The sequence below is a fragment of the Papilio machaon genome, chromosome Z (genome assembly GCF_912999745.1).
Source record: "Papilio machaon chromosome Z, ilPapMach1.1, whole genome shotgun sequence".
NCBI classification, from domain to species: Eukaryota; Metazoa; Arthropoda; class Insecta; order Lepidoptera; family Papilionidae; genus Papilio; species Papilio machaon.
In genome coordinates this window covers 1,323,649-1,438,816 of record NC_060016.1, presented here as the reverse complement: position 1 = coordinate 1,438,816, position 115,168 = coordinate 1,323,649, and the positions used below count along the sequence as shown (strand labels likewise).

The window sequence follows — 115,168 nt, the reverse complement described above, 5'->3', positions numbered from 1 at the left end:
TCAGTTTGAAAAAAAAAAGACCTTTCAACTGTATGAAAATATTTTAAATGTGTACAATTGAAACAAAGAAAAAATTGTTATATGAAATTTGAATTAAGTTTCAGTTTTCAAACTTTTTTACTGGAATATTCGTCTAAAAGATTTTTTAAAAGAAACCCTTTTATTTAATTTAGTAAGTATATATTTCAAAATAGTTACTTTAATACAGAGTTTACAGATGAAATAGACACGACATTAATCAATAACCATATTTGATTAGTGAATCCGAGATTCGTATTTCCAGTTCTAAATAACTACAATTTGTGATAATAATTGACAGGAACAATGCCGTATTGCCGGCGTTCTAGTGATAGATGCGTTTGCAAAACATTTTCTCATACAAAAATACCAGTTAATATATGTAAAGGATATTTCACCATGTCTTACAATACTGTTAAAGATAATTATTTTGATTCTTACACTGGGTATTATAGGATAAAAGTCAGAATTCCTAGATTTTTAAATAAGTATCATAATATTTAATTTTGTTTAGAACATAGCCAGTCATGTTACTACTAAATGAGAACTACAAATAATGAAATTAGTTTAACGATAGATTGATTAAAATTTCGCTGATCTAATTTGTTATTATTTGAAAGTCAGACCAAGACCCAGACAATATTTAAGTTACTCTTAGTATTTACGTTTGGTGTATGTTAAGATATGTACTGTATTTCACGCATTTCCCTTGTCTCCGGCGAAAGTACGCGATGTTGCGATAACGATAAGGTCTGGCCCATATCCAGTTATCAGTGTTACCTAATCTGCACGATGTTAAGGCAATTAAACGCCTGTTGACTAGCACAGAACACTTGTTGGCGCTAAGAACGAACGAGCTAGCATCATCTACATGCCAAACCTGTAGGGCTGCGATGACATTTTCTTTAAATGTATACGTAAAAATTATAGACGCAACCATATTTAAAAAAAAAAAAACTTTCGTTTAAAAGAGAATAGATGTAATGGAAAACATAAAGACTTAATACAGAGAAGACACAGCTAACACATGTTAATATTCTTAAGATCGTGTAAGTCCTTTTTATAAACATAAAACAAAATCTTATTTCTTACTAATTTAATTTATTAAAGCGAATGTTTGTATGGGTGGGTGTTTGTTATAAAGTATCTCCAGAGCACAATCTGGAAGAACATATAGGCTACTAATTAAGTTTTTTTTTATTTCGCGCGGACGGACTCGCGGACGACAGCTAGTATGACATAAAGGTGAATTTTACTAAATAATTTAATGTAATATTTTGCTGGAATAAAGTGATATTATAATATTATATTTCTTAGTAATATTAATTATGATATGATTAATTAAAAGAATTGTTTCAGACAAACAGATAGTTATTTCGCTTCGACGCTTTCAGATTCCTTGGAATCTTGAAGCTCTAATTTGTCGCGCAAGTTATATTTTTCGGTCATATATTTAATTAATATTATACATGAAACAATTTACGAAGAAATAGAAATGTACGTTTCTTTTTAAATAAAATATAAAAGTTTAGATACTCGAGTAACGAAATATAAAGCATAATTCTACACTCATAAAAAGGATAGCATTGCAAAATTGGTCACATTTTTAAACACGTTCGTTATCATTTCTTATGCAAATATGGTCATCGTAAGCTATGATTCGACTTACTTATGTACATTATGTATACATGAGATTAGTTCACATATGTCATTGTTATCTAGATGAATGTACATATATGATTCAGATTTATCGCACACTAGTTGTCGCACGCAACTTCGTCTGCACGGAATTAAAAAAATCTATATTTGTGGCCTACGTATTCTTCCAGGCTATGTTCTATGTCCATACCAAATTTCATCAAGATGTGTTGAGCTGTTCTGGAGATACCTTCTAACAATCCATCCATCCATCAACTAAACTTTGTCATTTATAATTAGGAAGATTAAATATAAGTATTTTTCAAGTCAAGTTTCTTGTAAATTATTACAATTTCGTACAAAACACTCACGCCTGAAACCTAGAGGGGAAACCAGAGACATAACCTCTACATAAACCTTTCACTTCTTCAAGTTTAATGGTATTTATATTCAATCATTTTTAGTATTACATCATACATTATGCATTTCAAATAGGAATTTGCGCGTCAAAACTGCGAAAAGTACAATTTTCAACAAAAAAAAATTGACGTTAACATTGGGTTTTGAACTCTGATATTCAGAATTAATAAACATAAATATTATTAATAAAAAAAAAACTTCAAAATTTGGATCAGGTTCATGCGTATTATTGTTTTAAACGTACTGTACATGTGCAAGAACTCCACTCTATGTTCGTCGAAGAAGTTTTGCTTATTTAATAAACCTATTTATGAATATGCTGACGATCAATAAAGACCGGTTGCCGGTGTAACACGTTTCCACTTTTTTTTTAACTTGCATCATTTTAATTTTTCTTCGTTTTTGTCACTTACGTAATTCGTTTTACCTACAATTCGTAGAAGACCTTGGTTCTAGTGTAAACAACACCTAATACAAGCGTAAATATCGCTAAAGATGACCGCAAATAGTAGGTATGAGTTAGTTGTATCGAATTAGATAATATAAGTTCAACGGACCATTTGCCATATACTAAATAGAAGGCAGTCTTATCAATAAACATAAGATGCTTTTTATGAGGTCAAAACCCTCTATTATTTGCTTTTTTAGTACATTTCAAATTTGTCTTCGAATCGAGTCAAGAAATACGTATTTAATCAAGATTTTTTTTAAACTTTGGAAACTATCACTTTTTTATATCTAGTGCACGTATTTTACATTATTAGCACGTCCAAAAGGTCTTTACCCCGTATTTCGCTTATCTCTTATTGTTTACTTTTCCTTTACTGATTAGATAACTTCAAATTACGTCTATCATCTTCTCTAAACCGCTTATAATGTCATCTTTAATAATATCACATCAAGTCTTAAGCTTATGTGTAAAAAACATAAGAATGTGTGATTGTTAAATTTGCATTTTGAATAACGTGTGCTAAATCAAAATACCAAATTTTCCTGTAATTTTAACAGTTATTTTAACAGTTCGGTCAGGTCCTATTTGAAAGCTTTTTAAGGTACATGAATCTGCTATGTCAATAAATTTATTTAAATTAAAAATTTACATTATTCTAATACTAATATTATAAATACGAATGTTTAGATGGATAAATGTTTGTTTGTATGTATCTCCGGAACGGCTGAACAAATATTGATGAAATTTGGCACAAATATAGAACATAGTCTGGAAGGACACATAGGCTACTTATTAGGTTTTTTAAAACCACGCGGACAAGGTCGTGGGTGACAGCTAGTCAATAATATATCAAGTAGGTTAATAAGTTTATAAAAATGTACCGACAAAGTCGCGGGCAACTGCTTGTAAATAGTATTTTTCTAACCGATAACATTTTATTGAAAGTCCACAAGCAGAATCTTGATAATGCGGTATTGTATTCTTACACTATGATTAATATTTCAGATGTGTTATATGCAATTTATTGGCGAAGAGATTTAACAGCCAGTTCGAAGCGTATGCGTCGAAACGAATGGTTCATTGCAAATAGAATCTTAAGTTTAAGGTAGTTAAGTTGAAGTTGTATAATGTTGAATTTATTAAGCGGGTTATCTTGTATGTGTTACCCCAACACCTTCTCAGAATCGTCGTATATTGTCAACTTGAATTATAAACATCGAGGTCATTCTGCCAGACGACTTACATCGATCCTTTATTTCTTCTTAAGGTTTCGAGATACATTAAATTCAATATGAGTTTTTTTTAATGTTTATTAGTATTATTTAATGTCTTGAAGTTTATAAAAGTAGAGGTATTATTGTATGAAAGAGGATGTTTAACAAGGCAGTGAAATCAGATATGACGGCTGTTAGAGATGGTAGAGTAGTGTATACTGTGCGATCCTCCGTAGTATAAGAAGTATGCCTGAAATATGAATGTAATAAAGTTTATCTGTCCATGTGATGGTGATAAGCTCTTATTTGTAACAGTGAAAAAATGAACAAAACAAAATCGAATTAAATTCGAGGGAAGAAAAGATTTTTTTTGATGATGGGATTAAGGATACCTTGTAAGGCATTGTACTGAGAAGCTGTGACTCACAGTTACAATGCCCGACAAACCATTCTGTTTATACATATATATAATGCAGCTGCACACGAACCTGTTTTTTGATACTTTAACTGTTGCTACGATTGAATTTAGCTTAATTGAAACATTTAATTAGTAACTTGGACCTTTACATATGTCACCGGCAAAACATGTGCGCCGCCCGTTTGTTATTTGCCTACGATAATGTTTAAGACTAGGCAAATTACATATTGAAAGAATTCATACAGAGGCGTGCTATATTTCGGCAATTTGAAAAATTGACATTCGTAGTAAATACTTTAATCAGTACCCGCCAGTCTGCGATTAAAACAACATTAAAAACTTTTAAAAATGTCTAAACTTAATGATATTTGGATTATGTTTACGTTGATTTATGAATGAATTTGTTCGATATGCTATTTGTCTAGGAAAATTAAAAACAGGCGGAATACACGATTTGCTTTTGTTATTCGTAAAGTATCATAAAATGGGAGGCGGTGTATGATCACGGCTACCAGCATCATAAAACTGATGTATGCAGTGACGCACACCACGAAAACTCTATGGAGAGATTATACCTGATTTAATTATTGCAAACATGCTCTGTGTTGATTTTAATTCTTTTCTATCGTGCCGCGTCCTGTTGCTCCATTAAATCCTTTACTGCGGCTTTGTTTCGCGTTCAAAAGAAATCGGTCAGTTATTAAATTAATATTACGTTGTATTTTTACAATAAAATATATGTTCCTATATATTTTTTTGTATATTATTATTTTATTTAATCTACATATATTAATAAAATGGAAGTGTCTGTGTAATATATAGAAAAAAAATCATATTTCATACACATGATGTATTTGCGTTGCTGGTAAAGGAGTTTTAAAATATTTGTCTGTTTGTCGTTCTGTCAGCAAAGTCGCGTTTGTTCCGAGTAATCTCCGGATCGGCTGGACCGATTTTGGCGAGACTTGGACGGGAAGATAGCTGATGCACGCGAGCATATTATAGGCTACTGTTTCAAAATTCTGCGCTGATGAAGTCGAGCGACCGCTAGTACGTCATATCCTTGTAGTGGATGACAGAGTTTATGAAGTTATTTCGTAAAAAATGAATTTATTCGAAAAACTATTTTTTTCTTATCCATCTAAATAGGTATTGACGTTATTTTTATATTTATTATTTTTAACATATTAAAACATTATTAGATACATTTAAATATGCTCATACCATGAGTGAAGGATAGTGGAGACGACTTAGAAAGACAAAATCTTTTGCAAACTAAACCTTTGTAACTACCTCGTTCATCAACAAAAACCGGTTTAGGAAGTTAACTGAGCGTTTCTTAAACATTCGCCTTCTCAAGTTAATAATACTGAACATTATTTCTTCTATTATATTTTTACATGATGTAACAATGTCATTTTGGTGCATACATTATTGTATATACTATTTTTTTTTGTTTTCAAATGAATACATTTGTGATGTTAATTTATAATGAAATTATGAATACAATAATGTACTAGTTATTTTATCATTATAGGCTTACAAAAAGATTAAATTTTCAGAACTCGATACTTATAATTTTCGTCACAAATACACGTAGATTTTATGTCTTTGCCAAAAAATGGCCAGCGTTCTTAAAAAAAAATATGGCATGTCAAATGCAATAAGAATCAAATCAGACTGATGTTAAGATTAGCGCGTTAATTAACTCAATAGTTTATGAAGTATATTCAGATCAATATAAAAAAATTGTAACGCATTTGTTTTTAAACATCCAGTGAAAACGCGTGCAGCGCGACTATGGACATTGCTTCGTTCGATAAATGATATCATCGTTCGCTATGGCGCCAGCTCCAGGCTATTCTTGTTATATCTGCTACAGTACTTAATGAAAACAACGGAGTCTTGTGTGAAATCCTTTTAACTACGTAGTAAATGTCACCAGTGATAAATAACGTATTTGGCATTGATTGGTAATAAAACTAGCTGTAGCTCACGACTCCGTCCGTGCGGAATTATAAAAAAAACTTAAGCCTATTTGTTCTTTTAGAGTATGTCGTACATGATCCGTAGAGCCGTTCCGGAGATACCTTCAAACACATATTCATCCATCTAAATATTCGTATTTATAATATAAGTAACAAGTAACATGTAGGTATGCAAAATTATTAACAGTTTGGATTATTAAGTAATATTAAGAACAGTTGTTGGCTGTTCGTATTGAATGACTTATTTTTTTTGTTGCAATAATAACTCGTTCTTTAAATACAAGTGTATATTTTACTGGAACAATATGATGTTCAGAGAATATTAGTCTTGACAAAAAATATACCAATTTCACTTATAAATCCTAGCGATTATTTCATTAATACTCGTATCATAAATGCGAATGTTTGGATTGATGGATGGATGGATCTTTGTTTGAAGGCATCTCCAGAACGGCTCAACGGATCTCGATGAAATTTGGCATTGATGTAAATGATAATCTGGAAGAACATATGACTTCATTACGTTTTTTTTTTAATTCCGCGCGGACGGTGTCGCTGGCGGCAGCTAGTATATTCATAATTCCAACAATAAAAATATAAAATAATAAAACACATTGGACGAATCAAAAGAGGAATAAAACCCTATCGATTACTAACTTAATTAATTGAGCTATTCAATTTTATTATTAAATGGGTTTTTAGCTTCATTTAAGATACATCTTACGTCCTATGTATAATTATGTTATATATAACATATTTTGTTGGCGATAAATAAAAAAAATCGAAGCAAGAACCACTGATGTTGTAGCAAATATCATTCATTGCAAATATCGAAGCTGGAAAGCGTAAACGCTGTAACCCCGAAAGTATGAACTTTACAGGAGAGCCAAAAAATGATAACTCGTGAGCTGATACGCCTACAAGCATGCGGTATTTAGCAATGTTGTGTAGTTTGTGCTAACCTATAATAAAATCATTATCGTTTGATAATGGTTGAAATTATTACCGTGCGAAAAACATATTCGCGGTTTCAAGGGTTACAGCGTTTATGCTTTCCAGCGTCGATATCATCATTAACCACTAGGCTAATGGATCCTTTTTCCATTAAAAATATTTTGAAACAGCATAATGTATATTGAGATATAGACTTTAAACACGTCCTAAAATTAGATATAACGCAATGTCTTTGTTTTAAATAATCTCATATTTAATTCTCAGTGACACATGTCCTATTTTAATTTGTCCCGTTGGATAACATTTGGATTTGACCGATGTCTTAATGAGTCCAATATAGTCAAATGAAGTCATCAACAGAAAATAAATATTTTTCTTAAGTAATAGCAGCAGTTATAAACTTTAACTACCTATTATTTTTATTAAATACATTTAACTTAATGATGATTATTTATTGAAATTGTTATTTAATTTAAGTATTACCATGAAGATATATAAATTATATTTATTCTTTTGTTATTGTTCCGAATTTAAATTTAAATCAATTTAAATGAGACAGAATTTTAGAGTTTGAAACCTTGACCGTTTCATAACTGTATAAAATTTACGATCGTATTTATATGAAGAGTTCATTGTCTATTGTTTATGGTCCGAGACGTTTCAGTGTTACCAACTGCCTAAATTTTACTAAGATAATCTTGTCATACAGTCTATCAACAAACAGTTTTTAGTTAGAGTTTTATTTTCAAGGGTAAGTAGGGTACAAATGGTCTACAACCTAATAAAATTGTGAGATATCTTTGAATTTTTCCATTAACTGTTATAGGAGTAAAGTTACTAATTATTAATCAATGAACTAATTAGATGTTAGAAATTGTCGTATTTGAAATAAAATTCCTTTTTTGGATTCTACATAAAATGAAAATCTTGTGTTCTTACATCGTACGATACAAATACATATGTTACCTTGTTGACGAAGCTGTCTACGTCTCCTTATTCTTAATACGTATCGAGGACAGAGAACGTGACAAAAGCGATGATATACCAGAACTATACATCACAGATTAATCTAGATCTTTTCCTAGCGTTCTCTATCAGACATGCATTCTATGAAGAGCTAATCACGATTTAGTTTTTATTTATCTTAGGACCAAATTACATAGATTTCTAAGAAAAGCTACAGGTAACACGCCGACTCTTTAAAGTCCCTTATACTATTTTAATAATTTTCATTTTGTGGAGTATTACACGACAGTGGAAATGTGCTTTAACTAATAGATGCTAATTTTAAAGTATCACGTCATACATACTGAACGTAAACAGACCTTGAATAGCGCGAAGAGTATTTAAATTGTTTAAAAATTTTCACAAATAAACAATTTTTCTAACACACGACGTGTAAATGTAATCATAATTAAAATTCTTGCAACGCAACATCCGATTTTATGTTTACGACTAGTATTGATTCCATTTTTGATACTAAGATTACTTGCGACGCCAATTTTCCAAAAAATTCCAATTAAAAAAAACGTAGAGACTACATACATAAAAACATTTTTATTATATAGATAAGACAATGAGTATTAAAATAAAAAATCAATAAAACTTAAGCTATTCAACGAGTTTTTAAGCATTGATATTGTAGCAAAATCTTGTTTTTTTTTCGAAAAAAATATAAGTGTAAAGGTATACTCGTCCACTTTACTGTTACCGTGCACTCTGACACAGAGAGCAATAAATATGCAACTGAAAACACAACCTCCAGATTCACTAACTACCGTTTCATGACTGACCTTGTGACAATTCTCCGTTCAACTCTTCTTTTCATAAGTAACTAAATTACTAACATTAATTTTTAACATTTCACATCTTTATCTTGTAAAATGTACAAGTTATTCTGACAGATTAAGTAACAATTAAATGACTAGGCGTGGCAGTTAATGTTTAACAAAGAAACATAGTCGTATTAAACTCGTTCACGTTGTTATAATGGTCGTCAATCTACGATAGGAAATGACATCCGAAGAAGAACGATGTAACGATATTAAGTGCGACATATTTTCACGCGATATTAGTTTATTACTAATTAACGGAAGCGTATTTTTATTGTTCGCTACACACGCGTCCCCTCTACGCCCTTAAAAGCTAGGCTAATTAGCAGATTTAACGAAACGGCGCAGCTCAGAAACGACGCCCACGGACCGAATTATATTGCTTGTTTTTAAACTTTATTCCACTTGTGCCAGCCCGGTTGTAACAATACCTCGTTACTTATCGTTTTTTTTATGAAACGTATTTTTAATTTAAACTACGAAGTTTAATTCCATCGCAAATCACGATGTTCATGAAAAAACTTTCACGTAATTCAAAAAGTCACAACGCAATTATTTATTTGCCACATTATCAAACGAGGCCAAATATATTTGAAAAGATTCAATAAAATACACGTATATACATACGTTTTGCCCAAATATTTCAGTTGAAAAATAAAACCACTTCAAACAATAACAAAAGAGCAAATTGAAAGACGTATAAATATTAATGAGCATAACATTTCTAGTTTTAAAATGTTCCAATGTATTTATACTCCGACGTAATATAATATAGTAACTTAACTTAGAAAAGCGAACGGAACAAAATACAAAATCCACTTAGGACATATAATAGCGTTGAAAGATCGCGGACGGTCCAAGTTGGCCTTTCGACGATACTTTGATCGCAGGGCTTACATGAAAAATATAGCGGTAATTTTGTATGCAGCGTAGTGTCGGATGGCATGATCGAAGCGGGACAAAACGCGGCGAAATGTCGCGGGGGGAGGGAGGGGTCAGTCTAATTGGGCAAGGGAGGCACCCCTCTTAGTATTCCGCGGGAGGCTGACTCCTCGGTTCGTTTCTAACATCAATCTCAATGCGGGCTGGATGACGTCGGAACGGAAAGCGTTGCCGTGGACAAGGAACCCCTCTTAGCGTGTCGCGGCCGCCACTTGTACGATAGCACATTGATTGATCCCTGCATGTCCCTTGAGACTACTGACCGATGTTTTGATAGTTTTATTGACTGCCTTCTAATTTCATTTTTAAACTGCACTACAGGCATTTAGAAAGCTTGTCTCGAGTTGTTTTGTTTACAAGCGTCTCTTTTATTTATACATATTAATAAGGTTGGAGTTTCTGTGGTTAATATTGGATAAAAAATAATATCTAAATATACACATGTATTTACGAGGCTGATAACGAAAATCAATTTTTATAATTTTTATCTGTTTGTCCGCATGTCTGTCTGTAAGGCCGCGTTTGTTCCGGGTAATCTCCGGAACGGCTGTACCGATTTTGTTGGGGTTTTGACGGGAAGGTAGCTGATGCACGCGGGCATATGTGTAAGACAACCTTTCTATTTATTTCAAAGTATATTCAATTCAGCCAATCTAAATCGTTATCTAATTCTGACAAAGTTAGTTAAAATGTTTATATTTAGAATGGTTAGAATATTTCATCTGAAACTGGAAGGATTGCAATCTAACTTACAAAAGCGGGGTCGCTGCAAAAATTTGTAGAGCTTGATATCCCAGTCGAATAACAATGCTCCTAATCCCCAGGCCGTCGCATGACACGAACATGCCATTACGTTATGAATATATGTATTTTAAATCAAATATCTATTTCAAGATACTGAAAAAATAATATAGTATTTATTTTATAATTTCTGTTGCATTTTTTTTGTTTGGAATCTCAAGTTGGGTCATTCTGTTTTCCTATTGCATATATTTGGTATTAGTTTGTTATTCAGTTTGGTCTTAATGTGTAGTATGTATTCATTTATTAGTGAAGTTTTGAATAACAATAAATTATCCAAATCGATATCGACTACTTAGAGGCGAATTTAAAAGTAGCTGTATTCTGAAAATTTTTAATTGCAATGTTAAGTGTCCCGATTTAAAAGAATCAAACTTGTTTTACCATGCAAAAATAAACCTTTAATTGACGTCGGCCAATGTTGTTGTTTTTAACAGTTCTTATTTCTTTTTTAGTAAGTGATACTTATTCGTGATACATGAAATAAATTTACAGTTAATACTCACAAAGATATTTGATGTAATAAAAAAATATATGTTTCATAAAATTACCATTTTTAGAGCTATTTTTATTATTTATATTATTAATAAAGTTTCAATAAATAATTCATTAGTTGTTGATATGTGGTATACATAATTCTTACTTAGGTATTTATATTTTATTACAATTATAAATTAAGCCTTGTTTTAATTAGATATTACATTAAAATACATAAATTAAAAAAAATAAGTATTACATGTTATCAAATTTACTTCAACATAACGTTGGACAATGTTTACTTTTTTGATGTTTATTTTTTTAATAATTAAAATAATTCAATACTACATCCAGTAATATTAGACATCGTAATATCTGTATTGTTAAATAGGGGTCTTCATTTTGTTAGCCTCTTAATTCATTTAATACTGTAGTTAAATTTTCCCTACCCGCAAACATATTTGTGTGATACAACCAAAATAATGTGCTTCTGAATTTTCTTAATTTGTATATTAAATCTAATATTTATATATAAGTAGAATAATTTGATTGTAGTCATTGTGGGGAGCATTTATGGGTTTTACCATGAACATTTTTCCAGGAGTAAATTCATGTCATCAAGTTGTTAGATTATTCGTCATCGTCTAATCCAGGGATTCCCAAAGTGGTCAATATCGACCCCAAGGGGTCGATATCGGTTTCCTAGGGGTAGACATAAACGAAAACTGATTTCGGGAGTCGACGAGGTCTAAAAATTGACCCCTATTAATAATAGTCTGCTAACTTAAAGCATTGCTAATTCTTACTCTGTCTTCTTCTATTCACCTAAGTCAGAATGAAAAATAACACCCTGTAGCAGCTGTTTTAAGGTAGGGGACCATTATGAATAAGGGGGTTGATCTTAAAAGTAGGTAATTTGGCCATGGGGGTTTGAGGTAACAGTTCATTTTAGAAAAGGGGTCCTTGTCCAAAATAGTTTGGGGATCCCTAGTCTAAACAATAAAGTGATCTCATTTCTAAAATTACGGTTTCTTAACGTGCATTTCTGAGACCGAAATCTCCGTGTAAAACACATTTTTTCTCTGTTTTGTCAGAGATGATAGGGATGACGATATGTTTTATACAAAAATTTTGGTCTCAGAAACCAACGGGGTTTTTGCAAACTCTTAAATTGTTATACAGTCATATTTAGAATTTATTACATTCAAATAAAGAGTATATATAAGGTCATAGTCTCATAGTATTTTCTTGTCTTATATCTTTCATATGTTAAAGCTGACTTTATCAATTTTTTGTTCTTTTTATTATTACACGTTCAACAAAGTGGTGTCATTGTGGAGGTTGGATATTGTTTTTAATTCAAATACCATTATTTAAATTATGTAGATAAAAGGGTAGGTACACAAATTGGGTTATTTATATACGCGAGAATTTGGTAAACTTTAGACTGGATGAATAGTTTTTTTTTAATTTGATAGTGTTTATTTTGATGTTTAACCACATTAAATAAATAACAACAGTCATGTTAATAGTCGTTTTAAGTATTATTCGCATTTGAAGTTTAGGATTATTACTTGACGACTAATTCTAGTCCCTTTCGCTCCTGAAAGATGAATGCCGCCGCCATTATCTAGCTCTATAAAGGTCTGAACGTTCACTCAGCGAATTACACGTTCTTTCACGTGAACACCAGATTTTTCATAATAACTCAATTGTTTAAACTATGTACATACAACTAGTTAAAAGTTGACTATATTGACTGATTTGAAGTTTTGAAACAAGAACTTAAATTTTTGTTATTTTAAAACAATGTAAGTAGATGAAATTAAAAATGTTAAGAAGTAGTTAGTCAAGTGGGAAATTAGAAGTTCTCAAAGTTTACACATGACAAGTTAAAGTTATACTCGTGGTATTATCTGGAAATCACAAATATAAACTACTTTAGAACCTAAAACTAAAAACCTTAAAAATATAATATATAAACCAAAATATATCATTAAAAGGAGTCAAGTTAAAGTGTATATATATATATATATATTACCTATAATAAATATGGTAGGGATAGAAGAGTTTAGATGTTCAAAAATGTCCATGGAAAAATATAACAATGATCTCAAACGATGCAATTTAAAACAATCCATAAGCGTGTATAAATAGCTTGAAGAGCCCTACCCTTTGATAAAAAAGTTCTTTTTTACGAAAAGGAATTACGAGTGCCGTTAACAAAGAAACCGTGGCCTGTCGGTAGCGTATTTACTTGTCGCCGGTCGCGCCGGCACAGCCTCCGCTTGATTCCATACATTTCATGAGCTATTACACACAACCCCTCTGTACAGATTTATACGGATTTACATAGAGCTGGATTGACACTTATTTTGTTTAGTTATTTTATTTAGCAGACAAATATATTTATTGTTGAGATAGATCAAATTTAGAATATAATATTGTGTATTATGTCTAAAGGACTTCAGTTGTACAAAATGTTTCAACGGCGTACTTCTTCCTTAAAGACCGGCAACGCATCTGCAATTCATCAAGTGTTGGGCTGTCCATGGTTGTCGCACTACTGTATATCTGGCGACCACCTGCTCGTTTGTCTCCTTCTCCTATATAAAAATGGCATATTTGATATCCATTTTTAATGTTCTTTATATTTATAGAGCAGCTGCAATCGAGTATGTATATCATTAACAAATCCATCACATGATATAAGCTCTAGTGATGTCCTCAGAATTTGCCAGAAATTTAGCTGTGAGGTTGTCAAATTAGGCAACAGAGTCTTAATGGCAATTGTAATTTATAGTACTACTAGCTGTCGCACGCGACTCCGTCCAAGCGGAATTAAAAAAAGGAACCTAAAAACTACCCAACTTTATTCATTGACATGTTTACTGATGAAGAAATGTTTTAAATCAGTTCGAGTTTATCAGAGACAAATAAAATAAAATCTTTCCACCAAAATATTAGTATGAATTAAACTGCTTTTGTTATATTTACATACATTTAATATGAAACTTTCTTTCGTTAAAACTTTTCGAAATAAACCCTCTTAGACGGTGATTCAATCATAATTGTATCAAAATTATGAGTTTTTTAAGGGAAAACAGATCGATTCAACTGTCGTAATACAGTAAAGAAAAACATAATAATTCCGTTTTATAATATAAAATACAAATTAAAATCACAAATAATTATTGAAAACAAAGTCATTAAGTGGTGTCCGGCAGTTACGCAGGTAATTATATATTTCAGAGTTGTTACCAACTAGTTCTTAGTATAGGTAACGAGGAGGTGACGCACTTGCGTTCTCTAACGGACAATAATCTGTAATCTGTGTGTGCATTTTATTCTGTGCCGTGGCAAATGATAAGCCGCTGTAGCACCGAAAGGGGACATTAAGAGCTCACTCACACAAGATTTGTCGCCATTCAAGACGGCTTACGTCTCCTGATCGAAGCAATTATATTGTTCGTTATATCGCCTTGTATTCAGTAACTACTCAGTCATAAAAAAGACTTTTTAGAAATATCATTAAACTGAATTTTTATTTTAAATTAAAATTTCCACTGTTTAAGCCAATAACAAAAAAAAACACTGTGATCTTATTTAGTTATTTTTTATGAAAAATTGTTTCCTTCAAAAATAACGGTTTTGTTTATCAATAAAATCAATCTGTAGTTATTCAAAAACATTCTCATTACATTACTCTATGTCTGTCTTCTAATGCATTCATCTAATATTGATAAATCCATTTATTTATGTGATAAATTAGATTGAATCCAATCCAGTGATCCATTTTTTGATTAGAAAAAAAAACCTGTAACAAATTTCTTATCATTAATCATTATCTATACGTACCTATATAATTCTTGTATTAAGTTTTGAGTGGATTTATTGAAATTTGATTCGTCATCTGCGGGTTTCGATTGTCGAAGGATTTGTATAATTCATATCGTCAACCTTTTCATTAGCTACGAAAAAATAGATACGTGTGTTTTTTCGTAGTACAAGTACCTAAAGATGGCAGTGTCAGTCATGCGCACAGAGTAGATGTTTAATAGAGCGTTACCGCGACGTGTTCCACAGCCCTAACATTATCTACTAGTACAGTTTTTGCTTATCGCTAAAATGTCACATGTTGCAACATCACACAACTACTGTGTATACCAAGAAATGAACTCTTTTTGAACTGGGGGCCTAGCACAAAAATTTGCGTGAATTTTTTGCGTCAATTTTGTTTTATTAGATCTGTACACCGCCTTGTATTGGCTGTAAAGTACAACGATAAATCTTATAAAATTTTAACAAATTTTGTGGATGACGTAACGAATATATTCTTGCAAATATATTTTCATGCTAGACCCTCTGAATCCTAAAATAATACCACATTTGAAATTCAGCAATTAAGTGCACTTGCGCAAAGTTAATGTATTTTAAAATAACAACTAACGTATCAAATGTCGAGCAAATATGTCAACTGTAAAATCAAAAACTTTGTCTTTTAGATTCCCTATGAATTAATACGGTTATATTATGATGACCTCAGTGTATATTTGTAATAAGACTCTGTACACGTGTCAATATCACGTGTAGAATGTCATGATTCAGAGTCAATAGTGAACAGTCTTCAGTTTCTGAATGGCAGACGGAGTTTAATGTGCCATTAACGCATAGGTTTGATGTGCTATTTAGTATGTTTTATAATAGCACTAACGATACTATACTTAGAAAACTATGAACAATGTTAATCTGCAATAAGTAATATTAAGTGGAGATTATGTTTGTATTCTTACGAAGTACATGAATCAAAGAACTTGCGCTGTGAGGAGCATTTGCAAACCGCAGTATAAAGACAATTCATTAGAGTCGTGCGAGCTATGTGAAGGTAGACGGTGGAAATCTTTAACAATTGTTTGGTTGGTGAGAGCTAGCGCAGTGACAAAGGACACTCGGCCGACGACTCTGTCTGACTTCTACCACGATACCTGTTTAAAAAATTCAGTCTCCCAGTTTATTTTGATGCTCAAACATAAATAAACTTATGTATTAATATTTTAATTTTTGTTTATATTAATCTAATATTATTAAACGAAAGATTTGTATTTTTGTATGTATCGAATAAACTCAAAAATTACTATAGCGATGTCGCGAGAAAAACTAGTAGTTGATCTTACTAATATTATAAACTAGCTTTTACCCGCGACTCCGTCCGCGCGGAATAAAAAAATGCACACAAGATAAAAAAGTTCCTATGTTCGTCTCCTAGTTCTAAGCTACCTCCCCATCAATTTTCAGCTAAATCAGTTCGACCGATCTTGAGTTATAAATAGTGTAACTAACACGACTTTCTTTTATATATATAGATGCATAAGTTGGAAATTGAAGATGTTTGTTAGAAGGTATCACCAGAACGGTTTAACGGATCTCGATGAAATTTGACATGGGTGTAAAACATAGTCGGAGTGAACACAGCCTACAATTTACATTACTTAATGCCGCGAGGTCGGAGTCTGGCAACAGATAATCTTATAAAAATTATCCTAATTAAAAAAAAAATATTTTATAAGGATCACAAAATTTGACACATAGGTATTATACATACCACCACCACTTGGCGTACAGAAAATTAAAAGATAAATATAGTCTTAACCGAAAAAAAAACTGTTTTAACGTACATATTAAGAGAGTATATATATACAGTGTGTGTGTGAGTGTATATATTGACATGATGACAGATCGTATGTTTCAGTAGACAATGAAAATTAAATACAAACGAATTAGTATGTTGGCACTTCAATTCATTTAAAATTTATATGCGTCGACAGCAATTGATTGATTCTCCCTTGACTCATGCCTTTTCTGCTTCAATTGATCTCGGAGACGAAATTTAAATGATAAGTAATGGAACCAATGATCGTAAATATAAAGTTCTCACTTCAACTTCACACCGTGCGTTTACACACGACGATATACTTGTATAGAAACATATTGCTGTCTAGATATTTTCAAAGGACAATAGAAGGATGACAATATGCATTTGCATGATTGTTTATACAGTGGCAACTTAAGGAATACGTTATGTTTTGCAATATTCTATAAGTTTCAATAATGCTTTTGGTATTGCTGCTGTGTAGACTTCTGGTAATAAATATCCTTTATGGTTATACTTTTTCTTACAAAAACTTAATCTTGTTTATAACTAGTTTTAAATCACGAAGACATAAAGAATGTTTGTTAAAAAACTTTTCATTTTGCCTAAAACTAATATATTTTTTGACTATGATATTTAGCTTAACTCACTCTGTCTTCTCCTATTGACCTAAGTCAGAATGAAAAATAATAATAATAACAATAATTGATCTTAAAAGTAGATAATTTGGCCATTGGGGGAGGGGTCTGTGGAAACGGTTCATTTTGGAAAAGTGGATCACTTGTCCAAAATCGTTTGGGGATCCCTGGTTTAGAAGAATGGATGGATGGAGGGATGGACATTTGTTAATGCGTATCTCCAGAACGGATCTCATTGAAATTTGGCATAGATATAGAACATAGTCTGAAAGAACACATATGTTATTTATTAAGTTTACTTTAATTCCGTGCGAACGGAGTAGTGGGTAATTACGTTTAAAGTTAAAAATAAAGGTTCGATTTGCATTTTTATTTCCCAACATTTATATCGTAAATAATTGATGTCTTCAAAAAAGCAGAGTGAACCAAATATATAGATTATTGCAAATAAAAATAAATGGGAAAACCGAATTGGTATTAAAAATATTTTATTTCACGATGAACTCAATGATTTCCAAAATATATATACGGTGAATCTGTGTGGTACATTATAAATGAATACACGGATTTATTAATAACAGCGATGAGTTTTTATTTTTAATTGGAAAAAATTGTATCTTGATTAAATTACATAAACGAAAATCACAACAGACGAAATGCTTGAAAATCACACTGACGTTTATCTATGTATGTATACATATATTAATGTATATTTATTACATGTTTATACTTCCCCGGAGCGTGATTTGATTCATTTAGTCAGGATTATTGATTTCTTCTAAATTATTAACTAGATTTAAAAAATAGTAACGTACCGACAAGGTGTCGGTACGTTTCTTTGATCTAAAAAATAAGGAAGTAGAAATTTACTGTGGTGGATCCCGTAATAACAATATTTGTTGGGTGCACGAGTAGGTCGGGTCGACCGGTGCAATACCACGACACAGAAGACAGGCGTTTCGTCTGATGGGTGTGGTGCCGGAGGCCTAATTTTAGTCCACGTTCCGTTCCCACCCTTTTCTTAAAAGGAAAGGATAAGAAGTGGAAGTGGATTTGATGGAGGAGGGGACGTATAGTAAGAGGATATATCTTCTTTCTGTGTGTCCCCTCCTCTGTCGATTTAATGTTAGCAACACATTTGTACTCGTAATTGTGGATGTCTATGGGCAGCGGTCGCTTCGCTATTTAGGCGGAATTAGTATACATTGTAAACTATGTTTTAATATAACATAGAATATTATTAAATTCTGAGTTGTAATGTATGAATTAAGTCTGATAATACTATTTATTTTACTAAATTATTCCCCATTAGGCAACGATATGAAAAACGCAGTCTGTTTAGGCGAGCAATATGCTAAGTGCTTGGTCAGAAACATTCGGAGCGGTGTGGCTTGTTCGTGCTGATTATACTGCGTTCATCGCGCCAACGTGTTTTGAGATTGTATTTAATATGTAAATTATTGTAATGGTGGATATCCACGGTGTACTGTGAACGGAAGCGTTAGTAACTACGAACCGTCGATGTGAGTTTACACTGTGGAAACGACCTTTAAAGAATTGTTACAAAATTAAATTTCATAAGAGATTATAGGGGAGTAAATAAGATTTTGAATATGTAAATATTAAACCCATTAATTTGATAATTTTTTAATAATTCGATTGGTCAATTTCATATCATATCATATTTTAATTTTAACTATTAAGGTACTTCATATGAAGTGTAAACTTTGCAGCGACGATTCACTTTTAGATTCAATGTCGTGTCTACGCATTTAAATCTTTGCCTAAATTATTATAAAACCATTAGAAGCGCTTGGAAAGTTTCTATGCAGCGGGCCGCGAAGTGGGCTGTTTGCGGCCGAGCCGAAATTAATGGGAACCATATCAAGTTGCGATTTAATTATGCCCGTTTAAGTGGATATATTCAGGGCCGTCGACGTTTTTAACTATTCCATTACGTTAGAACTTATGATTTAATTGTTTTTTAATGTTATATGAATAGATTTCATAAGACATGTTTAACAAACATTTATAATATTACACTTATGGTATTAATTAGGATAAGTCAGTGCCCGAGATAAACATGCCATGTTTAATGGCGTTACTTGTACAATTAAGCATAAAAATTAGTTCCGATCTTTGCACACTTATCTTGCTATTAAGTACTATCTAATATATAAAATTCTCGTGTCACAGTTTTCGTTCCCGTACTCCTCCGAAACGGCTTGACCGATTCTCATGAAATTTTGTGAGCATATTCAGTAGGTCTGAGAATCGGCCAACATCTATTTTTCATTTTTTTTTTTTTAACTGCGCGCGGACGTAGTCGCCGGCGACAGCTAGTATAATATAATAAATACATATAAAGTAATCGTATCTAAGAAGGTATATTTTAATCAAATATTTTTATTTATTTATTTATTTATTTTAAGTAGTTTTTACGAATTATTATAGTTATTATTTTATTGTGATACTATAAAAATATCAGATTTACTTTTACTTGTCTGGTGAAAAAGTTTCTTTTAACAAATGTTGTGTGGTTATCGTGGTCAATATTATTTATAAAACGAATTCCTCTTACTCAACAGCCCGCCGAAGTTCGATCTCTGATTTCTAGGAAACGTACATCACTGGTGAGGTCAATACGGTTTCGTTTCCCCTTTACCTGCGAAACACAGACACAAATTAAATTTAGTTTTAATGAAAAGAGGACTTAAGAAACTAAAAGTTTTAATACAAAGTTTACATAAGATGTGAGGTAATTAGTGGCTAATTATTAATTATTTATTAACCTGGGCGATAATAAATATATAAAAATTATATATGGATTTTTAAGTCTAATTGATTAATTAACTGCTTGATTAAGCAGTTTCATTAATTTTAATTTTTAAATTGATTTTATGACAAAAATTATTTTAAAAACTTTACCATAATACAATTTCGTGTCATTGTTTCTTCAATTAACACAATTCGATTAAGATTATGTCGTACTGTGCGGCTTCAATTTATTTCTCTGAAATTAATATTATTTTAAATCAATTTAATTTTAATCCTCAATTCACATAAAATAATAAAGATATAGAAATGTAGGTAAAGTACTAAAATCGTATATATCATGAAAACCTTAATACTTAACTAATTCAACTGCTATTTAAAAATTAAACAACCACGTTTACATCAAACAGGGACTCGTCAGGAGTTTAACAATTTTATTGTCAAAAAAACTTTTATCGCTGTTAGGGAGTTTACAATACGCCTTGTACATCTGAGTTAACTGGTAAAGCGATACGAATGCCTGTAACGAACTGTTGAAAACAACGAGCTTTTAAAATAGAGAATTCCGTTATAACTTTTTAAACGCATTGAGTTCCCATTTGATCTGTCTGTTGTTTTCAGTTTGCAACTGTAATTTAGATGCGACGTTGAATGTATTGTTGCGACTCTAACAATTTCAACGTTAAATATTAAATTAAATCATTTTTAGTTTGGATTTTCAATGATGTAAATTGTTGCTGATATTGTTAGTGTATTGTTCGTAATATTTTGTAGTTTTACCAACCGTTATTTATAAATCCAACATAAGTTACAGTAAATACTAAGGTAAATTAGTTAATATCGGCTTCATCACGTTACTATATACAATGCATTATCATCAGCTCACTATACATCCCCACTGAGGGGCTCGGAGCCTACCCTAAGTTAGGGGTGACTAGGTCATAGTCAACCACGCTGACCCAGTGCGGGTTGACTTCACACATATCATTGAATTTCTTCAGATATGTACATATGTAAATCGAAACATAAATTGGTACATGGCGGGATTCGAACCCAGGACCTGCAGATTGCAAGTCAAGTGCTTAACCTCTGAGCCACAGACGCATATATAATTAGAAATTCCAAAAAAAGCACGGACGGACTGTAGCATAACTGAAATAACCATATATTTTGTCTAGATCTTCATGCAATGGAAACTCGCTGATAGCATAACATGTTTCGGAACTAAATTACAAAAACAGATAAGATGTTCGTAGAAAGAAATATTCTTAGAAAGTGATGTATATATTTAAGGACTGCTTACTAAGCTTGTCCATCTCTGACACGATAAATCTATAAGACTGTATGCAAAAGATTGCGCTTAGAATTTTAATCAGCCCATTTTTCCTTTGTCTATAGAGGGCGCTGTCTCTTGCAGTGTCATGTTTTAACTAGACGCATTGACAATGACATGACGTTCTCACGTTATCTATAAGTCTAGGATGCTTTTGCGAAAGACTTCTTCGCGTAATAAATCGAATATATGTACATATTTTTTTGTACAAAAATTTTATGTAAACATATTTGCTCGTTTTTTTTTTTTTTGTAAAATGTCGTGACATTGACAGTTATGATGGTACCTTGTTCAATTTATCAACGGTATCAGTATATCGTATGGATACAATATAAATATTGTTAATAGATTTTGGGCATCATATCTTCAAGGTCTGGGATACGGCAGGAAACATCTGGTTTTATTTGATTTACTTATTTACATGTATAGATAATAATTTCCTGTCGAACAACTTATCTTAGTATTTTACAAGTATACACGGTCTTAATCTGATTTTTTTAAACGCAGCGTCAACGGGTTACAATTCGTTGGACAAAAAAAATCCTAACAATTTATGTCTTCAAATTGGGTAGGGTTTAAGAGAATAAAAATAACAATCAGTCTGTTTAATACCACTATTCGAGTAATTTTTCATATATTTCATAATACTTAATTATTCTAAAATGCCCAAAAGAAGTCCTTCACAGACGCTTATTACAATAAAGTAGGAATGCTGGCCAGTTTTGTTTCGGACAGTACCAGTCAGATTTTTTTTAAGTTATGCGAAAATGAATTAAGTCCTTTTAAATTTTTCAAATTTTTATTTTAGTTAATGAATTAAGTCCATTTAAGGTAAAATGTAGCAAAGCTAACTTTAGGTAAAAATAAGCTAAGGCAAAATAATCAAAATATCATGTTAAAGTACACAAAAAGTGTTGATTATGTATGGTATTTATTATCTCATTTTTACAAAAAAAAATTGAGGCCGATAACCTTCGTTAATATTGGAATAAAAAATTACACTGTAATAAAATGTTTAATTAAAAATAGACACGTGATATTTTTAAAAGGCTTTAATAGGCTATGTGAAGCAAGTAAATAATCTAATTGGGATCCCTTAAGTTTGCGAGCAGAGGCTGGATGTGTAGACAGGGTGTAGGGCGCTCGAGCATGACATCTGAACAAGTCGCCCTTCGCCCTACTACCCCATTTGTGGGTGGCTGCGTTCTTCTTGCAAATTTTAACTAGCTAAACCAAGTATGCGTTGTTACGACAAATATTACTAATATTATAAATGCAAATGCTTAGATGGATGAATGGATGAATGTTTGTTATCTCCGGAACGGCTCAACGGATTTTGATGAAATTTGGCACAGATGTAGAACATAGTCTTAAAGAACACATAGGCTACTTATTAAGTTTTTTTTTAATTCCGCGCAGATGGAGTTGTGGGCGACAGCTAGTTTAAAATAATGTCAAATCAATATACAATCTTGGATAATTTTTGCTCATCCGCGGTATTTTTAATAAATAATATCAGTCAATTTATATTTCCAATTTAATATATTGTGAAATCACTTCACCTCTGCTTAACCATTTTACTTATAAAGTTCATTTCCCCTTTCTAATTTTCAACATAATAACAAACATTATGTTAGTAATTGAGACGACAATTAGAAAGTTGGAGCATCAATTACAATAGACAATAATGATGTAAAACCATCCTAAGAGGTGGCGCGGGTTATTTCAACCGCGGGGTCGCGGTTAAACCTTTTACAGTAACTTTAAAACGTTACCGTAAATACATTAAAAAAAACTCAAATTGTCAGATAAAATGTGTCATTGGAATCTTTGAGAACTGACAAAGCCTGAGATCTGGCAAAATTGATAATTTTTTGTTTAACAATTATATAGTTTGAAACGAAACGATTTGCAAAGAAAGTTATCCGCATGTCTAAAATCAGATTTGTATTTCTTAATTGATTCTTAAAATGTTTTGTAGCGAAGTTTTATCTTCTCTAATCAGAAAACACTTTATTCAATTATTTAATGTAACTAAATAAATTTTGGAATAATAATTGAGAAATCCAAAATTCTATCTGAGATTTCTAGTCTAGTCCTAGTATCTTGGATTTTTCTTTGAGCACCTCTTTTATACAACTCACGAGGATTTGCAGTATTATGTCCGATCTGTGCTCTTAAGTGAAAATGTTTTTTGTCGTCGTCAGCTCATTATACGCCCCCAACGAAGGCTTCAAAGCCTACCCAATTTAGGTTACTAAACTATAGTCAACCATGCCCAGTGCTGGTTGGTTGACTTCACATACATATGTGTGAATTTCTTTGCCAATATGTGCAGATTGCATTGCAATTTTTTCTTTCGAATATGTAGGTAAGCACCTACATATGAAATTCAAAAGTCGAAAAACACATTGGTAGATGTCGGGGATCGAACTTAGTCGTTTTAGATTACGGTCCGACCAACTGTGCCACCGATATTCACTTAAACACTTTATTTAGTATTACGTAATATAAGCGGCTTTAATCAAGTAAAGCAATCAAGGTTGTATTTAATGGTTTTGTTTTGAACTTAGAACTAAATTTGTGCTAACAAAGGAAACGTAGTGTCCCATACACTAGATCCAAGATTACATCAGGTATAATAGATTGAAATGTAGCCGCTACTGAGATGTAGGTTGTAGATGTACTATCCGTATTAATACAACGTTGGCATTTCATCCGGCCATGTTCTCTACTTAGGATAGTCATAGTATATATACAGTAGTTTTATGTCATTTATAGGTTCTTAAATCAATAGCTTTGTGATGAAACTTAATTATTTTCTTCAGATGCCTTTAAATATTTGAAATGTAAATATTTTTCCTTTTTCAAAATTTAGTTACTTTCCGTGTAATGGGTACAGTTGCTAATTTATATGTTTATTATTTTTTGTACATTTTATTTATAAATGTAATTGTTGTGGTTATAACGGTTATTTGTTATTTAGGGAGCGGATGTATTTTAAATTCTCATTACATTTGAGATTTCGACATTGAGCAAACATCACGCGTCTCGCATGGTTATGGCACAAGTAACTTGCAACACTGTTTTCTTAGCCTAAATGTTTCCGACAAGTATAATTATTATAAATATAAACATTTTCGTATACTTATGCATTATTTGTAGATGTTTTAATACTATTTTGATATTGATATCAGTTGTATTTTGTATACCATATTGGAAAATTTACACTTAGTGTAAATCAAGATCCCGTGCCCTCCAGACTTACGTCATTTAATTAAAGCAAAGTTGAGTTCACTGTGTTCGCTTTGTAATAACATTACAAAGTCATATCAAATATTAAATGCTACTTAGTACGAAGGAATCTGAACTCGGGTTTCGTCAAATTAGAATAAAATGGAAGTGTACTTAACTAATCGTCACTTTCTCTCCATTTATTCAGTTATTTCGTATTGTTGCCCTAAACTTACTGTATTTATTTCTTCAAAAATATAATTTAAAGTCTTTCCTTATAAACCAGCCTAACTATTCCAATGAATATCGCTCTCAGATGCAACGCACGAGTGTTCCAAATTATTACTAGGTTTACGATTATTGTTAACAAGAAATTTGTTTGAAATAGGCCAACACTGCACTGAGTGGGTTAAACGTTTGTTTAGAGTAACTCAATATACTTTAAATTAAATCATTTAAGATCCGACACTTTGTGAATAACAATAAATATCCGTTTAGGACAGTTATTCACTGATGTCGTAAATGTATAAGTCGTTGCTTATCAATTTATTTAACAATTGGAGACGTATGTGAGGACGATCATTAACCTAAATCAACTGAATACTATAAGCATTTATATTTACAAACTGTCAAATGTTGAATTAATTATATGTTGGTAGGTTTTTCGATACTTAGTTGTCTGTTATAGAGCCTTGTTTTTCAATAGTAAAAACTTAAAGCAGGTGACTTACGAAAATATTAAGTAGTTGTAAGTTTCAAATAAATTCTTTTTTCTTGTAAATTTGAAATTAACGCTCGCCAACCCTTGGCGTAGTTAACTTGCGCGGCGCGTTGTTCCCACCCGAGCGAGGATCATGTTGGACTATACGAAATTGCCGGGAAATCCTCCAAGCACTCTTCTCCCCACACTCTAATTGCCTCGTTGTCCAACGATTTATTTATGAATCGTGATCTGTTAGCCGTCGATGGACTTTATGTTCTATCTACTTAAATTATATTCGTATTTCATCCAGATCGTTTGAGACGTTTGAGGTACCTAAAAACAAACATTCACCCATCCATCCATCCGTATTTCTAATATTAATAATATAAGATGTATCATTTTTTTAAATAATAGATTGTTACCAACATTAATTAACGTATTTTATTTATATATCAAGTAAATAATATTTTCTGCTATGTTTCTAATTATCCAGTGTTAATATAAGTACTATAAGAAACGATATTTTAGATTTGTCTATGTAGTCAAAGAATTAGAGTAGTCAAGATCTGATCCAAAAATACAAAGTATTCAGAAGTAAGTAGAAATAAACATGAAAAAATCAAGTTCATTCAAAAAATGAACATTTTGTGCTGTAGATGTAACTCTGTACTAAAACCCAGATTAAAAGTTATTATATAAAATGTGTTTCAAAGGTTTCTGTATACTATCAAATGAAATAAAAGCTGAAAATTTGGAATAAGAAGGCAAAGGGGCCGGCAAATCGGGATCGTTATTAAGGCGGGGCGGAACCTTAGCCGACCAATCCACAAACATTGATAAGTACCTATTCCTGAAGTCAGCGGAGCCAAATTTGCCGTTGACCTTTATATTACATAATAATATAATAATACAATGTGCAAATACACTACCATCTACACACGATCGAAAAATTATGGCATAAATGTTGAAATACTAAGCTGTCGCCCGTGACTCCGTCCACACAGAATTAAAAAAAAACATAATAAGTAACCTGTGTTCTTTCAGACTATGATCTATATTTAAGCCAAATTTCATCGAGATCCGTTGAGCCGTTCAGGAGATACCTTCAAACATTCATCAATCCATACATTCAAATACTCGCATTTATAATATTTAGCATGATAACTTATACTTAGAGTTTTTAAGTGGATTGAATTTTAAAAAGAGTAGTATTTAAATTAAAATTTATAGAATATACTTAGTTATTTTATAGTAACTATTCGTTTTAATGATTAATATGCCGTTTAAATTCTGACCCAAAAATCTCGATAGGTTTGTTTCAATCTTAGCCACTGAGTTGTAAATATTAATTTTCTATAAATTTTCTTTTCAGAGTGCAATAGCAGAAGACATTTATTGGGAAGATGCAGATGATTCCTTAAATGAGTTCCTGGAAGTTAAGGAACCAGAATCTGGACTCATCAGTCATTTGCGTCGGTTAAAGAGACAGCTGTTTTGTAAGTAATCTTACTTCTTACTTAACTTTATAACTGAGACTTACCAATGCCATAAGTGATGGATGGATATATTTTATGAGATACCTCTGAAAAAGCAGAACGATTTTGAAATAAAATGTAATTCTAAAATTAAAACATAAAAAGATTGTCATTTTATGTTATACGGATATATTTTGCAGCCTTTTTCTATAACCTGTTATAATATTAAATGTTGAATATGCTCACAATCTCTCCACGCCATCCATTATTTTTTATACGCGATATGTAAAAATGACATGAACTGATAAGAAACTGTTAAAATTTCCAGCTTCATTCGCCGATACAACTGAAGATCCGGCAGAATATGAATCAGCAACGTCCGATCAGTTCGATGAAAACGGGTATGTGGTCTATATTCTAATTTAGTTAGTTTACAAAGTAACCTGACTGACAGGAGGGTAATTTTTTACGAGAATATGGTTAATATGTAACTGTTACATGTTCCATTATCCTGAGATCAACATCAAGTTATTAAGATCCACTTTTTTTGAAAAATCCTACTTCTTAAAAATCGAAGACAAAAATCAAAATTAGTATTAAACAATATGAGGCTATTTGTTGATATACAAATTACTTTTTTATAGAAATGATGTTGACGACGACGAAACTCCAATCGAAGGTTCGGGAACATTCAGGAGAGATCCAGATAATAGGGAAAGTAAGTAATTTCAACTTTTATAACATGTTGGTGCTTAGCAAAAAAAGGAGGAAAGAGTTCGAAAACACTTCCCGTTACCTTAAACTGTAAATATAATATTTTCAATATTATTAATTCACAGAAACACTCCGCGTTACTTTCGTGGTGATGGAGCCCTTCCAGATCGAATACTCCGACAGAGACTCTGAACAGTTCCAGAATATCTCAATAGGATTAGCAGACGCAGTCAACAGCCTGTTTGATTCAGTTTCCGGGACTCAAAGAGCCAGTCTTGTCAGGATACAGTAAGTATTTTCCTTCTACAATAGATAGTCTGTAATATACTGTAAATAGCAATGAAAAAGTAGTCACAAGTCGAAAAAGTGTTTCTAAATGCTGTGAGTCTCTCTCTCTCTCTCTCTCTCTCTCTGTGTATGTACACACATATATATAGGGTTTAAAATATTCTTTGATTGCTTGACCACAAAAATTTTAAGATTTCTAATTGTTATCAATTGGAAATTTTCTGAAACACTAAATATATTACCGTGTTGTATTTTATTGTCATTAATCTGGTTTACTACAATCTTGTACTATGACATTCCAGGTCGAGGTTATCGGACGAGTTTTCGTGCAAAGTGACTATGGATATCACAACATCTGGGTTCGATGACACTAAGGAATTGGCGAGGATCCTTCAAGATCACATCAGGCAAAGAAGACAACTCGGAATCTTTACAGTAGACGAAAACGAATTTTTATCCACCGATATAATTGACCCAGGTTTGTGTGATATGTTTATTTATTTATTTATTTTAGGAAGCCAACATATTACATGAAAGATACATCATTAGTTGCAATTGGCCTTCGGATTTTAATAGGACAATTATATCTTTATTATTTGCAATCGTTGTTATGAGGAATCATAAATAACTTAATGTTGAAGAAAATAACTAATGAGAGTTTATCGTTAACGACATTGTTTGTTAACGATAAACTGAAAATAACACGTAAAAGACACTCACTTAAAGGCAAGGCTCATAAACGATATTGTGAAACTACACGATTAAGCTACAAAAATTTAATCTTATGTTTTTTATTTTATTTTATTTTATTTTATATCGATTTTTTCTTATTTGTTTATCAATAAAAAGAACATAGACATTTTTCTCTAGTTGTATTAGGCATTTCTTAGTGCCATGACCACCTCCACCTATGACATGCTTTTTAACGGTGATACACTGTTTATTCTGTCTGTCTGTGTCTCTGTCACATTACTTGAACAGCATCATTAGTTTATCTGAAACAAATTTCTGCACCGTGATATACCTAATTCTCAGAAATTATCTGAATTTTTCCTAAGAATGTGTCCCAAGTGTCGAATTCTTGAGATAGATGGTATGAAAAGTTGTTTTATTTGTAAGCATACTTATAAATAGTGGTCTAAAATTCAATATATACGTTATATTATTTAGGTACTACTAATCTGGAGTGTGCTGCTGATGAGATAAAGTGTGACGATAATCATTGTATTGCTAACTGGGCTTGGTGTAACGGTTCTCCGGACTGTCCCGACGGCAGTGACGAAGCGTCGTGTCAAGATCAAGGTTTTTTTTTTATTTATTTCTTTTTTTAATACTTTTTTAACATTTGAATCATAAAGCACATTGACACAAAAACTGCAAATAACTGGCAAATTGATGATCATAGAGTATTTTTTTAATTTTTATATAAATTTACTTATTAGTAAGATTTAAATCTTACTTCTTACGCTAGTATTTAGTGATTTTTTTTTATTTATTTTACGTTTACTAGAATCCGAAGGCGAAGACCAGACCAATGAAGTCGATCAACAGACTTCGACGCCGACATCAAATAGCCAAAGGAAACCAGATAATGGTGATTAATTCAACATTTATTTCCTTTAACATAACTGTCTTTGTTAAATGATTTTTTAAATTGGTTTTCACATTTTTTTGTTTTTTGATTTTTTTTTGTTTGTTTAGATGGCCTTGATACGTTTAGCGTAGCACCGAATGGAGAAAACGAATTAATTCCTGAGACGACTACACCTCGCTCAGAACGTAAATATATTTTGTTCTATATATTTACTTTTTTATTTACTAAACAATATATCGAAATTATTTAAAATAGGAATCGGTATTACAAGGAATAAAGATGATAAATTCATTAGGTTACCAAGTGTCTGTAGGTTTTTTTTTGTTTACCTTATTTTTTTATCATAATTTAGGCGGGGATGGTGATGAGGGTGACGATACCACCTCAACTGACACAGAAAATGAAGTTATACCAGAAACAACTACAGCCCAAATTGATTGTAAATATTTTTTTTATTTTTTTTTCTGTATCGTGCTTCATGTGTCATAACTTCATAGTTTTTATTCATTCATTCTTCTTCTATTGTATTTCTAGTTCTATTTTCATCTTTATTCTATTCTTCTTGGAAAATCGAAACTCATTTGATCAAAATTTGGGATCTAGCAAATAATTGTTATTAGCAGTTTATCTTATCGCTTTTCGGGATTTCTGGCACTGATTTTTTATTTATATTATATATAAAATATGGGATTTTACATTTTAATTGCAGCGAGTTTACGTGTCAGGAATATTAGTAGGTTTTTTGGAATACACAGTCACACTAAGGTTTTTTAACTATAACTAATGGAATATCTAAGTGTACATTTGTCATACTAAGTCTATACTAAGGAAGACCTTTAGCCACTCTGAGTGCTGCATTGAAACTGTTAAACTAATCTGTATGTAAATAGGTATATGTAAAGATTGTTAATTGTATATTAGGTATATGATGGTGGTTTGTTAATCCATCACTCAGGGTACTTCCCTAGTTTGGATACCTTGATACGTTAATCGTCTCGCTTGCTCATCACATTTCAATTTTTTTATTTTCAATATTGTTAGTGATTGTTCATTATAAGATAATTAATAATAATTAAATCCAAAATAACAATTTAAATTAAATTAAAACTTTGTAATGAGATATTTAAATAGTTTTATTAAGCATTTTTTTAATTGAAATAACAAAAATTACTGTGTATTTCAATTGTTTAGTAATCACGGTTATTTTTTAATTACCAGAAAAAAACCAGGTAACGTAGAATACATATAAGAATTTAAATATGTAGTCATTATACGACCAAAAATTGGATTTTATGAAGGATAATTTTTCGATTTTAATTTTTATATATTTATTTTCAAAATATGATCAGTATCGGCAACAGAATATGCTATAGTTTTCTGGTAATTACAAAACAACACTGAATTATAAAATATATTTTGCATAAATTATAAAAATATGTTAACAATCATATTATTATTAAACGAGCATGGGTGGCTCAGTGGTTAAGCACTTGACTTGTAATCTGCAGATCTTAGGTTCGAGTCCCGCCATGTACCAAGGTGTTTTTCGATTTACATATGTGTATTTATCCGACGTTCGTACGGTGAAGGAAAATATCGTGATGCAACCTGCACATATGTGTGCATTCTCCGGAGAAAAAGTCGCCACGTTCCGTCTCCCGAAATGGTGAAAATTAGATTGCGGAGGTTCATTTGACCACGCCAAATGGAGGTCCGTGATCTCTGCCTACCCCTCTGGGTTACCAGGCGTGAGATGTGTCGTATTATTATTGACTCTGTGCAAAGATTTCACATATATATATATATGGATGCATAGCGTATACTCATTCTATTTCTAATTATAAAATCATATTGCTGTTGTTATGATTTCTTACAATAACCTAACCAAACTGCTAAATCATTCACTAGAACAAACCAAATTCTTGGTAAAAGGTTCATATAAATGGGGGGGGGGGGTTTGGTTCATTTTCACGTTGGTGTGCTTTGATCAATCGTCTATTTCTCTGTTATCCTAGCTTTGTAATTCATTAGGTGGTGGGATCACTTTTCATTGTTAATTCCTTCCATTTCTCTATGTCCTCGGAACATATGAAACAATCGTTGACATTATATTTTTTATTTGGTTCCATACTAAAGCATGCGGACTATAGAGGACGATAAAACTTTATGCAGAACAAGTTTACTACCAACAAGCATAACAACTTAAGTAGGTACTAGGTAACAAAGTATATATTAAAAACTTGTGTTTGTGGTACAGCGTGCGCGGCGTACGAGTTCAGATGTGACAGCACGCGGTGCATCCACCTGACACAGCGCTGCGATCGCCGACAGGATTGCGATGACGGCACAGATGAAGCCGGCTGCCCACCGGGTAAGTCAAACTATTATTAATTCAACTAAGTTGTTACCTATTACAAGAAGGCACGGGAAAGTGCGATTTCTCGTTTTAACACAAGACGCGAAACTTGAAAGACGACGACTTGACTGATCGATGGCAGTTTGATTAGTATAATATGACGAAAACATTACTCGTGACCGTTTGGATTCCACTCTTCATTATCAGGAGGAACTCTAGTTATATTCGCGGCGGAGCTGATTGGTTGTTATGGACAAAAATCATAATCTACATTTTTTTGTTGTTTAAACCAGACACGCAGAACATAATTAAGTATTTTATTTATTTTCCTTAAGTTTTCTGTAAAAGGAAAATTTTCTTATGTTCAGTTCTAAATTTAAAGGAACCATTAGCATGTTTACTCTAAAGGGATCTCGATAAGACATTGAGTGACGTATTTAACACGACATTTCCTTCTATTGTAACTAGACGATTGTTCTCCAGGTTATTTAATAGCATTAAATCACTTGCAATTAATACAATTTCAAATGTCGATTCAGTTGAAGCAGATAAATTGTTAATGATTACATGAAGAAACTTATTTATGAACATTGAACATCGAAAAAGTTCGAATTGCACATTTAAAAAGAGTTGTACGTTTTTGTTATATTTATTATATAGTTATATAGTTATAGTTATTATAGTTATTTGTTAAATGCTCGAATACATTTTAGGATCGTATATTGCATCTAATTTGTTTTTAAGTGAAGTAACCGTTGCGTACAAAGTGAGCAATCAAAAGGTACGTCCATTGCGAGCTCTCTAAGGACCAGTAGAGCCATTAATTTTAGCGTTGAGTGGACACTGATAGGGTTTGGCTCCAAGAACTGGGAAGTTAAACGACAATCATAGCCGTACTACGGTAGCCATATTGATTATTTTATTATTATTTAAATTAGAAATATTTATACGTATTTCGTTCATTTAAAAATGTATAGAGCAGCAACTAACTTTTTGTATTTCTTCTGACCTTATTAGAGTTGAAATAGGAAAGTTTACCTAAGGTTTAATAATAATAATAAGTTTTACTCTATTAATGAGTATTTATTTTTAATATAAATCCATAATACTTAGAAGAATATGGCCTATTATATGGCGTTGATAAACCATTCCACTTCTACATGAATTTAAATTTTAAAATTTTAATAATACAGTTTTAATTAATATTCAAGATTATGTCGGTTCACTTCACAATTCACTTTAGATAGTAATAACATAAGCTGTAACATATGCTTGTATTCCATTTACTGTCTGGAATGTCGAGTAGATCTGTAGCAATCCTAAATTCAAGTACCTGTTACGCCAATTACAAACTTAAACCAATCAATTAATTCAAACTGCTCGCCCACGTAAGAACATCCTTGTTACTAAGCAAATTTCTGCCCGTCTCCGATGAGCATTCCGTATTCCGTCAACCTTCTCTAATGTGCCTCGGTGTGATGATAACTGCTTCAACCTTCCATATTAATTGAAATATAAAAACATAAAGAATTCAACAAATATTATCCACATATTGGAAGATAAGCGTGCGTTAGATTAATATACTAAATTACTTACATAAACAATCTTCATAATATAAACGTTTTTGTAGAAATCAGCAGATTATTTATTAAACTTACTAAAATAGGCTCAGACAACTACTGTGGTTATAAATGTAGCGTTATCTCAACGGAGCCCGTTTCAATTTGAAGATCATTCGTTAAAGCCATTAAAGCCGTAATGGTTTTCGCAGTAACTGCTTTATTATGATGACTTTTGCCAGTTTCAATTAGTTCATCGCTTACATAGTTCATTTGTTGCCTGCCATATCAAAATAAAGATTTATTGCGATGTCGAGGCCTCACATTACTTCAAATAAGAATTCATTTGATGATCAAATTTAATAGAAGTCTTATTAATTTACGATTATTTTTATAACCACATCATTGTTGTGAGAATAAATTTATAAATAAGATACAAAATAATAGACGTTAAATAGAACTTCCATATTTCATGTAAACTTCGTTAAATTGAGCAAGCGTAATGTTAAAGGATATTTGATTTGAGAACAATATACAAATTGGCGCGCATCGGCGCCGCGTTTAAAAATTGGCGGGCGCAGCTCCTAGTAAAATATCAGCGCGCGCACATCGCTCTGCCAATCAGAGGACGCGATACAACATGACGCTATGTCCTCTTCCCAATCAGAAGCTGTAACGTCACATGCAGTATCCTCATTTTGTACATTTTCATTTAGATGGCACTGCTTGTATGTATTTTAAATCACAATGTAATATTAAGTACTATTAACTGATTTATTTATGGTTGGATCTTAAGTTCATTTATTTACTTGTATCAAACTCATATAAAATATTTAATTTTATTTTTGGTTTTCTGTTTTCATTCAAAGGTAAGGCGTAGATTAGTCATAACGTTCTTCGAATCCTTACACTAAAGCGATGCGAGTAATGATTATCTCGAAAGACCTTGTAGTACTTAGTTTGAGTGGACAAACAATTCCAAGGCTTGCTGTTGAAAATATTTAGTCGATCAGAGTTGCTCGTTATTGTTATGAAGAGGTCTCTTTAAAATTTTATTGAAAAGATCGACGCGACTAAAGTAACGAATTGGCTCCGAAAATAAATATTAATAAAACTAATAAATGTTTTTAATAAGGATATAAATCAATAAAGATACTAAATATTTATAGTAATCGAAAATTCATTTTTAAATTTCATACTGCAAATCAAAAATATATGTCCAGAAACAAACAGTTTTATCCTAGATACTACAATAGATAAAAAATACTGCTATAGCGGAACGGTAATAAAGCTGAGCTTTTTTGCAGTGAAAAATAAATTTCCTTATTCTTTATTTCGTAAAAGAGACAGTTCGAATTACTCCTATACCTAGCGTATTTGGCACCGGGGGCGAATTTCTATAAATGCGATAAATATATAAACGATATCTGTTTGCTGCATATTTGAAATAGCAATGAAAAAGATTGTTAAAGCGAACTAGCTTAAAATTGTACTTGAATCTTTGATAGAATAGCTATCGCTCGCGGCTCCGTCTGCGCCTACTTAAAAAAAAACTTTATTAGTAGTCTATGTTTACTTCCAGGCTATGTTCTACATAAAGATCTGTTGAGCCGTTTCGGAGATACCTTCAAATAAACTTCCATTCAGCCATCCATATATCCATCCATCCATCCAAAAATTCGCATTTATAGTAATAGTCAGATAATGTTAGTACCGTAGACATAATTATTGTGGTATTTTTCAAGGTGTAAAATAACGTATGAGAAATAGAAATTAATTAAAAAAAAAAAATCAACTTTGATAACGCTTATGTTGAGATTTTCGAAATTAACTTCACAATATTTATTGTATAAAATTTACTAGTCTTCCAGTTATTAAAAAAAAATGGGACCCATCTGCAAGCACTTCCTTTCGATTAAAATAATTTTCATCAAAATAGGACCACCAGGGGCGGTGTTTCGCAGTAACACACATAAAAGAAAAATACAGTCGAATTGATAACCTCCTTCTTTTTGAAGTCGACTAAAAAATTGAACTAAGATATTTTGATGATATTAGGTCCTTACATATGAAATTGGCGTTTTGTATGGGAGGAACAAAAAGTCGAATATTTTTTAATATAATATATTTAATTAATCAAAGTATGCACCATTATTTTCTATGCACTTTTGCCATCTCATAGGTAGTTCATTGATCCCTTTACTAAAAAAACCAGTCGGACGGGAATCAATAAAATCTTTGAAGGCGATTTGGACTGCCCCATCGGAGTTGAATTTTTTCCCTTGCAAGAAGTTATCCAAATTTCGAAAAAAATGGTAATCTGTTGGAGCAAGGTCCGGGGAGTACGGAGGATGTCTTAGACTTTCCAATTGAAGCTCTTCTAATTTAGTAGCCGTCTGTTGCGCAGTGTGTGGTCTAGCGTTGTCGTGAAGTAGCAGTGGCGTGGAGCGATTGACCAGCCTAGGTTGTTTAGCCGCTAGCTTTTCCAACATGGTTTGCAATTGCTGACAATAGACATCAGCCGTAATAGTCTGGCCAGATTTGAGAAAACTGTAATGAACAATACCGGCACTAGTCCACCAAACGCTTACAAGTAACTTTTTTGGGGTTAATTTTCGCTTGGGGCAGGATTTGGCTGGCTGGCCAGGATCCAACCATTGCGCTGAGCGCTTCCGATTATCGTAAAGAACCCATTTTTCATCACAGGTAATGATTCGGTTTAAAATACCTTCATTATTGTGCCGGTTTAGTAATGTAACGCAACAGTCGACGCGCGTTTGCCGGTTTGCTTCAGTCAATTCGTGAGGTACCCACCTTTCAAGCTTTTTAATCTTCCCAATTTGCTTCAAGTGAATTAAAACAGTTTTATCACTAACATCGCAGCCTGCAGCTAACTCGGACGTGGTTTGCGATGGATCCGCTTCCACAATAGCCTTCAACTCTTCATTATCAACTTGAGTCTCAGGCCGTCCACGGGGCTTGTTCTGCAGATCGAAATTTCCAGAACGAAAACGTTGGAATCAAAAACGAACTGTGTTTTCTTTTGCAACACGACCGCCATACACATCATTCACCCTTCGAGTCGTTTCCGCAGCACTAGTGCCACGGCGGAACTCGTACTCGTAAATAATGCGATATTTTAAGTTTTCCATTTTGTAAAATGAGTGTCGCAAACAGAAAAAAACAGAAGAAAAAAAACAAATGAATGACGGTCATCGAACCACAAATACATGAGTCTATAGCTGTACAAATTTGCATTTGGAATTCCTTACCAAAGAGGAGAAATTCGTGATTAAAGTGGCCAGTACGAAAAACGCCAATTTCATATGTAAGGACCTAATATTTGACTTTTTAAAATTGACACGACACACGTTCGACACACGTCCGATACGTACAATAAACTCTTAGGTGTCTATTTCATCAAGTGTTTCCTATTGTGATGGAATCTAACGCCTATTTTCAATAAATATAGATACCTATATTAATGTGACACTAGCAAGGCTTGAACTCCATTCGATATGCACAATTCTCTGAATGCTATTCTGTTATATGTCTGTTATGTTTTCCGCAACACGTACGAGATGTTTCATATTAACTTATGCTAGTTTCACACGAGGGTAGAATGACAACTGCAATGCAGTACTGCTATTGTTTTAAAGCACACGCAGATACAGAAGAGTACTGTTTTGATAAGTTCAAAATTAACGGCAGTGACGCTCTAAGAGTAGCCAAGATTGATGCATATTTTTCACTCAGCTCATCTAGTCTATTTCTGGAACAAAATAACGAAAATAAAATGTTATGTGTGTGTTAATAATTTAGTTGAACTTCGTATTTTATACGATAAAAACATTACTTTTATCCCCGACAACAATATCATATTGAATTTCGACATGACTTTACTTGATTGAGAGAAAACAATCAGTAAATTTATTATATTCGTCAGTACATCAAACATTGGAATATCGTTCCAATATAAATATTTTTCGTCCACACACGACGTATAAGGTAAAAAATGTACATATTATCTCTTTCAATTAATGCAATTTAGCCCATCAGTCATACGCGTTTAAATTCCCTTCCGTGTAATAATTAGTCATATAAAATTATGATACATTAAATAAACTGATCACGTTTTATTCAGTTTACCTTATAAGTAGATATTGATATGAATCGACGATGTACGTCGCCAATGTCTAGTCTTATTTTGCTACATAAGACAGAAGAAGTAAACTATCTTATTTTAAATTCAGTTATTTATAAACCAGCAATTTTTTTATATTATTCGGTTTTTGTATTATTTTGTGACTACTTCGCTTCAACTTTAACCCAATTATTTGATAAATGTACGTAATTTACTCGAAACTTGGAAACTTTTCATAACAAATTAGATTACTTTTGAACTCAAATAGTTCCTGGCATTCCATGAAGCGGTCCCCATCGACTTACAAAGACATTTTTTATGTTTCCTTTTTGTAAATTATAAACGTTCACGCAAATCAGAACTCTAGGCTCTGTCTACTCACGATAAAATACATGTAGATTGTCGTCGTTGCGGCTATTTCAAAGAGTAAGGAGCAGAGCTGGGCATTAACTCGTTAATCCGTTAATCGTTAATTAACGAAGTTAACATTTTGCTTAACGGATTAACTTTTAAGTTAACTTCAAAAAGTGTTAACGCTTTTGTTAACTTCCGTTAAACTCAACTTCCGTTAATAAAAGTCCGTTAATCGTTAAATTAGAAACTTGGAGACGTGCTGTCATTTTGTTAAAATTACGCGCCACGGCACGCTCGTAAGTTTAACTATGTTGGGCAACTGTCGGCGACTCGAATGGTGAACGAGCGAGTTGATAATTGATATATGTGAAGTTCGCGTGCAAGTGTGATGCATCAGAGCGTCCGGGAAAGACATGACCAACAGGACAAAATCAAAAGAAGGTTCGAAATAGTATATTTCATAACGAGTATATAAAAAAGCACGAGTATGTAATAGCCCACATTCCGAACGCTCTTCGCCCCTGCAATACGCCACTTTTTGAGCTACTGTATTAAAAACACTTTTTTATTCGTGCTTTTTCTTTACTTTTCCAAACTCGTGCGTTCTCTTTCCCAACTGTCAAAATAATATCTATTAAAAAGAAAAAACTAACCACGAAGTTTTTAGAAAAAAAAATCATTGAAGTTTTTATGATTCATACAAATATTTCTAAAAAGAAGCTCCTAATTTGTTACAATATCAGATTTAATGATTAGATTCAATGAATTAGGTTGGATTCATTTTATTTCATCTCATTAAATTTCATTTTCATGTCATTGTGCCGTACACGACGGGTTCGGGTCCCGCGGCACAACCTGCCTTAAACTACGTATCACAAGGCCTGGCGTAAATAATGGTAAATATATGAAATGGCACTCACCTATTCGATGCCCCGTTCACCGCCTGCAGTTGCCTGGTCACTCTGTCGGTGTCAGTCGAGTCGAATAAGTCACAGTCATACAGTCTAAAGGCGCCAGCAATGCTGCACTCCTGATGCACCCGATGCACCGCTTCCCGTATGCGCCCTATAGACGCGTCCTTTACCGAACCGAACGCGGAACCGTCAACTTAGCGACCCTGTACGCTAAATAATAGACACGTCCGATGTGCTATCCAACTGCCGACCACTCTTTATGCTGACTCGATGCGTTCTGTCGACTCACTCCTTCCCCGCACAAGCCCCCCGCAGGCCCCGCGCCCGTCCTTAGCGGAGAGGGATTTCCAACTACCCGCTTGTGCGGGAGAATAAAAATGAGTCGACCTACCTTCTCTAACAATTAAAACCGCCAAATTCAAAAGTAGCGAACTACAGTGCAACTGTACCGAACAGTCATATCAATAAAAATAATCTCCTGAAGAGTTGGACGTTTGGGCATAGTTCCCTTTGCCTACCCAGAATGGGTGAAGAAAACAAAAAAAATCTCTGTTTGTATTCTTTCACGGTTGGCGCAATTTTTCAAACTTTTTAGTTAGTTGAGTTTATTGTGTTTTTATTATTATTTTAATTTCTTAATTTTTTCGCAACTGTATTAAAAAAACTTGTGCCAACTGTCAACCCTCACCTTCGGCTGCGCCTCAGGTCGGGTAGACATTTGTCGGAACACTTTGCAATGACAGGCTTTCCGCACTCGTAATGAAATATACTATAATGCATTCATACTTGTCTCTTATACTCATGTTTTATAGAATTAAGATTAATTTTTATATTAATAAAATTCATTTTTATAATTAAAATAATCAAATGAACATTTTAAACAAGTGTCGGCACAATAAGTGTGAAATTAGTATGTATAATTTTGGTATGGTTAACTGTTAACGATTAACTTTAACTTGCGTTAAATTTTCGAGAATTTAACGCTTTAACGATTAACGAAGTTAATTTTTTAATTAACGAATTAACGATTAACGAAGTTAACTTTTCGATTAACTGTGCCCACCTGTGGTAAGGAGTTTTGGTTAGACAAAACAAAAGTGAGAGAATTTTCTTTGCCATCTCATATTCATACTTTCTTAGTATCATCACTAAAACCCAATTTTACTTCGCAGGATCTTTACTTAGACTCGTTAAGCAGTCCTTTCGGTGTATATTTAGTATGAGAAAATCGACACTTAGTGAGAAATTATCAACAACTTCAACTTTAGTAAGTGCGTTAGTAAGTTTTGTTTATTGATTAAAGGTTGGTTCATTGGTTGAATAGTAAATTGTAACTACATGTGGATAACAATGTATAATTACTTAGAGTTGTAAGTTTTTATTTCGACTAACTGGGCAGGTATTAAAACACCGCGTGCGCACTGCGTTTTAATCTTTGACAGTACTGATCAATTCGATGCTTTCGTGCAGGGTAACCCCGACGGCATAAAATAAGTTTCTCTATGAAATTGAATACTGGTCGGATCGCGTGCTCGCCTTCATTTTACGATTTACCCGCAACCGATGTCTCTCTCAAACCCTAATGGGTTATGAATTAAATTGGCAGACTCGTCCCGGTTAGGGCCGATAACTTTGGTCAATGTTTGGCCAAACGATAACCTTTATTTAGGGGTTATTGTAGTTAAATTACGATACAGAGCATGTGTTTACAGCGTGCTTCTTTTGTTTGTCATTCGGGTACGAATTTCATATCTAATATTTATAGAATAGTTATCAAGCAGAGTATAGTGGCTCGATGTTACATTGATAGTTTAAAGATTCGCTAAAATAATTTGTTAATATTATAATTATATTACGATAATATCTGGTTACAACAAATGTGTACAAGTGTTGTAATGTTAGTTTAACTCGTGAGACCTTTAGGACTCGAATAAACAAAACCGTGTCCGTATTTCCGCGGTAGGGCGCGAGATAAGCGTGATGTATGCTTCAATCCTTATCTATGTTGTTAGTGAGCTATTACACGAAGAAAGCCTTGAACTTTTCTCATTATTTTAATATTCACGGATGTAGTAGATTTTATCAATTCGCTAATTAATAACATATGTTTGTCTCTCGTATTTATGTAGAGGTTAAACCTAAATGTTTGCATCGAAGTGAAAATACAAAATAACAAAAACAAACAAAACAGGGACAAAATACATGTCAATATATGAATAAAGCATTACACTTAATATATGAATGAGGCAGGAATAGGCAGCAGTAGAGAGCTGTAGGCAGGAGTGGGCATGAGTACGTGGGCAGGAGTCGGCAGAAGTCGGACGCACTCGACGTGGCTTCCGTCGCACGCCGAAACCCCGCGACATTCCGATCGCGACACTATCACCCGCGTGTCGCTCGCACCAGATTTATGTGTCCGACTCTACCGACTAACTTACGACTTGCCAACAAGCTTACGTATTTACATAATGAACGCTTACTTACACATTTACATACATACATATTAGCAAATCGAACTTAGATATTAAAATATAATTGACAATTATTAATGAAATCGTATAATTCTGTTTTTTTGTTTTATCAGAGGAGTCGTCGTTGTTGTAACTCTAACATTAGAATTGTTTTTCTCACTGGCCGGTGTAATTAATATTAGCATATTATACAAGTAGTAATTAAAAATAAGATTGATTCATTCGTCTCATTTAACTCTGCTATCTCTTGTTGAGTCTGATTACTATACAAATATAGATCTTAACACGTACAATTCTAACTGGCAGCGACTTTATTCTATGGTAGCTGATGTCAGAACGCTGACGCAAGACGTATATCACTCGCCATTATCATTATAAAGGTGCGTACACAACTTCACCGAATATATATCTGTTACTTGTGCAAGCGACAGAAATCTATTTTTTTTTTCAAGAGTGACCTATTTTTTTGGAATTGTGCCTCAGAACTGCAGTTAACATTTCTTTTGAAATAACGTAAGGTGAAAAGGCAAACACATATGGCATTTTTATGCTGTATTTCGAGGTACATTTTATGTGTACGGATCTTAACGTTGAGCAGCATTAGTTATAAATCAGTCTCAATAAGAGCACTGACTCTTCTCTTATCGCGTCAATGAGAGGCAATTGTAACGCATTTTAATTTCGTCCCGACACTTTATAAGGGCGTCGATGATTGTTGATCATAGTTTCAATTGATTTATGTGTTTAGTAATACACCTATAGTATATTTGAACATTCATCTGTAGTGTTTTCGGACTCGGTTTTACAACTCACTGAAGCCCGTGACGTAGAAGATTACGCAAAGATCTCGAATTTATATTTGGTTCTGTCTTGGCATACGTCTGTCATTTCCACATTCGCATGCTAGAATCATTATTCGACGATTTTATAAGCTCGAAAACTATACCAAATAGATTTTAAAAATAATTGTTAAGAATATACGAGTACTATATGGATGTAACTGGTTCGAAATAAAAGTTATTTAATTTAATTTTTTATTTTTATATGTTGCGTTAGTTTTCTATACATATTAATAAAGTTGTATTGTCTGTATGTAATATAAAAAAAAAGTATTTCGTACACATGTTGTATGTGAGTTGCTGATAGCGAAAAACATTTTTTTTTAAATTTTTGTCCGTCTGTCCACAAGGCAGCGTTTGTTGCGGGTAATCTCCGGAACGGCTGAACCGATTTTGACCGGACTTTGATGGGAAGGTAGCTGATGCACGCGGGTATATTATAGGCTACTTTCTCAATTTTGCGCTGACGAAGTCGCGGGCGACCGCTAGTTAGGTACTAAAACTAGTGTTGGTTATAATAACAGTTCATAACATAAACAGTTGCTTGTTTTATCACCTGACAGTACAAACTGAACCATTGACTCATCTGGCTTCGACCAACTGACCTGAATTACAATAAGTCATAAAAATCTCTGATATACATAGTCTTAATAATTTTAGAAGTCGGTGACTTCATTCCAGCTCCGGTCGACGGGTCCTTGCGTGTGGTGCCACCGTTCAGCGAATTTTATGATATAGTTCCGCGGCACTATATCACTTTTTGTTTAAACCGTGTCTGTCAGGGCACGTTGTGATCACGTCCCCTATCGGCGGACAAAAACATAAGAATACATACGCTTCATATACACTCCTAACTTAATTGATTCATACACATGTGTATATCAAATAATATATTACAAATATTGTATACTCCTTATATGAGTATATGTACCTACGACCACACCTTAAGTACACATTTAATAATTCTTATTGCTACATATTTATTATAATAAAACATTTCTAACACATTTAAATGATTTGTCTAAATGAAAATTAAATATAAAAATGAAACACTTTCATCATTTTACCACAATTCTTACGCAAATAAAGTAGGTATGTCATACATTTGACTTTAAAGATTCATCAAAGAGACACCGTTAATATGCGTATTCAAAACTACCTATAGAGTTATCGCTAAGAGAGTAAACATCCTAAATAACATGTTACGATATGAAATATATATCTAGAAACCTTGAATGCATTACCAGTTACCATCTGACTGGGGTGTAATGAACGATAAAATATTATCGTATTAGTATAATAAAAGACTAGACTAATGTTTGTTAGAAGGTATCTCTAAAATGGCTTACATTGACGAAATTTGGAATAGATGTAGAACATAGCCTAGAACATGTTACTAATTACGTTCTTTTTTAATCCCTCACAAACGGAGTCGCGTACAACAGCTAGCTCATATAATACCTACTTATATTACTTTGTTATGACAAGGCGCAGTTTGTTTAGCCGAGAATTTAGGAATGTGCAATATGTGCTGATAATCAGAGTGAAGTCATTTGAGACGACTGATGACTAACAAAATGAATGGCAACTAATAATTAATCTATGTTTTATTCAATAATATAAGTACACATTTATCGAATATAAGTTGAATCAATTGAAAAAAAACTTTGTGTTGCAAAGCCATTTAAAGTAAAAGAAATCTAAAATGTCTCAGCAATCAATTTTTATTAATATTTTTAAGTTTTTTTTACGACACTAATCTTTTCAGGCGTCCTTAGACCAAATCTATCAAAGACCCACTACAATCTTATATATCTAATTTAGGTACGCTTTGAGAACAAAATCTGGCCTGGTGAAAAGTGTACCTAAAGACATTTTGTCCCGTCTTGTTGTGTGTGTCATCGTCTAAAGCCTAATTATGTTTACTGGGAGAACTAATTGCGATAACAACGCTAACGTCACAAGCCTGATAAGGTTCTGGGATTATACGTTAGCAATAATATAACTATATGTAACAGCGCCATCTATCGATTCCGAGGATACTGAGCTTATGTAATTTTGGTAATAAGGAAGACCTGTTGTATGTCGACTGGGCGACCGATATAGTTTAAAATAGTTGCCAAGTTATTATTGTTTCTTGTCGTTTGAACGCGACCGAGACTAAAGGCTCGTAAAGATAGGCTTTGATCTACATCCCGGCGACACGTCTAGCTCTGACATCATGTCGAGAATTATTGAGTAAGTTCTATGGAACTGTTGTTTATAACACGCACTAAAATAAAACAAGAGTCAGTAAAGTTAAACAAACATGTTCACGCCCACATGACTATAGGGTATAAAAAATAAATGAAAGAACGATATTGCAAAATTGCTATTTAATTAGCAATGAAGGCAACATCCTGCTATATTTTAGTTTATAACAATAAATAAAATTAATACATATATTATAAGACATCATTAAAAAATTGTGACAATTTTTTTCTATTAATTTCGCAAAAATATGAATATTTTACCGTTGTGAATGTATACCTACGGTCTTGTTTTATATATTCTATTTTTTATCATTTTCGTAAAAAAACAACACAGTATCATTTACTAAAATAGCATACGTAATAAATTATATAATTCCATCTGTTAAATGATCTAATGAAAAGAACATTTTCAACGAACCGCACTTCGCCCACCCAATATATAAGTACATAGTATGTTAAACGATCTTGACATATAATGCTTATTGTTATGACTAGCGGATTAATTCAAACTAACTCAGCGGTGTAACACAATCGTTTTTATTGTTTAACATCGACTTCACATATCGCAGAGCTTAGATCTCAATGCAAGACAATGGTATCAATTCCTGGAAAAAATTAAGTAACTAATTCGTTAACATTTTTACTGTTACCTTTTATTATTTTAGGAATATTTTAGATTGTTTTGTAGATATGTATTTATGTAGATTGTTGTGATTGTTTATTATTTAAAAAAAAAACTATTATTTTAATATATGAGCATACAGCCTATTTGTTAGACAACATAATTAGGACGTTTAAATTTTTATTTTGTGTACTTTAATTTATCAAAAAAAAAACTAATGCAGGAAACTGTTAGCAAAAAGCTTTTAAATGAAGAGTTAATATTAAAAGCGATAGCATATTCGCTATCTAGATTGCCGCTTAATTTTACACGGCAACTCCTTTGGCGAGGTGATTGCGTCCTGTCCCCACGTGACACTCACTACGGACTACAACTTTAATTGCACCTTTTAACATAGGATGCTTGTTGAGATAACAATTTTTGATGTTTTCACTTAATTCTCAACTGATAGAAGGGTAATTAAATTGATCGATTTAAAGTGCTAGATGTCATTCTGTTGGTATCCTTCTCTGGAATTTTTAAATTCTGCAATCGATAACCAGACAAAACGAACATGTTTTAAATCATCGATGTTCATTATTCCATGTTAAGGAGTTTGTTAAAGTTTCCACTGTTGCAGCACTTGTATAAAAACATCTCGTCATCCCTCTATTTTTCTTAAAAAAAAAACAGTACTAGTTTTTCGGCAGAGGAATTTAACGGTAAGTCCTTTTTTGGTTTTTTTTTGTTATAGTAGAAAAGTGGAACTAACAATGAAACCTAAGCAATGAATTTACTTGCAAATTAAACAGTCAGAGGGTACGCGTGGACTGAATTGTTATTCAAAAATAGCGGACAAGCGGACAAACGAGCTATCGCAATCCAATAACGAGACAAACAAGCGATGTAACAATATGCCCAAAATCACTAACTATCCAACTGTCCATTAATTAATCGAGTTATTCAAAAACACACATGAAATGATTTATCTATCGCTAAATCGAATAATAATTGATTATTATTTATGAAAGACGTGACTTTTAAGCCCTTCTTAATATTCTTGATAGTATCTTTTTGCACTGATTAGTTTTTTTTTTATTAAACAAAGTATTATTGCCCGTGGGTAAAAAAATTCTTCCAATGTTTAAGCAAATGCACGTTTCCCTACGTCCGTCAAAACTGTCAACTATTGAAAGTCTTTTATTTGATCTTGAAATATTTCTTTCCTTTTTATATTTAGTCATGTCACTCACATGTCAATGAAAACTAACGTTAATATAAAACATCATTCGGCAATATGAAATCATTTATTATTGACTAGCAGTTGACCGCGACTTTGTACGCGTGGAATTAAAAATCTGATAACAAGTAGTATGCGGTGGTGGGATCGGCTTTCCCAATCAAATTCCTCCACCTCGCCCTGTCCTCGACATGTTCATCTGAGACTTGGCACTGACTCATGTCGTTTAACACTACATCTTTTCATCTAGTTTTGGGTCTACCTCTGGGTCTGGGGCCGGGAAGGGAAAGATGTTGTGGTAAATTACCGATGTAGTCCGGCGGACTCCTGAATGAGTAACTTACGTCATAAGAGTAGTATGGGCAATAGCCCTGTAATAACAGACTCTTATCAATAGATTTATTCCAGTTCTAGAGATAGGAGTTAACAAACGTCCATACATCCAAATTTTGGTATTCATGATATTCATGATGATTATTAAAAAATATTGTAAGATTCTCACCAAGAATTTTTTTTTTTAATAATTATAAATTAACTATCTTTTGTCCGCTACTCCGTCCACGCGTAATTAAAAAAATAACTTTATAACCTATCTGTTCTTCCAGATTATGTTCTACCTTCCTCGAGGTAACAAACAGCCATCTAAATATCCATACTTTCGCATTTATAATATTAGCAAGAATTAAACATAGTCTCACATGCTCCATATTTGCGGATTCATTACGTTTAATGAGACTTAAAAGCCAATTAGCGGATAATTATTAGAATTCAAACACTCGCTTAGTCAATTCGACTACCGTATGCAACGCGAATTTAGCGCACAGAACTGCAAACTCATGTTGATTCACGCGTATGTTTATGCTAGTGCAGTCTTTTATACATATTTGTTGTGAATATATTTTTCTCTAATAACTAACGTTAAATTTTACCAATCTTACTCTTATTATAAATACTAATGTGTAGATGGATGGATAGATGTTTGTTTGAAGTTATCTCCAGAACAACTAAAATTTGACATAGAGGCTGAACATAGCCTGGAAGAACACATAGGCTATTAGTTAAGTTTTATTTTTAATTTCTCGCGGACGGGGTCACGGGCGACGGCTAGTACTTTATACTCCAACTTTCCAACTTTCCAAATGTCGAAATCTTTTACCGATGTCATCTCAGCTGTATTAGAAACAAATTAATCTTCCCGTAATACTATCATTCAAATGCAAAGGGATTAACAGCATGTATGGATGTACATGGATAGCAGTTTTGTATTTAGAATTTGGAAATCCGGATTTGAAACATAAAATCCGTACTATGGAATATATCTGGTTTAGATATTGTGAAGTACATTTCACGGAGAACTAGATTTCAACGTAAAATCATAGACAGGATAAGGGTTAGCCTCTGTACTGTAAGATAATATGAAATGTAGGAATAAAATACGAAAAATCAAGCATTTTAGACTAATATTCCTTTTTAATACGCAATTTGTAAATAAAACTGATTGAATCCAAAATACATAGTTCACTTTGAGCTTTTCATAGTTTATATTTGAATTGTACGACTGCAAACATGGTAAATGTTAAATCCGAACTACCTTTTATATTGATACATGAAACAAACAATGTTTACTATGGAATCATCAGACCACACACGATATGAAATGAAATGCCTTTTTGAAAATAAATAGTAACAAGCAACCACGTATTAATAAGTGTTAAAACACATTAAAATTATTTAAACTTCTTCTTCTTCTTCCAGTGCCTCTTCAGTCTTGAAGGTTAGCCGCTAACTTGGAACATTTATTTAAACTAATTACATGAAATATTTTGATAATATTACAATAGCAAATAAATCAGAGTTTTCATAAACTTGTTACGCTTTTTTATCTTTTTCAACAATTATAACAAATTCTAATTTCTGTTCGAGTAAAGATTTGACATAAATTGTCTTGAATTAGAAAAGTAAAAGTACTTAATATGTTAATGTGTCTTCAATAAAGAAACAATTTAGTTTAACGTTAAAAGGCTTCGTAATTTTACACAGTCTATGATTTTATTATAACTAAAACGTTTTTCATCACTTTCTTACAAAGAACCTTTTATCTAAGTCACATTTATAACGAATTATTTCTCTACAACTTTATATAATGAAGTACTTTAAATGAATGAAGTATTTTATTAAATACTAGCTTTTACCCGCGACTCCGTCCGCGCGGAATAAAAACTATCCTATGTCCTTTTCCTGGTTCTAAGCTACCTGCCCACCAATTTTCAGTCAAATCAATTTAGCCGTTCTTGAGTTATAAATGGTGTAACTAACACGACTTTCTTTTATATATATAGACTAGCTTTTACCCGCGACTCCGTCCGCGCGGAATAAAAAATAGAAAACGGGGTAAAAATTATCCTATGTCCGTTTCCTGGTTCTAAGCTACCTGCTCACCAATTTTCAGTCAAATCGATTCAGCCGTTCTTGAGTTATAAATGGTGTAACTAACACGACTTTCTTTTATATATATAGATATATAGATAGATATATATAGATTTATAAAATATACATTAATTGCATTGTTTTTATTTCCTTTAAGTGTCTTAATAAAGAATGAAAATATTACGATTTTATTTTCACCTATTTTAATTTAAATTTCTTTAACACTTTAATGTAAATAAATAATCGAAAAGTCACCTTAATTCTTTGGTACATTTTTTTATTGTCAATCTCAAATTAATCTCAAACCTGTGATACTCCACTAAGATACATCGTACGCTTCAAGTTCATGAAGGCTTAATTCTTTTGATGCAACATGTTAATACGTCATTTTAATTTATACTTAATTCGTATGTAGATAAGGTTTATTTTTAAACAGAAATATTTCATCACTGACACTAGAAAATAAAATAGTAAACGCACGAACGCGACGAAACCCGATTAATGTTACTTAAAGAGCGATCCTCGAGGTTGCTTTGCTCAAATAGGTTACACTTTTTGTTACTTAGGCTCTGATATGTCAAGTGTAGTTGCGGTGACGGAATTTACTTTCAAGCTACGCACCATGTTATTTATCACTTAACATTTCCCATACCACTACAATTTTTTTTCGTACGGTGGCACTGAACGTGTTAACTTTTCAAGATTGTTACATAATGGTTAATATCAAATACATTGAATTTAATTATAAGTCACTCAATAAAATATTGCATTTACATGCGTAAAGTTTATCAACTGAAATTTTTGTGTTAAGACAAACATCTGTGTGAAGAAAGTGAATGTTTCGTATACATCAAACTTTTTTACTAGGAACTGTATTTTTTTTATTATAAACTAGCTTTTTCCCGCGACACCGTCCGCGCGGAATAAAAAAAAAATAGAAAACGGGGTAAAAATTATCCTTCGTCCTTTTCCTGGTTCTAAGCTACCTGCCCACCAATTTTCAGTCAAATCGATTCAGCCGTTCTTGAGTTATAAATGGTGTAACTAACACGACTTTCTTTTATATATATAGATTTTACCTTAATTTTTAAGTAACACCGCTATGCACTTTTACATTTTACGATGATATACATACTAATAAAAAAATGATATTACGTTAAAATCTGTTCGTTATTTATCAATATCAATGTTCAGTCAAACGAAGCCGTAGAAAGGTTCAGAGTACTGTTGCGTCTCGATTGACTGACAGTTTCTTCTAGCACTTGAGTTCACAACTAATCCTTTTACAGAGAAATGTGCTAAGCGGTTAATATATCGATGTACCGGTTAGATAAATTTTCATGGTTGAAGGACATCGTTCAAAAAAATCGTGAAATAAAAATCAGAATTATTAATAATTAACAAACTTTAAGAGGAAATGTAACAATGTAACGAAACATGCTATTTTAGTAAAACTTATAAAATCTTTAGCTCACACGTAAGCTGAGCATCATCTTTTAAATATGGCGACAAAGTGAGAGAGCTTTAGGAGTTTTAAAATCTTGTCTTCGCACGTACTTTGCAAGTTTTCAGTCAGCTGATGGGAACGGGCGGTCGGCAACTTTTCAACTACACTTGGTCACTTGGACAACTTCTATAGAACTGCCACCTTCTTACTGAGACAGTAATGAAATCTGAATACGATTGCCTCTTCATTAATGCGTCGAGAAGTTTGAAACTCTACGGATTTAACAGTTATTTCCTAACCCGTATTAACATCTTATCGAGGATTCAACATTTAGAAGTATACATTTTAACGTCGTTGGTTTATAATAGTTATTATTTGATTAGGGACTATCTGTGAACCATAATTATGCGTTAAAAGTATATAACAAAATGCATCAATCAGAATAAATAAAAAAATAACGTAGAGATAGCTAAATAGATATTAATTTAATAAATTTCATCTAGAGCTTGGAATAAAAAATCATTTAAAATTATCGACATCAAACTCAGTTTAGACTAATTCTTGGCCTTTACTGTCAAGATTAAAATGTGCAAGAGCTTAAAAAGAAAACATAAGTTTGTTCAGAATTTGTGATTTGAAATCCTCTGTTGTAGGATTAGAGAAGTGTGTCGTCTTACCAAGGCGTCCTTTGATAAATCTTGGAATGTCTTTCGTATAAAGTCTATGGTTCTCATAGTTCAAAGACTTTTCATTAGGACTTCCGTCAATTTGTTGGCTTTTGAACTCAAACGAATATTTATAAAAAGTGAAAAACATTTTCAAAAAAAAAAAAATATTCCTTTAAAAATATTTAGCCTCAATTAATTACAATGATACGAGTAGTTAATTTGAACTTTTCTATTTAAATTCAAGAAAAAACGTTGCTATCACTATTTTTGTTAGCGTTCAGTTTTCAAATTGGACGTTTTCAATTCTAACAGCGCGGTGTGCATTCACGCGTGCGACGACTATTTAAATGCAAAGTGTCACCATTTTATTCAGCTATGTAACCTATTTTGTATATTATTAACATACTATGCTTTTTATTTTTTTTTATACATACATTTACGATACTTTTTTTAATAGAACAAGATTTTTTATTGGGATTTATATTAATAAATATAACATTTAGGGAAGGAACTGTGAGAGACGAGATTCCGGGATCGAATCCATCTTTCGAAAAACGTAAAAGAAGCGACACATCTAAATTGAACTTGGTACGGCTAAGACGATATAAGTAATTTATAAACACAATTTACTAAAATGTTATTAACAATGTTATTAATTAACAATGAATGGTGTTTAATTCAAGATTAGATCGAATCAAGATTAGTTAATCTCTATTTCGGGAGCGCGCTAAGGCTCCGTTTGGCGGAGAGGCCATAGAGTGAGGCACAGGGCAGATGCATCGCGTCACTTTGTGCCTCAGGAACAACCATCCGCCCATCCGTCCCAACCGCGTCAGTCGTCGCTTAACCGTGTGTATGAACGCACGCCTTCGACCAGTTGCGCGTAACCAACCCGTAAGTTTTGTGCAAGCCGCGATCTCCACACAGCAATTGGCCGGTTCAAATGCCCAACAGTACGGTAAACTGACAAACCTAAAAACTTTTTAATTTTGAAAAAGTGTTGACTATTTTGTTGATGCTGTGCTGTAATAAGAAACAAGTTTGAATGTTTTAATTTGTCTGTTGGTTGAAAAAATATTTTTTTCTTAAACTTTAAAATAATTTAATGCTGTTATCAGTGCAAACAAAAGTTAAATCAAATTGATAGCGACGTCACGCGGCAAATATTTCTTGACGCTCAACCTAGATTATCTGTTGCCGTAAAATTTGACGATGACTTCATATTTTAGTTTCAGGATTTAATTACCTTGAAAACTGTGTTCATAGAGTTTGTTATTTCTATACCCATTCTATTTATTTTAGAGATTTAATTTGGTATTTTATTGAAACCATCATAGGATAACTTATTTTAAATTCAGATTTTATAAATGCAGCATTTTATACATCTTAAAATTGTGTCCCATTTTCTCTGATTATTTTAAGCTTGAATTCGAAGTAAAATAAAACTTATATATTATACATAATAAAATTAATTACATACTTACTTTAAAAATTAAACCACTAAATACATAGTTATAATGAATACTAGCCATATTATTATTATATTAGGTTCGGTTTTGACAGTTTTCGAATAGCGGTTTCGAACCCACGGACAAATCTTTCACATATCGTATCCGATTTAAACGCTATGCGGAAAAGAACTTAATTTATTTATTGTTATAAAAACATAATTCGGAATTCTTATAAAAACTATATTAGAATGCCAAATATGCGAATTCCTACTATTACTTGTAAGATTATTAACTACAGGATGTTATAAAATCTATTTTCTTGTGTATTCCTGTGAAATCGTTTATTGATACTATCTCGGAGTTTCATAGAGCTCCGTTATATTGAGTTTAACTTTGTAAACCTGTTGATACAATAAAGACATTTGCACGAATCTAGCCAGTGCACTTTGGTGCCCGGCCAAAACTCTGACGCTACTACTACTCTACGTGTCACCAGCAAATCGTGAATCGCCCGATATTAATTCGCCTAGGGAAATTGTAAAGAATCTCAAAATTGGATATAGGACGAATTCATTGATAATATGACGTGTTATATTTCGGCAATTTGTAAAGATAGCTTCATTGAGTGTTACACATTAACAATGGTCATCAGCCTGGGAATCTTTATTGGCTGCAGAAATTACAGATAAACAAATGTCACCTTTACAATACTTTATAATTACAAAATGTAATAGTTTGTGAAAGAATTGGTTCAATCTTCCGAGTCTTTACAATTAGTCAAAGCAACTTAAAAACGGGCGGAGTTCACGATTGGCCGATGACATTTGCACTCCAGCATATAATCATATTCTCATTCATGGATAGTGCTTTCCAAGTTTTCAACACAAGCGATTTTCATTCGATTTGCAATCGCTTTAAGGACTAAATTTGAATGGTATCTTAATGTGATAAAATGCATACCTTTTTAAGCAAACTGCCTACATGTTAGATACGTCGGAAACTAAGATTCCCATAAGTCAAATAAAAGATAGTGCGTCTCGAGGTTTTATTAGCCTAACTTATAGTGTCGTTCAGGAATTCAGACAGATGGCGGTCTAGGAAACCTAGTTACTAGCCACATATCAAAACGTTCGTTACTTAAAAGAACAAGGAAAGTAAAACCCAACGGATATTTAACGGAGTCTAAACATTTTTATTTCAATAATTTTTACCATAAGAAGATAAAATATACAAACTTCATTAAAATGCATGAAGTATAAAGTAATAAATGTTCTTGTTAAATGCATTAATATTTGATAATTGGATATTATCATGGCATTCTGTTAGTTCTATTAAATAATGCTACTTAGACGACGACGTCGCATTGCCTTGTAGCCTCCACAAATTCTTACGAACGATTACATCGCTTTTAATATTCCATGCGACTGCAAGTAGCCATTTGATAATGAACAATGATTTTCATTTCTAACACAAATTTTAAAGAAAATATTCAAACTTATTTAAAAAAAAGAGTTTTTTTTATTGCAAACAGCGATTAACTAAAAAGAAACTCGACGAATAGAAATTTGCACACATATATAATGTTATTAATATACCGTCAGGGCCGGAGATCGAACTGAAATCACCTTTATAGTATTAAATTTAGAACTTGAGTCAATCGGAACGTTACGTGCATCGGATGTATGAAAAAAGGTAAAGAATCACTTGCATATAAACTATTTCGAGCGATTCAATATTAATCCATTAAAATAGTTGTATAAATTAAATATTATCTTGAATATTTGTTAAATTGGTTCAAGGGTTAACATATTGTAGAATGTTCTTTAACTATCAGTAGATAAAGTGACCGGTGTTAGTTTCGGGTGGAGTTAGTTGATACAAACATTCCGGCACGATGTTACTGGACGCGGTGCGTAGGAGAGCGTATTCAGAGGCATTTGAGGAGGTCTATTACAAGTGGTGCACTTCATTTATTTAATGCACTGCACATTCATTTATAATCTCAATAGACAAGTATACCCAAAATGTAATAGCTATTTATTGACTCTTTAAGGCAATAAACCTACTTCGTATATTCATTTATTTGATTAGATTAATTAGTCGTGTCATAATACATATTTAATCGAATAAAAGGCATTTTGGTAACAGCATCGGAAACGCTCGCATATTTTGTTCCAATGTAATTTTATTTTGTGATTTAGTATATTTTTTTCATTTGTATTATTATTATTATAACTTTTAAATTGTTAATGTGTTCATCTATCTATATATATAAAATAAAGTCGTGTTAGTTACACTATTTATAACTTAAGATCGGTCGAACTAATTTAGCTGAAAATTGATGGGGAGGTAGCTTAGAACTAGGAGACGGACATAGGATAATTTTTACCCCGTTTTCTATTTTTTGTTACGCGCGGACGGAGTCGCGGGTAAAAGCTAGTTTTTATAAATTTTAAAAGTGTCACTAGTCACATAATTTGTGTTTGTAGGCTTCAAATAACACTTGTATCGACAATTTACAATCATAATGACTGACATTTCAATTAATGTTCCAATATCGGCATTTTATATCGGACTAGATACAATGCCTAGCTGTTAAATAACTAGTTGTCGCCCGCGACTCCTGCCGCGCGAAATTAAACAAAAAAATAAATAAATAAATTAGTAGATTATGTATTCCAAATGCCAAATATCATTCAGATTCGTTGAGCCGTTCTGGATATACCTTCTAACAAACATCCATTCTTCCAAACATTCACATTTTTAATATTAGAAAGATTAGTGTAATTTTTTCTGATGCTGACTAAACAAGAACGCACTAACAAATTTTGATTTTGAAACCATTGCTTGTTTCCTTTTTTACCAATTTATTTAAAAAAAAAAAAAAGTAAAAAGATCAAATTGTGTCTGCTCCAAATAAGCTCCAAAATATTGAATTGACTTAAAATATTTCACTCACATTTATTTATTTTCTATTGCAAGCAACCTAGATTCATATTTCGCCCTCTATCGGTAGAAGTATAAATTATAATAACAAAGGCGTATGCGAATCGATCTTAGAAATACTTAAGTACGTATTCATTCGTATTCTGAAGTCTAGATGCGCAAGAGCACAGGCCTCGCCCGATTCTAACGGTAACCGATTGTACGAAAGTAACAGTTCGGGTTATCAACCCTGTTCGTACCGTGCAGTTAAAGGCTCCCTTTTGTATTTGTTAGAGTTGTTATGTTTGAGTTGTTTTTTTTTTGTAATTCTGTCCACTATCTATTCTTATTTTACAGTTGTTTTTTTTATAAATGGCGTTTTTTATTATCTGATACCAGTTATTATGGTTTGCTGTGCATAAAAGTTCTAGTAGTAGACAACATTTGAACAAAAATTGTAATCTTACTTCTTACTAATATTATAAATGCGAATGTTTAGTTGGATGGATGGATGGGATGGATGGATGGAATGGACAGATGGATGTTTGAAGGTATCTTCGGAACGGCTCAATGGATCTTGATGAAATTTGACGCAGATGTAGAATATAGTCTGGAAGAACACATAGGCTACTAATAAGGTTTTTTTTAACTACGCGCGGACGGAGTCGCGGGCGACAGCTAGTGTAAATGTAATTTATAGACCGGACAGTTGGTTTTGTAATGTTTAGTAAACGTTAATCATTAGACGATGTAGGCGTAACAAAGTGATCCTAACTTATATTGACTTACTCCTTTGATATTTGTTTATATTTAACATCACTTATGTTGAGGTGTTAGATTTCTTACGCTCATTTTCACTAGAATTACGTTTCGGTCTCATGATTTCTTGTTATTCTAACATTGCGATGGCCTCATAAGTATTATGGTCATATAACAGATATTATCAATTGTCACAATTTTTTTAGACATGAGGCACTTGAATTTATTTTTAGTCGATAGCCAACAGACGACAGACAATTTTAGGGCCGCTAAACTGATATTGGCACTTGAGCGCACAATTCGATTAAGACGCCCTTGGCTCTAGGACTATGTCGGAGAATAAAGCAAGGGGGATTGGGGTAAATTTGGTCATCTCTTAAAGTATTTGGTTTATAAATTTTGGTAAGATTATAAGAAAATAAAAATACTTTGTATTATTCTTCTGAGTATTTGTTTAAGATCAAGCATGTTCTACTTTGATGTGACCAAATATTGGTATGTGACAAAGTCTTACCATCAAAGGGAATACGTCTCTCGGAGTTTTTTTTTATCGAAACAAAACAGAGGCGGGCCAACATAAAAATTACAAAAATGTTTATTTTGTTTCCACGATCACTGTCGTATTTCTTTTTAATAACAAATAGTACTAGAAACGATTGTGCGATGTGATGAACAATAACTTTATAATTCCCGATTTGTATTTTCCTACTAGTTTGATTCAACTGAAATTTATTAACAAATACATAAAATAACATTGTTACTTGGAGGTCAATTTACAAATTTTTTAAGTGAATTTCAAATAATGTTTGAAAACAGATATAGTATTTTTTATTATTGAAATGTGATTGACATTTTTATTTATATGTTTTTGTAACATCGTCTGTACGAAAGTTAATACAGCCTCCACAAGGGAATTAAGGGTTTATTTTGTGTAAAACAATTTGTATGGAGCGCGAGCGCCGCAAACTGTTATTTTTTCATTGTCAACATTTAAATAATACACTCTTTGATGTGAGATCGCGGCGGGGACGGAGCTATGTGACACTGATGTTTGTAATTTGCTGAACCAAACAAATAAGTTCATTTGAGAGCTTTTAATACAGCAGCTTTTATTGACATTCAACTGTTGATTTTGATACGGTCTCTTCCATTAGGGGGGCGAAAGGGGGATTTTTGGAATGATGCACCCAATCAAGTACTCCTACTTCACATAGAACTCTATACAGAGCAGAGCTTTTAAAAGTTTAGAATACTAAGTAGTGAAATAGATTGTTAAAAATGCTCTAGGGCGTCTGTTTGAAACAGTCAGGTGAGTTAAATGCATGTCGAAAAAATACAAGTCAATTATCTGAGAATTTGAACGCTATAAAAGGAAATAGGAGAGTCGTAAAGTTGTGGTGTGGTCGTGCGCTGTAAAAATTTTAAATGTAGACTTTTCTTATTGTAATTAACACAATCTGACGCTCTTGAGTAAGTAGTATATAAATACCGGTTTTTTACTTAGTTTTGTCACAATCAGTTAATAGCAACCGATCAAGCTGAGGTTCGGTCCTTTCGGGCACCCTTGAATCGGAATGCTAAACGTGTAATGAGTGACAGCCGAAGCCGAGGTCCCATCTCGTGGACCCTTGAGCCCAGTCACTCCATGGAGCGTCCACCGAAGCGATCTAAGAGCTCGGTGACCTCCCGATCCGGTAATAATAAAGAAGTAATAGCCTGAGCCGAGGCTTTTGAGGGAGCCTTCGAGCCCAGTTACTCTTAAACGAGGTTTAGGCTAAGCACCATCTGCGCCCTGCCACCTTAAGCCCGGTGAAGCTGTAAATGCCTCTTCAAGGCAAACAGAGTCACTGTTTGCCTTGAAGAGGCACAAAAAAAATAGTCTTGTGACCAACTGTCCTTAAAGAGTGGACCTATAAAGCGAGGTCTAGGTGTGGTGGAAGTTCTTGATTAGGTGCAATATTCCCCTTCTTATGTTTAACTGTCACGCTCGAGTAAATCCCAAAATACCCCCTTCGCCTCCCCTACTACTGTTATATATTTTAATATCAATTATAACGATAACGCTATTCATAAACTAGAAACGATAAAAATTATTAAATTTTACTATAAGTTAATATGTATATGTATATATGTTTGCTTAACAACAACAAATCGTCGTAGACTTCGTTCAAGATCACAAGCCCTTTGACACATAAGTTATCATCGCATACGTGGCCCTAAGTAGCCTCAATGAAGATAAACTCCAAGTCGCGTTGTGTAAACAATCTTATCGATTCATTGACACCGTAAACTATGCCTCTAAGAATTGATCCACCTAGTTATACTAGGAAAATACATTTAATCAAAGGTTCCTACGAACAATGTCGCAACCGTTTTTCGAGCAAAATAACTTTGCATGCTTTTCCAACTCTAAAAAATAAGATCTTTATATTTCTGAAATCAATTTTTTTGTAACTTGTTTAAATATTGAGATTTTGAATAGAATATAGTATTGACTTATAAATAGTTTTATATATCCTTAGCGTATATAAAAAATGCTTTATCATAATAATCGTAGAAGCCATCGAAAGTACGAATTTTACATAAATAAGCGGTTGCCAAAATGACCTTTTCAAAAACACTTTCAATGGCCGCTGCGTATTAATTTGTGTGGTCTATTCTATTCTTAGCAACAATAAATCAGCACTATAAAGCTGCTAACCGTTTCCGATCGTGCGTGTTGTGGGTGAGATGACAAACTGTACGACAAATAATTGACATGTATAGACAAGCGTGGGTTCAATTCTCAGAACACGATAAGATACAGCTTATAGGTCCAGCTTAGATTCACAGAAATTGAATAGCTAGATATCACTTTGTTATAAGCAGTAGTTGGTACTCTTAACTTTGTCCCGTGTGTAAGATGAATTTAAAAAATATCCGCAATACGTATTTATGTTGGAAATTGTCAAGTAATTCTTTGAAGAGAAAATATTACTTACACACTTGCATCAGCTATTTACACGTGCGGATGTGACCCTAAAAACAGATATCACCATACATTTTTTTTAATTCTTAGGCTTTGCAGTTTGATATACGACTCAGTAAGCAGCTACTTTTATATCATAAACTAGCGGTCGCCCGCAACTTCCTCTGCGTTTTAAAGAGGAACTTATATTATTCCCGCGTGCTTAAGCTTTGACGGGAAGGTCAAAGTACCGTCAGAATCAGTCCTGTCGTTCCGGAGATTACCCGGAGATTGTGGACAGACGTACGGACGGACAGACAAAAATGTTAAAAATTGTTTTTTCTTAATCAGCTACCTGAATACATGATGTAAATATATATTTTTTTTCGATATTACATACAGACACTCCAATTTTATTAATATATGTAGATAGATAACAAACATAAAAGTAGGCAGTTGAAAATGTTTAGATAACCAAATTTATATGTATTATTTATACATCGTGCCAAGGTTAAGATTGTATTTTTTGTTTCAATTTGTACTTATAGATACGCCTTTTTAAGTCTCTGTTAAGTTTACGACCTTAGTGAATTATGAGGCAGTGACGTGATGTGAATGTTGATCGATTTTTTACTGAATCAAATATATCATCTTGACGTGGTCATTTCTTGGATAATGGTACAGTCAGCTTCATAAATATAGTGGCAGTCAAGATATCCAAATATATAGGAACACCTAAAGTGATCAATTATATAAGTACAACCAAAGTCATCAAATTAATTGAAGCATCCACTCTGCTCAAAAAGATCGAAGCGTTCACATCGTCATATATATGAGTACATTCAAAGTGCCCATAATTATAGTAACAGACAGAGCGTCAATAGTAACGAAGCATCGAAAGTATGCAAATATATCGGAACATTTGACAAAATTGAACTCTATCTCTATTTACTTAAGATACACTTTGAAATATACTACATCTGTTAAATTTATTTGACGCTTTGTATTAACATAATAGGTTGTCCAGTAAGTTCGTTCCGATTTTCAATAGGTATTTTAGAATAGACTGGAATATATTACAATTATTGAAAACATATGACATGTTTACATAACACATACATAATAAAAGAGGATAACTTCAGCTATATTTGGACAAATGGTAGGACACGATTCGTATTTTCTATTAGTTTTATAAAAACTGATTGACTTAATTTTTGTCGAAATAAATAAGACATTTTGCTATAAAATCGAACAAATATAATTTAAAAGACGTATGCCAAAACTTAAGGTTCTTTAAAATTTCCCTTAAAAATGGGCACGAACTTATCGGACAACCCAACATTTTTCTTCTTATTATTATAATAACGTAACGCTTAAAATTTATAAATTTACGATACATGACAGATACATAATCTATATATATATATATATAAAAGAAAGTCGTGTTAGTTACACTGTTTATAACTCAAGTTCGGTCAAACTGATTTAGCTGAAAATTGATGGGGGGAGTGGTAGCTTAGAACTAGGAGACGGACATAGGAACTTTTTATCTTGTGAGCATTTTTTTTATTCCGCGCGGACGAAGTCGCGGGTAAAAGCTAGTAAGTAATATCAAATTTTACTCTGTCACAGTATGTGCTAGTTTCAGTGTTTTACTATTTTCGCCGCAGTACGTAAGTTTAATGGTTCGAATCCCAGGCTTACAAGGTTTTTATTTTTCAATATTATCGATCACATATAGAGCTTGATTTTTTTTAATGAAAAGGAAAAATCTGGTAATGTACTTAGAATATGTTTTTTTCTTAACAAAAACAATTTTAAATTTTTATTATTGGGGTATTAAATATTTAAATAAAATTAATAACGGTTAGGTTCGGCCATCTCGGGATAAAGCGAGTAGGCGTAGTGTTTTCACTTGTCATTGCGGTCATTGAAATTGAATTCTACTCGTATATCCATATCCTTGAAATACACTTTGAAAGTATACAACTTCTGTTAAATTAATTGATAATTTGTATCAAAATATTTTTCTCTTACTGTTAGGTATCTTCAGTCCGGTTGCAGTAGAATTTTCCAAGCATAGATTTATTACACGTATTAGATGTCGCCTGTGACTTAGTCCGCACGGAATTTAATGACGAAACTTACAATAACAAACGTGAACAATAAAAAAAACATGCTAATGACGTCTCGGTTAAAAAAATGGACAAGGAATATTGTGGTTCCTTAATTTTTAAAGATATCGAATAGTAATCAATAATTGTTGCGATAAAGTTCAATTTAATATAACGCTTTGATAATAAAATTAAAAACCTTAAAAAAAGGAAAAAATTAACAAAGTTTGGGATTCGAATCGCCATAACTGCGTATTACAGCGAACAGTTAAGCCGTAAGGCCAAACTGACATATATGGTGACAAATTAAAATTTGATATTGCTTATCTATTTAGTATCTGTCATGCGGGACGTAAACTTGTAGTAAATAGCAAAAAAATGTTTTGATATAAAATGTCAAATTAATTTAACAGATGTATTATATTTCAAAGTGTATCTTAAGTAAATAGAGATAGAGTTCAATTTTGTCAAATGTTCCGATATATTTGCATACTTTCGATGCTTCGTTACTATTGACGCTATGTCTGTTACTATAATTATGGGCACTTTGAATGTACTCATATATATGACGATGTGAACGCTCCGGTGTTTTTGAGCAGAGTGGATGCTTCAATTAATTTGATGACTTTGGTTGTACTTATATAATTGATCACTTTAGGTGTTCCTATATATTTGGATATCTTGACTGCCACTATATTTATGAAGCTGACTGTACATGCTGTATGTTATACGCATTTTAAATATATACGCAGCTTAAATATTGAAATCTATTGGTGAAAGAACACTAGGGGAAACCGCTAACCGTGGGTTTCCGAGGCCAAAATATTTGTATAAAATTTATCTTCATCCTCATCATTATCATTGACAAATGTCAAAGATGGTCTCCGAAACCCACAGTAAGTCATTGAAAATTTTTGTTTTATGTCTCTATCGTCGGTCATTTGATAGGAGGTGCCATCAATCTTCATACAAATTGAACAAAAACGATGAGAGCACTCGTTGAGTGTGATTGACGCTTGTGCTTTATAATTACACTTTATTTATTGCTAGAGTCGATAACCTACCAACTGCTACATACTAACGAATGCTCTTAATACCAACTATGATTTATACTTGCTGTTCAAACTATTTCAGTTGTTAAGTCTTTTATATGAAAGCAAATATGTGACTTCATTTCAATAACTAATGTACATAATATTGTTTTAATATAAACTTTGCGAGCGGTTGCATTTACTACGAACAATCGAGCTTCTTCGACTTACAACTAAGCACTTGTTTCACAGAATTACAACATACAAGGCAAGGCAACTTATACATTCGCTCTTTATCCGATTTTCATATTGTACAAGGAACTTTAATTCCTCTTAGAAATATATGTTTACATTTCTGTTCCTTAGGAATTACATTGTTACATGTTATTACATTATGTATTTTACATAATTTACATTGTACATCAAACATTACAAGAAAATATGATACACTATTCGGACAAAACGTAACTTTAAGAATTTTAGTTAAACTTTAATGGATGTTATATAAAAAAAACGGAAAATTTTGATGAAAATTTATAGAAAGTGCTATCTGATATTATTAATTTAATAATGTGTTATACATAAGCTTTATTTTACTTTATCTGGTAAACTCCTTTTTTTACAAGCTTCATCTCTTTTGCTTCTACTGTCTTTGTTCATAATAAACCTATGCCTTGAGACATTATAGACTTCGCATATTCTGAATCTATCGATGGAATGCACCTAATTCGGATCGCTTCGATGGAATCTAGCTGCCATTGTGGACAAGTCTCTTAATTAATTGATACGATGTGAGTGGCCGATCAACTTGAATTACGGCCCTCGCTCCTCGGCACAAGGAGTTCACATTAATACAATAATCAACGGTCGTTCAATCTATTTGGTATATTGTTCATGCAAAACAGTATTTGGGAAATTTTGAGGCGAAATATTATGTTATTAGCTGATTCGGCAACATGTAGTCTTATTTGTGAAGTACTTTTAATATTCTTAAATCACACTAGATAAGCATCATTTTATCAAAGTAGAAAGCAAATAGAATTACTACACTTACATTACAATGCTAAAAAAGTGTTCTTTCAGATGTATGACGTTCGTTCAGAATCTGTGCCAAATTACATCAAGAGCGACCTTAAATCAAACATTAATCCATCCATATAAAAACTCGCATTAATAATATTAGTAAGATAATTTTACAAAACAAAAACATATAATCTTTTTACTTCTTGGATTAAAAATGTAAGACAAAAATGCGAGAAATTTACGATTTTTACAATGCAAATATTATTGTTCAGAAAAATGATACGACACGCTAAATGATAAAACAAGGGAGATGTCGTGACGTTAACAATATTGCATAAAGAGTAACTATTTACGATCATTTAGCGTGGTGCAAGCGAGAAACGCAAGCGGAAATGACAAAAAAAAAGTTAAAATATGCACCTCAAATTTAATTAAAAACGACTAAATCCTGAGTCGAAACCGACTAGTTCTTATTTAAGTAATTTTCGGGAAAACAAATTTACCTTTTTCCATCTCTAATTATGTATTAAAGCACTTCTGTTTCTCTTCGCAACATAGTTATGTCCTTATTGTGTATTGTCGTTTTAAAAATAGACCATACTAAAAATTACATGTAGAGTTGTTTCTATTCTTTATAATTAAATTTCTAAGTCTAAATGGTAAAACAAACTCTTCTATGAAATGAAAGTACGTTGAAAAGCAATCTTATATTTCTTTTATAACTTAAGCCGAGTCAAAAAAGTGAGGACCGTGCACGCGAAACCAGCCCATCGCAGAATTAATATTAGCTTTCAAATAAGTTAATACTATTAGTATTATAGGAAACTCTATCATGGATAAATTATATATTTTTGCTTCTTGTTATAAAATGTTTAGCAAATTCTTTTTTTTTTCATAAAAGTACAATTAATACTAATAAACAACATTTTCGATAACTTACTGTATATTCAAACAAAACACACAAACATATGATGGAAGTTTCAAACGTATTCTTTAATGAGCGAAATTTTCGAAGAGTAAAAGTTACTCCAAAGAATACTTCTCAACTTTGTTGATGTTACCCTGACGTGTGCGATGCAACTAGTGCATACAAGCTATTTTCCGTGTACTTCTTCAAAGAAAATTACAGTTGGTCCTTAATGTTTATTTTCTTAATGTTCTCGTACCTAACTTTAACTTTCAAGTTGACATACCTTTGTGTTTTCGCTCAAACCTATCATTCGTCGTTTCAATTGTCACTTCCTTCTTCTTGTTTGTAGGCTCATAAAAACACACAAATTGGTGTGAATCTAAAAAGAGTTTGTATTATGAACTCTTCTTATACCAACCCATTTCTCTTTTTTCTCTACTTAATTTCTCTATCACAGATGTTATTTTAAGCAGCTTAAACTTTTTTATTAAAATTGAATATGATTCTTTGTAACAAAACATTTTAAAAAAGAATGTGAATTTTTAAAAATAAATTGTAAGGTAAATTATAAAAAATGAAATTTATTCAAAATATGTTTATATGTTTACTTGAAAGATATTGATTATTCCATGTAGAATCAAAGGTAAAAGTATTCAAAGACCGTCGCAATGACTCGAATTTTTACCACGTACAAAGGTTTGTCGATACATTGGCTAAATCTAAAAACTTCAATGTGGACGAAGATAGCTTAAAGCAATCTATTTGATTATATTTTACGTTGGAATTCCGTTGCGATCAATTTATGTTACGTTAGCTGCGTAACTTAGGTTTTTCTGAATATACATAAATCAATGTTTGTATGTTTGTCCTCTTTGCGTTCTTAAACCATTGGATGACAAACTAGTAATTTGGAAAGACAACTTATTTAAAAAATTGAATTACTGAATGACTAAAAGCCCATCAAGTGAGAATCGAACTGATCTATTTCTTGAGGGCAGGCTAAATACAATATTATGGTGGAAATAATTAATTTATAGGTATTTTTGAAAAATTATAAATTACGATAACAGAAGATTTTACATCTTCATTGTATCATCATTTGTAGTTTTTAGTAATCGCATTAAGTTGTATTTTAAAATTTAACCTTTGAAATGATATAAACAAAAAGCTTACAAACCTACAACACCGGCACGACAAAGAAAGGTTAAGTAAGCGAGACAGTGGTGCTGATTATGCCAAGCTTTTTTGTCGTCTAAAGACTGTGAAAAGAACTGACACACTTCCATTCTCACCGCACTCCTATTTCTTAGTCGTTAAGATAAAAGGTGAGCGTCAAGACTTTAGTCCTTGTCTAATTTTAATTGAATGTTGAAGAAAAAAAAACCATTTCTGCTTGTTCTGGATAAATTTAAAAACTAATCAATTTATATATAACTTCTTTCGGTAATAGAAAGTTCTGTACATGAACACCCTAGGTTATAATCAATGCCAAGTCGGGACTAATATTATAAATTTTCGTAGTCTTACTAATATTATAAATGCGAATGGTTGGATGGTTGGATGTTTGTTTGTTTGAAGGTATCTACGGAACGACTCAACGGATCTTGATAAAATTTCGTACAGATGTAGAAAATAGTCTAGAAGAATACATAGGCTAATCATTCTGTTCTTTTTTAATCCCGCACAGACGGAATCACAGGCGACAGCTAGTATTATAATATTTAAATGTACATTTGATAGACAGGCAATTAAAATGTAAAGTCTGAAACGAGGTGAAATTCATGCTAGACTAGAAATATAGCTGTGTTCGTAGATAATGATCAATATATCATTACTGTACATTGGTCATGCCACTGCTGTTTTTTTCTACGTGATTTATACTTTATAGACAGCTAGCTGTCGCCCGCGGTTTCGTCCGCACGGGTTTTAAAAAAAAACCTAATTAGTAGCCTATGTGTCCTTCCAGATTATTATCTACATTTCATCAAGATCCGTTGAGCCGTTCCGGAGATACCTTCTAACAAACATCTATTCCATCCAAGAATTCGCATTAATAATCGGGATAAATTTGAAAAATATGTCTGAGAAAGTTTGCTAATTATTTTGTAAAGTTTAATGTCAGTTTCTAAGTAATTCCGCTGAATGAAATAAATTTTTTTCAATTCAAACTTTAACTATTATTTTTATTTTATATGTGGAATTGTAATACAATGTCGAATTACTAGTAGCCGTGATATACCACTGCTGTAACACTTGCATAAAACATATTATTGTTTCTATATTTTCAAAAACAATAGAAGTTTGACAATAAGTATTAAACAGTGAAAACCCACACTTATTACATGTGTTATTTTTTAATTTAAACATGCATTTATGCGTAAACATAGTATGTTGAGTTATATCCAGGCGGTCTCAATAAAAACCAGATGTTGTCGATTTCAAGGGCTCCCGATCAAAAATAAAATACTTTTAGTACAGCCGTATGTTCCAATTATCTCATATCTTTATTTAAAACAGTCTTGCTTCATATTTAAAAAAGTAACACGAGCAGATTTATTATATATTTATACATGAGTATCAAGGTGTCTAAAATTGAATCCTAGTACATGCGCTTAGATAAAACGGGTATATAAAAGGGTAATATCGAATTATACAGCTATTTCGTTTATTAATGACACTATAATTTAGTAAGTATTTTATTTAGATATATTAAATTAATTAAATTTTTACGGTGAAAAAAAAATCTTGATGCAACCTGTACATATCTGAGAAGAAATTCAAAGAGATATGTGTGAAGTCAACCAAACCACACTTGGCCAGCGTGGTTGACTATGACCTAGTCACTCCTAACTTAGGGAAGGCTCCGAACCCCTCCGTGGGGACGCATAGTGAGCTGATGATGATGACTAAGTAAATGTATTTGTCTGTAAGGTTACACGCATTAACAAATAAACTTGATAAGTGCCGCGTAAAACAATATCTTCAGGCATTATTCAGTAAGCATTTAAGTGTACTTATTTAATTGCAGAATACTCATTTATAAACAAACAAAGACATATAGAGTTAACAAAAGATGTATTCAAGCTAAACGATGATGAGGTAAAAGAAAGCTTCAAGAAACACTTTGTAATTTATAAAGTCTTATCTCACAAATTTATATCTATTTAAAATTAAATTAAGATTTTTAAGAATAGTTATTACATGAATACATTAACAAGAATATCTTTTCTACATTTTTATAGCTTTTATATTGTAAATATTAGTTAAAACGGTTCATTTATAAAATGGCTGTCGTGTTATAATTTTAGTTACAATGGTGAAAGATAGAAATAATATTTAATTGCTTTACGTGTTAAACATCAAACTATAATTGTTAAAAAAAGCGCAAAAATTAAACTGTTTATACACATCATTACATAAAAAGTTGAATACGAAAAAGGTTTTCACTTTTCATAGAAAAACAAAGCAGGACTTTCTGACAAAGGAATAATTTTATATACTGTCCTTGTACTGTGAGTTACCAATGTCCATAACCGTATGAAACATATTGTCATATCTCTAATTCTTTTAGTATGTTTCAATACAAGGATGTAGAAAATCGTGGTCAAAAGATTTCAAACATTCAAACTTGTTTCGTAGGCAATTTGTTTTGAAAAACAGCTGTGTGGAGAACGTAAAAAGGCTGACACTCTAGAATTGAGTATTAACTTGGTATCCTAAAACAGCTGTCGACAAATAGCCGGTAGTTCGAACGACATAGATGCGAGTGTTTAGTGAGGGCAAGTGATCGTTACCATGGGGACGAGGACGGTCCTGTGTCTCCTCATCGCCATACAATTAGCAGGAAGTATTCAAGCGCAGTTTCGACGTAAGTATCATTTGGAACTATTTTAAACTATATTTTTGTTATTCTTAGATCTATCTTAGGCTATCTTACTTTTTTTTAATTGCCAAGGAGGTTATCATCATCTTTAATATGTAAATTACTTCACTGTCCCTTTTTTAAGCCAATTTAACTAATATATTGACAATGTCGGCTCCCTCGTCAGTTACCAAATGCTAATAAAGATTCTTTTTTTAAAGTACTTATGTTGATACAGTCAATTACGTGAAACGCCCGAACATTAATTTCTTGAATTTTGAAATCCGGTCGAGCACCCACACGTTTGCCTTTCGAACGAACTTGTTGACATGAAACTCAAAATATACTGTACAAGAGAAATTTGTATTCGCCCACGTCGTCTATAGTTTTAGAGCTTGCTTTGGTAAACTTTGAATTGGTTATAAGTGCCTTAAATGCATATCCAGTTAACTAACTGGATATGCAGCTCAACTGAGCGCAACTGTTATCAATTTTACTCAGGTAACTCGTAAGCCGTATTAAAAGTACTTTCTTTTTAGTAAAGTTAGAGAAACAAAAGGTGGAGGCGAAAGCTGCAGAATTCAATCCTAAACATCGAGAACTTATGGTCATTAAATTCGTCACGCATACAATGTCTTACCACTATAAGGAACCTAATAACTACCTTACAATTGTTTGCCCTGAAGAGATAAATTCTCATGATTTTATTTACTAAATATTAGAGTAAAGCCTTACCGTACTTTATCTCATAAAATTTCGGAAGATGCATTGATTAGTGAAGCCACGACGTGAATTAATGTACTATTGTCTTATTAAATTATTGAATGACGATCATCCTTTGCAACACGTTGTCTTGATTATTCTTCATTCGTCTTTCTGTCACTAACCTTTAAGTTACTATTAGTAAAGCGTGAAAGATTTAATTGAAAAAATTCTTTCATTAATCTTCTGACCGTACATAGAAGCGCACATTTGTTAAACCGTTTCCATCATTCGCGCGATGATTTTTTGTTCTCGTGTTTTTTGCTCAAGCCATTCGCACGGTGGCATTATGTTCGTCGTGGGAACTTAAATCAACTGTTTCCGTCGCCTGTGCATCAAAACTTTTATTTCATCGAAGCTGTGGCGCAGTTAACTTTTGTATTGTTCTATTAAATATTATTAATTTTAAATGTAAGTCACATATTATCATTACCTACATTTAATTGCACTATTATGCGATTGTTAAGCATTTTTAATTATTTATGATGGTAGATACTTTTGTCCTAAAGGGATAGGCAAATTAAGCGAGCTCTCATGTTTTCATGTTTTTAACTAATAGAATCACAAACCAACTGAACGTTGTTTAAACTAATTTAATGAAATATCAAAATATAGAGACATAAATATCTTATCTCTCTAAATTCGAAAACATTGTTATGTCACAGTTATATTAATTTTCCGAACTAGTAATGGAATTGCTTAAAATAAATTTTTGACACTATCCAAAATCGTCCCGCAGCGGCGTTCTCAATCATATTAGTCCTGTCAATTTATCCAAACTTGCATACCTTAAGTAATTTTAGACATGGCAAATATTTTAAAATAACTGAATAGACTGAAGAAATAAATCTATTATTTAAAACTGATTCATAATAATGAAATCTGTTTATTAACAGAAAAAAATCTCTATCCCTTACTCTTTCTTCATTATTGTCTTACTGTGGTTAGTTAAAATACTGTTACAATATGATGAAAATATTAGTACATAAAGCGTGTTCTTACAGACTGCTCTATTCATTTGTAACTCTATGGCCCTTAGAGGCGGAGCATAATCAACCCGAGTCGGACCAATCTGGCCACAAAACATTGTAATTGCAGAACTCGCCCCGACCCAGCTCACTGACGACCGACACTCGTAAATTTATCTAAAACAGCGCTATTGTTTTTTTTTTATTATTTCGTACAATCACGTTTTAGCACGTTTTATCGTCTTAGTCTCGAGCAATGTTAAAGATAATATGAGTTTATGATTATGAATTATTAACGATCGAGGCATAAATTAAGTATGTCTAGGAATCTTTTCACTTGAATTAACATTTTACCTTTCTTGATATAAACGTAAATGAACAAGTAAACAAGGTTAATAGAAAATCTAGTCAACAAAAACAAATCTATCTATGTTTACCTACACTCAAGTGTATTTTCTCTTATACAGCTGGATAATTCGACAGTGTCATGTTAAAAAACGAACTGTTTCATTCCTGCTAATCGGTTTTCTGGATTTATAATTTGAAATCAAATTTAAGATTATACTAGCTTTTGCCCGCGACTCTGTCCACGCGGAATAAAGGAAAACTTAATAAGTAGCCTATTTGTTCAGCCGTTCCGGAGATGCCATCAAACAAACATACTTCCATCCATCTAAACTATAGAATTTATAATATTAAATAAGATTCATTACTACGCAAACATGATGACAGCTCAAGCAGCAAAAGCAGTCTGCAACAGTTCAAGCAGCAAGCAGATTCTGTGAACATGCTATCGCTGCTGAGTGCTTAAAACAGTCTGTGAAAATTGGCCTTTAAAATTCGTTCGGGCTTCTTGTTTTTAATATCTAGTTTTATTTTTATATTAAAGATATGAGCTTCGTTAATTTATGACAATCTCTAAAGTTCTTATATGAAGGCGGTACAGTGAACATCATAAGTGTTTCTTGTTTAGCAGCGTGTCGCTACTCGGTCACGAGGTATTTGATCTGATAAGACGAGGCTTTAAATATTCATCGGCCCTTTGTGACACACTCAATATTTACTACGAAACGGCTGATTTTTCAATAAATCCCCCGACAAGAGGCAACGCACTTGAGCCTCGCTTCTACACAGCCAATAATGTGAATCGATAAAGATCGTTTTTATCAACTTAGCAGAAATATTTGACACACTACAATATAGTTAGAGAGAAAAAAGAAGCATACATTGTCTGATCTAGCTTATTACTGTGACTTTCCACTGCGAAACACTCGTATGAAAATAAACTGATAACCGTTCTCTTGAAAACAGACGTAATTTCAGTTTTTAGCAGATGGCAAAATACTTTTATGCAGATTTAAGTTTAGAAATGTAAAAGAAAAGTCCATGAGAGTACTCACACTTAAAATTCTATTATATGCTAGCGTGCATCAGCCACCTTCCCGTCTAAGTCCCGTCAAAATCGGTCCGGCATTTCCGGAGATTACGCGAAACAAAAGCGCCCTTGCGGACAGAGAAACAAAAAAAAATTAAAAAATTGAATTAACTACGCATACATATACATACATATTACATACAGACAATGCAATTTTATTAATATGTATATACGTCAATAGACAATATGTAATCTAACAAAATTGCAAGAAGTCAAGTTGTTGAAAGTATCTGCTTTGTGAGGCATCAATAACTAAACACGATGTTGACGACGAAAATTTCATGAATAGCAGTCTTTAATTTTTAATGTAATAAAAAATGTAACGTTGTAGTGAAACGCGAACACATCTCTGTATCGCATGAGCCATCAGAAAGAGATAGCGTTACAAACGATAAAGCTAATGTTTGATATTATGATGGAAATGTATGCATTTCTGGAGCCTCTAATTTTTAGCAAACGACCCTCCGGTTCACGATAGATTAACCACCGTCATCGCAGATATTATTAACATGACAAAGGGCTCCCACATCTGCGAGATTAGGGACTAGAAAAATTAAAATAACTTTTAGCTTATAACTGAATAGAAACAAGATGTTAATGTTTTTTTTTTAACTTTTCTGAATAGTCTTGGATAACTTTGTTCTTTATATTAAAAAAAAAAAACAGACGTATTGATAACCTCCTTCTTGTGAAGTCGACTAAAACAGGCATTATAAGATTCTGCACATATTAATGGTAGTAAAGAATAGATGTACTATATTTTCTAATAGCGATAATTATAAATACCAGATGTGATAAAGACAACGTTTTCTTGTTTTAGGCATTTGAAATTGTTGTATGAAATTATAAGCACTATTTTGTAAGAAATTGTAATTTACATGTATTCGAAAAAAAACCTTGTCCGACCAAACTTTAAGGATTAACAAGTGTCTTTCATACGTCGCTTGCGAATCTGTATTAATAAGGCGTTGTTTTGCATATTTTATCAATCACCATTGTTGGCTTGTCTCCACAAACGATGTACAAATAACGCGGGTCCTAACGGATTTATTAAGACCCCGTCTCTTTGACGTGTTGCATTTTATAAAATTTAAATAAAACTGATATCTGACTAGTTGTTACACAGGTCGTTTACCCATAAGATAGCTGCTTATAATTCAAATAATATTTTTTGTTGTCCATCAAACAATAGGAGCTCTTCGCGTTGATGCGACTCCGGAGTAGGTACATAAGAGGTACGTAGGCTATTGTAAGCCATATGCAGAACCGGATTGTGACCTGCGCCATTCATTTAAGAGAACTTAATTATACAGGTTCAGGCACTTCAACAATTGCTCTACATGTCAATGATCGATACAAAAGAGATTTATTTTATAAAACATTTTTATATTTTTTGGTCAATTTTTTTTTTACAATATTATATTGTGCAGTGTACGGATGGCTGTATATAAGGATCTAATTGATTGAGTTGTTACTCTTCTTTTATTTATAAATATAGTGTTACTTCTTAGCTCTATTTTCGAAGTCGGTAGAAGAATTCGATGTAAACAAATATAATATGTATTTTTGTGGTTGAATGGCTAATATGTAAAACGTGTTGTAAATCAACGCAGACTTGAGAGATCTGGCTGCACATTGCTCATAGAGGTGACAGCGATTTGCGGACGGAATACTAATATAGAAAAAAACAAAGTAAGTTCCCACGAAGCTTAGTATTACGAAGAGGACCATTTTTAGGCCGTTTTGAAATTAAACGTAGGTCTATTTCTTTGGAAAATTAAACGAAGACTTTATTATTAAAAATTAAATAATTGCAACATAACGTCATACATTTTCACGTAAATGTTTTCAACTAACAATACAAGTAATAAAATATTCAACAGATGTCGTATTTTATTTTCTTATTATCAGCAGATTTTTTACCTTGCAATCAAGAAAAGGTTGTAAATGTATATATTTCATTTTACATAATGTTAAAAAGATGTTTGCCCCAGTCCTCCGACAAAGTTGAAAAGTTCAACGAAACTTATCATAGTTATGACAAAAAGTATCGCGTGTCTGTGGTTCAAATTTTACCCTGAAAAGTATTTTTTTACTGTTCTTAAATACATTTTCCCATTCAGACATATTTTAACGACTGAAAGAAAAACAACATATCACCAATCTTTATATTTTATTCAAACTTATATGTACTCACAGAGCAAGCAAAAAGTTTTATTAAAACCAAAAATTTACATTAAATTTTTTAATCTTTTTAATATCTTCTCCATCAAAATAATCATACCACACATAATAATTTTATTTACACGTAAGTAATAAACGATTTCAATTTAAGAATTCATATGGTAATAGTTTCAATGGCAGCAATCAATTGTGTTAACTTCGGGCCGACTGTTCCATTTAACTGGGAGTGCTTTGCAACGAACAGTGGACATGTCACGAAGTAGCGGAGACAATTTGGTAATAAGGGCCACCCCGTACCTGGCGCAGCCAACTTATTACCAAGCTTAATTTATTTGCCAACCTTACTTTGTATCTATTACATGCCGGGCCAACATATTTTTGATTTTTTTTATCAATCTCTTTATAGTATTGTGTTCATTCTTTACTTTATAAAAATGTTTATTCGGAATTTTTAAACAAAGGCTAAGTATATTATTTATGTTACAACAAAAATTTTAAATTAGCCATTCCAAGATGTGCTTACGTAAATAAATTATTAAGCAGTTTCTTCCAAATTTATAAAATATGCAGTTTATTAAGATGTAATAGCACATATACATAATACAAAAATGCACGTTGAATTTACGTCGCAGAACGCGTATAAATTAGATTTGGTAGGCTACCGTATTCTCTTCATGTAACAATGTTTATTAAAAGCTTTCGGAGTTGGGGTCGCGGGAGTAGCTACCGACGATGTAAGTCTTTTAAGTAAAAAGTATAACAGTTATATATTATATTAATATACTTATATATAACTTGTACTATAACATTCTCATTATAACAATCAATATTTCAATTGACATTGTATTTATTAAATCGAACAAAATCTCGTTTTTCAAAATCAAGTCGCTCAGGTAACAGAAGCGTTCACGTGTAACAGTACCTACCTAGTATACTACCCACTACGTAGTTTTGTTTCTTTCTTCTTCTTCGCGCTCTTCATTACTGAATATCGTGCTCATCTTGAAGTTGAAAGATGTATCGACCATCTGCTTCCATACCGCTCTTACCGGTCTTGTCAGACTTTATCAGACTGGCGGATGGTGATCGCCCTTTGCTCTTTTACCCTCAATTTAACATAATATTTACATTCTAACTACATAATTAATGCAACAACTTGCAACCCGGCTTCGTCCAACTATCAGGAATATAGAACCACCATGATGGTGAAAATCTTTTTTAATTCGATTTAACCCAGAATCCAAGCAAAGGTCACAAAAAATTACTTTGTTTTTATTGTTTTTTATATACTATACAACATACAGTTTCCCATAAACCTGAACCTATTAATGCACGTCTAGAAATAGTCGTCAAAATGTCTCTGACAGTCTGCAAATGCGATTTGCCGCGACCTAACGTTGTTTTAATTGAAACTCTATTTTGAAATGGCCATTTTAGTTCTTGATGGAACCAAAAATGACGTCCTTAAAGTGATGAACGGTTTTTACCGAAATGGGTTACAGTTAATAAGAAATCTGAGACAAAAAGAATTAAAGAGATTTGATGTTTGAAAACTTTGTAGTTACGTACGTAATTTAATAAAATTATTTTCTTGTCGACCATGATAACGCCCACGATGTAGAATGTAAACTGATGCTGACGACATGTCCTTAAATAAATCACATCACTCAACTCGCCTTCAATCTCTATGATAGGCTTAACCGAAATAAAAATACATACTGCCTAATGTCCGTATGTGAATCTGAATAAAATCAAATGTGTAATAAAAACATCGATAAAATTGCAAAATTTCTTTTCCCGAAGAAAAGAACACTGAAGTTTGCGTTGTACTGGTTGGTGTATGCGCGCACTCTGAAACTTTACGTTTACCTATTTAGTATAAGCACGATAAGTATATCACGTAGACTCCGCGACGCCTGAATTTTAAATATTGCGAAGGTGTTTCAGAAAATGTTTATGCCCAAGATAAAGTGTTAGGAAAATCGGCGTGAAAAGGCAGTTTTTTTCTTCTCCTTTATTGTCGGATAACGAGAACTTGTTTGAATGTCTTTTACGTGATCATGTTTTGGCGTCGAATTATCATAAGTTGTATTTTTTTTTTTCAAATATATCATATATCATTATAAAGGCATGTGCTTTTTAACTTTAAAACATAATAACTGTGTCGATAATTACGTAACTACCAATAAGATACGTAATTAAAGAGTCCAACTGTTATTACAAAGTTTTCAGTTTAATTCCATGTCAATGAAAAACTTAAGGTTTCTAAACTTACAAGGACGGTATTGGGGGTTGACATGACATTTGCTAGTCTACTTCGCGTAGTGACTCTAGTTTCTTGAAGTCTAGGGTAAAAAGATGGTTTTACATTAACTTGCTTCTGCAAAATTGGAGAAAACACGGATATAATAAGTACAGAGGCATCTAGCGGTTGCAAACGTAAACACAATAATGTCAATCTGCCAGTGTCGTTAAAACGCGTATTCAATTACACATCTACATAACAGATGTCGCTGTTTTACTTACAAATCACTGATTTAATACTCTTCAAATTGCTAGACAGGTTTTTTTAAAAATCCCTACGGCATTCTGTATTCTTTAATCAATGGGTAATCGGAGACAGTAGCACAAGATGTGTTTGATTCATGAATGGCGCACATTTCCCAAATTGTTCCAAGATTACTAACTGCGAGATGTTTTGTCGTAAATTAGATCGGTTGATGTTTAAGATCGTCTTAAATGAATTTTACTGTAGTTTCATATTTATTTATTAGAATTTCTTTTGTTTTAGAAACATGTGGTGCTGATGACTTCCGTTGTTATGATGGGCGGTGTATCGAAAGCGCCAGGGTGTGTGATCGCGTCGCAGACTGCACAAACCAAGAAGACGAACAGAACTGCGGTACAATTTTTTTAGTATATAATCGATAAATACTGGAAAAATACATAAACACCAATAATTAAAACCACTTCTCAATGCACAACCTTTCTCGTTCAGTTTGTATACAATAAATTCAAAATCTACTAGTCTTCTAGTCATTTAAAAAAAAAAAAATGGGACCCATCTGCAAGCACTTCCTTTCGATTAAAATATTTTTTATCAAAATCGGACCACCAGGGGCGGAGTTTCGCGGTAACACACACATAAAAAAAATACAGTCCAATTGATAACCTCCTTCTTTTTGAAGTCGGCTAAAAATATCGGCAATGAGCTATGTAAAATTAAAAGAATATAAATTAAAGAATATTTGATACGAAGCCTGATTAAAAACTTTGTATTGGCATTTAGAATGTCGACCGGACGAGTTCCGCTGCCAATCCGACGGCTTCTGTATCGAAAGCAGAAAGCGGTGCGACGGTATCAGCCACTGCAGCGACAACTCAGATGAATTAAATTGCGGTAAGGATTATTGCAAATTTCAAATTATTCAAGAAAACAGAAATGCTTTAACGCCATTAAATATGTCTTTGCACATGCTTTGCCAATTGGATCGGTAAGTCTCTCGTAAGATAAGCTGGACAGGTGAGCACGTGTGTGACAGCAGTGGAAGGTTTCTCTGCAAGGACGGTAGCTGCATTTCGATATTACTCCGTTGTGATGGCTTCAGAGACTGTGTCAAAGACGGCAGCGACGAAATTGATTGTCGTATGTATATCTTTGCCCATATGATTTTATATCAGCTTAAAGTACATAAATTGTTCTGTTTACGTGCATCGCCGAAGATTTAATAGATAAATATAGATAAAGAATAAATAAAGAAGTTAATCTTTTATTGATATAATTTTCATATTCCTTGCTACGAGTAAAAACTTCCGATTTTTTTAATTATCCCTTAGAAGGTAATAAAACTAATTCTGTTGTCTTTATCGACATAAAAAGTTAACTACTATTTATAAAATCGACTTTAAGCTAATATGAAATCAAACAACGTGATTAATGCTGCGAATAGTAAGTATATTTTCAAATAATAATTACGTATAACAAGCATGCGGCCCGGATTTCTGGCAATGTGATTTCGGGACTTGTATCAAGCGAAACAAACGCTGCAACGGCCGAGTGGATTGCCCCACAGATAGATCTGATGAAAGGAATTGCTTCGGTAAGATGCTCATATTCTGTCACATTATAAAGTGATTCTTAATATTCCATAAAAATTATTAATTTTAAACTATGCATTTAATTTTAAAATATATTTTTACTAAGGAAACATATTTTTATAAAAAAAAAAACGATTATTGTTTCAATGGATGATACATCGCATGTAAAACATCACAATTTTAGGAATTATTACATTACTATATATATTTCCAGCGACTGAATACTTTAGATGCAGAAATGGGAAGATTTTAGCACAGAGTATGAGATGCAATCGCAAGTACGATTGCGACCCGGGTGACTATTCTGATGAACAAAATTGTCGTAAGTTTATCAATTCACAAAAGCCTTTCAGATTCTTAAATCTCTCTCTACTTTTCAATTGTCTTTGTAGTGCGTTTCTTCTAACGTTAATATCGTTACATTTCCTCTTCCTTGTCTCTATACTTATATTTGCATTTTACTTCATTTGTCTTCTTACTACTTGCATTGCACAATTACCAGCTTTTAGAAGTTAAAAGTCTGTTTCACTTCTTTGCACTGTTTCTCTGCTATGACCATTAGTATTTTGGTAGTCGTTCCAATGACTGTCAGTTTTTCTATTATTGTATAAAAAGTTGTGTATTTAGTGTTTTCTTTTACCGTTCAGCATGTGGTGTCGGCGACTTCAAATGTGACAATGGATACTGCATTCCCGCATCCAAACACTGTGACAGAACGCATGACTGTCAGGATCGTTCCGATGAACGCGGTTGCATTTATGGTTTGATTTATTTAATTCAATCAAAAATTTGATCGAACATGATATTTTTGAATCGGAATTATAAATTACTATTTGGTTGAAAGGAGTAAAACCCTAAGCTTCAACAAAGCTCTCATACATTATTATTTCATTAACTGCATATAAAGCTTCATTTTATTATTTTAATATTAACAGTAAAAATACATTTACACTTAAAAATGAGAAAATTATAAAATAACGAATCAATTAATTTTTTTCTCGTTCTCATGAAAATTATATAAACTTTTTTACTAATATAATTTTTGCATTTTGCATAAATCCTAACTTGTAAATATTTTTGGTTACGGTTTGTGCAACATATATTATTATGGCAGGCACAATATGCATGGCTTATGAATATAAATGCTCGAGCGGACAGTGCGTGAAAGCTGATTCCTGGTGCAATGGAACAAAGGAGTGCAACGATGGTTCAGACGAAAGAAACTGCCCTTGCAGAAGGGACGAGATTGAATGTCGAGATGGTACTTGTATTAATATCGCATTACGATGCAATGGTCGAAAAGACTGTCCTAATGGGGAAGATGAATATAACTGCGGTGAGTAAAGCACCTTCGAAAGTGTGGAATAAACTCTTGATTCTTAATTCTCTGTCGAACTATCGTAGTACTTTGGTAATAATGCAAATTCGTTAATTTAACGTATTGCTAACCGTAAGTATTTTTAAACATCCTTCATATTTGCCTGTTTTGAAAAATTGCACGATCCGTTAAACTCGTAAGTGACCATTTACGTAATTACGTAGATTGCTGCCTTGCATGGACTTTTCTACTTGTAGGCTAATATTGGGGATGCATTTTGCTGAGAGGAAATTTCCTTATACTCGTATTTAACAATTGTGTGACTAATCATGAAAAAAGCCCAACGGATCAATAAGCGGGATTATTTGAACAGTACAATAGTGTGAATCTACGAGTAATAAGTTTTAAATTATTTATACTTCTTCATTTGTCTTTATAACATCATATTTGATGTGATCAGAGCTGCTGGAAGAAATTTATTCTTCAAAGGCACGTTCATAAACTTTAAGTTAATTTTATAGAGGAACTGATGCAACCATTTTGCGGTATTTGTTGTTAACATTATGGTTGTTGTTTTTTGTTTCAGATTATATAACTCATTTACTTAATTTTATGGTTTCGTAGACTTCGTTTTGGGTCTTTCTATGATTTTGTATTTTTTTGTTGTTTCGTGGGTTTACATATTTTCAATTTCTTTATATTTATGTGGTTTGTCGCTAATTTGATAACAACTTGTGTTTTATATGTTTTCATTAATACTTTCTATTACTGTGGATCCTTGTGGATTATTTTTTAAAGTGTTAATAGTTATTTTTGGTTAACCCTTGTTTTTAATATGACTTCTGATTTTAACGACACTTTTTTCCTTCAAAAACCTTAAAATGTATATACAGACAGCCTTTATATGTCATCTCTTCGTTTGATTACGATACCATCCTTTATATAAGCCTTTCAAAAAATGGACTAAATAGTTAAATCAGTAGATTATTCTACAGAACTAATTAAATCACTGATTAGAAAAAGGTTACGTCGCAATGAACCCATTATCTATAATTTTGAACTGTCTTTAAATTAATATTGATATTGTAATTCAGGTGAACCACGTTGTCCGGCTGATAGCTTTGCCTGTACTGTGGACTCGAGAATGGGATGTGCGCGTCGCTGCGATGGTAGACAGGAGTGTGACAACGGCGAAGACGAACTAGAATGCACTGGTAAATTTAAATCCCATCTGTATAATTTTGACCTCTATACTATTCGACATGTGTACAATTTATTTTAAATCTTCATTGGTATTTTCCTGACTTTTTGATTATTTTCCCATATTTAATACAGAAATCATTAACTTTTAAACTTTACTATTCGCCTTTTCTATGTAAAATCTTTGATACAATCGTTATTTTTGGTCCAACCATACAATTATCTTTGTGTATTGAACTTGAATATTATAGTGTAGTCAGAGATCAAACTAATTTTTAGACTAGTTTTAATTTGTAGAAATTGTTGCGAAGTCGATTATGTTATGTATGATGCTTACAATATCGTATTAGTAAAACTAATATAAGCTTTAGCGCTGCGCAGTTATGTTCCAAATTTTGGGCATTTGTATAAATATTTAAAATATGTACTTTTAGACAAATTGTTTTTCTGCATTTTTTTAGCAATGCGATTGATATATCATGAAAACTGATTTGAAACCAACCACTATTAAAAACTATTGCGAATTGAGCAACATTGTGAATTGTTAAAATGCTTTTTAATTCATGTTTCTATATATTAATTTATTATAAGAAATACATACTAAAAATCCAATCCAATCTTGGTAATATTTATCAAATTAAATATTCCGTAAAAATTTACTTTACCGACTTACTCGTATTTCTTTTAAGAATGCAGCCACGAGTGCGACGGCAGATGCTTGGAGGATCACCTCATTTGCAACGGAGTGCCGGATTGTAGTGACTCGTCGGACGAACTATCTTGCCCTACCTGCGATAGCCTCGATGATTTCAGGTAACTCTACGAATTAAGCTGTGCTATAACGCTGTGTCTTATCTATTTTTTGAATTTATATCATGCGAATTTTTTTTAAACTTAGCTTCGCGTCTGATATTGCTATGCAGTTTTCTGAGCTTGCGTGTCAAATGTGTTACATATTGAATAGTAAATATGGTTGATTTGCCGTAGATGTGCAAATGGCGAATGTATAAATATCGCCCATCGCTGCAACGGCCTAAACGACTGCTCCGACTTCAGTGACGAGAAGAATTGCAATAACACCTTGCCATCAACAGGTAGCTTTCTTTGAATAATACATTTCTTTTAACTTATTGTCGTTTGTTTGGTTAACATTTATTATTCAATTCAATATTTACAATTAATAAAAATACCCGTTTTAAAGTAGGTATTGTATGTTATAGAAAAGTTTAAAAATAATTTACTAATACTATCAATTTATATTAAACTAGCTTTTACCCGCGACTTCGTCCGCGCGGAATAAAAAAAATGCACACAAGATAAAAAAAAAGTTCCTATGTCCGTCTCCTATTTCTAAGCTACCTCCCCATCCATTTTCAGTTTCTAAATCAGTTGGACCGATCTTGAGTTATAAATAGTGTAACTAACACGACTTTCTTTTATATATATAGATAGATCTATCAACAAACTGCTCAACTCTAATATCGATCGTTAAATCTATCAGAATATAATTTTAATTATTTTGGATGGATGGAATTTATCTAGTATTTCATGATAGTATATGTATTTATTATGTCTTTTAATATTAAAAAAATTGTGTATAGATGAATGCAACGACAACCAGTTCCGTTGCCAGGACGGCACTTGCATCGACATCCAATTCTCGTGCGATGGCAACTACGATTGTTTCGACAATTCGGACGAAGACAACTGCCGTAAGTTATACGAATTAAGTGTTTTTTACGGAAATATCATTATCGACGATATTGGACATATTCCGGCGGAAACCGACTATTCTTCTTATATTTAACAAATCTTAATAATAAATTTATTCCTTGTGTATAAACGAAAATTACATTTGATCTGAAAATAGTATTAAGAAAACATTACAATATTTTTTGTTTGAAATAACAATGTAATAAACAATTTAGAATAAGCAAAGATATTAGAGAGATCGTCAAGCCAACAACAGTGCACCAATTCGCTTTACACTGCCAAAGACAATGGGTGTTTATGATAAAATGTTCACTTGCACTTCACGAAGCTTCGCCAATTTTATAAAGCACCACTACTGTTTTCACTTTACACCAAAATTGTACACTTTCACATAAACTATAGATTAAAATATAATTTTTATTTGCTTCAAACTTATTACATGATATATTCATTTAAGATCTCTTACTTATATTTTCACATAACAAGTAACATGTAATAGTAAAATGAGAAATCAGTTTATATATAATTTATATATAATAGAAAATGAAAGTACTGTTATATAACCAGTATTTTATATAAGTTTGAATAATAATAATTAACTTCTCAATGAGTATATTAAATAAATATTATTAGTTGTTACGATAGAGTATTTAACGTAGCAAATGTGCAGCCTGGGTCGTGGAGCCGCCAACACTTCCACCGCCGCCGTGCCACGAATCTGAATTCACGTGTTACGACGGCCGATGCATACCGCACATACTCCGATGTGACAATATATACGATTGCTCAGACTTCTCCGACGAGCAAAAATGTTACCACTCTGGTACAATATACCCTTTTAACCCTTTAATGGAATGTTGTTTGCGTGTTGAACCATGGTCTTTATTATCCCTGAACATAATCATGTTTATTTTGCTCGAAGAGCTCGTTCCGTTAAACGATTAATTTGCTCGTTTTAATAATTTTTCTTTTAAACTAGTTGATGGCTACGTGGTAAGAGATTAGTAGTGATTTGAGTAAGGGATTTTATAAATTAGTTAGCACTTTACTGCACCAAAAATATTTTCTTTTTATATCCATTAGATCGTATTGCATTAGATTTAGTTGTTCCGCATGATTTATTCTTCGTAGTTTAAATAAGTACTTATTTTGAACCGATTTTTTCCTATTATTTTATATAGATCGTGATCTATATTTTGTTTTTTAATACTCACTTTCAGCTTGTGAATAATACCAATGTTGTGACTTAAATTATTTATTCATGTTTTTTGCTAATTCTAATTAATTCATAATTTTTTATCATCTATACTGAAACAGTTAATTTTAATTTTGATTGACAAACTGAAATAGATTTACAGAAGAACTATTTTTCATTACAAATATAATAATTAGTTTAGTATATTTATTAATTATTTTATTATATTTTAGCTTGCAAAGAAAATGAATGGCAATGCACAACTGGCCAGTGTGTTCCGTTCCAAGCGCGCTGCGACGGTTCAGTGGACTGCACGGATACGTCCGACGAGCAAGACTGCGTGACTACCACGTGGATCCCGCCAATACAACCGCAATCCACCACACGTTCACCCATAATCACAATCCCACCAATCATATACGCACCAACCACAGGAAACCCTAACCGCGATCCTTATGAACCCTCTACTCGTCTACCTAACTTGTATCCATCAACTTTTAGACCAGAAGAGTTCCCTGGTGGTGGTGGATCCTCAGGATCAGGTACTTAATTGCTAGTAATTTACTTAGTTATTAAGGGCGCTCGTTAAGGGGTAATGCATCTACACTACGGAACTGCGTTAATAAAATTTAAGAATGAGTGTAGCCATAAATAGTACACTTTTATATTCTTTTACGAGTACCCACTTTGAAACTATATTTGTAAGTATATTTAAATATAATACTGTATAAACGATTATCAATTGGCTTAAGGTATTGATTGGCTTTATGGGTGTGCAAAATTTTGAATAGATGGGTGCGCCTCGAATCAATGGCGCTGCGAAAACGGTCCTTGCATTGATTCTCGTCGACGTTGCGACGGTCGCGTCGACTGTCCCCGGGACAGCAGTGACGAGCTAGACTGTCCATCCGACAGTAAGATAAATCAACAAATATCAATGCTTCTTTTAAAATTTACTTATAAACTCATCAAATCGTTTACTAAGCAAAGCCGATAGACGATAATACTTAATTAATTAATTTATATATTAACAGCATGAAATATGAAAATAAAGCTGCCATTCAAGAATGGTAGGAAATTACAAAAAACAGGGCGAGCCAAGAGACCCCTAAACTATCCCTCTAAGTTTACAGTTTTGTGGTAGACTTTACTAAGAAACTATAACTCATTCAGATTTGGGCTTTGGTGGATTAATTTCAATTTATTTTTAGTCTTTTTTATGATAAAAAATTAGAAAATATTACTTCATTAGAATTTTATTGTATTCCTAACGACATCTGTTAGAGATTTTTCTAACAAATTATAGAAAGCTTCGCGAGCCTACCTAAAGCACCGCTTTTTGCTAGTAGTAAACCTAAATTCTTTTAATCCAAATAGGAAGAATTTTTTAAATAAATGCTTAAAGTTCTTAAGTTTATATTATAATTAAATAAACAGTACTACTTTTAACATGATTACTAACTGTGTGTTTCAACTGCAGACATTTGTGTAGACAAATATTGTTGTCTCTCTTTTTTTCAAAGATAATGTAAGAGATGACATAATGTCAATAAAAATGCCAATGCAGTGAAAGCCTACAATAATATTTATCGGCAGAGGACTAATTTAATATTTATTATCAATTTTCTTTTAAATTAATTCATTTCGGAAAACCAGGTAAGAAGGTTTTTAAATTATTAGAGATGCTTTCGCAATAAAATCGTGATGGATATTATTTAAAGGGATATCAGAATTTATTAAAAATTATGTTGTCTTTCTAGGACAAGATTATACTGCGTTGAAATTGAAGACATACCCGAAAACTCAGACTGTACGAAACGGTAAGTTATCTTAGTATAATGATTTGTTACAATATTTGTTATAACAATTTGTGTTTCGGTCAATCTAATAATTATTTATGGTTTTCTAAAGATTGGTGAGTTATCTCTTTGATTTTATATTTGAAAGAGAAATATCTTCTAAAATACTATTTTTTTTTAAATCTTATTTTTGGTGGAGGGCAGCGGACATGTTTAGGTACAAAAAATTAGAATTAAATAAGATTTTCGTAACATATTCTGATTTTATTATTAATTAAAATTATTTCTTCCATGGTGGTGGTTCAGCCTTCACTGGTGAGTCGAGTGTAAAATATACTTGGGTGCATTTTAATTGGGATACATTATTTTCATATAACGATTAATTCATTTCTTTTATAATAGGATTTGTACATTTCAATTTATTTAATATTTTTAATCGTATTCCAAATTATTTAACCTGTAATTGTTCTAGTAAAATGTGTAAACTAAATTACACTTCTAAGTACATTATACTTATATTTAAAAATATTTTCACTGCCGATATATAAAAACATCTCGTATCTATTTTTGTTTTGATAGAGATATTCAGCGGTGGAATGTCATGTGTAGAAAGTTCATTCAGTTCTAGTTGTAAAAATTTTTATATAGTTCATTTAATCGATAGAACAGTTACAGACACTTTTTGTATAAAACAAATAATAATACGCTACTCATTGCATGACTTTGGGTTTTTTTAAATTGAAAGGTATTTATTATTAATAATTCAATAATTACCGAAGGGATTCATTTGATATGAACTTTTATTACCTTAATTACATTTGTTAGTTACAAAAAAACATTATTAACGGTTTTATTTTTAATAATAATGAGATGTTTGATTATTAATATTATTTAACATTTATATTTAATTCTAAATAGGAAAGAGCTTCATCATAATAAGGGCGATTTGAATGGAGAAAAAGGAAAAATATTTAATTTTAATATTTTTAAATGCTTATAATTATTTTTCGTATACATATTATTATTATTATTCATTCGTATCATGTTTACTATTTATTCCAGATCGTTATTTTCTCTAAATCTCATTGATTACTTAAAAGGAATAATTATTAAAATAACAAACATTTAGTTAAAAATCGTTTAAATTTTTAATTATTTAGAGAAATTGAGAAAACACCGTATACATATAAAGCACGTCGTATTTGAATTAAAAATAGAACATTTATTATACGGTGCATTACATTTTTACTATTGGAATTGAATGCTGATGCATCCTTGGGGCTGCCTCTTTTTATACAAAGAGATAGTTGAAATAATTTTTCCTTTAGGTGGAGACGTGGTCTTTCAATGCCGTGATGAGGGTCCCTTGCGTGCTCCCGTACGTTGGATCAAGGAAGGTGGTAGGCCTTTCAAACCTGGCACCGTTGATCGCAGGGGGCGTTTAGAAATGACCAAAGTGTCGGTGAGTGTTGAGTAATGTCGAAGAATATTTACTAAGTATATTTACTCTGAAATTAAAAGTACGAAAGTTTGAATGGATGTATGGATGTTTGTTAACACGTTACTTCAGATCGGCTGTACTAATCTGGATGAAATTTGAATTAGACAAATATAAAAAATTGGATTGACGCAAAGGCACAATTTTTTTAAAATAGTAATTTTATAAGCGATAGAACTTTTATTTAATTTTAAATATTTTCAGGTATCGGATAGTGGAGTCTATATTTGTCAAGCACCTGCATATGCCGGCTATCCTGGCTCCGAAGCTCGAGTCACCTTGATAGTTGAAAGCGCATGTAAGTTTTAGGAAACATTTATTTATTTTGTGAAGAACTCTACTTTACATTAATTTCTACAATAAACTTAAAATGATAAAATTAACAATGTATTCTGTACCTTATAGCTCAAGTGCCAAAGTTGCCTTTCACACCGTGCAATTTCTCTGAGGCAACCTGCGGCAACGGACAATGCATTCCGAAATACGCGGTCTGCGACGGCAAACCCGACTGCGATGATAGATCCGACGAGGACTCCTGCAGTGAGTTATCTTTTCTTGTAAAATAATCCTGTCTTATCTTTTTGTATTGGAAAAACACAAGTTATAATTTGATCTTTTTGGTTGAATATTTGTTCATCATTCCTCTTCACAGTTCCCATTTTAATGGTGCCTTCTTCAAAACCTTTCCATCAACCTTTATATCAGCAAGTACCCCACCCCACCATATTAACTGTCTTTAACTTTAACAATTGTTGCAGATCTCAATGGTCAATGTGAACCGAACCAGTTCGTGTGTGACAACAAAAAGTGTGTGTTGAAGACGTGGTTATGTGATTCCGAGGACGACTGTGGTGATGGCTCGGACGAGCGCGACTGCCGCGCGGAGCCCGGCCAAGCGTGCTCGGCCGTAGAGTTCGCTTGCGCCAGCAACCAGCAGTGCATACCGAAATCATACCATTGCGATGGTCATTTCGATTGCCAAGATAACACAGATGAAATCGGCTGTGGTAAGTTTTTTATACCCTTGTATAAGCCTACCCTTGAGTGAGAGTACAGTGTCATAGCAACGGATATAAACTTTTCCAACTAACTCTATTTTAATTGTAATAGAAATATTTACATGCAAATTATTGTTGTATTTAGCCATCACCAATGACGACTGTACTATAAATACAAGAATCTATAAAATTGCAAAAAATGTGAAATATCATACTTATTTTTCTGCGTCACCAATGTAATGAAAAAAATATTTCATCAGCCCCGGTGCACGTGAAGCGTCCTCCGGCGCCAGCTAACGTGAGACTGAACCCTGGAGAGAGCTTGGTTTTGGTATGCGAAGCGGTCGGCGTACCCATGCCGCTCATCTCCTGGCGGCTAAACTGGGGCCACGTGCCCCCTAAATGCACCTCCACCAGTATCGATGGTGTCGGAACTCTTACCTGTAATAACATGCAGGTACAAAACTACTTTTATTTGCAACCTTATTGCTTGTCCATATAAAGTAAAATTAGTGTAAACAGTGCAATACTGCCATCGAGCGCGATGTTAGTGGGAGGGGAAGTCATTGACAAACCTTCTGATCTCGACTTATACTAATAACATTATCTTTTAGAATCGATTATAATAGTAGACATTTTTTAGCCCGAAGACAGCGGAGCTTACTCTTGTGAAGCTATCAACAGAAGTGGTACAACATTCGCTGCTCCTGACTCCATTGTGTACGTCAACAAAACTGACGTCTGCCCAACTGGATTCTTCAATAGGTACGTCAATGTTTTATAGCAGTTTGTTGAGATAGTCTATCGAAATAGTGTTTAATTTGTGTGTAAAAAATACACATCTTACAATGTTTAATGAATTAAATAATTTCTATTGTGTTTCAATCACAAATTTAACTAAATTGCGAAAAATGAATCACTATCTTCAAACTGAAAGAAAGATAAGAACAAAAATAAAACGTAGTTATTCAGATTTAAAACTATTTCTAGTTCTATTCTCAGTTTCACAAAATCATTGAAGTATATGTTTGCATAATTTAATTATTTCTTTCAGCGAGGCGCGTTCACAAAACGAATGCATTCGTTGTTTCTGCTTCGGCGAGTCGAATGTGTGCCGAAGCGCTGATCTGTTCACGTACAACATGCCGACGCCGCTCGGTGAAGGCGGCACCCGGCTCATCGGTGTCACACAGACGTACACTGGCGAAGTGCAGATAGCTTCACAACCCATCACTGACCAGTACTATTACCAGTCCATGAGGAATGGAGCTACTGTAAGATTATCACAAATTAAAAAGTGTTAAGTAACAAATACCTTAACTTCGCTAAGGTTCGAGCTTCGCTACAAAAGAATAACCAGGCTTAGTACGAGTATCTCATATGAAATAAAAACGTTAATGATTTTCAAATTTAATTCAATATTTTTAGGCACGAATTTAATATTCAATTATATATATCATTTCACTACTTTTCAGGTTACGAAACTTGATCTAGCCTCATGGTACAAGAGCCCCGACGTGCAGCCTTTCCTTACCCTACCGGAGACGTACAACGGCAACCAGCTCACGTCATATGGCGGACACATTAGATATAACCTGTCGCCTCATTCTACAAGATATAGCACCGATAGCACACCTGACATTATCATCAAGGTGATTGCGAACTACGTTCAAATAACTTCACTATCATTTAATTACGATTTTTTATTAATTTAATAAATATTGTGAACCGCGTCACCGTCTTTTTCTCTCGGGAATTCACACATATGTGCGGATTAGATCACGATGTTTTCTTTCGCCGTAAGAACGTCGGATAAATTTACAAATGTAAAACGAAAAATCGGAAAACACATTGGTACATGGCGGGATTCGAACCCAGGAACTACAGTTTGCAAGTCAAGTGTTTAATGTTTTATGTTTTTTGTTAAATTCGTAGGGCAAGTATCAGAGCCTGATCTATAAATACGGTGGCGAAATTTCACGTGGCTCATACATCGAGGCTCGTCTTACCCCTGGCAACTGGATGAAACCTACCTCAAGAGGACCAGAACGTGCATCTAGGGAAGATATTATGATGGCGTAAGTAGACAAGAAAACATTGTTCTTCTATTGTAAATAAGATAGGTAGTACTTTAATCTTCTGTTTTTTTTTCACTAGTTTGGACAACGTCGAAATGATCCTGCTCCGTGCCGGAATCAATAACGCCGGTGTCAATATCACCGATTTCGCGATGGAATCAGCGCAGCACATCAACGTGGGCCTCGGCGCTGCCAGTCTCGTCGAGGAGTGCACGTGTCCACCAGGATATGAAGGACTATCATGTCAGGTAAACTACAAAAGAATGTTTTCAAAATATTTATACAACTGTGTAAGAAATTTTAAAAATATCAGATGTTAATTTGTGTTACTTTGATATAGAAATGCGCTGCAAATTACGTACGAGTTAAGAACGGACCGTGGCTCGGCGATTGTGTCCCGAAGAGGACTTGTCCAGAGGGCACATATGGCGACCCCAACAGCGGATATGAGTGCAAGCCTTGCCCCTGCCCGCTAACGAATACTGGCAACAGATTCGCAACCTCCTGTTCTATAAGCTCCAACGGTGAAGTTACCTGCGATTGCTTCCCTGGGTGAGTACTGATATAAAAACACGCCAGGCAAGTCATATAAACTTGCATATACTGTTTTATTGTTCCTCTTCCTTTAAAATAAGATTATTTATCAGAATGCATTCAAAATTATAAACGATTCAATATGTTTTTGAAAGATAGGTACCTAAGATATATATATAAATCTCAATGTCATCCAGATATGAGGGCTCGCACTGTGAACACTGCGCGGCAGGCTATATCGGAAATCCGCTGGTACCAGGAGACTCTTGTAAACCCGAGCCTACTGATAACTGCCATCCAGAAGGCACTAGCGTCGTCCGACCGCCTGACGAATGCATCTGCAAAGACAACGTGGAGGGACGCTTCTGCGATCAATGCAAAAATGGCTCCTTCTATCTCTCACAAGACTTCAGGTCGGATAATAATTTAATTGAATCACATTTGTTATTTGGTCATTATCAGTCGCTCAATAATTATGTTATCATTACAGACAAGGATGTGCTCTGTGCTTCTGTTCCGCGGTGTCTCAGCAGTGCACAAGCAGCACGAACCTACGCAGAAGAGCGATCACTGTCAGCTTTAATGTACCTAACGTTGTCAACCAAGTAAAAGTGTACTCCAGCGTTCCTTCCAGCAGTGCCGGTGCTATCAGATATAACGCCCCAGTAGAAACGAAACTGCAACCAACTCTATTACGAGGCGAGGTGAACTTACCAAGTGTTGATAGATCAAGACCTGCAATCTACTACTGGAGCCTACCTTCCAGGTACTAGTTCCTTTTATTACTTTATTTGTCTCTTAAGTACTTAAGCTATACAACAATAATTTAAGACACCACTTGCCACTCGAACTATTTCTTAATTTAATTAGCATTTATTTGGATCCTTCTTTATTCGTTGCTTCTAATACAGTACTTGATATTTTGTAAATGATTAATGAGGACCAACGTATTTCTTCTAATAGAAATAGTTCAAAAATAAAATAGTTGTCGAATTAATTATCAATTTTGGCGGCCGGGCTGTTTCATTGTAAAAGATCTAGCAAATGTCTTTTAATCTATTTCCCAGTTACGCCGGCGACAAAGTGACGTCTTATGGCGGGTATCTGAACTATACCATCAATAACGTTTCACCTTATGGAACGAGGAACAATGCTGCGGACATACAACTCATAAGTGTTAGTATATCATTTAACAAGACAAAATAGAATTATCAATCACTGAAGAATTCCACTGCTGTGACAATTGTATAACTAAAAAGACTGCAATAAATATAAATGCAAGTGTCACCACAGTGGAATTCTACGTTTAAAATTTACAACATAATTCAATGTTGTGACTATCACATTCAACATTTTACAGGATGTTACCTTCCACTACTTTGGTAACTTTGAACCAAATAGCGACGGCACATTAACTGCGAGTGTGCAGCTTTTGGAAAAAGGATGGCAGAGGTAAATTTTCTAGTATTTATTAACTACACTCTAATTAAGTGTATTTACTGCTTTATGTAAACATACAAAACATACGGAGGAGTTTATGGGTATTGTAGTGGACTGTATTAAATGAAAGTTCATCTTGATCTGATATACTGACGCCTTTATTGCTCCGATACGATTGAACAATTTTATAAATTAACAAACGATATTTATATTAGTTCGCCGCGACTCCAGCAAACGTAACGCTGTGCCGCACCCTTCTTTAGCGGGCAGAACTTAAAACGACACCGCGTCTTTCGGCGTAGGCCGACAAGGGATTTACAAAGAATAGAGATGGAACTATAAAAGGGAATTTCTTCCTACTCTCAATTTAACAAGTTTTCTCAAGAACGTAGCTAAATCTATTCGTCTTTTTCCAGACCTGACGGCAAAGAGGTGTCTCGTGAATACTTCCTCTTGGCGTTATCACATTTGAAGACAATATTGATAAAGGCGACGTATAACACCAATGATGTATCACCAATTTCAACCGCGAGTCTTGAGATCGCAGAGTCTAACGGCAATGGACCTTTGGCCCTTCATGTTGAACAATGCGTCTGTCCCGATGGCTACATTGGTACGTCGTGCGAGAACTGCGCCCCTGGATACACAAGGTAAGTTATATTACTATACAGAATCTATTAAAAATGAACTGTCGATGGATATATGGATATTTGTAACCAAGTATAACACTAAAACGATCGAACATATTTAGATGAAAGTTGTCACATAGAATGGTGTAGAATAGCACATAAGTTACCAAATCTCAAATTAATGAAAAATGCATATTAAATGTTGTAATGTCTTTTTAGGAGTATGGAGAGAGGATTCTACTTGAAGTTGTGCGAACCATGCGAATGCAACGGACATTCCACAATGTGCCACCCAGAGACCCGTGAATGTTACGTAAGTAATAATACTATGCTGAAAGTCGTCAATTGGTCACTAAGGGAGATCTTCATTGCAAATGTCTAATATAAAATCAATTCAGATCACTTAGCGACTTACTTCATACAAGTTAATGATGAAATTGTTTTTAGGACTGTGCCGACAACACTGATGGTCCCAGCTGCGAGAACTGTAAACCAGGCTATGTGAAGGATGCTTACGGCAACTGTGTTTATGAATCATCAACGTCACCTTCATGCTAGTGAGTATTACTGTTGCTCAGAAATACGAATAACACTTTCTCACTGAAGAATTACATAGTCATAGCCACATCACTAGAAGTAGCAAAGACTGCTCGAAGCGTACCGTGTGACTAGGGTTGCCAGGTCGCCAAAGCTAATAGCCGGACAGACCAGCCAGTTTGGCCGGACATTTGGGTAGAAAGGCCGGACACGACCGTCAGTCGACTCTCGTCGCCGGCGCTCGGCCACTCTCCTTTGCGATATGTAAAAAGCCTAACAAAAGCCGGACAACCCGGACACCGTTTATTTTGGCCGGACACGCCTGGCAACGCTACATGTGACTATAGCAGCTAATTTTTCATATATGAAATTCCTGGAATATAGAATCTAAATATATTTGTATTTTTGTAGCTGTGATCCACGTGGAGCGGAAGGTCCGTGCGACAATTCAGGTTATTGCCGCTGCAAGCAAAACGTGGAAGGCCAGTCCTGTGACCGCTGCAGGCCCGGTACCTTCGGCCTTGACTCCGACAACCCTCTTGGCTGCCATTCCTGCTATTGCTCAGGGGCTACTACTGAGTGCCATGAAGTGAGTCTGCACTGTCAACTAATCTAAACTTTTACCGATATACTTTCAACTAATACGTGACTAAAGCCTATGTATAAAACAAATAATACTTATACCCTACCACAAATTATCATAATAATAATAAATAGGCCTTATAATAAATTAAAAAATTTATTATAAGGCCCTTCGTACACAATTATCTTCTAAAACTGATTATTTGAATCGCTAAGCATCGCAACCATACAACATAAATTTCGACGATTTACGTTGCCTTGTGTACGATGGGCTTTCGATGTTACCCAGTCCTTTGTATTTTAAATTTGAAAACATTATTTTATTTTAATATATCAGGCTACACACTACTCAAGAATTCAGCTGGCAGCGCCAGTGTTCGGCGACAAGGTCGGCTACACTCTGATGGACCTACAAGGCTCCGTGGTCATCAACGATCAGTTCGTCTCTGTACCTATCGAGAGCGAGCTCAGATATGTCTTTACCAGGCCCCCGAATCAGGACTTGTACTGGTCTCTGCCAGTCTTCCCAGGTAAGATACATACTTTTAGCTATAATACAATGAAGCAGATCCCAAACTAATTTCTCGACCCTTTCAGTTTTTTAAATTTCTTCTAATTGTTTCTATTTTATTTATACAGGCAACAGAGTATTATCTTACGGCGGTACTCTGATGCTCACTCAGAGCTTTGAAACCGGCGGTATACCGGATCAAGGCAACGCTGTTGTCATCTTAGTCGGCAATGCGAGATCTATTTCATGGACTAGTCCCAACCCCATACCATCTGGTACAGCTGTGGTAAGTCAATAAATATTTTTTTTACAACATAAGCACACACCAAGGCGTCATACTGCTTTTAATCACGTAATAATCGGTATAATAGTTTCCAATGCACCAATGTTTGGTAAAACGTCTAAGCAATATTTGTAGTACGCAAAATAACTCAAGTCATTTTCTTGTACCAAGTTCAATCTTACTTTGAGTAAGTAAAATAAATCGTGTAAGACCTAATACTGAATTATTAAATTTTAATTCATAATATTTCCAGAGCTACCAAGTGCCTATGCAAGAAAGTGGTTGGTACCTACTGAACACGCCGACCCCTGCCAGCCGTGAAGACTTCATGTACATACTCCAGGACCTCAAGAGGGTCCTCGTTAAGGCTACGCTGTCTCCTAACGTTGCCTCCTCCGCCATCGCCGACGTCTCTCTGGACACCGCTTCTGAAATATATAGCACTGGCTCTCGCCCTGCCAAGGGTGTCGAGGTAACTTAGACTATGAAATATTCAACATAGACAAAGTATCAACTGGATACATCATTTTACTGATCTGTTTACGTGTTTGTTGCAGATTTGTATGTGTCCGAAAGGTTACTCCGGAACCAGTTGTGAGACCTGCAGGTCTGGGTACTACAAGGAGCCAACAGGACTGTGCAAGCAGTGCAACTGCAACGGCCATGACTGCCAACTCGGTGCCTACAGGGAGGTTGTATGCAACTGCCGACCGCCGTACACCGGGCCCAACTGCTCCACCGTTGGTGAGACTCTTTCGCTCTAACACTGTACTAAAAATAAAATACAACATTGATAACATTATGTGACACTATTTAGGCTTGATCATGGAACTACATCCGAAAATCCGCGACAGCAGTGACTTGAACCCGTTTATGCGGCGGGTCACGTTCACGTGCAAATACAGAGCGCCGGAACCTTTGACTATTAAATTTTATTTCAAGGGTAGAGAAATGCTACCCGTGAAATATTACAACGAATCCGAACTCTTTGATGACGGCTGGCGAGGCGAGCACAGTTGGCAAACTGTTTGGGACACGCGGCGTCAGGGAGAAATATACGAATGTCATACAGTAACGGAAAAGGGTTTCACCCTCGGGGTGTTGACTACGTCGTTACCAGAGAAAGGTAGACAGAAGCAGTCGATATTTGTTACATTGTGAACGTCGAACAATTGTCATGCTTCAGCTTTTAAATAAAAACAGTCGATTTCATTAAGTGAACATACTTCTCTTGATCCTCTCTTGTTATAGTGGATGAAGCCTTGTATTTTGTCCATGAACAGGGTTTGTTTGTATTGTGATGTCATCAGTGTTATATTGTACGTTGAGTTTATTCGTTTTGCATTTATATTGTGGTGTAAGAAATTCCGTGTTAAATGATTTTTTATGACAAAACATATTTTCTAAATCGATTATTAAAGATAGCCATTTTAATATCCCTAGGTGGAGAGAACAAGAACGACACCTCGTTGCCACCACCTTCACAATCGACGGTGTCCATTAAGATTGCAAACCCACAAATAAGAATTCAAGAAGTGGGAAGCTCAGTTAGATTTATATGCGAGGCTCAAAGTCTGTACACTCACAATGCGCTACGAGTTAACTGGACCAAGGTCGATGGGTACTTGCCGTTAGAAAGAACCTACGTCGATGCCCGAACTGGAGAACTTCTTATTACGAACCTTCAGGTCACTGACAGTGGACAGTACATCTGCCAGACCAGCGATGGCATATCCACAGGACAAGCAAAAGCTACACTTAAAGTACCAGGTGATTTGTTCTGTTTCTTTAATCGACTTTATAAAGTCCGGAAATCAAGTAAAGTAAAACGTTATTATTCCTGATCCTAAATGTATTCTGTATTTCGATTCAATAATTTTAAATTGTTTAAAAAAATTAATTTGAAATAATTATGGACTATAATGTATTCAATTTTTGTGCTTTCATTAATGGAATAGTTGTTCCTGACTGGGTGTTCTACGCAAAAGGTATTCTATTCCAATTATGTGCGTTGCATTTTCTTTATATGAAAGAAACTCAATAACTTTGCCGTGCAATATCCAAGAAGTTATTTATTTTAATTTTAATAATTTTCTTTTTTAATTGTTCAGGCAATCCTATGACTCTGCCGATCGTGGCGATCAGACCTTCCTCTACTGATTACTACGAAGGTGATAGGATTGAACTGGAGTGCCAGGTGTCGGGCAACCCCGCTCCCAGCATCACCTGGCAGCGAGCAGCTAACAAGCCTGTGTACAGAGCTTCTCAGTACGACACCTTCTTCATCATCGATAATGCACTCGAAGAAGATTCTGGAGAGTACAGGTAATTTATACTATATCAAAGATTCCGTCATTGTACTCGTATTTACCAATCTTGCCTCTCTGTCTATTAATAGAACATTACATCATTTTGCTGCGCTATTTTTCCAGGTGTATTGCTTCTAACTCTATGGGCTCATCAGACAAGTCGGTCGTGATCACAGTGCGCGCTCGCCCATCGAGACCGGTTAGGGAGAAACTCACGGTGTCAGCCTCCGCCGCTAACCTCACCGAGGGCCAGAGCACGCGCATCGTGTGCACGGGCACAGCCAATGTGCCCGCCGGTACCATAGAATGGATCAGGTATTTAAACAACAATATTAACCACTCTGTTTTTTTATTTAAGTTCCATTCTTTACTGAATTCCCTTAATTTACACAGACAAGATGGTGCTCAACTATTGGAGAATGTGCGATCAGACAACGGAGTTCTGTACATCGACCGCGCGACCACAGAGAACCAAGGAATCTACGTGTGCCACTCGATATCGACCGAGATCGGTCCCGTGCCCATCGTTGTCACTATCATACCTCTGAATCCGCCCTCGCCCGGTGAAGCTTCCAACATCACCGTCTCTGAGAAGAGTCTGAGGTTACACGCCGGAGCCAGCGGCTCTGTCGAGTGCAATCCTACAGGAAACCCCCTGCCTTTGATTAAATGGACCAAAGTGAGTATTACTACTATGTAACTAGTAAAAAATATACAAAAATAATTCTTAAAATTAATCTTAGCAAAAGATTTTGTTTTACGTTGGATAGTAAAAGTAAACGTGTCCACAGTATCAAGACAAGTTCGGTGCCGGTGTCAGCCAACGGTACAACTCCTTGCTGGTCTCCAATGCACAGCCGAGTGACGAAGGCTACTACGTATGCGAGGGATCTGTCAACGATGAGACTATCGGCATCATATACGTTTATGTTGCCGTTGAAAGTGAGCTCATTTTACAATACTTTTTAAAGCCGAATAATTAACATAGAAATTGCAATGACTTATTAAACTTACCAAACATCTGATCCGAGAAGACCTGCATTTAATGCACAAATTAAAATATCTTATTTCGTTACCAAGATAAAATCCGCATTTGAAAGATGGTACGTTTTAGAAATAATATTGCATTGTGTAACAAAGTGACGTATGTTGTCAGAGCGAGAGGCGCCGCGCGTCAGCGTTTGGCCGCAAGGAGAACAGGCGGTCGCGCTGGGTAGCCCGTTCATGCTGATGTGTCGCCTGCTGGCCGGTGACCCCGAGCCCGTTGTAACCTGGGAGCGCGCCGGCGGCCGCAGCCTAGCGCCACACGCTCACCTAGAGTCTAATCACGTGCTCAAGTAAGCTTTTATAGTAGTCATGAAAATTGGAAATGTCTCTAAGAATTTGCATAATTTCTTTGTTTTTACAAATTTGTGTAGATATAAGCATTCATGATCCAAATATTCTCCCGCTCCATATACGATGTAATGTTCGAAATTATTTATGCTAATTATCTTCGTACAGTTTCGAAAAGGTGGACGTGAATGACGAAGGCGAATACATCTGCACGGCGACAAACGATGCTGGCAGTGACCGGTCGAGCACCGTCATAAAGGTCCGCTCCCCGCCGGAGATATTCATCACGCCCAGCGACTACGTGGAGGCAGTACGCGGCGACTCGGTCACCATTGAGTGCCGCGCCCGCGGGTACCCCGAGCCCATGGTCTCCATCAAGAGTAAGTTATGCTAGTAAAAGTATAGGAAGTTAATTATCTGTCTAAGAACTTATTGGAAGCGCAAAACAAAATAATAATTAATGAAAAAGCTAAATACAACATTCTAAACATACATATTGTTTCTAATCAACAAAAATATCCGTAAAGTCTAAATTTTATATTTGCACTGCAGCGAGCCCGGAGATGCGCGAGGTGGTGCCTCCGTCGCGCGGTATGGCCGTGCTTCGAATTCAGTCGGTGAGCGAACGTGACGACGGCATGTACGTGTGCACCGCCTCTTCCGCCGCCGCTACTATTGACCAGCAAATAATCATCCGCGTCGACCGCGGTGACGGCGGCCTCGGAGATTTTGGTAAGTATTGTTCCGTTACAGTCGCACTCTACCTTTACCATTATTAAATTAAACTAAGCTGTACATTTTTGTGTTACATATATTATTTAACATTGTAGAGGGCAGCGGTGAGGTCGACATAAATGTAGACCAACCTTCAATTTACGAAAACAGACCGTCTAACAGTATCGCCATCGAAGGCAGGGACGCGCGATTAAGGTATACTTTTGTTTGACTTACAGCAAATTTTGTACATTACAAAATATAAAACTATGTAATCCATAAATTTAAAAGTCAATATTTGGATAACTATAAATGTTTAAAGTGTTTAAAAAATTTAATTGTGGTACAGTTGCAATGGATCTTCTGATTTCGATGTCGCCTGGCGCAAAGACAACGGTAGACTGAAATACGACGTAGAAGCGCGAGGCACCGAACTCATTATTAAAAATGTAAGTAGTTATATTTTACTAATATAATGGAATTAACTTATAAGGTATAAGTATGAGAGCATCGGTGGTCGTGATGCAACTTGTACATATCGTTGAATAAATTCAAAGATATTATGTGTGAAGTCAACCAACCCGCACTGGGCCAGCATGATTGATTGTGGCCTAGTCTCCCTAGTCTCCCTCAGTGGGTAAATATAGTGGGCTGATGATAATATAAATATGTAAATAGGCAAAGAAATCTGATTCGGGAGTGTACGAGTGTCTACTGAGGAGCCGGCAAACAGGCGAACTGCAACAAGTGACAGCGATCAGGCTGTCTGTGATGGCGGCGCCGCGCATATCGCTGCGGCCAGCCACGCAGACCGTGCAGCCCGGCCAGTCGCCCACAGTCGAGTGTGTCGTCACTGGCGACGACATCAGAGACATCGCTTGGATACCCGTCAACAGGCAACCCTCTAGGTGCGTCAATATGATAAAGAGGAATTGATTGTATTTTTTTATGGAACGAACAAACTCAAAAACTACTAGAAACAATTATTTCGCCGTCAGAAAGCTACACTATCACTGATTAATATACTATATTTATTATTATTTTTAAATACTAAATAAACATATAAGTTAACGAGTACGCGTTAATACAATTTTCAAATGAAAATAAAATGTAAATTTTTGCAGCCGTATTGAAATTCGTGGCTCCACACTGATATTCCGCCAAATAGAAGTAGAAGACGCCGGCCAATACGAATGCTTCGCTCAGAACCCCATCGCGAACGCCTCAGCCGTCGCCGAAGTCATCGTTAGCGGTAAGACTGTCCGCCTCGATTTCTTAACAATGCTTGATGTTAATACACAAACAACAGCACCGACACTGAACTATAGTTGAATAGCGCAAAAAGAGAGAAAACAGAAGAAGAACGAATATGCTTACATCACCGTGTACAGGATTCACTCCTGCACCCTGTTCTTAGATTAAATTTGCATACTCCTAGCCGAGAGGTGGATCGTTTGGAATGAAGCGGTTAGTTAATTGCGTTCATTATCAATGCTGTAACAATTTAAATAATTGAAGGTATATGCTAAGTTCCGTCCTATCCATCTTACGGCTACGGAAGCACTCTAATGATGCTTTAAAAGTTGTTGAACCGCTTTTGGTATGCATGTGACGATGACATTCCTAGAAGAGAGTGAAGGAAGAGCCACGGAGTCGCACGATAACGAGCAGACCGCGTACGTGGGCGCGGCCGTGCAGTTGAGCTGCAACGTGACACGACCCAGCCAGCGCATCCGCTGGAGCAAGGACGGCATGGCGCTGCCGCGGTCCGCACGACAGAATGACGACGGCTCGCTCTTCATACGGCTCGCGCAGAAGTCCGACAGCGGACGCTATATCTGCATCATTTACGATCAGTACGGCAGAAAGACTAGCAATTACATCAACCTGCACATCGAGGGTCAGTTATAGTCAAACAGAATTCTACACTCGTAGTTGGAGCTTGAACGACCGTTTTCGTCCCTGTCTTCCTCATTGCTTTCGGCGGCGGGTAAAATTGTCATGCTTGGCCTCTCTGTCGTTCCCTACTTATTGTTCGCTGTATTCATACGATAACGCCGGCTTAAAATATATTTTTTTCTTTTTATAAAACTGTGCTGACATTTTTATTCTTACACGAAGGTGTTGAATGCTTGAGATCACAATTTCGATGTCATGATGACTCCGGTTGCATAGAGAAGATGCTACTGTGTGACGGATTCAGCGACTGTCAAGATTCTAGCGACGAAGAGAACTGCCTCTCGTCAGATGACAGTAACCCGGTGATCCTATCGGACTCAGACATGAACTCCGCCGGTAAATCTGGTTGGGAAGAGGGGATCGGGTCGTGTTTGGTTATGTCGTTATATTGATATATGTAAAGGGATATTTAATCGGTATTATATAACTGTGGAGTACTGTTCAAAATTTTCTATATTCTACGTTAATCGGCCTTTAAAACTATGCTTGGAAGTTTAATAATATCAAAATTATAATTGCTAGTACCTCTAGCCTGAATTATATAAACAGTATTTTCACAAGTGTGTAATATGAAAAAAGTTTGGTAAGGGGTTTATTGGATAACGTACGAAAACATCTTAAGTAATTGTTATTAACTCAAGCTAAATGTTGTTCTGTCAAATGTCTTGTATCCTCATGTAATATTATGTATTGTTTGTGTTGTAGTTTTTGTTGATTGAAATAGTTATTGTGCAATGTGTAGGAATATTTATATACCTAGTTGTGCTTAGCATGATATCTTATAAATTGTGTTGTTTGCATGTCTTAGCTTCAATTGTAGATTTTAGTTTTGTGAAATATTTATTGGTACTTTTGTAATACTTTATTTTTCTTTTGATGCACATTTATATATTGTTGGTCTAATTTCTTGTAGGACCCCGAAACAATGCTGAACTAGTGTCAATCGAACAACCGAAGAGGCAGTACATAGTTGGTGAAAATGTCGAGGTCATGTGCAAGGCAATTTCAAGAGACATCCGAGTATATTGGGAGAGATATGGCACAAACCAATATGTAGTTTCAAGGGTAAATAATTCTATTAATTACATTTTAAATGCGATAGACTGGTATGAGTAAATAATTTTTGTTTGCATTTATTTTTTGAATTACATTTTTATAAATTTGTCCTCCTTGAGCAGACGTACGGCGACGGCGCGCTGCTGATTCTCCAAGGAGTGCAAGAGGCGGACGCAGGGTTATACAGGTGTATCGGAAGCGACCCCTATGGAGTCACGAGCTACGATGATTTCAACCTCGACGTAGTGCCAGGTAATTGTTATCATCAGTAATTCAGAATTTTACGTATAAAAGAAATGGCAAACGAGGGAATGGCAATACATTCTGCCTTAAGTTGGAGATCCGTTGCATAGCTTTAATGGACAGAGGAGGACATTCATATCTTTTAATCGTTTGGTCTTTTGTGCAACAGATGTTTTTATGCTCTAAAACATTTAAATTAAATTGCATTAATCTTTTCATATAATTATAACTAATCTATAACATTACTTAACATTTTATCTTTATCTAACTATTTGATTTTAGTTGCTAACAACCAATTGATACCGGCCGAGCCGCAGCCACAAGCGTATACAGCTCGCCTGTGGGACTCCATCAGACTGCCCTGCAATCACAACCTCGAACAACCTGTGAACATCGAGTGGACAAAGGAGTACTCTCATCTGCCTATCAACGTCAGAATTAATGAAGTAAGTATAACATTTTTTTAAGTTGTTTTTCCAATATTGTTTTAACTTTCGCTACGGTGATTCACGATAGTAATATAATAAAAATATGTATGTCGACGTTGGCCAAAAGAAATTCTCACCGAAAGGCCCGTGCAGAATATAAAGTTAGTGTGAGTCTTGGATTGCTAGACTCAACAATTCTCGTATATTTTGTAACGAACCAGAGGAATTATAAATGCGTTGTTTATAATGTATTGTTAAATTTGTTGCAGCCCGTTCTAGACCTGGACAGCGTGAGTGAAACCGATGCTGGCACCTACATTTGTCGGGTGAGCAATAATCGAGCGGCTGTCGAGGCGCGCGCCATCTTGCGGGTAACGGGTATCGTGCCGCGGTTCAACGGAGACAGCTGGCTTGCTCTGCCCATGATAAAGGACGCCTACATGCAATTCGACATCGAGATCTCATTCAAACCAAGTGGTAGGTATTAAATAATATTACAGAAACAGTCAAAGTCTAAGAGTATATGTTAGGGATAATGAACAACATGCATGCTCTTCAACTAAGCCGAGTACGAAGAGACTGAAAATCAAGGGATCGGTTAACAAGCAAACACATAGTAAAACACGTGTTGATTTTATTTTTTCCCATTAAGTATTATAAAATATTCGAATTGACTAGATGACCAAGATTTTATAATTTTGCAGATAACAACGGTCTTGTTCTGTACAATGGTCAGAATTTGGACCGCAGCGGAGACTACTTGGCACTACAGCTGATAGATGGCGTGCCCACTTTCGTGTTTGAAACTGGCAGTGGCCCGGTTTCCGTGTCCGGTGACCGGCCACTTCTACTCAACACCTGGCACACTATTAGAATCAGTAGGACCAACTCTAAAGGTAATATAACACTGCATGTAAATAAATTAAAAAGTAGTATCGAGAGTTTTTTCTTAATATTTCAAAATTTATTTTCGGTTGCAGTTTCTATGGACGTGGATAATAAGGGTCCGTTCACATCTGAGTCATCCCAGCAATGGGACGTGCTGGACCTGAAGCAGCCGCTTTATATCGGCGGTGTACCTGACCCTAACCAACTGCCGGCAGATCTCGCCGGTGCATCAGGGTAAATGTCTTTTATAACGCACCTGAGCGGTCAAGTTTAGTTCTGCAAAGAGATTACATGGTTATTTTATAAACGCAGCTTCATCGGGTGCGTGAGCATGCTTATTCTCGGGCGTGAGGAGATCAACATGATGGCTGACACTACCAGCCAGAACAACCTGCAGGAATGCGACTCCTGCGTACCCAATGTCTGTCTCCACGGCGGCGTGTGCCAGGTTTGTTTTAAATATTATCGGTTTTTTTTTGTTTTTGACTATCCATCAATATTGGTTTCTGCACTTATTAAGGAAAGGCACTTCCTTAACCATAACGTCGATCAGTCCATCAGCAGGTTTCCTCACCATTCGCTACTCATGTCTATTGAAGGAATATGTTTGCTTCGGAAGTCTTACGTCTTATTCTATGAACAATGTGTCCATTTCCACTGTCAGTTCTTAAGCAAGTTAAGAACTTAGTTTCTAATTAAGATCAAATTATAATGATGATTGTTTTGTCTGCAGGAGGCGCGCAACGAGCGCGGCTACGTGTGCCTCTGCCCAGCCGGGTACGCCGGCCTGCGCTGCGACCGCACGGGCGAGGCATGCCGGCCTGGGCTCTGCGGCCCCGGTCGCTGCACGGATACCGCTGACGGCTACAAGTGCGCTTGCCCCGTCACGTTCACCGGCAAAAAGTAGGTTACACATCTCTTTTTGTATTTCAAAACTTAACGGGTCCGATAATCATACCAACGTGCCTTCCAGCAACGAACACCAGTGGGTCTTTGACCACTTTGAGAATCACTAATCTGACGTAATTTTCCGTAATCTCATATTCATTGTAACTATATACTGATCTCATTCACGTCTAATGGTGGTATTAATTTTCAGCTGCGAACAAAAGCAAAACATCGAATATCCTGCATTCACGGGGAGCGCGTTCCTAGCTATCAGACTACCAAGGACGTCGCGTCGCTACTTCCGTATGTCGATGAAGATCAAAGCGACGCCGCCGGTGATCGACGGCATCATCATGTACTGCAAGGCGCGCGGCGGAGGATACACCGCACTTTCCGTGCACAACGGAAAACTGGAGTTCCGATTCGACCTAGGCGATGGTAAATTAACAAATGTTTTCCAGCTTAACCCAATCGATTATAAATATAACGATATTTTCATTTAACAATGCAACAAACAAAAGAGTCACAGATTAATTGCTGAGCTTTTTGGGTTACATTTTCAATGGACTTCAAAAAGAGGTGATTCTCAATTTGTTTGTATTTTTATAAAAGATAATCAAATGGTCACGAAGATATGATATTCACAGGAAGACCAGTGGTCCTGACCAGTAACAAGACACTTGATGTGAACGAATGGACGGACGTACACGTCGCGCGAGTCGGTGCTGATGTTTCTATGAAAATCAACATGATTGATACATACGAACAGAAACTCGCATCTAACAAAACGGTACGTAACAACTGAACTTAGTACTTAACATAACTAATGTTCATATTATTTTACATAATAATTTTGCAAGATAAATCCCACTGTTGTTTACTGAATTGTTTATTCCTGAAAATTTTTAAAGAAGATGAGAGTCAGTATGAGAATAATATATACTTCTGTGAGAAGTGGAAACACGTAAGCGATTTACCAAATTATTTATCGATTTAAATAATTGAACTAACACTGTGTTTCCTTTCATGTCTAGATAAATGTAACTAATCAGTAAAATTTTTTTTTTTTTTATTGTTTATCCGTCAGGATGTGGTCCTTGACTCACCGATGTACGTCGGCGGCGTGGACGAGTCGATAACCTTGGACAACAGTACTGGCGTCATCGGAGGATTCAGTGGCTGTATTAAAGAAGTATGTTTTTTTTTTCTTTTTTCATCAATTGGTAAAAGCGACAACTGTCGATAAACCACTATAACAAGCTTATATGCTTGCAGATGTGCTTCTTATTGGAAATCAAATGTATATAGTGGACTAAGGAGAGGATAAACTTTTTTTTTAATTATCTTCTTTTAGCTAATAGATATTAACACTGCGATTTTCATTGTTTGTTCGATAGGTTCGCTTGAACCAGGGAGATCAGCTAGACATTGTGAACGCATCTATCCAATCAGCTAATATTCAAGAATGCCCCAACGATGTTCGCGGAGACATTCCTGAGGTGGGTGTTTGTATTTAATTTTAATTGATAACTTGTAATATTTGTAATTTAAGATACTTTGACTCCTTTCTTTATGACACTCTCACTTTCTCTCTCTCCCTATGCCTCTTCAAATAAAACATTTTGGAAGGTTGTCTTTGTGTGTTATAGGTGTACAGCGTGTGCAGCCTGTGCCGTAATGGCGGTAGGTGCACGTCGCTGGACGCAACAGCTTGCACGTGTCCCCCGGGTTTCTCCGGCACATACTGCGAGAACCGATCCTCGTACCGCACGCCGTACACCGACCCATGTGCCGCGCGCCCCTGCAGGAACGGCGGCATCTGCAAACTTGACCGCTCCTCCAAAATGAACTACACCTGTGACTGCACTCTAGGCTTCGCCGGCGCCAATTGTCAGATGCGTAAGTATACAATGTGTGAAATATTATTTCTTTCTTTCTTGATTAAATAACCGTAAACTATATTATAATTAAAGACTTAAGATCTAAAGGTTACAAGTTATCACAGATTGTAAAAGAAATTGAATTACTTCAGCTGGCACTCTTATATGTGTAATACTGTTACTGTTTCCTCTCCACGTCGATTAAGTATTGTAATTATTAACTAATGATAAACTCGCATCATGAGACTCTGATATTGAGACCATATCGTACTGGAACAGAAAGTATATTGAACCTTTAGTTTTCTAAATTCTAATAGTACTTACTGAACTGTTTATAAGGCATTCTTTGTATGCAGCGCTTGAACTGTTGGAGAGCGTCGGTTTCAACGGCAACGGGTACCTGGAATTACCAGGCAGCATGTTGAGCTACGAGAACTTAGACATGGATCCCGCGGTGATGGCGCTCGCCATTAACACCAACTACGACGGAGTCTTACTCTACCACCATGAGGCTCAAGCACCGCCAAACTCCGGAGATTATGTTCTCATCAGAAGTAAGACTTTGTTCACATTTATAGACTTGAATATAGTTATAAAGTGGACATGAAATGCCATATGGATGTATAATATAGTAAACAATTACGGCATTTATGTATGGATGTAAATGAGAGTATGTGTCTGGTATACATACTGTGTTCAATCTAGTGATGGAAGAATTTTCACGTGGAACTTTAATTATGTCAAGGCATGGTTTTTTTATGCTTTTTTTTTCATTTAAAAGGAATCCCTTTAACGAAATATACAATAGTCGCAAAACAAATAGTATTGAGATTTTCAAATACCATGAAGTTCGTACGAATCGCTGCACAAAAGAATGTTAGGTGTAACGAGGCGTAGAGGGATGCGGGAAGAGGTGACTTGGTGCCGCCAAGATATTTGAAGTAACGTTTAGTCGGCAATTTTAAATTTAGTAGTCATTGTTCTATTTATCTATATCTTATGATCATCGTATTAATAATTTTGTATTGCAGTTGAAAACGGAGTGGTCGTGATGGAGTGGGACATGGGCAGCGGACTGAATGAAGTGCGTATCGAAAACGTTCATGTCACCGATGGCGAACGTCACGAGGTAAACAACAACATCGCATTTAATTCAAATTTTTACTAAAGTAAATCTATCAAAATTATTAAATTATTACTAAAAAAAAAACTTTTACACACTTACATTTTTCTTTTCTCACTCTACATACATTGGTATTAATAATAAGAGAAATTTATTATTTTAACAGATTATCGCCAAACTGATGACTGAGAACCAAGCTTACCTCTCAGTCGATGGAACCACTAAGATAGCACAATCCAACGGATTTGCTAACGTTATGAGTGCTGATTCTAACGTCTACATAGGTAAGTTTAGATCTATTATCCACTTTAAGTCCGACTTAATACCGTCAAGTTGACTTCGATTTCTCGATCGTTGTTTACTATAATTGGTGATCTGTATTAATATAATGGTTATTGTCAGGTGGTATACCGGACCGTTTGAACTACAACCGGTACCCGGGTCTGGTTGGTTGCATCGAACAAGTCGAGCTGATGGACATGGATCGTGGCATCAAACTCGGTCGCACTGCGGTCGCCGGCAGAAACACCCAGCGATGCAGGGAGTCAGTAACATTTTAATACATTCATCATAAATTACATAGCATCATACATAATTATATACAGTAATTATTCAACTAGTATTTTTACAAAAATGTAATCAAGATGAATTGAGTGGGACATAACGGATTCATGCTATCTTTATCTCTCTCGGAGAAGAAACGGCCACCGAGCAGTAGGGATTCAATCAAGAGGCTTTTTATCCATTTTCGGATCGCATCGGATCATAACACACTAATGTTGTTATCGATTGATTGGATATGATTTGTTGGATTAATTCAGTATCGTATTATGAATATTAAAGTTTTTTGATTGATAATCCCTTTAAAAATGTACAAAAATACAACATTTGATAAAACACTAATACAACTTATTGAGTTCTACTAACTATTTACATTTCACCTTTCACCTTTGTACTAAATATTGTGTCGTTTGCACGCTGCATTGGATATAACAGTTCTATGTTCCCCGACGTATATCCCTTCTTCGAAGAGATTGAGGTTTTCGAATCTCCCCCAATCTACAACTCAATGTCCAGATCCCAATCGGCCCTGATTTGCGGCATCTGCCTCATTTCTGCTCCGTCCTTTGTTATATTCTTATATATAGCCATTCCTTACTAACCGGACATCTATACCGATTACTAATATGGATATTCAAGGTATCGTATCTTACATTTATATTTCACTAGCTTTCGCCCGCGACTTCCACTGCGCAGAACTTTAAAAAAAACTTAGGAAGTGGCCTATGTGTTCTTCCAGACAATAAATCTACACCTGTGCCATATTTCATGGATATCCGTTCAATCGCTTTAGACATACATAATTACAAACTTTCGCATTAAAAAAAAATTGTGAAATATTCTATAGGCCAGTGTTAAAATCTTACTAATATTATATGTATAGCCTGGAATAACACATGCTGTTAAATAAGTTTTTTTTAGATAGAGTCGTATGCGACAGCTATTGTTACCATATTGTTATATAAATATTATTTTTGTATTTTCGTTTGTGGATTTGTATGTATTTTGTTGTCTACTGCTATTTAATGTAATAATTCTGTTATCTAAAACATATAATTTATTTGCAGGTGACGGATCGCTTTAAGGAGATCGACCTAAATAATGTTAATCAATGATAAGTCAATTTAATGTATTTTCTGCAATTTGTGTACCTACTGTAATCTCTTGCGTTGCCAGCGACTATCTCATGTCAGTTGTTCAAATATATATTTACCATTTTAGTATATAAATATCTCTCGATTTAACAATCAGTTTACTTAATTCATCGGTTAGTTTTTTTTTTGGTGAACTTTACAGATTGATATTTGTTACATTAGTAGAGATTTTATTGATATTGTGTACCGTTTTATCTAGTATTAAGTGGACTTCATCGTTCTGGACAATACTGCTAGCTTAGTATTTAGATAATAAAAATATTATTGAATATTAATTATTATATATTAATATTATACTATCCAATGTTTCCGTATACTGCGTCGGTGCTGTGAGGAGTTGTTCTGGTGCCATAAGATTGAATCATTACTATTATTAGGCTTAGGGTAACTACGCTACTAATTTCTTTTTATCTCCTTGCATATGTTATACTATCACTCGCCTACTGAGCTTTGTTTTTTTACTTTTTTTATAAAAATATATATTTAAAAAAAGTGTACAAATACACTTTGAGAGTGTGTACTTTCTAAAAGTTCTCTCTAAAAATTAGAATATCTTTTTTTTTTATTTCCACGAACTCCTTATTTTAATTACCATGTGCCAAATGCAGTTAAATTAGTTTTTCTAAAATCCCATCATTTCTGTCACTGCCGTTTATTTGCTGCCGTTGCTTTTCCTTTATGATTTAGTTATGTAATTACGTAGTTCGTATTTCCTACAATTTCTAAGGCAACGAATGTGCTACTTTAAAATACTTAGGTATATTTTAGAATGAAATAATAAATGGAATAAATATTATTGTTTATTTTGTTTGAATAGAGCGGTGGCATTTACTTTCTTTATAACTGCTTGTAATTGAGTCGTTGATGCGGATTTAACTTTCTAAGTAATAATTAGTTATTAAATGCATTAAATGTGTCAGTTACTGTTAGCTGGTTACTCAAATGTTGCATACTATTTTATCGTGATGACTTTAAGTACTGATGATTTCGATTGAACTTGATATTGTATCGAACCTGCCTACTTAATAAGGAATTCTATTGTGTATCGCTACTAAGTGAACAACTAATTATAAATCAATAAAACTATCTATAAATATAATTTGTGTTTTTCTCATAATCCAATATTTTTTATATCGATTAATATATATCCAAATAATATAATTGAGATTTCTGTTCTCTTCACTACATAATGTATTGTGTGAAAACATTGTATTGACAAATTATAGTCACTGTCAAGTGAGCGTAGCCGCGGATTTGAACAAGTTATTTACAGAGGCAATTAAAGAAACCGTTGTGTAGTTTATGTCAACACTTTACTCAATTTAAATGTCATGGGATTTGAGTTTCTGCCAAAGTCTCGCCCGCATGCCCTGATAGCTACAGTCTTCTAACCAGTTGACACATGTCTTCTCGTGATTATAATATATATCGTTCGGTATAACTGTAACGAATGGATCCATGTCCCCAGGGTTGATAACGAGGAAGTCATTCCTACCCATGTGTTCGACCACCGGTCGATCGTAGAGCGCAGATGATTTCTTTTCTAATGCATACTTAAGCTCTGCTTCCACTAATTCCGCTAGAAAATTTTTATTACGCGGGGTAACTGGAACTTCTGTCGTGCCCGACTTATCATCGCGTAGCAATAATTTAATTTTCTTCTTCGGTATATGCATTCTTAAACTCTCTATAAGATATTGTTTTTTCATTTTCTCATCCGAATCGCATCTTCGGCCGTCGTGCTTGGATCTGATTAAAAACTTTATTCCTTCTTCCAAGTTATCGTACGCACTGGACTTGACACTTTTCTGGTCATTTCTACTTGAAAGACTCATGGCTTGCACACATTGCAAGACCAGTGCACTCGTTATTACATTCTGAAAGGATTTCAAACTATTAATAACTAGCTGTAAACTTATAAAGTAACCTATGTGTTCTTCCAGACTATGTTTTATATCTGTGCCAATTTTCATCAAGATCCGTTGAGCCGTTCCAGAGATACCTTCAAACATCCATCCATCCATCTAACCATACGCATTTATGATATTAGTAAAATATATATAACTACATAATACACACGACATGATATTAAACTGTTTAAGTACTACTCACAAACACCAGCGACATTGGTTTAGAGTAAATACAAACGGAACATGTGTTACGATAAAATTTCTACAACAATATTTTACATATTATGTTACTTCATTCACGCGTGAAATTAATTTATGAAATGAACCTTGACTTTCTCAAACATCAAAATCTATATATATAAAAGAAAGTCGTGTTAGTTACACTATTTATAACTCAAGATCGGCTGAATCGATTTGACTGAAAATTGGTGGGCAGGTAGCTTAGAACCAGGAAACGGACATAGGATAATTTTACCCCGTTTTCTATTTTTTATTCCGCGCGGACGGAGTCGCGGGTAAAAGCTAGTAGTTAATATTTTTATTATTCAACATTTTAACCACAACAAGAGTTCGGTCTGTTAAACATTTACATAAATATTTATCGAAATACTGTGCACTAATAAATTTATTAAAAGATTTGATTTAAAGATCTAAAAATTTTTAAGAAAATTGATTGAAATAATGTATTAGATTTTATGTGTAAGTGTAGTATGTAAAAGCTAAATTAGATTGTATTTTCGCACCGTCCCAAAATAAAATACATAATCTTTGACTACAGTAAAGGGCATTAGTGCGTATTTATTTACAGTTAAAATGTATCGATGAGATTGTTTTTACAAGAGCGTCAAGATAAATCCAACGAAGGCACACCGCGCTTTGAGAGTCGTACTGTCTAGACGTTGCTAGGCAACGTATACTTATCCTATTCCAGTCTTCTATTCAGTCCAAGCAGAGAAACGTCAAAGGGCATGCTTGTACTAACATCTTTTGAAAAATAACAGTAATCTTAGATTTACATTCTAAATCTCCTTTGTGTTAAATATAAAACTTTATCGTATTTTTCTACTGTTAGAACACCTGTTCATAAACATAGTTACCCTTCTCACGCTCATTGAAAAAATATACGTAACATAATCTATACAAAGTAAATAAAGGCTTTACTAGCGAACATTAATAGCTACGTATATTTTATTTTTTATTTATTTATAGTACAGTTTACATTTGTAATATGCCTGGCTTTGTACGGCCTACAGTACTTATATTGATCAAAAACTACTTAAGTACTACTGAGCCAATTAGAAATTAACTAATTCGACTAAAAACCGACTATCAGCCTTGAAGTCAATAGAATTCAATATTTCTCGACCTCACAGAATACAGACGTTTATTACCTACCTACATCTTCATGGATCCATAAATACATTTCTAATACCAATATTGGCAACAAGTATATAAGGCTAATTACTGGTACATAAGGTAAGATAAACAGAGTTAAGTCGCTCGTATACAGATTTACTTCCAGATAAATCAGCAAAAAAATTTTTTTACACAAGAAAAATAAAATTAAAATACTTCGTTGAAAGCGTGGAGAGCTTTTGATTGATAGCACGTATCTTCACTTAAGTTCGCACGGCTGAGTGCGCCGGACGTCGGTACCTTGCGTGCGCGTATTACGATATTTTTCAATTTTTAAAGTTTTTCATAATTTTAAATCGCGTCAAATTATCCATATAAGTGAAATTTAATTGTAAATTAATCGAGATTAAAATGTTTTAAAGTGTTTTTGTGCGTTTATTTGTGGTCGCGACGTTGGCAGCTGGTATGTAAAATATTATGTAGAACATAGTTTTTTTTTTCGATAATCCAGAAAATTTTAGACATACTACAAAGTATGTTTTTCTGAATAAATTAGGAAATAGTCCTTATTTTTATATGATTTGATTTTAAAAATGAAATGAATTTTACGTTTAATTATATTAATTAAGAAAGGGAACAATAAACAGCTATTAAAAATTGTACCAATTTTACGGAACAATTATTGCTTCAAATTTTGAATTTAATTAGTCACCCATCTCTATTCCTAAGGAGATTCTCAATTTCATGGTTCTCGTGTCAAATTTATTTTTAATATCAGTTATTAAAAGGTTAATTCATTTATTTTTATCACTTTTTTTTTCTTATGTGTAGTAAAAGTCATACGAAAATCGTAAAATATTTAATATTTTTCACATTAATAAATATATATGAGGATGAAAAATAATGAAACGTAATGTTCGAGCGTTTTATGAAACAAAATACAATCGGAAACTGAGGAATTAAGATTAAAAAATTCTCTGTCCGTGTCTGTCTGTATGTCCTATGTTTCAATAGTTAGTTAGCTTAATTTTATGTCAACTTGTATCGCAAACTGATATTAAACAATAGCATAAATCATGTTTATTGACATATATTTAAACATAGGTTTCTGAAAAGAGGACCATAAAGTACGTACACCAGAAATAGTTTTGGCGATAATTTACGGATAAACCATACGCTTTTCTAAGTTGATGTCCATAATATTAATCAGCGGCGAAAACCTTCAGCACTTTTTACATTTTAATAGAACTTAGAACCTCAATCGCTTGCACTAAGTGGATGAAAAGATTTGAATATTCATTCAAGCAAAAGTTCAGAAGAACTGCAATGTATTTACTTCTATTAGATCATGATGTAGACATTTTCAAGTAGACTGAATATGCTGAAGCTAAAATAGTGCCTGATCAGACTCACAACATCAGGTATTATTATAGATAGTCTCTAAACATAGAGACGATTTCAAACCTCCTCCTTTTAGAAGGCGATTAAAAAAAACAATCCTCTTGGTTGACTTACCATCGTTACTTGGTACCAGGACCACATAACTTGGTTGAGTACAAGACACTAACTTGATTGAGAGAGTCGAGTTGAGAAGGTTAACTAAACCGAGTACTTACGACTTGATGATACCTCACGGGTACCGTTAGTTTACACTGCCGAAACATTGTAAAAAAACATGTTGAAATCTCTTTTATTTTCGTTGCTAATACTCAGATAGTACTTGTGAGTATGTTGGAGGTAGAAACTCAGGGTAGTAATGAACATGCATCCAGTGAGTGTTGGCTACTGTATTTTGACGTCCCTCCGTGCACGTGACTGTTTTACGCGATTATTGTTATTGTATTTTTTAAAGGTAGGAAAAACTTTCAAGCTCTTCTCATCGACCTCGTATCGTTAGAGTGGTCCGAACAAGATGATATGGTGGTTGTATAAAATCAAATATACTAAGCATAGAAACAGTTTCTCATACTAAAAGTACACTAAACGAAAAAGACAAGGATAGTAATAGTCTAATTCATCGTATGTATTAATATAGCAGCGCACCTTCTATTACCGCTCCTAACGTAAATCTGAAATCTCTCCCTACTCTAGTATAATTTTTACTGTTTGTGTATTAATTCATGAATAGATGTTCAACGTATAAGTCGAAAGATAGAAAATTTTAACTCTTCTTACATCGCTTTGGGAAATATAAAAATCCATATAGCCAAGGAGTTGCTGTGACAGCTCTTAAACTATACGACTACGCTATAATTCAGTCGTGATGACGATCTTTAAAACGACAGACTTTAAAGATCAGATTTTAGATGCAGTAAAAATACTCCCCATATAAAAGTCGAAAAGGTATAAGAAATGGCCATCTTACTAATTTTACTAATAATATAAATACGAATATTTGAATGAACGGATGCATGGATGTAATATATCTCCAGAATGGCTGCATGGAATTTGGCATAGATCTTCATAAAAACGGCCTGGAAGAACACGGTTATGTTTTTTTTTATGTTCCACGCGGACGGAGTCTCGGGTGACATTTAGTATTAAAATAAAGTTAAAAAACCTTACTAATTTAATACATTAATTTGCGAAAACCAAAACAGATATGAGAGATTACCATATTACGTACAATATTACTGCACTATGATAAAACCAATATTACTAATAAACCTTGTATCGTGTTAAGGTATGATGACGTGTCCTGTCCCGTAATGTTATTCGGTACTAAAGTACCAAAATGATAAAGTATTGCCAATTGAAAACCCAGCAATAGCTTGCTGACGAAGACTGCAGTTTTGTTAATTAGCCGAAATATGTTACATTACTATAACCTAAAAACTTCTATTAATTAAATTCCTTATTCAAAAATCAAATCCATGAAGCGTAAAGTTGTAAGAAATAATTGATATAACTATTTATAACTAGCTTTTATCCGCGACTTCGTCCGCGCGTAATAAAAAAATTGCACACGAGATAAAAAAGTTCCTATGTCCGTCTCCTAGTTCTAAGCTACCTCCCCATCAATTTTAAGCTAAATCAGTTCGACCGATCTTGAGTTATAAATAGTGTAACTAACACGACTTTCTTTTATATATATAGATTTTGATCTTAATGAATATCATTTTTTGATACCGCATTATCTTTTAAACAGATTATAATATGGTTCTAAGACAGAAGAAGAATGATGATAATATGGTCCTTATTGAAAAATGTGTAATGGTCTAAGAGACATAGAAGAATGACCTTGACCCGTCTATGAACCAGTTAAGACTTATTATTGTTAATATTATTGTTGGCTGTCTAGATGAAATTCATTCGGTTATTAAAACAGTGTATATGATGGAAAAAAATTAAATAAAATTGATTCAATTAAAAATAGCCATGAATAGTTTATAATAGGCAAGACAGTTCTTCCACGTCTCCTGTGCTATAATATCTAACAACTGAAATATAAAGAAACTTTTTGCGTAAATCAAATAATAGCTCAATAACTCATAACAATAACATCCACTGAACACATTTTACGTATTGTTTCCATTATTGTATGTAACCGTGGGTATTCAGTGCTGGAATACACGGGTATTTGTACAGAAATATAGACACATTTGATAATATTTGATTTAAAAAAACTTGAGAGGTGTCAAGGGACACCCGGATGGAACGAAGTTCCTTTCAATTAATTAGTGAAGGAACCAATGTTTATTCTATGAATAAAAAACTTAAGTCTTCACAAGAAGTACATTTTATTTCTATG

General features: G+C 33.9%; 2 protein-coding genes across 10 annotated transcripts; both read left to right on the top strand.

Annotated features, from left to right (window-relative positions):
- Nucleotides 1–24,610: 24,610 nt before the first annotated feature.
- On the top strand, nt 24,611–32,179 carry LOC123723455 (basement membrane-specific heparan sulfate proteoglycan core protein-like). Its single transcript, XM_045686089.1, has 12 exons — nt 24,611–24,619; nt 26,859–26,982; nt 27,290–27,362; nt 27,606–27,679; nt 27,801–27,963; nt 28,266–28,441; nt 29,134–29,265; nt 29,474–29,557; nt 29,665–29,742; nt 29,910–29,996; nt 31,815–31,928; nt 32,121–32,179. The coding sequence occupies exons 1-12, from the start codon at nt 24,611–24,613 to the stop codon at nt 32,177–32,179; spliced, it is 1,173 nt and encodes a 390-aa protein (XP_045542045.1).
- Nucleotides 32,180–51,641: 19,462 nt separating this feature from the next.
- Nucleotides 51,642–108,617, top strand: LOC106715917 (basement membrane-specific heparan sulfate proteoglycan core protein). 9 transcript variants are annotated; one of them, XM_045686035.1, is made up of 70 exons: nt 51,642–51,723; nt 67,715–67,857; nt 75,992–76,102; nt 76,490–76,600; nt 77,513–77,620; nt 77,946–78,059; nt 78,413–78,634; nt 79,711–79,830; nt 80,506–80,629; nt 80,804–80,910; nt 81,418–81,528; nt 82,958–83,266; nt 83,516–83,638; nt 84,485–84,544; nt 84,830–84,838; nt 85,852–85,985; nt 86,226–86,319; nt 86,427–86,561; nt 86,780–87,028; nt 87,280–87,476; nt 87,663–87,784; nt 88,074–88,293; nt 88,495–88,671; nt 88,955–89,097; nt 89,177–89,345; nt 89,438–89,649; nt 89,829–90,044; nt 90,122–90,397; nt 90,699–90,807; nt 90,992–91,083; nt 91,488–91,721; nt 91,920–92,013; nt 92,148–92,257; nt 92,649–92,826; nt 93,157–93,349; nt 93,459–93,616; nt 93,867–94,085; nt 94,171–94,357; nt 95,057–95,383; nt 95,725–95,938; nt 96,046–96,237; nt 96,316–96,601; nt 96,714–96,864; nt 97,079–97,259; nt 97,426–97,637; nt 97,810–97,989; nt 98,088–98,187; nt 98,321–98,420; nt 98,650–98,879; nt 99,096–99,223; nt 99,599–99,871; nt 100,093–100,266; nt 100,844–100,995; nt 101,109–101,238; nt 101,512–101,675; nt 101,927–102,134; nt 102,362–102,553; nt 102,638–102,779; nt 102,858–102,993; nt 103,279–103,448; nt 103,645–103,871; nt 104,081–104,223; nt 104,521–104,625; nt 104,831–104,932; nt 105,083–105,332; nt 105,670–105,867; nt 106,345–106,442; nt 106,603–106,720; nt 106,839–106,980; nt 108,065–108,617. In XM_045686035.1, the coding sequence occupies exons 2-70, from the start codon at nt 67,785–67,787 to the stop codon at nt 108,066–108,068; spliced, it is 11,049 nt and encodes a 3,682-aa protein (XP_045541991.1). In that variant the 5' UTR covers nt 51,642–51,723; nt 67,715–67,784; the 3' UTR covers nt 108,069–108,617. The 9 variants fall into 9 exon arrangements, with proteins under 9 accessions (XP_045541991.1, XP_045541993.1, XP_045541992.1 ...); XM_045686037.1 differs by lacking the exon at nt 83,516–83,638; XM_045686036.1 differs by lacking the exon at nt 84,830–84,838.
- The last annotated feature ends 6,551 nt before the right edge of the window (nt 108,618–115,168 follow it).

Coding starts and splice junctions, on each gene's coding strand:
- LOC123723455 (XM_045686089.1), top strand. Junction 27,680..27,800: donor AGATCCAGATAATAGGGAAA/GTAAGTAATTTC, acceptor ATTAATTCACAG/AAACACTCCGCGTTACTTTC. Junction 27,964..28,265: donor GCCAGTCTTGTCAGGATACA/GTAAGTATTTTC, acceptor ATGACATTCCAG/GTCGAGGTTATCGGACGAGT.
- LOC106715917 (XM_045686035.1), top strand. CDS start 67,785: ATGGGGACGAGGACGGTCCTGTGTCTCCTCATCGCCATACAATTAGCA. Junction 83,267..83,515: donor TGGTGGATCCTCAGGATCAG/GTACTTAATTGC, acceptor AATTTTGAATAG/ATGGGTGCGCCTCGAATCAA. Junction 99,224..99,598: donor CGCCGAAGTCATCGTTAGCG/GTAAGACTGTCC, acceptor TGACATTCCTAG/AAGAGAGTGAAGGAAGAGCC.